The 129728-nt window shown below is 42.3% G+C and overlaps 3 protein-coding genes across 4 annotated transcripts in view; 1 reads left to right on the plus strand and 2 right to left on the minus strand.

Annotated features, from left to right (window-relative positions):
* The window catches only part of FANCI (FA complementation group I), an 81397-nt gene extending 74702 nt beyond the window's left edge, over positions 1-6695 (minus strand). The window contains exons 1-5 of one of the 2 annotated variants that reach the window (XM_067471449.1): positions 6618-6695; positions 4977-5131; positions 3850-3922; positions 1834-1964; positions 350-506 (exon numbers count right to left, since the gene is read on the minus strand). In XM_067471449.1, coding sequence (XP_067327550.1) covers positions 350-506; positions 1834-1964; positions 3850-3922; positions 4977-5060 — 445 coding nt within the window. In that variant the 5' untranslated portion in view covers positions 5061-5131; positions 6618-6695. The other variant, XM_067471450.1, reaches the window with a different exon arrangement.
* An 18542-nt stretch (positions 6696-25237) lies between these two features.
* On the plus strand, positions 25238-52754 carry RLBP1 (retinaldehyde binding protein 1). The gene is made up of 8 exons (XM_060755185.2): positions 25238-25476; positions 31205-31243; positions 31393-31521; positions 35429-35633; positions 41223-41401; positions 45269-45427; positions 48580-48690; positions 51967-52754. The coding sequence occupies exons 2-8, from the start codon at positions 31232-31234 to the stop codon at positions 52123-52125; spliced, it is 954 nt and encodes a 317-aa protein (XP_060611168.2). The 5' UTR covers positions 25238-25476; positions 31205-31231; the 3' UTR covers positions 52126-52754.
* A 12278-nt stretch (positions 52755-65032) lies between these two features.
* On the minus strand, positions 65033-107262 carry ABHD2 (abhydrolase domain containing 2, acylglycerol lipase). Its single transcript, XM_060755180.2, has 11 exons — positions 107122-107262; positions 95462-95542; positions 92160-92361; positions 89542-89717; positions 87668-87835; positions 86404-86587; positions 81960-82052; positions 79356-79466; positions 74785-74854; positions 74251-74335; positions 65033-71559 (listed from the first exon to the last, which is right to left on the minus strand). Exons 3-11 carry the CDS (start codon positions 92351-92353, stop codon positions 71366-71368), a joined length of 1275 nt encoding a protein of 424 aa, XP_060611163.2. The 5' UTR covers positions 92354-92361; positions 95462-95542; positions 107122-107262; the 3' UTR covers positions 65033-71365.
* Positions 107263-129728: the final 22466 nt, after the last annotated feature.

The raw sequence follows: 129728 nt of genomic DNA on the forward strand, positions 1-129728 counted from the left end.
TTGATTTGCTTTTGTATTGTTGTGTTATGTTTTTACTGTATTGTGTTCTGAGGCTTCGGCCTGTGTAAGCCGCATCGAGTCCTTCGGGAGATGCTAGCGGGGTACAAATAAAGTTAATAATAATAATAATAATATCAGATATTTACATTACCATTCATAACAGTAGCAAAATTGTAGTTATGAAGTAGCAACAGAAATAATGTTATGGTTGGGGGTCACCACAACATGAAGAACTCTATTAAGGGGTCGCAGCATTAAGACCATTGAGAACCACTGACGTAACAGAAAGGCACTTTGGAGTTGTTCAAAGAGAAAGAATTAGAGAGGCAGTAAAGAGGAAAGGGCTTACCTGTTCCATAAACCACGGTCTCTTTGGATGTGGCCAGTGCAGTTAGAACTGTAGGAAACAGCTCCAAGGATTTACCGCTGAACAGGCTGCCTCCTTTGACGGCATCAACAAAGAAAGTGGCCAAGTCAGCCAAGGCAGGGCCTGGCAGCCTTTGAGCCTGACCAATGAAGAATAACATGTAAGAATACCATTCCATTCGGAGGGGCTACTAATAACCAACAACTGCTTGTACTCGAAGAAAGATTGAACTCTCAAGATGCAGCTTTAAAAAAATCATTTTACAAAGAACATGTAAAAATACATGTATAAATATGTGAGAGGAAGTCATATCGAGTCATAGGGATGAGGGACCAAGCTTGTTTTCCACAAACGCCCCATCAATTTTTTCGCCCATGTCCCAGCATTATTTTCAATTTAAATTTTACATTTGGCCTTCCCACTGTTTTGGATTGTGTGTTGTCTTATTGATAATGTTGTAGCCTCCCAAAGATGATAAAAACATCAAATCATCCAGGTGCCCCCTGGGCAACGTCCTCGCAGACGGCCAATTCTCTCACACCAGAAGCGACTTGCAGTTTCTCAAGTTGCTCCTGACACGACAAAAATATATATTATTATTATTAACTCCATACCTCACCACTGACTACATGATCTAGAGCCAATGGAAGTCGTGATATAATCAAATTCTGGTTTCACTGCTGACCAACTCAAGAACATAAACCTGGTCAGAACTAGCAGGCCTCAATAATAATAATAATAATAATAATAATAATAATAATAATAATAATCTTTATTTCTACCCTGCCACCATCTCCCCAATGGGGACTCGGAGCAACTTACATGGGGCCAAGCCCGAACAACATAATACAGCAATAAAATCAAAGCATATACAACAGACAACAACAACATTATCAAAAGGACATTAAAATAATAATAATAAAATAATAAATAAATAAATAAGTAAAACATCCAATAGACACAATCATGATAAAGATGACAATGGGCGGGACGCATATTCCGAATAAAAAAACAATTAACAGACTATGATGAGATAAAATAGGAGCAGGACGTTTAAATGGAACTCATAAAACACACAGAGTTTGGAGGGTACGAACTCCATTAGCCGAAAACGTTGAGGGGGTGCAAAATATCATGCTGTGCACCTACTCGCCAAAGGCACAGTAGAAAAGCCAGATTTTGAAGTTCCTTTTAAATGTTTCCAGTGAAGGGGTTTTCCTGATCTCCCCAGGTAAAGAGTTCCAAAGTCAGGGGGCCAAGGAAGAGAAGGCTCTCCTCCCTTGTGCCCACAAGACGAGCTTGTGAGATTGGTAAGGGCGAAAGGAGGACCTCCGATGAGGAACAAAGGGCCCAGGTTGGTACGCGGAGCGAGATACGGTTACAAAGGTAGGCGGGTCCCAAACCATTTAGGGCTTTATAGGTGATAACCTGCACCTTGAAACTGGTGCTAAGAAATCCAAGCCTACCTCTAACATAAGGAGACGTATAATCTCAGATGCAGATTCCACATGCAAGTCCCCCGATTCCACCAACTGGATACAGTGCTTGTAAATACTAAGTCTCCTAACAACACCATTCTGTTGGGAGCAAGGAGAACCTAGTGTGGAGGATAGAAATAAAGTAATAAAGTCATCAAGATGAGTATTTCAACACAGGTTTCTGGCAAAAAGGAATGACGGTGGCTTGGGCTTCAACTGATTTCTGCAATTGATGAATTTATAAAGATGTGCTGCACACCGCACATCACACTTGCCCTATAAGTCTTATATATATTTATTTATTTATTTACTTTACTTGTATGCCGCAGTTTCTCAGCCTAACAGGCGACTCAACGCGGTTTACAACAAGGATAAGATCAATCAACGATATACAATTTAAAACCATTAGAGCACAATATACAATATTGACACAACAATAACAACACAATGCATCTCATAACTATTATATATACCACCTGTCACATCAGCACTTTTAATCTTGTACCCATTACTCTGGCCCGGCCCAGTTTTTATTGTGTTTTAGTGTATTGTTTATTGCCTGTTGTTCTTTTAGCTTTATTTTGCTTTAATTGATTTAATTTGCTTTGAGTGTATTGTTATGCTGTGTGTTGAGGCCTTGGCCTGTGTAAGCCGCATCGAGTCCTTCGGGAGATGCTAGCGGAGTACAAATAAAGTTCAATAAATAATAATAATAATAATAATAATAATAATAATAATAAAGACATAATTCACCAGAAGTACACTTTCTTGGCATTTTAAACCACTAAAATATCCTGTGCCACAGTAATACTAGGATTTTTAAAAAGCCAATTAAAAGTTTCTCAAAAGTTTGGATTTGTTGGTCAAATGATAGTTGGTACGCAAAAGGACTTAATTGTTGCTAATGCCAGGAAGCCCACCTGGTAAGATTATTTCAAGAGACAAGAGCTACGAAGTCTCCCCCAACAGTACTGTTTAGAAACTTAATTTTGCATATATTATTTATTTATTATTTACAGTATTTGTATACCACTTTTCTCACCTCGAGGGGGACTCAAAGCGGTTTACACATAAGTAATGGCAAAAATTCAATGACAGCACAAACAATTACAATTATACACTACAATTAGACAGTGGGTTAAAGCGCTGAGCTGCTGAGCTTGTTGATCGAAAGGTCGCAGGTTCGATTCCGGGGAGCGGCATGAGCTTCCGCTGTCAGCCCTAGCTTCTGCCAACCTAGCAGTTCGAAAACATGCAAATGTGAGTAGATCAATAGGTACCGCTCCGGCGGGAAGGTAACGCCGCTCCATGCAGTCATGCCAGTGGCCACATGACCTTGGAGGTGTCTACAGACAACGCCGGCTCTTCGGCTTAGAAATGGAGATGAGCACCACACCCCAGGGTCAGACATGACTGGACTTAATGTCAGGGGACTACCTTTACCTTTACCTAAATTTTAAAATACATCCATGAGCAATAAAACAATAATTTAAACAATAAAACAGTCTCGTCTGTCGAATCGCCGTTCCAGTCATTGTCTCTCTGAAATGCTGCATACATTTACGTCTACTGCCCGAAGGCCTGGTCCCAAAACCATAAATCACTCTATGGCTTTAAATCTTCCATAGCATTATGTTCTACACCAGAGACCCAGAGTTTAAAAACTATAAACCATAGTTCACACTAGTAAAACTATAGTACTGACACTTAGGACTCCTCCCAAGTTTGGACCAAGATATATTCCACTTGGAATCGTGCCTGTTTGCACGGTAGGTCATCAGCTTTGCAACAGAGGTGGAAAACCAGATGAGTCTTCTGTTGCTTCCAGGGCTACCCTTCTTACAGGGAAGTAGATTCCCTCAAAAGGATCTTTTCTGGACCAGGCATATATATTTGACTAACATAGAAGTCTCGTATACAGAAATATTTTTTGTAGCTGAATCAAAAGCTAAAAAACCCCCAAGCCATGCATAGTTCAAGCTCTTACAGGTCATGGCCTCATACCTTTGAAGATCCCTCTGAGAAAAGAACAGATCTCCTTCCCTCTCAAAGCCTGCTTTGTAACCAGGTCACGCAACTGTAACAAGAAGAAAAGAACTATAAGATTTATTTGTCATTACACAGGCAGTTCCCAAATTACAAACAAGATAGGTTCGTAAGTTGAATGTGTATGTAAGTCAGAACAGGGACACTTTAAAGTGTAACTCCAACCAAATATATATACACATATATAGCTTTGGATAGGATAGAGAAGGGTGAACACGCCTGGGGTGTTTATTTTGCTGTCCGTTCCCCTGTTCAGAAGATTTCACCTCACAATTGGCCAGCTTGGCTATCACTGAATAGCCTTGTGGCTTCAAAGCCTGTCTGTTTCCTGCCTGCAAGGGGGGGATCCTTTGGTGGGAGATGTCAGGAAGTTCTTCCTCATGTTCAGAGAGAGGAGATTCCATCTGAACATGAGGAATAACTTCCTGACTGTGAGAGCCGTTCAGCAGTGGAACCCTCTGCCCCGGAGTGTGGTGGAGTCTCCTTCTTTGGAAGCTTTGAAACAGAGGCTGGATGGCCATCTGTCAGGGGTGATTTGAATGCAATATTCCTGCTTCTTGGCAGAATGGGGTTGGACTGGATGGCCCAGGAGGTCTCTTCCAACTCTCGGATTAACTTCCTGACTGTGAGAGCTGTTCAACAGTGGAACTCTCTGCCCCAGAGTGTGGTGGAGGCTCCCTCTTTGGAAGCTTTTAAACAGAGGCTGAATGGCCATCTGTCGGGGATGCTTTGAATGCAATTCAATAATAATAATAATAATAATAATAATAATAATAATAATAAATAATAATAATAATAATTTTCCTGCTTCTTGGCAGAATGGGGTTGTACTGGAGGGCCCAGGAGGTCTCTTCCAACTCTAGGATGAACTTCCTGACTGTGAGAGCTGTTCAGCAGTGGAACTCTCTGCCCCAGAGTGTGGTGGAGGCTCCTTCTTTGGTCTCTTCCAACTCTAGGATTCTATTATTCTATGATTCTAAATTCTACAAAGGTAGAAGAAGAAGGTATGAATGTGCTCTAACTGGAGGTCAGCTGTGACCAGCAGTGCTGCAGAATTGTATGTGGACATTGCGATAGTGACTCACCTCATTTCCTTTCAGGTTTTGCAAACAGGCCTGAAGCTGCTCTGCTTCCTCCTCTGCTGCCAGAGAGAGGATTTTCTGGTCCATTTTAAGGCAGGTGGTCAGAGGGAAAACTTCATTTAGCTTCACATTCCTTTACTTCCTGAAATTCCTGTCACCTGTAAAAGGAAGAAGAGTTTATACGGATGGGATTTATTTATCGTGTCATCCGCAACCAGAACATTGTATTACATTTCTAGCAGAACAAAACAAACAAACAGATAAAAAAAACACACAAATTTTGCAAACTTGGTAGTTGATTAAATGTCCTTTGACCAGTATCTGTCCCCTTGGAGTGCCTCTGGTGTTGCCGCAAGGAGGTCCTCCCTTCTGCATGTGGCAGGGCTCAGGTTGCATTGCAGCAGGTGGTCAGTGGTTTGTTCCTCTCCACACTTGCATGTCGTGGATTCCTTTGTGGCCCCATTTCTTCAGGTTGGCTCTGCATCTTGTGGGGCCAGAGCGCAGTCTGTTCAGCGCCTTCCAAGTCGCTCTGTGTGCCCAGGGGGGAGTCTCTCATTTGGTATCAGCCATTGGTTGAGGTTCTGGGTTTGAGCCTGCCACTTTTGGACTCTTGCTTGCTGAGGTGTTCCAGAGAGTGTCTCTGTAGATCTAAGAAAACTATTTCTTGATTTAAGTCGTTGACGTGCTGGCTGATACCCAAGCAGGGGATGAGCTAGAGATGTTTTTCTATGTCGTACACCGCAGTGAGTCGCCCTGGACTGAGAACTGCGGTATATAAGCAAAGTAAATAAAAATAAATAAATAAAATGTCTCTGCCTTGGTCCTTTCACTATTGGCTGCTACTTCCTGGTGGATGTCAGGTGGTGCAATCCCGGCTAAACAGTGTAATTTCTCCAGTGGTGTGGGGCACAGACACCCCGTGATAATGCGGCATGTCTCATTAAGAGCCACATCCACTGTTTTAGCGTGGTGAGATGTGTTCCACACCAGGCATGCGTACTCAGCAGCAGAGTAGCACAGCGCAAGGGCAGATGTCTTCACTGTGTCTGGTTGTGATCCCCAGGTTGTGCCAGTCAGCTTTCGTCTGATATTGTTTCTAGCGCCCACTTTTTGCTTGACGTTCAGGCAGTGCTTCTTGTAGGTCAGAGCACGGTCCAGAGTGACTCCTCCCAGGTATTTGGGTGCGCTGCAATGCTCCAGTGGGATTCCTTCCCAGGTAATAATCCTCAGAGGTCAGGATGCTTGTCTGTTCTTGAGATGGAAGGCACATGTCTGTGTTTTAGATGGGTTGAGGATCAGTTGGTTTTCCCTGTAATAGGCAGTAAGAGCACCTAGAGCTTCAGAGCACTTCTGTTCTGGGATTGAAAAAATAGGAATCACCAGGCCGCCCTTTCTATTCCCTCAAAGCCTCAAAGGAGAAGGAAACCCCTCTCTGCCACAAAAAGAATCAAATCACAACAATAACAATAACAAACCTTCCCTCCAAGCTTCACAAGAGAAGGAAACCCCTCTCTACCAGCCAAAGAATCACAATCACAACAACAACAACAAACCCAGCAGAACCTTTTTGTGCTTGTTTCATCCTCCCAAAGAAAATGTCAGACAATAAATGCCAGTTATGGGAAATGAAGAGGAAAAGCAAACCTGTCTCCAGCCTGGAATCCAGACTTCCTTCCTGCTTTCCTTCAAAAGGCAAATTTCCCGCCCGGAAGTGCGCCTGCGTTGCCCCGGGCAACAGGACCCGCCCTCTCCACGACAGACTGGTGACGTCCCGAGCTGCCCCGCCTTGGAGTCTCTATCTTTCGCGCATGCGCATCAGGAAAGCATGGTTAAGGAAGAACCCAAAAGTTTCTGAGGCTGAACATATTGAGATCACAGAATCATAGAATCAACGAGTTGGAAGAGACCTCCTGGGCCATCCAGTCCAACCCCATTTTGCCAAGAAGCAGGACTATTGCATTCAAATCACCCCTGACAGATGGCCATCCAGCCTCTGCTTAAAAGCTTCCAAAGAGGGAGCCTCCACCACACTCTGGGGCAGAGAGTTCCACTGTTGAACAGCTCTCACAGTCAGGAAGTTAATCCGAGAGTTGGAAGAGACCTCCTGGGCCATCCAGTCCAACCCCATTCTGCCAAGAAGCAGGAATATTGCATTCAAATCACCCCTGACAGATGGCCATCCAGCCTCTGTTTAAAAGCTTCCAAAGAAGGAGCCTCCATCACAATCTGGGGCAGAGAGTTCCACTGCTGAACGGCTCTCACAGTCAGGAAGTTCTTTCTAATCATATAATCCTAGAATCAAAGAGTTGGAGGAGACCTCCTGGGCCATCCAGTCCAACCCCATTCTACCAAAAAGCAGGAATATTGCATTCAAAGCTCCCCTGACAGATGGCCATCCAGCCTCTGCTTAAAAGCTTCCAAAGAAGGAGCCTCCACCACACTCCCTCCGGGGCAGAGAGTTCCACTGCTGAACGGCTCTCACAGTCAGGAAGTTCTTTCTAATCATATAATCCTAGAATCAAAGAGTTGGAGGAGACCTCCTGGGCCATCCAGTCCAACCCCATTCTGCCAAGAAGCAGGAATATTGCATTCAAAGCACCCCTGACAGATGGCCATCCAGCCTCTATTTAAAAGCTTCCAAAGAAGGAGCCTCCACCACACTCCCTCCGGGGCAGAGAGTTCCACTGCTGAACAGCTCTCCGAGAAGCAGGAGGTTGGGCATATGGCGTATTCATGCTAAGTTTGGTCTAGATCCTTCATTGTTTGAGTCTACAGTGCTCCCTGGATGTAGGTGAACTACAACTCCAAAACTCCAGGTTAATGCCCACCAAACCCTTCTAGTGTTTTCTGTTGGTCATGGGAGATCTGTGTGCCAAGTTTGGTTCAATTCCATTGTTGGTGGAGTTCAGAAGGCTCTTAGATTGTAGGTGAACTATAAATCCCAGCAACTACAACTCCCAAATGACAAAATCAATCCCCCCAACCTCATAGAATCCTAGAGTTGGAAGAGACCCCATGGGTCATCCAACCCAACCCGATACTGCAAAGAAGCAGCAAAATTACATTCAAAATTACACCCCCGACAGATGGCCATCCAGCCTCTGTTTAAAAGCTTCCAAAGAAGAGGCCTCCACCACACTCCAGGGCAGAGAGTTCCACTGCTGAACAGCTCTCACAGTCAGGAAGTTCTTCTTCGTGTTCAGATGGAATCTCCTTTCTTGTAGTTTGAAGCCATTGTTCAACGTCCTAGTCTCCAGGGCAGCAGTAAACAAGCTTGCTCCCTCCTCTCTGTGGCTTCCTCTCACATATTTATACATGGCTATAATCATATCTCCTCTCAGCCTTCTCTTCTTCAGGCTAAACATGCCCAGCTCTTTAAGCCGCTCCTCATAGGGCTTGTTCTCCAGACCCTGGATCATTTGACTCGCCCTCTTCCTCTGGACACATTCCAGCTTGTCAATATCTCTCTTGAATTGTGGTGCCCAGAATTGGACACAATATTCCAGGTAAAGTGGTCTAACCAAAGCGGAATAGAGCATGGGGAGCATGACTTCCTAGATCTAGACACTAGGCTCCTCTTGATGCAGGCCAAAATCCCATTGGCTTTTTTTGCCGCCACATCACATTCCTGGCTCATGTTTAACTTGTTGTCCACGAGGACTCCAAGATCTTTTTCACACGTACTGCTCTCGAGCCAGGCATCCCCCATCCCCCAGATGAAGAAAGCGCTGCTTCTCTGCTGCTCCATTCCCAAAATTATGCAAAACGTTACGTTTGCATTGGCCACCGGGCTTTGCCAATAAGGGGCATCGGAATCATCAATGGATTTTTGTACTTGAGACTTGGAACCATTTCCAAGATCTATCTAGCTAGCTAGCTAGCTAGCTAGCTAGCTATCCAACTGATCCCCAACCCATCTAAAACACAGACATGTGCTTTTCATCTCAAGAACAGACAAGCATCCCGAGCTCTGAGGATCACCTGGGAAGGAATTCCACGGGAGCATTGCAGCACACCCAAATACCTGGGAGTCCCTCTGGACCGTTCTCTGACCTACAAGAAGTACTGCCTGAATATCAAGCAAAAAGTGGGTGCTAGAAACAATATCATACGAAAGCTGACTGGCACAACCTGGGGGTCACAACCAGACACAGTGAAGACATCTGCCCTTGCGCTATGCTACTCTGCTGCTGAGTATGCATGCCCAGTGTGGAACAGATCTCACCACGCTAAAACAGTGGATGTGGGTCTTAAGGAGACATGCCGCATTATCACGGGTTGTCTGCGCCCTACACCACTGGAGAAACGACACTGTCTAACCGGTATTGCACCACCTGACATCTGCTGGGAAGTAACAGCCAATAGTGAAAGGACCAAGGCAGAGACATCTCCAGCTCATCCCCTCTGGTGTTACCGCAAGAAGGTCCTCCTTGTGCATGTGGCAAGGCTCAGGTTGCATTGCAGCAGGTGGTCAGTGGTTGGCTCTTCTCCACACTCGCATGTCGTGGATTCCACTTTGTGGCCCCATTTCTTAAGGTTGGCTCTGCATCTCGTGGTGCCAGAGCGCAGTCTGTTCAGCACCTTCCAAGTCGCCCACTTTTCTGTGTGCCCAGGGGGGAGTCTCTCATTTGGTATCAGCCATTGATTGAGGCTCTGGGTTTGAGCCTGCCACTTTTGGACTCTTGCTTGCTGGGGTGTTCCAGCGAGTGTCTCTGTAGATCTTAGAGAACTATTTCTTGATTTAAGTCATTGACGTGCTGGCTGATACCCAAACAAGGGATGAGCTGGAGAAGTCTCTGCCTTGGTCCTTTCACTATTGGTTGCTACTTCCTGGCGGATGTCAGGTGGTGCAATACCGGCTAAGCAGTGTAATTTCTCCAGTGGTGTAGCACGCAGACACCCCGTGATAATGCGGCATGTCTCAGTAAGAGCCACATCCACTGTTTTAGCGTGGTGAGATGTGTCCCACACTGGACATGTGTACTCAGCTGCAGAGTAGCACAGCGCAAGGGCAGATGTCTTCACTATGTCTGCTTGTGAACCCCAGGTTGTGCCAATCAGCTTTCGTATGATATTGTTTCATGTGCTTTTCACCTTAAGAACAGACTTTGCAGTATGCAGCGTGTTTTATTGGGCTTGGGACTTTGTTGCTGCCATTACTTTCGTCTTGGGTCCTGGGAGTGCAGATCGCTGTGCTTCCGTGCTTCTACTGACTGGAATCCTGTAAGTGCTGACTTCTACTTCCTTGCTGACTTCGGGCTGTTTCTGGTCATCATGGCATATGCTGATGATCGTGCCATTACTGCTTAATCAGGGAGCTTTGAGATGGTTGAACAGAAGCTCTCTGAAGCTCTAGGTGCTCTTACTGCCTATTACAGAGAAAACCAGCTGATCCCTAACCCATCTAAAACACAGACATGTGCCTTTCACCTTAAGAATAGACAAGCATCCCGAGCTCTGAGGATTATTACCTGGGAAGGAATCACACGGGAGCATTGCAGCGCACCCAAATACCTGGGAGTCACTCTGGACCGTGCTCTGACCTACAAGAAGTGCCTGAATATCAAGCAAAAAGTGGGCGCTAGAAACAATATCATACGAAAGCTGTCTGGCACAACCTGGGGATCACAACCAGACACAGTGAAGACATCTGCCCTTGCGCTATGCTACTCTGCTGCTACAAGGAGTGCCTGAACATCAAGCAAAAAGTGGGTGCTAGAAACAATATCATATGAAAGCTGACTGACACAACCTGGGGATCACAACCAGACACAGTGAAGACATCTGCCCTTGCACTATGCTACTCTGCTGCTACAAGGAGTGCCTGAACATCAAGCAAAAAGTGGGTGCTAGAAACAATATCATACGAAAGCTGACTGGCACAACCTGGGGCTCACAACCAGACACAGTGAAGACATCTGCCCTTGCACTATGCTACTCTGCTGCTACAAGGAGTGCCTGAACATCAAGCAAAAAGTGGGTGCTAGAAACAATATCATATGAAAGCTGACTGGCACAACCTGGGGATCACAACCAGACACAGTGAAGACATCTGCCCTTGCACTATGCTACTCTGCTGCTACAAGGAGTGCCTGAACATCAAGCAAAAAGTGGGTGCTAGAAACAATATCATATGAAAGCTGACTGGCACAACCTGGGGATCACAACCAGACACAGTGAAGACATCTGCCCTTGCACTATGCTACTCTGCTGCTACAAGGAGTGCCTGAATATCAAGCAAAAAGTGGGTGCTAGAAACAATATCATACGAAAGCTGACTGGCACAACCTGGGGATCACAACCAGACACAGTGAAGACATCTGCCCTTGCGCTGTGCTACTCTGCTGCTACAAGGAGTGCCTGAACATCAAGCAAAAAGTGGGTGCTAGAAACAATATCATACGAAAGCTGACTGGCACAACCTGGGGATCACAACCAGACACAGTGAAGACATCTGCCCTTGCACTATGCTACTCTGCTGCTACAAGGAGTGCCTGAACATCAAGCAAAAAGTGGGTGCTAGAAACAATATCATATGAAAGCTGACTGACATAACCTGGGGATCACAACCAGACACAGATTTCCAAGGTAAGATCTATCTTTCTATCTATATAAAAATTACGCTCTATGCGTAATGAGTGCCTTAAAACAAAAGAACCAATGAATGAAATCACACCAAATTTGGCAACAAAACATCACACAACACAAGGAGTGACCATCACTCAAGAGGGAATTTGAACCCTGGTGTCCAGAGTCATGGTAATAGAATCATAGAATCATAGAATCAAAGAGTTGGAAGAGACCTCATGGGCCATCCAGTCCAACCCCATTCTGCCAAGAAGCGGGAATATTGCATTCAAATCACCCCTGACAGATGGCCATCCAGCCTCTGATTAAAAGCCTCCAAAGAAGGAGCCTCCACCACACTCCGGGGCAGAGAGTTCCACTGCTGAACGGCTCTCACAGTCAGGAAGTTCTTCCTCATGTTCAGATGGAATCTCCTCTCTTGTAGTTTGAAGCCATTGTTCCATTGCGTCCTAGTCTCCAGGGAAGCAGAAAGGAAGCTTGCTCCCTCCTCCTCCCTGTGGCTTCCTCTCACATATTTATACATGGCTATCATATCCCCTCTCAGCCTTCTCTTCTTCAGGCTAAACATGCCCATGGTCCTATACTCATCTCACTATTTCATGCTGGATTCCAGTAATAGAAGCATGAAAGTCCAAAAAAAATTATCTGTGGGCTATGCCCATCCCAGTGCATCCCAAGCCTTAAATGGTTTGGGACCCGCCTACTTGCGTGACTGCATCTCCGTCTATGAACCCACGTGTTCTCTTCGTTCATCCGGAGAGGCCCTGCTCGCGATCCCGCCTGCGTCGCAGGCGCGATTGGTGGGGACGAGGGACAGGGTCTTTTCTGTGGTGGCCCCCCCCGACTTTGGAACACCCTCCCCAAGGACATCAGACAAACCCCTACGTTGGCAGTCTTTAGGAAGAGTTTGAAGACCTGGCTGTTCCGGTGTGCCTTTCCAGAATAGGAAACTCCAGCAATATGTCCCAGAAGCACTTTATCAGAGATTTAAGATTATCTGCACATTGCACTTACCCTAAAATCCTATATTTCACCTGTCATACTCAGCACTTTCTAATCTGTACCCATTACATTCGGCCCGGCCCTAGTTTTATTGTGTTACGGTGTATTGTTTTTTATTGTTTACTGTTATTGCTTAACGTTTTGATTTGCACGAAATGTTATGTGTATTGTTATGCTGTTGTTTTTATTGAGGCCTTGGCCTTCGTAAGCCGCATTGAGTCCTGCGGGAGATGTTAGCGGGGTACAAATAAAGTTAATAATAATAATAATAATAATAATAATAATAATGGGTTGTTGTAGGTTTTTCCGGGCTATATGGCCATGTTCTGGAGGCAATTTTTCTCCTGACGTTTCGCCTGCATCTATGGCAAGAATTAGGGCTGGGCGGTTTCGTTTCGTAATTTCGTAATTCGTTAAAAATTCATTATTTTTTTTGATAACGAAGCGATATTGAACCATTCAGGAGCAACTGAAAAACGAAACGAATTTTTCCAATTCGTTTCGTAATTGTTTCGTTATTGTTTCGTTATTGATTCGTTATTGATTCGTAATTGTTTCGTTATTGATTCGTAATTGTTTCGTTATTATTTCCGCATGTCTGGTGCAAGTTTTAGGGTTGCTGTTTGTTTTCTCAGTGAAAAAAAAATATAATTATCACACCAACAGTCAACAACAGAGGGAGAGGGAAGCTTCAGAAGTTTTTTTAGCGTATTGCGCGATCGCGGCCTCCATTAACGAATCGTTTCGTAATCGTTTCGTAATTGTTTTGTGATTTCCGAAATTTCGTAAATATCGAACTTTTTTAAAGAAAAATTTCGGAATTCTTTTAAATAACGAAACGCAAAAACCCCCTAAAAACTAATCGAGTTTAGAAACAAATTTTTCCGTGGTTGGACAGCCCTAGCAAGCATCTATGCTTGCCATAGATGCAGGCGAAACGTCAGGAGAAAAATTGCCTCCAGAACATGGCCATATAGCCCGGAAAAACCTACAACAACCCAGTGATTCCAGCCATGAAGGCCGTCGACAATACAATAATAATAATAATAATAATAATAATAATAATAATCTGCTAGATCAGACATGGGCAAACATCACCCTCCCTTTATGTATTTTGATGGGCAAACATCACCCTCCCTTGATGTATTTTGAACCTGGAGGGACAGACCCAGATGGTGAAGCTGGGAGACGCCTGCTCGGACCCCTGGCCTTTGACCTGTGGGGTCCCGCAAGGCTCCATTCTGTCGCCCATGCTTTTCAACATCTACATGAAACCGCTGGGAGAGGTCATCCGGAGTTTTGGAGTTGGGTGCCATCTTTATGCGGATGACGCGCAACTCTACTACTCCTTTCCACCGAATTCCAAGGAGGCTTCTCGGGTGCTGGACGAGTGCCTAGCCGCTGTGTCGATCTGGATGAGGAAGAGCAAGCTGAAGATCAATCCCGACAAGACAGAGGTCCTCCTGGTCTATCGTAAACCGGACCGGGGTATAGGGTGGTTACCTGTGTTGGACGGGGTTACACTCCCCCTGAAGCCACAGGTCCGCAGTTTGGGTGTCCTCCTGGATTCTTCGCTCACACTTGAGGCTCAGGTGTCGGCGGTATCCGGGAGGGCCTTTGCACAATTGAGACTTGTGCGCCAACTGCGACCGTACCTCGTGAAGGCAGATCTGGCCGGGGTGGTCCACGCCTTGGTCACCTCTAGAATGGATTACTGCAATGCGCTCTACGTGGGACTGCCCTTGAAGACGGCTCGGAAACTTCAATTGGTCCAGCGGGCAGCAGCTAGGATGCTAACTGGAGCTCATTATCAGGAGAGGTCAACCCTCCTGCTCAAGGAGCTCCACTGGCTGCCATTTATTTTCCGAGCCCAATTCAAGGTGCAGGTGCTCACCTACAAAGCCCTGAACGGTTTGGGACCACCCTACCTGCGTGACCGCATCTCCATCTACGAACCCACACGCTCGCTCCGGTCATCTGGGGAGTCCCTGCTCGTGATCCCACCTACGTCGCAAGTGCGCTTGGTGGGGACACGGGACAGGGCCTTCTCTGTGGCGGCCCCCCGACTTTGGAATGCCCTTCCAAAAGAGCTTCGTCAGGCCCCTACTCTAGCAGTTTTCAGAAGGAACCTAAAAACTTGGCTGTTCCGATGTGCCTTCGCAGATTAGGAATCCCCATCCCAAGTCCTAGATGCACTTTAGCACAACTATTGTCGCTGCACACCGCACTTTTAATCTTACGTTCCTCCTGCCATCTCAGCACTTTTAACCCTGTACCCCATTGCGCTGGCCGAACCAGTTTTAATAGTGTCTTGATGTATTGTCATTGTGGTTATTTTGCTTAATTGTTTTGATTTGCTTTGTTTATTGTTGTGTTATGTTTTCTATTGTATTGTATTTGAGGCTTCGGCCCGTGTAAGCCGCATCGAGTCCTTCGGGAGATGCTAGCGGGGTACAAATAAAGTTAATAATAATAATAATAATAACTTCAACTCCCACAATTCCTAACAGCCTGTGCTAGGTCCGTGACTGTTCTGCCCTTGACCTCATCCAACCTCTCTCTGTAGAACAATCTCATCTGTTTTGGGTTTTTTTAAGCATGTCCTTTACATAACATTTGTCCCGATTGCCGTTGTCTCGTACGGCCTTAACGCTTGTTCGGTGACACTTTCCCCTCACTCTTAGGAGCGCAGACAAAGGACCCATTCAGACAAAGCCAAGAACCGGCCACAGTCTTCCCCCGTATTGCGCTGTTGCTGCTGATGCTGCTGCTGTGCAAGTTGGCCCTCTCCTCTCCCTGGGATCTTTGCTCCCAAACGTGTGGCTTGGATCAGGCTGTACAAACTCTATAAGCGCCCCAGCAACAAGTGGATGCCTTTGTTCCATGAGGCGATTTTAACCTGTGTTTAAGGAAGTAGGGATTAACCTAAGCGGCCGCTTCTGTTGCAAGCACGCCGGGCTTATTTGCAAAAACATTCCACGGGGACCTAAACTGCTCACCGACAGAAGCCCGTCTCAATGCGGGGAAGGACCAGAGCCATTCTGAATCCCTATGGGTCCTTTCCCCCACTCATAGCAGAGAAGTACTAGCTGATTCACAAGTGCACAAACCCTCCAATTGCATACGGTTCCGGCCCAGTGTATCTGTCCGAACGGATCTCCCTCTACGTCCCACCCCGGAGCCTAAGATCTTCTGGGGAGGCCCTGCTCTCGACCCCGCCTCTATCACAAGTGAGATTGGCGGGGACGGGGAGCAGGGCCTTCTCGGTGGTGGCCCCCCGCCTATGGAACTCTCTCCCCGGGGAAATCAGATCTGCAACCACGCTCCTTTCCTTCAGGAGAAAACTAAAAACATGGATTTGGGACCTGGCATTTGGACAAGCAGGTAAATAAAGAAGAACTCCATTGATGGCTAGGAAATGACTAACGGATTGGTCAAGTGGAACTCTGGAAACGAAACGCTGATGATAAGAATGGACTTTTATAGGATGTTTTTATATGATGTTTATACAATGTCTCAGGTACCAGTTGTTGATGTTTTTATTGTGTTTATAGTTTTAATTGCACTTTTTGTATATTGTTCTTTTATATTTTTGTATACTATGTATTGTGTATAGGCATCGAATTCTGCCTTTTCTGTAAGCCGCCCTGAGTCCCCCTTTGGGGGTTGAGAAGGGCGGGGTAAAAGTACCAGTAATAAATAAATTTATTACTGGTAATAAATTTATTACTAGGGAATACCTAGTCAAAGCCATGGTATTCCCTGTAGTAACCTACGGATGTGAGAGCTGGACCTTAGGGAAGGCTGAGAGAAGGAAGAGAGATGCTTTTGAGCTGTGGTGTTGGAGGAAAGTGCTGAGAGTGCCTTGGACTGCGAGAAGATCCAACCAGTCCATCCTCCAGGAAAGAAAGCCCGGCTGCTCACTAGAGGGAAGGAGACTAGAGGGAAAGTGGAAGTCCTTTGAATGCCACATCATGAGTAGACAGCAAAGCCTGGAGAAGGGAATTATGCTGGGGAAAGTGGAAGGGAAAAGGAAGAGGGGCCGACCAAGGGCAAGATGGAGGGATGGCATCCTTGAAGTGACTGGACTGACCTTGAGGGAGCTGGGGGTGGTGACGGCCGACAGGGAGCTCTGGCGTGGGCTGGTCCATGAGGTCATGAAGAGTCGGAGACGACTGAACGAATGAACAACAACAACAACAATAAATAAATAAATAATAAATATTGCTAAGATTTATAGTTTATTTATTTATTTATTTATTTATTTATTATTTAAACTTCTATGCGGCCACTCCCCTGGGGCTCGGAGCGGCTTACAAGAATGGCTAAAATCAAACACAATTTAAAAACAATTTTAAACAATTTAAAAACAACACTATCAAACATTAAAAGCCTGTCGAAACAGGTATGTCTTCCATGCCCTGCGGAAAGCTGGTAAGTCCCGCAAGGCACGGACTTCAGGTGGCTGAGTATTCCAGAGTGATGGTGCCACTGCTGTGAAGGCTCTGCGTCTGGTTGCTGTTAGGCGCAAGGTCTTGACACTGGGGACTTCCAATAGATCTTGGTCCTCAGAACGGAGGGATCTCTGGGGTTGGGAGGGGGTGAGGCGGTCCCTCAGGTACATCGGCCCCAGACCATGCAAGGCCTTCAAGGTGAGTACCATCCCTTTGAAAGTGATCCGGTGCTCAGTTGGTAACCAATGCAGCTGTAGTAAGATTCACCTACAATCAAAGAGAATTCTGAACCCAACCAACAATGGGATTGCCAAACTGGACACACAGTTCTCCCATGACCAACAGAAAATACTGGAAGGGTTTGGTGGGCAGTGTCCTTTGGTTTTGGAGTTGTAGTTCACCTACATCCAGAGAGCACTGCAGACTCAAACAATGATGCATCTGGACAGGCCCGTAGCCAGGATTTTGTTTGGGGGGGGGGGGGGTAAATTTTTTCCAGGGTTTTTTTGGGGGGGCTGAGTTTCGGGGGGGGGGGGCTGAGTCTGAGTGAAAGAGGGTCTCCCCTAGCAAACCTTTTGTATCATTACCCCAATACCCCCATCATGCATATGGGATATATTGAGTATGGTGATCAGATCATGATATGAATAAACATAACAGTTTAAATAATGCACCAGTAAGGCCTTCTCGCTGAAGCCCCTCAAGCCCCCCCCCCCCCCCCCCCCCCCCCCCCCGGCTACATGCCTGCATCTGGACCAAACAAATACTCAATATGCTCAAATGTGAGCACTGGTGGAGTTTGGGGAAAATAGACCTTGACATTTGGGAATTGTGGTTTCTGGGATTCCTAGTTCGTCTACAATGAAAGAGCTTTCTGAACCCCACCAACGATGGAATTGAGCCAAACTTGTCACAAGGAACTCCCATGAACAACAGAAAATACTGGAAGGGTTTGGTGGGCAGTGTCCTTTGGTTTTGGAGTTGTAGTTCACCTACATCCAGATATCACTGTGGACTCAAACAATGATGGATCTGGACCAAACTCAACACGACTACTCAATATGCCCAAATGTGAACACTGGTGGAGTTCGGGGAAAATAGACCTTGACATTTGGGAATTGTGGTTTCTGGGTTCCTAGTTCGTCTACAATGAAAGAGCTTTCTGAACCCCTCCAATGATAGAATTGGGCCAAACTTCCCACACAGAACCCCTGTGACCAACAGAAAATGACTCCAAAAAGAAAGAAGGACAGGGAGAGAGATCTTCAGCTTCCTCTGCGAAAGGGGTTCCTAGGACTATCCGAAATATGTGTTTTCTGATGGTGTTGGTGACCCCTTTGACACCCCGTCGTGACCCCTCCCAACCTCCAGGTTCAGAAACGCTGCCTTAGAATGTGGTCTTTAACTACCACTATTCACTTTTCCACATAATCACCAGACAATTGGATACATTTCTGTCAACGATGAACAGGTTTTCTGAAGCCGTCACAGAATAAGTCAATGCTCTGTTTCCGCAAGCAGCGTCTCACAGTTCTCAACGTCTTCATCAGAAGCATAATGATGTCCCGGCAGATCTTTCATTATTGGGAACAGATGGAAGTCAGACGGTGCTAAGCCTGGACTGTATGATGTTGTATGGTGGTGAGATCCAGTCTCTGAAGTTTCACGTCTGTGCACTTTCATTTCAGGCGTCAGTATCCTGGGTACCCATTGTGCACAGATATTCCAACAGCCAAGCCAAGTAAAGCAATAATGTGACCCACATGTTCTTGTGAAAAGTCAATTATGTTTGAAATTTCTGTCTGAGTGATACGGCGATTATCCTGAATCAATCTGTCAACCTTTTACTTGTGAAACTTGGTGGTTGCTGTCACAGAACGTCCAACAGACCTCACAAACTCTGGGAATGCCTGCCACAGAACATCAGGAGAGAATGCTTCTGGAACATGGCCATACAGCCCGGAAAACTCACAGCAACCCAGTGATTCCGGCCGTGAAAGCCTTCGACAACACATCCTTAGGATTGCCTTCAGGACCAAGGCCAGTGCCATGCTATGGATGATAAGGAGCATCACAGTGTTACATCAGGTAGATAACACTATGTAACAAAATTTGAAAAAAAAAATCTGTTCATGGTTTGAAAGTCTCATGTCCTGTTTATTTGTGCGCTCCTTGTTTTGAAAGTAGTTGTTCTTCTCCAGAAACTTTGTTTGTCTCAACCAATCAAATTGAACTGGTTGAGACTATATGAGATATTCATTGAAAAACTATAGCAAAATCTGCTGCAGGATGTCCCTCAAGCAAAAACAAAAGTTTTTCTGCAGTTTAATAATAAGTTTCCATGCTTTTATGATAGAACCAATTAGGAAATAACATTTATAACCCAGGAACAAAAATTCTGCACATTGCACCTACCTCCAAATACCTCTACATATTACCTGTCAAGTTCAGCACTTTTAAATTTTGTCTATTACATTTGGCCCGGTCTTTACATTTTAAATTGCGTTACGGTGTCATTGTTTTACTGTTTTATTGTTGCTTGAGGTTTATTATTTGCTTATGAGTTTTATTTTATTTTTATGAGTTTATTGTGTATTGTATGTTGTTGTTGTCGGCTGCCTTGGCCTTTGTAAGCCGCATCGAGTCCTTCGGGAGATTTTGCGGGGTATAAATAAAGATGATAATAATAATAATAATAATAATAATAATAATAATAATAATGTGAAGAGGAAGAGGGGTCGACCAAGGGCAAGATGGATGGATGGCATCCTTGAAGTGACTGGACTGACCTTGAAGGAGCTGGGGGTGGTGACGGCCGACAGGGAGCTCTGGCGTGGGCTGGTCCATGAGGTCACGAAGAGTCGGAGACGACTGAACGAATGAACAACAACAACAATGTGTTACACAGCGTAACTTCTCATCACAATGAGAAGGTAGTGACCAGTTGATCTGCTTTCCTAGTTTCTGTGGATTTTTAAAATTTTTAAACTGTACTTGGACTTGGTAGACCTTAGAATTCAACAAAGGTGGTCTACCTTTGACTTTCCAGAAGTTGTCAGATAGCAACAGTTACTAGCCTTAAGTAAAGTCGTCTGTGCACATTCAGAAGACCTACAAGCCACTCTAAACACCTTTGCAGAAGCATATGAGAAGCTCAGCCTCTCATTGAATATTGAGAAAACCAAAGTGCTCTTCCAACAGTCACCAGCCAATCCCTCTGCAATGCCAGAAATACAGCTTCATGGTGTAACATTAGAAAATGTTTGTGGGGTTGTTGTTTTTTTGTCGTGTCAGGAGCGACTTGCCCCCGGTGGCGCAGTGGGTTAAACCCCTGTGCTGGCAGGACTGAAGACCAACAGGTCGCAGGTTCGAATCTGGGAAGAGCACGGATGAGCTCCCTCTATCAGCTCCAGCTCCTCATGTGGGGACATGAGAGAAGCCTCCCCCAAGGATGGTAAAAACATCAAAACATCTGGGCGTCTCCTGGGCAACATCCTTGCAGGCGGCCAATTCTCTCACACCAGAAGCTATTAGAAAATGTTGACCATTTCTGATATCTTGGCAGCCACCTCTCCACAAAATTCAACATTGACACTGAAATACAACTCTGTCTGAGCTCTGCGAGTGCAGCATTCTTCCGAATGAAGCAGAGTTTGAGGACCAGGACATAGAATCAAAGAGTTGGAAGAGACTTCATGGGCCATCCAGTCCAACCCCATTCTGCCAAGAAGCAGGAATATTGCATTCAAATCACCCCTGACAGATGGCCATCCAGCCTCTGTTTAAAAGCTTCCAAAGAAGGAGCCTCCACCAACTCCGGGGCAGAGAGTTCCACTGCTGATCGGCTCTCACAGTCAGGAAGTTCTTCCTCATGTTCAGATGGAATCTCCTCTCTTGTAGTTTGAAGCCATTGTTCCATTGCGTCCTAGTCTCCAAGGAAGCAGAAAACAAGCTTGCTCCCTCCTCCTCCCTGTGGCTTCCTCTCACATATTTATACATGGCTCTCATCATATCTCCTCTCAGCCTTCTCTTCTTCAGGCTAAACATGCCCAGGTCCTTAAGCCACTCCTCATAGGGCTTGTTCTCCAGACCCTTGATCATCTGTAGGGATACCAAAGTGCTTGTTTATTTTTTAAATATTTTTTATTATTTTATCATAATTATTACATTTATTATACATTTGTTTATAGGTGCTTGTTTATAGAGCCATTGTCCTCCCAACCTGCAAAACATGGACTGTCTACAAACATCACACTCAACTCATGGGATGATTTCATGAGCGCTGCCTCCAAAAAATCCTGCAAATCTCTTGAGGAGACAGGAGGACAAATGTGAGTGTGCTGGAAGAAGCAAAGACCACCACAATTGAAGTGATGTTCCTCTGCCATCAACTCCCCTGGACTGGCCACATTGTCCAAATGCCTGATGACCATCTCCTAAAGCAGTTAGTATACTCCCAACTCAAGAATGGAAAATGATATATTGGTGGACAAGAAAAGATATTTAAAGATGGGCTTAAAGCTATCCTTAAAAACTGCGGCATAGACACTGAGAACTGGGAAGCCCTGGCCCTTGAGAGCTCTAACTGGAGGTCAGCTGTGACCAGCAGTGCTATGGGATTCAAAGAAGCACGAATTGAGGACAAAAGGGAGAAACGTGCCAAAAGAAAGGCTCATCAAACCAACCCTGAAAACCTGGAAACCAATGTCCTCACTGTGGACGAACATGCGGTCAATAGTAGGGCTCCAGTACCAGCCTTGGACAGCATGGTGGTGGGTGATGGGAACTGTAGTCCAGCATAGATCTGAAAAGCCACCAGTTGCCCACCTGTGCAAGGAGGAATGCTTTCAAATAGCAGGTTGCCCCTTGCAATGTGGGACACAAACTCCTGTTCCCAAACACAGACCAGGGACACACATGCCACTCTGTCAACTACTCAATGAGGGCTACAGACTTGTATAATTCATAAGCATTTCAAATCCCTTGAATCCTAAATCAGAAGTGGTTTTTAAGAGAGAGATTAAACATTTCAGAGCAGCTTTGGGCTGAACCCAGTTCATACTCTCTTCTCACACCGTATTGACAACAATCAATCTTTCTCTTTTTGAGCCTCGGTCAGGCACTATTTCCACCCAACGTTCTGGTACCACATTCTTCTAAATCCTTAAATCTCAATGCTGCTGTTGCAACACTTCCTGGCACAAATCCCCGCATGCTCACATTATTCACTGGGCTGATACAGATATAGATCAAATATTCGAATAAAAAAATGAGAAAGAGAAATAAATAACAAATTAATATATTTTATTTATTTATTTATTGTGTCAGAAGCAAATTGAGAATACAGTTATAATGTATAAAAACAACAACAAACAAAGTTTAAAACTTGGCATTATAATAAATTTTCTTTGACCAGAAGCTGGCCACTTGGAGCACCTCTATGTCACTGTGAGAAGGTCCTCCATTGTGCATGTGGCAGGGCTCAGGCTGCATTGTAGCAGGTGGTCTGTCGTTGGCTCATCTCCATGCTCGCATGTTGTGAACTCCACTTTGTAGCCCCATTTTTTAAGGTTGGCTCTGCATCTTGTGGTGCCAGAGCGCAGTCTGTTCAGCGCCTTCCAAGTCACCCTGTCTTCTGTGTGCCCAGGAGGGAGTTTCTCATCAACCACTGATTGAGATTTTTACCTGCCACTTTTGGACTCTCCGTTGCTGAGATGTTTCTGTGAGTATCTCTGTAGATTTTACGAAGCTGTTTCTTGATTTAAGTTGTTGACTTGCTGGCTGATATCTGAACAGAGGATGGGCCAAAGATGTTAATGTCTTGGTCCTTTCATTGCTGGCTGCTACTTCCTGGTGGATGTCAGGTGGTACAATACTGGTCAAGCAGTATAATTTCTCCAGTGGTGTAAGGTGTAGACATCCTGTGATAATGCAGCATTAAGAGCCACATCCACTGTTTTAATGTGATGAGATGTCACCAGGAGGGAATCTCTCATCTGGTCTCAGCCACTGATTGAGGATCCAGGTTTCAGCCTGCCAGTTTTGGACTCTTGTTTGCTGGGGTGTTCCTGCGAATATCTTTGTAGATCTTAGGAAGCTGTTTCTTGATTTAAGTCGTTGGCATGCTGACTGATATCTGAACAGAGGATGGGCCGGAGATGTCAGTGCCTTGGTCCTTTCATTGCTGGCTGCTACTTCCTGGCAGATATCAGGTGGTACAATACTGGTTAAGCAATGTAATTTCTCCAGTGGTGTTGGGCGTAGACATCCTGTGATAATGCGGCATGTCTCATTAAGAGCCACATCTACGGTTTTAACGTGGTGAGTTGTATTTCACACTGGGCATGCATACTCAGCAGCAGTGTAGCAAAGCACTGTGTCTGCTTGTGATCCCCAGGTTGTGCCAATCAGCTTTCCTATGATATTATTTTATAGCACCCAATTTTTTCTTGATATTCAAGCAGTGCTTCTTGTAAGTCAGAACACGGTCCAGAGTAACTCCCAGGTATTTTAGTGTGCTGCAATGCTCCAGTGGTGAAAAGCACACATCTGTGTTTTAGATGGGTAAGGAATCTGCGGTTTTCCTTGTAATAGGCAGTAAGAGCACCTAAAGCTTTGGAGAGCTTCTGTTCAACCATTTCCAAGCTCTCTGCTTGAGCAGTGATGGTGCAATCATCAGCATAGATGAAACTCTGTCCCTTCTGGCAGCAGCTGATCATTTGTGTAAATGTTGGACATGGATGGAGCAAGCATGCTCCCCTGAGGCCATTCTTCTGTCTCCGCCATCTGCTTCTTTGGTCCTGGAACTCAACAAAAAGCTCCTGTTTTGTAGCAGATTTCCTATGAGGCGGGTGAGGTGGTCGTCCTTTGTGATATTATACATCTTTTCAGGAGGAGGAAATGATTAACAGTATCATAAGCCGCTGACAGTTCTCTGAAGACAGCTCTTGTAACCTGCTGTCTTTCAAAACCACCTTCTATGTGTTGAGTCAGGTTCAGCACTTGTGTGTGCAGCTTTTCCCTTTCTTGAAGCCAGATTGCTATGGGATCATAAATGAGTCTATTTTTCTATAATGTTGTGCAGGATAAGTCTCTCGAGAATTTTATAAAGACGGCACAACAAGGATACAGATATAGATCAAATATTAGAATGGAAAACAGAGAAAGAAAATGCAATTATGGAATTCATGTATAACAAATTAATAGATAACCAATATAATTTGAAAACCACAGTGTTAGAAGGAAATAAACTGTAGTCAGAAAGACTTAGAATTGTGGATATAGTTAATCAAAAACATAAACATTTAAAAATCAAAGAAATACAATGGAAAATACTGACAAAATGGTGTAGAACCCCCAAGCAATTAGCCCAGGCATGGGCAAACTTCGCCCCTCCAGGTGTTTTGGACTTCAAATCCCACAATTCCTAACAGTCAGTGGGAGTTGAAGTCCAAAACACCTGGAGGGTCAAAGTTTGCTCATGCCAGAATTAGCCCATATGATGATGATGATGATGATAATAAGGGGTCCCTGGTGTTGCAGCAGGTTAAACCGCTGAGCTGCTGAACTTGCTGACCAAAAGACTGGTGGTTCAAATTTGGGGAGCAAGGTGAGCTCCTGCTGTTAGGCCCAGCTTCTGCCTACCTAGCAGTTAAAAAACATGTATATTTGAGTAGATCAATAGGTACCGCTTCTGTGGGAAGGTAATAGTGCTCCATGCAGTCATGCTGGCCACATGACCTTGGAGGCATCTATGAACAATGCTGACTGGAGATGAGCACCAACCCCCAGAGTGGAACACGACTGGACTTAATGTCAGGAAAAAACTTTACCTTTATCTATGAAAATAATATCTACATTCTGTTGGTATAAATGTGGAGAATCTGGAACATTTACCAAGTGCCTCACTGCACCTCTGTGATGGGGCCACCCGTGTGCCAATCTGACCCTCTGCTTCTAACATGCAGCTCCTCTGTGATGAAACGTGGACTTTCCCCCATTCCTTCGTCTTGCAACATTCCCCAAACTCCTTCCTTCCACCCTGTATGTTACACTAATGAGCGTGGCCCAGTTACACAATAAGGAGCTTTTATACTTGGCTAATCGGGCCCAGAGTCCTGCCGGGCTCCCCTGCCATGCGCTTCTGTGAGCCAAGGCCGCTCGCTCTCTTGTGCGCTCCCATTCTCCCGGAAAGACCCAACCCCCATCCGCCTTTTGTAATTTTTTTAATGGGGTCCCTTTGCCTGGTTTGTGCTGACCTAATTAAAAAGCTGTTGTGAGCAATGCCTTGTGATGGTCTAATCCCAGCCCAGAGACTCTACAAAGCTTTTGGCGGGTTCCTCCTCCTTCCATTCTGGCCCTGGTTGGTCCAACGCCGGCTGCCTCTGCCCAGTCTTTTCACGGCGCTGACACTCTTCAGGGTTGCGCATTGACTTGCCTAGGACCATTCATCTTCTCCGGTGAGTATCCAAGACTCTTTTCTTTGGATGCAGACTTTGGTATGCTGCTCTACAGACTTCTTTTTTTCTGCAACCAGAAATGCAACGCATGACATCGATTTGGCTAAAATGCCTCTCAGTAACAGCAGGCACAACCTAAACAAAGCCTAGCCTTCTGTAACAACTTAGAAAGCTGCTCTTGACCAAGGTATTTTTGACCGTATATACTCGAGTATAAGCCTAGTTTTTCAGCTCTTTTTTTAGGCTGAAAAAGTCCCCCTCAGCTTATACTTGAGTCAAGGTTATTTATTATTTTACTCTGTTATTATTGTGTCCAAATTTGGTGTCAATTCGTCCAATGGTTTTTGAGTTCTGTTAACCCCACAAATGAACATTACATTTTTATTTATATAGATTTATTATTTCCATTTATTATTTTACTCTATTATAACTCTTAATATTACATTTCCATTATTTTACTCAATTATTATTATTGTTATTACATTTATTATCTTATTCTCTTTTTTATTATTGCAAGGATACGTAAGCACATTGAAGAAGGTGAGAACAATGGTTTCATCAGAGTTGGGCAGTCTTATCTTAAGTTACAGTTTTATGTAAATATTCAAAAACATTGAACCTACTGATGCCTCAATTAATTTAATCGTATTGGTATCTATTTTCATTTTGAAATTGACCAGTAGCTGCTGCTTTTCCCACTCTCGACTTATACTTGAGTCAATACGTTTTCCCAGTTTTTTGGGGTAAAATTCGATGTCTCGGCTTATACTTGAGTATATACGGTAGTTTTCCTCATCATTGTCAGCTTGGTCTTGTTTAAGCGGAGACGACCAGCATTAAAATGGGGCTAAAGATATAGCAAACCTGTCCCTTTTTTACTGAATTTCTCATTTTTATTTTTATTTTTTGTATTGACCTATTTGGGTGTATTTTCCCATTGCTGTTACCTGTGTGCATTTCTGAGGCACGAACATGATTTGGAGTACGTTGTGACATTTCGTCTTGCAAACGACTGAATTCCCAAAGCAAAATGCATTTCTATTTTGCCATCCGGGGAGCGTTCCAATAGATATTTTCCTTCAAAAATGCGAGTCCAGCCAATTTCTTTCCCATTTCTGAGATCTTCCATTGCCTTCCCAACTGGAGCTTGCCATTTAACGTGGAATGTTTACATTCGAAGTCTTCACAGTAAACCTAAAAGAGGCGTAACTTGCAATTTGTTTTTATATTATTTGTTATTTATTTACAATATTTATATTCTACGTTTTACACCCCAAAAGGTACTCAGGGTGGATCACAGAACACACATATGCAGCTAACATTTAATGCCATTTATACATAACTAGACAGACCATTATACATAGATAAGAGGTATATATATTGGTTTCCCCCATCTTTTGGCTGTGTAGTTTAATTTTCCTTATTATGTGTTTAGACTACTTATTATGTTCACGCATTGAATGTTTCCCTTTCTCGTGACTGGAATCCACCCTGAGTCCCTTCGGGGAGATAGCATGGAATATAAATGAAGTTATTATTATTATTATTATTATTATTATTATTATTATTGTATATTATTATTGTATATTATTATTGTATATTATTATTATTATTATTATTATTATTATTATTGTATATTATTATTGTATATTATTATTGTATATTATTATTATTATTATTATTGTATATTATTATTGTATATTATTATTATTGTATATTATTATTGTATATTATTATTATTATTATTGTATATTATTATTATTATTATTGTATATTATTATTATTATTGTATATTGTTATTGTTATTATTATTATTATTATTGTATATTATTATTGTATATTATTATTATTGTATATTATTATTGTATATTATTATTATTATTATTATTGTATATTATTATTATTGTATATTATTATTATTGTTATTATTATTATTATATTGTTATTGTTATTATTATTATTATTGTATATTATTATTATTATTATTATTATTATTGCCTCTGGTGGCACAGCGGGTTAAAGTGCTGAGCTGCTGAACTTGCTGACCAAAAGGTTGGCAGTTTGAATCTGGCAAGCAGGGTGAGCTCCCACTGTAAGCCCCAGCTTCTGCCAACCTAGCATTTTGAAAACATTCAAATGTGAGTTGACCATAGATACCGCTCCAGTGGGACGGTAACGGTGTTCCATGCAGACATGTTGATGTCGGACACCTGATTGGCATAGCCTGCTGTGGCCCAGAACTCCTGATCTCATGCCATCCGCCACGTTCAGCCTTTGCGCAACTGGATTACAGGCATCTGAAAACATTCAAATGTGAGTAGATCAATAGGTACCGCTCCGGCTGGAAGGTAACTGTGTTCCATGCAGTCATACTGACGCTGGACTTAGCATGGACACCCGATTGGCATAGCCCGCCGTGGCCCAGAACTCCTGATCTCATGCCATCTGCCACACTCAGCCTTTGCACAACTGGATTACAGGCGCATGCCACCAAATGCCAGCCACATGACCTAGGAGATGTCTATGGTCAACACCGGCTCTTTGGCTTAGAAATGAAGATGAGCACCCCCACCCCACTGAGTCAGACATGATTAGGCTTAATGTCAAGGGGAAACCTTACCTTTGAGTAAGAGTCGTTTCCGACTCTTCGTGACCTCATGGACCAGCCCACGCCAGAGCTCCCTGTCGGCCGTCACCACTCCCAGCTCCTTCAAGGTCAATCCAGTCACTTCAAGGATGCTATCCATCCATCTTGCCCTTGGTCGGCCCCTCTTCCTTTTGCCTTCCATTTTCCCAAGCATCATTGTCTTCTCTAGGTGACCTCATGGACCATCCCAAGCCAGAGCTCCCTGTTGGCCATCACCACTCCCAGCTCCTTCAAGGTCAATCCAGTCACTTCAAGGATACCATCCATCCATCTTGCCCTTGGTCGGCCCCTCTTCCTTTTTCCTTCCATTTTCCCAAGCATCATTGTCTTCTCTAGGTAACCTCATGGACCATCCCAAGCCAGAGCTCCCTGTCTGCCATCACCACCCCCAGCTCCTTCAAGGTCAATCCAGTCGCTTCAAGGATTTCATCCATCTATCTTGCCCTTGGTTGACCCCTCTTCCTTTTTCCTTCCATTTTCCCAAGCATCATTGTCTTCTCTAGGTGACCTCATGGACCATCCCAAGCCTGAGCTCCCTGTCAGCTGTCACCACCCCCAGCTCCTTCAAGGTCAATCCAGTCACTTCAAGGATACCATCCATCTATCTTGCCCTTGGTCGGCCCCTCTTCCTTTTTCCTTCCATTTCCCCCCGCATCATTGTCTTCTCTAAGCTTTCCTGTCTTCTCATGATGTGGCCAAAGGACTTCATCTTTGCCTCTACTACCCTCCCTTTACCTTTACTTATTATTATAGATTTACTGTGGCGTTGGGTTTCATGGACAAAAGCACCAAGGACAACCCTTTGTGATGTATTGGACGACACAGGCCATAGTCTAGGTTTTACAGAAATAGTTCTGTTCATCATTAAGGTGCCAAAGAACCTGTCTCAGGATTGCAGCAGCAGACCGACACTTCTCGCCAGCTTTTAAAATGTCCCAGTTGTTCTTCCCTACTCCTACTTTCCCCTTTTTGTCCTCAGCTTACTTCAATTGCAGCAAACTAAGTTGAAAAATTATTGAAGTCAGTTAATGCAGCCAGGTGGAGAAGAAGGTGGAACTTTGCCCAGGGAACCATAGACTCAGGCCAAATATATATATATATATATATATATATATATATATATATATTTGCCAGAAGAGGACTACTTGGTTGGTTTGGTGATTCTAGGGGCCGTTCAGGTCATACGTGACTGTTGGGGTTCAGCCTGCGTGTGAACCTGAACCTGATTCTCTGATTGCTGAACCTGAACCTGATTCTCTGATTGTCTTTCCTGATGCTACTGAACATGTATTTTTCCCTTTGGTAATGAAAATGTTGATTCTGAGGTCAGTGGCTTGGAATGTGAAACTGTTTCAGAGCCAAGCGTGATAGCTCTCCAAAGGAGCTAACACCTGGCTTCCTTAACGAGGATAGAAAAGGACAGATTTGGAAAAACAGGAGTGAATCGCAGAGTCTGCGAAGGTCAAGCAGATTAAGGGAAAAGGAAATACAGGCTTCAAAGCCTGGAGGCGTGTCACGAAATAGTTTCTTCAGTTTTAAGTGCCTCTCGCCGGGTTGTCTCGTTAGATCAGGCATCGTTTAGACTGAGGCATTACCTTGACAGATTTCCCTGTTTCCCGTGGTCTACATCCCAAGAGGCTTCTAGTGCTCCAAGTACGGTTAGTGGATTGCTAACAGGTTCCAGGTTTTTACAGTGTTGCTTTTGGATGCTCATGGATATTCCTGACTGCTGAATTTTACTGTGGCTTTTTGACTTTGCATTTTCCTTTATTTTGTAACCATTTTTCATCAATAAAAAGGGATTGTTTTTTCCCACAGTCAAGTGTGGTGGATGGTTATCTTATGGTCTCGTTTCTTGTTTCCAACAGAGCTGCATTCTGTTGACCCCAATCAATAACTCTGTCTGCATGTCCTGCCTTTTCAGTTGTTTATAATTAAAGAAGCAAATAGTTGTATTATTTATTGATTATTTATTTACTTCCTATATTTATACCCCGCCCTTCTCCTCCCCGAATGGGGGACTCAGGGCGGTCTAACAAAAGCATCATACGATGCTAGCATCATAAAAGCAACCACAGTACAATCAAAATATTAAAAATTAAAATTAAAATAACATTTAAAACAATTAATTAAGACACAGGGTTGTTGTAGGTTTTTTTCTGGCTATCTGGCCATGTTCTAGAGGCATTCTCTCCTGACGTTTCGCCTGCATCTATGGCAAGCATCCTCAGAGGTAGTGAGGTCTGTTGGAACTAGGAAAAGGGGTTTATATATCTGTGGAATGACCAGGTGGGACAAAGGACTCTTGTCTGCTGGAGCTAGGGGTGAATGTTTCAACTGACCACCTTGATTAGCATATAATGGGCACCACAATTCAAGAGAGGTATTGACAAGCTGGAATGTGTCCAGAGGAGGGCGACTAAAATGATCAAGGGTCTGGAGAACAAGCCCTATGAGGAGCGGCTTAAGGAGCTGGGCATGTTTAGCCTGAAGAAGAGAAGGCTGAGAGGAGATATGATAGCCCTGTATAAATACGTGAGAGGAAGCCACAGGGAGGAGGAGGGAGCAAGCTTGTTTTCTGCTGCCCTGGAGACTAGGACTCAATGGAGCAATGGCTTCAAACTACAAGAAAGGAGATTCCATCTGAACATGAGGAAGAACTTCCTGACTGTGAGAGCCGTTCAGCAGTGGAACTCTCTGCCCCAGAATGTGGTGGAGACTCCTTCTTTGGAAGTTTTTAAACAGAGGCTGGATGGCCATCTGTCAGGGGTGATTTGAATGCAATATTCCTGCTTCTTGGCAGAATGGGGTTGGACTGGATGGCCCAGGAGGTCTCTTCCAACTCTTTGATTCTATAATGGCCTGACAGTGCCTGGAGCAATCTTTTGTTGAGAGGTGATTATATGTCCTTGTTTGTTTCCTCTCTGTTGTTGTGCTGTTGTAATTTTTGAGTTTTTTAATACTGGTGGCCAGATTTTGTTCATTTTCATGGTTTCCTCCTTTCTGTTGAAATTGTCCACATGCTTGTGGATTTCAATGGCTGCTGTTAAATGACTTCAGATTGTCTCTTCTTCCTTTCAGTGTTTTAAGGAGGAAAAGGCGATAACTATGACTTCCGTGGTGAGTACCGATCTTCCTCCCTTTGGTTTGCTCCTTTCCCTGGTTGTCCTCATTGAGGATAAGCTGGCTCAACCATTTTCAGAGTTTTGGCCTCAACAGTTGATTTGACAGTGGACAAAACCCCTTTGCTCTTGTGGCTTCACTCCTAGACTGGCACATTTAGGATTGTTTCGGAAGAGGAGCAGGCTTTGCGTGCCAAACTCGAGCGCCTGACCACCAAGGACCACGGACCCGTCTTTGGAAAATGTGATAAGATTCCAGACCACACCATACAAAAGGTAAGAATTCTTGGGAAAGGTGGGCAGGAATAAAGGACTGCTTTATAGAGTACAGTTGGGCAACTTAACTCCCATATTTTACTTACTTACTTACTTACTTACTTATTTACTGTATTTATATTCCACCCTTCTCACCCCTCAGGGGACTCAGGGCGGATTACAATGTACATATACATGGCAAACATTCAATGCCATAGACACACAACATATATAGGCAGACAGACAAAGGCTATTTAACATTCCAGCTTCTGGCCACCAGGGGAGCTGTCACTTCACCGTCCATTTGTGACACTGATGAAGTACTTCCTCATTCTTTGCATACTTCCTGGATATTTTTATGGCCTCGTAAATCAGTTAAATTAGCCTCCCCACATAATTGGTACCTAAATATCCTACTTGACAGATGTAACCATCTTTTGGGCTGTAAAGGTCAACAACAAGCTACACAATTTTGGTCAGGAGCTCACTCCAACCCCTGCATGCTTCCGCATTCTCCGCATGCTTCCCCGCTGGAATGCTTTGCTGGAGTCTTCTTTATGGCCTCATAAATCAGCTAATTTAGCCTCCCCACACTTTAAGGTGGTACCTAATTTTCCTACTTGATAGATGCAACTGTCTTTCGGGTTGCAAAGGTTGACAACAGGTTACACACAATTGGTGACACTGACTGACGAATACTCAACATGTTGTTCCATCTGAGAGGCTGATGACTTGCCTGGACCAAAGTTATTTATTTATTTATTTATTTATTATTTACAGCTTTTATATTCCGTCCTTCTCACCCCGCAGGGGACTCAGGGCAGATTACAGTGTACACATATATGGCAAACATTCAATGCCAATTTGACATACAGCATATACAGACATACACAGAGGCTATTTAACTTTTTCTGGCCACCACGGGAGCTGTCACTTTCATCATCCATCTGCGACGCTGATGAAGCACTTCCGCATTCCCCGCATGCTTCCCCGCTGGAATGCTTTGCTGGAGTCTTGTTTATGGCCTCATAAATCAGCTAATTTAGCCTCCCCACACTTTAAGGTGGTACCTAATTTTACTACTAGAGATGTAACTGTCTTTCGGGTTGCAAAGGTTGACAACAGGTTACACACAATTGGTTGGAAACCCACTCCAACCCGGGCTGGCTTTGAACTCATGACCTTTCAGTCAGTAGTGATCTTAACGCAGCTGACTTCCAGCCAACTGCTCTACATATACCATATTTTGCTCTCAAATGCCACTTTTGGACATGACATGGTCTTGAACGTTCTTTGGCCTCTAGAAAGCATTTTGTAGCATTTGAGGCAAAAAAAAAATCTCCACGCCTTTATTTGAAAAACATCACAAAGTAGCATTCTGACTCCTGGGGGATCCTAGAAGTCTGCAAACATGGTGGAAATGTCCTCCACACATCCTAGAGATCGTTTTTGTAGATTCCTAAGCTAAACTTTGGAATATGTTTTTTTTAATTAAATCATTTCCATTTAATTTTTAGTTCATGAGCACTGCTGTTTCTTTTGAAAATTACCTTTCCAAAAAAGCAGTGTCACTTGCACATTAGGACATAGATGTTGTACCTCAGCTCAGCCAGAGTTTACCTTGTCCTTAGCACCAACCAGGACTCCAGAAGCAGTAATGAAATAGTTGATTGAAGCAATTACATATAGAAAGTGAAAATCACCAAAAGGGATAAGAAAGGCAAAATCCAACAGGTAATCAAAAAAAAGTAGTCCATAAGTAAAAAACCCAACCCAACTGGTGAGGAGTAAAACATTTCAAAAGTAATACTCCAAATAATCCAAAAAGTATAGGAAAACATGAGTCATAACATGAGCATGAATCCAGGGAAACACGAATCAAAACATGCACATGAATCCAGAAAACCCAAGAACTTAGGCTGAAACATGAACCGGAATCAGGACTTGAGATCCTCACTATCTAGCAGTGTTGCCTGATCTGAATGCTCAGAGAGACGCTCTCTAATTTAAGGCCCGCAAAGCATCTTAATCTGTTTGGACCACAACAATAGATTCAAGACAGTCATAACATTTGTTTAACATTCTATTCAGATCTTGAGGAACTGGATGAAGCTTCTAAGTCATTTCTGGTAATTTCTCCAGTGAAATGTAGCAACTGGGAAAGAACGCTTCACATTTACTTTTGGAAAAGATATATACATTTGCAAATATATATTCATGCAGGATTTACAAGAAGCAACTATAGTGAGGCTTGTTTTCTGCTGCTCTGGAGACTAGGACACAATGGAACAATGGATTAAAAGTGCAGGAAAAGAAATTCCATCTAAATGTGAGGAAGAACATTAGGCCACGTTAGCTCAGTGGTTCTCAACCTTTTTCTGACCAGGGACCACTTGAACAGGGACCACTCTCCAACATTTGTACCAAAAGGATTACGAATCAGTTTTTGGTCAACTTAAGATTCAGTTTGGCTATTTAGGGTACTGATTCAGAAAATTGCATTGGCTAGACCACATCAGCTCTAGTTTCTGATACAGAACATATGCCATCCAGTGGTCGCCATCTGCTTGCCCACAGAAAACCATATTTAATAATCTGGAGCTGATGTGGTAGTAGTAATCTCTCTTGGATAGTCAGCCTCTTCTCTCCCGACATCCCCCATTTCCTCAAGACTAGTTGCATTGTTTCAAGAAATGGTGTTGTAACGTTGAGGCTGTGGACTATATTTTCATTCTTGTGGACCACTGGTGGTCCATGGACCACAGATTGGGAACCATTGCCTTAGAATGTCTTTGGTCCTAGCAGCCAACTAAGTTTCAAAGGGTTACAGTCCCAGTTCTTTGGTTTCCTATTCTTTAGGATTCCCCTGTTGTGGCTAAAATGTGGCAACTGCCAATCCAGAATGCATGTCCAGGGACAGACATGTTCTTTCCCATTCATCTCCAGTTCCCAGAGGGAATTCCAAGGGGGAAGGTTTGATAGGTGCCTTCTCCTAGGACCCAGACCACTTTATTTGCCCCAGGCACATGGGATATTTCTCTGTGATGCTTGGCTCAGGAAGTTTCAGCTCATTCTCTGATGAGGATTGGGCACCATTGGCCTTGCTGTTGGTCACTGCTCCAGCCTTGTCATATTGCTCACCACTGTCCTACAGACTCTTTTAAGAAAGTAGAAGAACGTTACCCAACATCAGTCTTACCCCAGGACTTCAACCCCTCTCGACTTTTGTATTAGATTGATCTTCGGTATGGCCCATCTGAAATGTCCTTATCGTCTTCTACTAGGACAGTGGTTCCCAACCTTGTTTTGACCATTCTGACCAGGGACCACTCTCCAACATTAGTACCAAAAGGGTTGCAAATCGCTTTTTGGTCAACTTTAGATTAGTTTGGTTATTTGGGGTGCTGATTCAGAAAATTGCATTGGAAAGACCACATCAGCTCTAGTTTCTGATATAGAACATATGCCATCCAGTAGTTGCCATCTTGCTCACCAACATAAAACCATATATAATAAGCCTCGGCACTATAAAAGGGCTTTGCGAGATCTGTCACTCTCATTGCAACGGTGTAGTAACAGTGAGGCCGTAGACCCGTGGTTCTCAACCTGGGGTCCCCAGATGTTTTTGGCCTACAACTCCTAGAAATCTCAGCCAGTTTCCCAGCTGTTAGGATTTGTGGGAGTTGAAGGCCAAAAACATCTGGGGACCCCAGGTTGAGAACCACTGCCATATTTTAGTTCTTAAGAACCACTTGTGGTCCATGAACCACAGGTTGGGAACCACTGTTTTTGGATATTGCTTCTCCTTATCCAGGAGAATGCAGTGGTCCAAGAACCAGTTTTCCTGGAGAAAGTGTCTAGTTACTGTGCCGTTCTTCGCCCTTCCTTCTATATTCTTGGACCATGTACATATGCCTCTCCTCCACAGGCTAAGGATGAACTCAACGAGACCCCAGAGAAGCGTGAGTTGGCCATCAAAGAACTGCAGGATCTTATACAAGAGAAAGCCAAAGGAGGTGAAGACATCTGCAAAGCAGTGGCCGAAAAAGTGAAGGGGAAGGACAGTGCCTTCTTTCTGCGTTTCATCCGTGCCCGCAAGTTTGATCTCAGCAGGGCTTATGATCTGGTGAAAGGTGGGGATCTCATAGGCAACTGTGCCCAAGCTTACAGATATGTTCCGAGCCAGAGCTTCTCAAACTTGCATCTCAAACTCTAGTTCTCCAAGTCCTTTGGATTTCAACTCCCAGAGAGGAGATTCCATCTGAACACGAGGAAGAACTTCCTGACTGTGAGAGCTGTTCAGCAGTGGAACTCTCTGCCCTGGAGTGTGGTGGAGGCTCCTTCTTTGGAAGCTTTTAAACAGAGGCTGGATGGCCATCTGTCAGGGGTGATTTGAATGCAACATTCCTGCTTCTTGGCAGGGGGTTGGACTGGATGGCCCATGAGGTCTCTTCCAACTCTTGGATTCTATGATTCTATGAAGCCTCAGCTTCCTTGGCCAATGCTTGGGAATTGTGGGAGCTGAAGTCCAAAATACCTGGAAGACCAATGTTTGGTAACTGGAGTATAGAAGTACATCAGTCCTTGGCCGGCATATTATGTCAAATGTATTGTCGAAGGCTTTCATGGCTGGAATCACTGGGTTGTTGTAGGTTTTTTCGGGCTGTATGGCCATGTTCTAGAGGCATTCTCTCCTGACGTTTCGCCTGCATCTATGGCGAGCATCCTCAGAGGTAGTGAGGTCTGTTGGAACTAAGAAAATGGGTTTATATATCTGTGGAATGACCAGGGTGGGACAAAGGACTCTTGTCTGCTGGAGACAGGTGTGAATGTTTCAACTGACCTCCTTGATTAGCATATAATGGCCTGACAGTGCCTGGAGCAATCTTTTGTTGAGAGGTGATTAGATGCCCTTATTTGTTTTCGGGCTATATGGCCATGTTCTAGAGGTAGTGAGGTCTGTTGGAACTAGGACTTCTGTCCGATGGAGCTAGGTGTGAATGTTTCAACTGACCACCTTGATTAGCATATAATGGCCTGACAGTGCCTGGAGCAATCTTTTGTTGAGAGGTGATTAGATGCCCTTATTTGGTTTTGGGCTATATGGCCATGTTCTAGAGGTAGTGAGGTCTGTTGGAACTAGGACTTCTGTCTGCTGGAGCTAGGTGTGAATGTTTCAACTGACCACCTTGATTAGCATATGATGGCCTGGCAGTGCCTGGGGCAATCTTTTGATCTTTTGTTGAGAGGTGATTAGATGCCCTTATTTGTTTCCTCTCTGTTCTTGTGCTGTTCTAATTTTAGATTTTTTTTAAAAAATACTGGTAGCCAGATTTTGTTCACTTTCATGGTTTCCTCTTTTCTGTTGAAATTGTCCACATACGTGTGGATTTCAATGGCTTCTCTACACATAAAAATGAACAAAATCTGGCTACCAGTATTAAAAAAAACTCTAAAGTTACAACAGCAAAACAACATAAAGGAAACAATCTGGGGCCTCTAATCCCCTCTCAACAAAAGATTGCCCCAGGCACTGCCAGGCCATCAAATGCTAATGAAGGTGGTCAGTTGAAACATTCACACCTAGCTCCAGCAGACAAAAGTCCTTTGTCCCACTCTGGTCATTCCAGAGATATATAAACCTCACTACTTCTAGAGCATGGCCATATAGCCCGAAAAAACCTACAACAACCCACCATTATGTCAAAGCTTATTGCATTGGCCACTGCTCAGCTCAGTACCCTTTTCTTCGTGTTTTCGAAAAGATGTTATGGATGACATTCTGATGATTTCTGTGTCTTAGCATTAGCTTTAATGGTTGGGTAGAAGAGGGAAGGAATCCCAGCAGGCATTGTTTGTCATGAAACCGGGCAACAATCAATGCCAACAGAAATTCCCTCTTCTGCACAAACAACTTCGATGTTTAATGTCGTCTATTAGGGCTGGGCGGTTTCGTTTCGTTAATTCGTAATTCGTTAAAAATTCGTTATTTTTTTTGTTAACGAAGCGATAACGAACCATTCTGGAGCAACTTAAAAATGAAATGAATTTTTCAATTTGTTTCGTAAATGCTTCGTATTTCGTTATGTATTCGTTTCGTTATTGGTTTGAGGTCGTTTCGTTATTATTTCCGCATGTCTGGGGCAAGTTTTATAGTTGTTTTTTGTTTAATTAGTGAAAAAAAATTATAATATCACACCAACAGTCAACAACAGAGGGAGAGGAAGCTTCAGAAGTTTTTTTAGCGTATTGCGTGATCGCGGCCACCATTAACGAATCGATTCTTTATTGTTTCGTTATTGTTTTGTAATTTTTTTACCGTTTACGAAATTTCGTAAATACCGAACTTTTTTAAAGGAAAATTTCGGAATTCTTTTAAATATCGAAACGCAAAAAACCTCAAAAAACGAATCGATTTTAGAAACAAATTTTTCCGTTGTTACCCAGGCCCATCGTCTATTAGTAACCTTCTCTATTTTCTCATCACTTCTTTTATATTTTCCCTTATTATTGCTCACTGCACATTGTAAACAATGGGGATATATACTGGTTTCACTGGGCATCAATGCACATTGCTGGCCCTGCTACATTATAACGTAACAGCCACCCTCTTCTGGATGTGGAGGTTACACAACTGCGCAATTCTAATTCCCATAGATGTAAGTCCACTTAGGAAGGCCTAAGTCCCCAGCAGGATTCTGGCCAAGCTCTGCCAAGACTGGTGAATTGCCTTTTTGTTCATTACTGAAAGGCACCTGTATTTCCCCAAAGTGTGACTTGTTGGGCTTCGAGCCCAAGAATGAGACGTGTTTTGCGTAACTGTTGTGTTATTCTAGGACCCCAAATAAATGGGAAAGCCACAGGCTTCTGTGGTTACATGTTGTTCTGCTAGAACAGTGTTTCTCAACCTGGGGGTCGGGACCCCTGAGGGGGTCGTGAGGGGGTGTCAGAGAAGTCGCCAAAGACCATCAGAAAACACAGTATTTTCTGATGGTCATGGGGATTCCATGCGGAAAGTTTGAGCCAATTCTATCGTTGGTGGAGTTCAGAATGTTCTTTGATTGTAATGAACTATAAATCTCAGCAACTACAACTCCCAAAAGTCAAAGTCTATTTTCCCCCAGGCTCCACCAGTGTTCACATTTGCACATATTGAGTATTTGTGCCAAGTTTGGTGCAGATCCACCATTGCGTGAGTCCACAGTGCTCTCTGGATGTAGGTGAACTACAACTCCAAACTCAAGGTCAATACCCACCAAACCCTTCCAGTGTTTTCCGATGGTCATGGGAGTTCTGTGTGGCAAATTAGGTTCAAATCCATTGCTGGTGGAGTTCAGAATGCTCTTTGATTATAGGTGAACTATAAATCACAGCAACTGCAACTCCCAAATGACAAAATCTATCCTCCCCCAACCCAACTAGCACTTACATGTGGGTGCATTGGCTATTTGTGCCCAGTTTGGTCCAGTGCATGAAAATACATCTTGCATATCTGATATTTACATTATGATTGATAACAGTCAATGTAATGTAAATCATATGATTTACATTATGATTGATAACAGTAGTAAAATGACTGTTATGAAGTAGCAACGAAAACAATGTTATGGTTGGGGGTCACCACCACATGAGGGACTGGATTCAGGGGTCACGGCATTAGGAAGGCTGAGAAACACTGTGCTAGAAGGACATACACAATACCAAGGAGGCGTAGTCATTGAACCATGCTCTTTGCCTGCTCTTTAAATTCATATATGATGCCGTATATACTCGAGTATAAGCCGTCCCGAATATAAGCCGAGGTATCTAATTTTACCACAAAAAATGGGAAAACTTATTGACTCGAGTACACGCCAAGGGTGACCTAGCAGTTCGAAAACATGCAAATGTGAGTAGATAAATAGGTACCGCTTCGACAGGAAGGTAATGGTGTTCCGTGCAGTCATGCTGGCCACATGACCTTGGAGGTGTCTATGGACAATGCCGGCTCTTAGAAATGGAGATGAGCACCACACCCCAGAGTCAGACATGACTGGACTTAATGTCAGAGGAAAACCTTTTTAACCTTTTATACGCCAAGGGTGAGATATGCAGCAGCTACGTGTGTGTGTGTGTGTGTGTATTATATATATATATATATATATATATATATATATATATATATATATACTCTGTTGGTTTTGAGTGACATTATGACTCAAAATCTGCTGGATGAATTGCCACCAAATTTGGCCACAAGACACCTACTAACCCAAGGAGTGACCATCACTCAAAAATGGATTTTGTCATTTGGGAGTTGTAGATGCTGGGATTTATAGTTCACCTACAATCAAAGAGCATTCTGAACTCCACCCACAATTGGAATTGAACCAAACTTGGCACACAGGATTCCCATGACCAACAGAAAACACTAGAAGGGTTTGATGGGCACTGACTTTGGGTTTTGGAGTTGTAGTTCCTGTACATCCAGAGAGCACTGTGGACTCAAACAATGATGGATCTGGACCAAACTTGGCACAAATACTCCATATGCCCAAATATGAACACAGATGGAGTTTGGGGGAAATAGACCTTGACATTTGGGAGTTGTAGTTACTGGGATTTATAGTTCACCTACAATCAGAGAGCATTCTGAACTCCACCCACAATTGGAATTGAACCAAACTTGGCACACAGGATTCCCATGACCAACAGAAAACACTAGAAGGGTTTGGTGGGCACTGACCTTGGGTTTTGGAGTTGTAGTTCCCATACATCCAGAGAGCACTGTGGACTTAAACAATGATGGATCTGGATTAATCTTGGCACAAATACTCCATATGCCCAAATATGAACACAGATGGAGTTTGGGGAAATAGACCTTGACATTTGGGAGTTGTAGTTACTGGGATTTATAGTTCACCTAGAATCGAGGAGCATTCTGAACACCGCCAATGATAAAATTGGGCCAATATCCAGAGAGCACTGAGGACTCAAACAATGAAGGATCTAGAAGAAGCCTGAAGAAGAGAAGGTTGAGAGGAGACATGATGAGGACCATGGATCAAGATTTGAGGGGAAGTCATAGAGAGGAGCATTCTGAATTCCACCAATGATAGAATTGGGCCAAACATCCCACACAGAACCCCCATGACCAACAGAAAATGGTGGTCTTTGGTGGTCTTTGGTGGCCCTTCTGACACCCCCTTGTGATCCCCCTCCAGGGGTTCCAACCCCCAGGTTGAGAAATGCTGCCTTATGGCCATCCAGTCCAACTTCCTTCACCAGAGCAAGAAAACATAACCAAAGCCCTCCTGACAAAGAGCCATCCAGCCATAAATATAGATGGATATATATGATTCACACATATATATGTATATGACAGATATAGTATCACAGATTTGAAAGGGACCCCTAAAGAAGGACAATTATATGTTGCATGTTCCAGAGGAGGCAAACCAGACAATCTCTATGTCAACACTGACAGAGAAATAACACAAATATAAAGAAAATACATATATTAGAAACCAACATTTTCTCGTTATTTTATTTTCCAAATCACCAGGCTGGGCCACAGCATTAATGGAGGCATCTGTAGGTTAGGAATTGTGGGAGTTGAAGTCCAAAATACCCAGAGGGCCAAAGTTTGCCTGTGCCTGGTTTAGAATCTAGTAGGAGATGATTATAGTTGATTCTGTCCCTCGTTTCAATGTCAGCCATTTCTCTTTTCCCTCGAATTCCAGGCTACGTCAACTTCCGCCAGCAATACCCAGAGCTCTTTGAAAACCTGACTCCTGAGGCTGTGCGCAGCACCATTGAGGCGGGTTACCCTGGCATTCTGAGCAACCGGGACAAATATGGACGGGTAGTGCTGCTGTTCAACATCGAAAACTGGGATTATGAGGAGATCACCTTTGATGAGGTCAGCATCTTTGGGCCAAAGTCTTGTCCATGCTAAACATAGATGCATTTTGGATTGTTGTAGGTTTTTCGTGATATTTATTTATTTATTTATTATTTATTTGCTATACTTGTATACCATTGTTTCTCAGCCTAGCCGGCGACTCAACGCGGTTTACAACAAAATACAACAATCAACAGTATACAATTTAAAACCATAAAAGCATGATACAAAATATTCGCACATCAATAACAATCCAATTCATCTCCTGACTAAAATTGTGATCCAGTTTCGTCGTCCATATTACCAATCCTTTAATCATTACATTCATTGCACCGAATTAATCAAATGCCTGTTCGAACATCCAGGTTTTTAATCTTCTACGGAACACCATCAGCGAGGGGGCTGATCTTACCTCCATGGGAAGGGCGTTCCACAGCTGAGGGGCCACCACAGAAAAGGCCCTGTCTCTCGTCCCCGCCAGCCGCACCTGTGAAGCAGGCGGGATAGAGAGCAGGGCCTCCCCAGAAGATCTTAGGGTCCTGGTGGGCTGATAGGCCGAGATACGTTCGGATAGGTAGGTTGGGCCAGAACCGTTTAGGGCTTTAAAGGCCAACGCCAGCACTTTGAATTGAGCCCGGTAGCAAATCGGCAGCCAGTGGAGCTGGCGCAGCAGAGGAGTTGTGTGCTCCCTGCGCTCCGCTCCTGTTAGTATCATGGCCGCCGAACGTTGGACTAATTGGAGCTTCCGGGCCGTCTTCAAAGGCAACCCCACGTAGAGAGCTGTTCTGTTCTGATATATGGCTGTTCTGTTGCGCGCTGGGCCTGTGAAGAATTTCCTTTGGAACAGGACGTGCAACCTTTGCCCAGCGGGAACCCAGGGGGCCCAAGGAGAAGTTCTCAGAGGTTTTCCACCACAAATGATCTTTAGATGGCTTGTGAAGTACAACAAAGTCTTTTATTAATAAACAATCAAACAGAAACTTCTCTTGTCTTCAGTAAAGATAAACAAATGACTCCAGGCTTTTATGCAACTGGTAGCTTCCTAATCTTGCCCATGAAGGACAGGCAACTGTCTTCAATAACTGATTCTTTACTTTAAATGGAAAGTCCCCTTTTTAACTTCTCCCAGGCTGACTGTAATCTCACCCTTACTGATATGGGCTCCGCTACCGGGTCGAACTGCTTCTCGAAGCACCGAGTGGACCTACCAGTAAAAGCTTAGATATTCAGCTGGAGTTCTTTGGTCTTTAGGGCTGTTTCCCTGGAAATCTTTGGAGACTCTTAAGACTGTTTCCCCCCGGAAAGTCTTCGATGCTCTTAAGACTATTCCCCCCCCCCCCCCCCGGAAAGTTTTAAGGATTTAAGCTTTTGTACCGGGGAAGCTTGCACACGTCCTGTACATTAACTTTCCTTGCTGAGACTAACTAAAAAATGGCTCCCTTCCCTTCCCAATTGCCCTGAGCAAGGGGCGGAACCAAAACTTAACAATGATGGACAGGTGACTTGCCCTATGACTGCAACCAAAGGAAGCCACCTATCTGCAGAGTCCCTGAAACCTAGGACTGCAAACAAACATTTAATACAAAGCAAATAAAGTTGGAGCTCCTGGTACAGCTGTACCAGCACAATGGCCATGTTCTAGAAGCATTCTCTCCTGACGTTTCACCTGCATCTATGGCAGGCATCCTCAGACATCCTCTCACAACCTCTCCTGACACAGGAGAAACGTCAGGAGAGAATGCTTCTAGAATATGGCCATATGGCCCAAAAAACCTATAACAACCCAGTGATTCCAACCATGGAAACCTTGGACAATACATTATTTATTTATTTACTCCATTTATATACCACTTTTCTCACTCCTCGGGTGACTCAAAGCGGTTTACAGTAGCAAAATTCATCATAAAACAGATTAAAAGAATTAAAAACCATAGCATTAACATACAAGCATTACAAAGTCAATACTACATAACTCATGGTTAGACCACACCTGGAATATTGTGTCCAATTCTGGGCACCACAATTCAAGAGAGATATTGACAAGCTGGAATGTGTCCAGAGGAGGGCGACTAAAATGATAAAAGGTCTGGAGAACAAGCCCTATGAGGAGCGGCTTAAGGAGCTGGGCATGTTTAGCCTGAAGAAGAGAAGGCTGAGAGGAGACATGATAGCCATGTATAAATATGTGAGAGGAAGCCACAGGGAGGAGGAGGGAGCAAGCTTGTTTTCTGCTTCCCTGGAGACTAGGACGCAATGGAAGAATGGCTTCAAACTACAAGAGAGGAGATTCCATCTGAACATGAGGAAGAACTTCCTGACTGTGAGAGCCGTAGGGCTGGGCAACCACGGAAAAATTTGTTTCTAAACTCGATTCGTTTTTTGGTGGGGTTTTTTGCGTTTCGATATTTAAAAGAATTCCGAAATTTTTCTTTAAAAAAGTTTGATATTTACGAAATTTCGTAAAATTACGAAACAATACGAAACGAATACGAATCGATTCGTTAATGGCGGACGCGACCGCGCAATACGCTAAAAAACCTCCATATGGGACAGGGGGAACTTCTGAAGCTTCCCTCTCCCTCTGTTGTTGACTGTTGGTGTGATATTTATAATTTTTTTTCACTGATTAAACAAACAACAGCTATAAAACTTGCCCCAGACATGCGGAAATAATAACGAAACGATTTTGAAACGATTTCGAAACTAATACGAAACGAATACGAAGCAATTACGAAACGAATTGAAAAATTCGTTTCGTTTTTTAGATGCTCCTGAATGGTTCGTTATCGCTTCGTAACAAAAAAAAAATAACGAATTTTTAACGAATTACGAAATTACGAAATGAAACCGCCCAGCCCTATTTATTTATTTATTTATTTACTGTCCTTGTATACCGCCGTTTCTCAGCCTAACTGGCGACTCAACGCGGTTTACAACAGAATATACAGTACACAGTATACAATTAAAACCGTAAAAAACATAATACACAATATTTCACATAAATCACAATCCAATACATCTCCTAACTAAAATCGTGGTCCAATTGCATCATCCATATTACCAATCCGTAGTCGACACATTCATTGCACCGAATTAACCAAATGCCTGCTTGAACATCCAAGTTTTTAGTCTTTTTCGGAATACCATCAGCGAGGAGGCTGATCTTACCTCCATGGGAAGGGCGTTCCAGAGCTGAGGGGCCACCACAGCCCTACTGTTCAGCAGTGGAACTCTCTGCCCCGGAGTGTGGTGGAGGCTCCTTCTTTGGAAGCTTTTAAACAGAGGCTGGATGGCCATCTGTCAGGGGGTGATTTGAATGCAATATTCCTACTTCTTGGCAGAATGGGGTTGGACTGGATGGCCCAGGAGGTCTCTTCCAACTCTTTCATTCTATGATTCTTTGATTCATGGCGTCTCTTAGTTAAAATCAAGATCAAATCTCGTCATGCAGTCGTTGATGCAGGCATCATGATGGCATACATCTAATTTTCTTCCACTGCAGTTCACGTTTACAGCTGTTACACAACTTGGAAGCCACTCCTCCACTCCAAGCCTGGAAACACCCGTGACCACTACACCACACAAGAGTCCAGGATTAGAAGAATCCAAAAAAGGTTTAGCAACAAGTGATAACATGGCCATACAGTCTGGAAAAAGCACAGCAACCCTATATGTATTGTACTTGGGAGGTGAAAATGAGGAAGAGTGCTTTCCAGAGCTTTACTAAAATGTGTATCCCAAGTTTTTACGGCTGTAACATCACTAACACTAGCTAGGACAGACTTTATGGCAGTCATTCCCAATGGCAACACGTGGAGATGGGATCCAGAAGATAGCTTTCAGAGCAACACTCCCAGCTATTCTGTCTCTGTCTCCTAAATCCAGATTCTTCGTGCCTATTGCGTGATCTTGGAAAGGCTGCTGGAGAATGAGGAGACTCAAATTAATGGCTTCTGCATCGTGGAAAACTTCAGAGGCTTCACCATGCAGCAGGCCTCTGGCATCAAACCATCAGAACTGAAGAAGATGGTGGACATGCTGCAGGTGAGATCCGATCTCGAGCAATGATGGAGTAAGTCCGCTCTCTGTTCCTTGCAAGAAGCAGGATAGGCACCCCTTGGAGCAGCCCCTTTCTTCTTTTAATAGTTACTTAGGTGATCCCTCATAGTCCAAGGATTATGGTCCTCTAAGTGAAGTGTCTTGGCGGTGAGTCCATAGGCGGCTGCAGACCCCTATTCTTAATCCATGTGTTCTCCCATAGTGAGGACATCAGTTTCCAGGTGGAAGGCAATCCCGGTCAAGATTGGTTTGACACACCATCCTCTTGGCATGTTTCTCCCTTTTGCCCTCCATTCGTGCCTCTTCGAATTCTGCAGCACTGCTGGTCACAGCTGACCTCCAGTTAGTGTGCTCAATGGCCAGGGCTTTCCAATTCTCGGCGTCTATGCCACAGTTTTTAAGGTTGGCTTTAAACCCATCTTTTATATATATATATAAATCTTTATTAGAATTTTACAAAATAGATATACAGTGGGGGAGGGGGTACTGGATAGGATAGCGTGATGGGTGGGGGGGGGGAGGGTAGGGAGGATGGGATATAGGGTTGGGAAGGAAAAGGGGTAAGGTGGGGAGGGGGGGAGTTGACTTCCCAGTCTTCCTTCTGACGCTCACACTCTCTTTCTTTCCTTTCGTTCTGTCTTGAAGTCTCTTCTCGGCTCGTTTTCTTTTCCTTTTTTTCTCCTTTAACGTTTGTTAGTATAAGTTTATGGTTTGTTTTGTCCTATTATTCTTCTAGTAGGGCCCTGTTTTTTCTTAGTGAATACTCATAAAATCTTCAAATTGCTTCCAGTTTGTTCTTTTTAAAGGGGTACCCGTGTAATCTTTTAGATAGTAGGTTAGCTTGTCCATGTTTTTCAAGTCCCAAATTTTTTGTAACCACTCCTCCACTGAGCTAGATTCTTTGGATTTCCATCTCCTGGCGTACACGATTCTGGCGGCTGTCACGAGGTAGGTGAAGAGGATGTCTTAGTTGGAGTCCAATTCTATGTCGTTGTCTGTGATGCCCAGCAGGAAGTATTCCAGCTTCATGTATTGTCGAAGGCTTTCATGGCTGGAATCACTCAGTTCTTGTAGGTTTTTTCGGGCTATATGGCCATGTTCTAGAGGCATTCTCTCCTGACGTTTCACCTGCATCTATGGCTATAGATGCAGGCGAAACGTCAGGAGAAATGCCTCTAGAACATGGCCATATAGCCTGAAAAAACCCACAAGAACTGAGTATTCCGGTTTCATTTGAATTTTGGTTTTAAGTATTTCTTGGGATAGATCTTGGATTTCCTTCCAGTAGCTTTGGGCTATGGGGCAGGTCCACCAGAGATGATAGTACGTCCCCACTTGAGATTCACACTTCCAGCATTTATTCGAAGTTTTCTTATACATTAAGCTTAACTTCTGTGGCGCCATATGCCATCTGTATATCATTTTGTAATGGTTTTCCTTCAATTCCATTGCGTAGATGTATTTCATCTTTTTGTTCCACAGTTGATCCCATTCTTTGTAGTTGATGTTGTTGTTCATTCATTCAGTCGTCTCCGACTCTTCGTGACCTCATGGACCAGCCCAACAGAGCTCCCTGTCGGCCGTCACCACCCCCATCTCCTTCAAGGTCAGTCCAGTCCCTTCAAGGATGCCATCCATCCATCTTGCCCTTGGTCGGCCCCTCTTCCTTTTGCCTTCCACTTCCCCCAGCATCATTGTCTTCTCTAGTTGATAGATCTCCCAATGTTGGTGGCCCATTTTATCATGCACTCCTTATTGACTTCCGTTTCCGTAGCCCACTCCAGCAGGATTATATATATGTTGGTAATGTTTTTTTCTATCTCGTTGGATTATGACCTCCCAGAATCTATCTTTGTCACAAAACCCTATTTCTTTATCCTTCTTAAAGTATTATTTCAACTGCATATATTGGAACCAGGAAATATTGTTGAACTTTGATGTTATTTCATCTTGGGATTTCAAGGTGTAGATACCGTCTTTTTTCTTCACTTTAAACCCATCTTTAAACCTCTTTTCCTGTCCAGCAACATTACGTTTCCCATTGGGAATAGAGTTCATGCGGAGTTGATAGCGTAGGAGCATCACTTCAGTGCTAGTGGTCCTTGCTTCTTCCAGCTCGCTGAGATTTGCCCGCCTGTCTTCCCAAAAGAGTTGCAGGATTTTTCAGAGGCAACGCTGATGGAAGCGTTCCAGGAGATTGACGTCTGTAGACAGTCCACATTTTGCACACACACACACACACACAACAACAACAGCAGCATATCTTCTAGGCCTGGGTAACAACGGAAAAATTTGTTTCTAAAATTGATTCGTTTTTTGGGGTTTTTTGCATTTCGTTATTTAAAATAATTACAACATTTTCCTTTTAAAAAGTTCGATATTTACGAAATTTCGTAAATGTGAAAAAAATTACAAAACATTAACGAATCGATTTCCGAAACAATAACGAATCGATTTGTTAATGGCCAATGCGACCGCGAAATACGCTAAAAAACCTCCAAAAACTTCTGAAGCTTCCCTCTCCCTCTGTTGTTGACTGTTGGTGTGATATTATAATTTTTTTTTCACTAATTAAACAAAAAACAACCATAAAACTTGCCCCAGACATGCAGAAATAATAACGAAACGACCTCAAAACAATAACGAAATGAATACAATAACGAAATACGAAGCATTTACAAAACATATTTAAAAATTCGTTTTTTTAAAAAATTGCTCCAGAATGGTTCGTTATCGTTTTGTAATTAAAAAAATTAACGAATTATTAACGAATTACGAATTAACGAAACGAAACCGCCCAGCCCTAATATCTTCTATAGATCTTTATGACACACTTTTAAAGGAGTCATGACAGGCAGAAAGGGGTCATATATGGAAAAAGTTTAAGAAACCCTGTTGCAGAGCATGGAAACTGCAATATATTTTTCCCAGTTACATTCCCATAAAGAAGACACATTTCACTGTAGGAGTATGAGTGGAAACTGTTTCCTTCCTCTCTGCCCCATTGGCCCTAAAATTAGCTAAGGGAAAATCAAGGGGTGTGAACACATAAAAAGGGACTGCTTTCTTCCTCACCAATTCGTTTTCTGCTTTTGTGGCTGGGCTGGGTGTGTAATGACAACATTTGCCCTTCCCAGGATTCCTTTCCAGCTCGGTTCAAGGCTGTCTACTTCATCCATCAACCCTGGTACTTCACCACAACCTACAACGTGGTCAAGCCTTTCCTGAAGAACAAACTGCTGGAAAGGGTGAGTTACACTCCAGGAAAGTGTACAATGAAAATATGAAATGCTGGAAAATATGGGCAGTGCATACAGGCCAGGTGGAGATGTCATGGGTGAATAGATATCTCTATTCCGCTTTGGTTAGATCCAGGGAAGTCATGCTCCCCATGCTCTATTCTGCCTTGGTTAGACCACACCTGGAATATTGTGTCCAATTCTGGGCACCACAATTCAAGAGAGATCTTGACAAGCTGGAATATGTCCAGAGGAGGGCGACTAAAATGATCAAGGGTCTGGAGAACAAGCCCTATGAGGAGCGGCTTAAGGAGCTGGGCATGTTTAGCCTGAAGAGGAGAAGGCTGAGAGGAGACATGATAGCCATATATAAGTATGTGAGAGGAAGTCATAGGGAGGAGGGAGCGAACTTGTTTTCTGCTTCCCTGGAGACTAAGACGCAATGGAACAATGGCTTCAAACTACAAGAAAGGAGATTCCACCTGAACATGAGGAAGAACTTCCTGACTGTGAGAGCCGTTCAGCAGCGGAACTCTCTGCCCCGGAGTGTGGTGGAGGCTCCTTCTTTGGAAGCTTTTAAACAGAGGCTGGATGGCCATCTGTCAGGGGTGCTTTGAATGCAATATTCCTGCTTCTTGGCAGAATGGGGTTGGACTGGATGGCCCAGGAGATCTCTTCCAATTCTAGGATTCTATTATTCTATATGCGGCTGCTCCCAGGAACTGTTTATTTGTGTTTGCCTTGCCACTTTAATACCAACATCAAATACAAGGAAAATGTGATACTATTCTCCTTGGAGGAGTTGGGGAGCTGGCCTGAAGACCACTGATAGTCCTAATTTGAGTAGATCCATTGCGTCATTTGATACAGATTCAGAACCTGTGTAAATTCCATGAATTCAAAGTGTCTCCTCCAGCTGAGATTACAAAGGACAGGGAGAAAGGGGAATCCTGCAGCCTTCTAGTCGCTGAGCCGTAATTCCTAGTACTCCTTTCCATAGCCTACGGTGGCTACAGTTGCTGGGAAATGTAGTCCAACAACATCTAGGGCAGGTATGGGGAAACCCAGGTCCGGGGGCCAGATGCAGCTCCCTGGGCTCTTTTCTTAGGCCCTCCCCTCTTTCACCATCTTATCCTTCCTTCTTTCTCTCTTTCTTTCCTTCCCCCTTCCTTCCCTCTTTCTCCTTCCCTTCCACCATTTCGTCGTTCCTTCTTGCTCCCTTTCCTTCCTCCTTCCCTCCCTTCTTCTCCCTCTCTTTTTTCTTTCCTTCAACTCTTTCGTTCTTCCTTCTCTCCCTCTTTCTCCTTCCTTCCTTCACTTTTGTCTTTCCTTCCTTCTCTCCTTCCTTCCTCTTTCCCTTATGTCCTTCCTTCTATTATTCCTTCCCTCCCTTTGTCTTTCCTTCCTTTCTTTCCTTACTTCCCTCCCTTCCCTCCTTTTTTCTTCTTTCATCCTTCCCTTCCACCCTTTGATCCTTCCCTTCCTCTTCCCTCCCTCTCTCCCTCTTTTTCCTCCCTCCCTCCCTTCCTTCCTCCCTTCCCTTTCGTCTTTCCTTCCTTCTTTTTTTCCTTTAGCCTTCCTTCTTTTCCTTTCCTTCCTTCCATCCTTCTCTTTCTCCCTCCCTCTCTTCCTTCCTTCTTTTTTCTTCCTCTTTCCCTTCCTTGCTTCCATCCTTCCCTTCTACACTTTTATCCTTCCTTCCTTCTCTTTTGTCTTTCCTTTCTCCCTCTTTCCTCCCTCCTTCCCTCTCTCCCTCTTTCTCCCTCCATCCTTTCCTTCCTCCTTTTCATCCTTCCTTACTCCTTCTATTCTTCATCCTTCCCTTCCACCCTATCATCCTTCCTTCCCTTTTGTCTTTCCTTCCTTCTCTTTCCTTTATCCCTTCCTTCCTTCTCTTCCTCCCTCCCTTCCATCCTTCTTTTTTTCTTCCCTTCCTCCCTTCCCTCCCTTCAACCCTCTCATCCTTCCTTCTCTTTTGTCTTTCCTTCCTCCCTCTTTCCTCCCTCCTTCCCTCTCTCCCTCTTTCTCCCTCCATCCTTTCCTTCCTTCTTTTCATCCTTCCTTACTCCTTCTATTCTTCATCCTTCCCTTCCACCCTATCATCCTTCCTTCCCTTTTGTCTTTCCTTCCTTCTCTTTCCTTTATCCCTTCCTTCCTTCTCTTCCTCCCTCCCTTCCATCCTTCTTTTTTTCTTCCCTTCCTCCCTTCCCTCCCTTCAACCCTCTCATCCTTCCTTCTCTTTTGTCTTTCCTTCCTTCCTCTTTCCTCCCTCCTTCCCTCTCTCCCTCTTTCTCCCTCCATCCTTCCCTTCCTCCCTTTCATCCTTCCTTCCTCCTTCTATTCTTCATCCTTCCCTTCCACCCTTTCATCCTTCCTTCGCTTTTGTCTTTCCTTTCTTCTCTTTCCTTTATCCTTCCCTTCCTTCCTTCCTTCTCTTCCTCCCTTCCATCCTTCTCTTTTTCTTCCCTTCCTCCCTTCCTTCCCTTCAACCCTCTCATCCTTCCTTCTGTCTTTCCTTCCTCCCTTTTTCCTCCCTCCTTCCCTCTCTCCCTCTTTCTCCCTCCATCCTTCCCTTCCTCCCTTTCATCCTTCCTTCCCTTTTGTCTTTCCTTCCTTCTCTTTCCTTTATCCTTCCCTTCATTCCTTCTTTCCTTCCTTCCTTCTCTTCCTCCTTTCCATTCTTCTCTTTTTCTTCCCTCCCTCCCTTCCCTTCAACCCTTCCTTCCTTCCTTCCTTCCTTCCTTCCTTCCTTCCTTCCTTCCTTCTCTTTTGTCTTCCCTTACTTCCTCTTTCCTCCCTCCTTCCCTCTCTCCCTCTTTCTCCCTCCATCCCTCCCTTTCTCCCTTTTCTCTTCCCTTCCTTCTTTCCTTCCTCTTTCCCTTCCTTCCATCACTGGGACGTCAGTCCTCCTAGCAGGGAGTGCTAGCATGTGGTGCCTGATCTAAAGGTTTTAGGCCACCGAGCACAATAGTTTTCACACATTGACTTTTAAATGATTTGACACCATATTTTCTTACCATATTGGTTAGCAAGTGTTTTTAAAAGCTGAAGATTTCAGATCTTGAACCTTGCACCAAATACTGCTGCAATTTGCAGGGTTCTCTGTGTTGCATACCTTAGGGCACAGGAGGCAACAACCGGAAATGGGATCAAAGGGGAACCAAATCTCATACTTAAGATTCACGGTTGAGATAAGATAGCTTATCAGGAACATCAGGTACAAGTAGTGCCAAGTCATGCCTGCTTATCATTTTCTTCTTTTTTTAATTTCTTTTTATATCTAAGGTATATGTGCACGGTGATGAACTCGAGTCCTTTTACCATGAGATTGACGCAGATATCCTGCCAGCAGATTTTGGAGGTAACTTGCCCAAATATGACGGAAAAGCTACCGCTGAGCTGCTTTTTGGACCCAGAGTCGATGCCGAAGACACCGCTCTCTAAGTCAACAAACAACATCATTTTAAAAACCCAGCAGCACCTTTGCCTAGAAGATAGAATGAGAGATGGTCAACTATCCCAACCATCTTTTACAATACGTAGCATCCTTGATCATAAAGGTCGGGCGTGGGTCTCGAAATGCCTGTTAACGCTTTCCGAGTTGTAGACGGTGGAACGTAGACAAACCTTGGTGACTCCAACTCTGTGGAAGAACCTTCTATCTTTTGATCTCATCCTCCCTCCTTGCCCTCCCCTTCCAATACGGATGCACGCAAGAGGAAAACGAGGAAGTAGAAGAGGAGGAGAACAATGTTGGGTGGCCATCAGAAGTGGCAGGATTGGTCCATCACGAAGCAAACACTCAATCGGTGCAATAACTGGGAAGTGCCTTCAGAGATTTACGGGTTTGCCTTATATGTAGTAGGGCCGTGGTGGAGTGGACACCCACGCACCAACACATATATACATATATGTATCAGGGCCTCACCAGTGACGTTGGGCTGGTTGCCTAAGGAAGAAGGAAAACGACCACTGGTATTCTCAGCTCCTATCATTCTAGAAGCTTTCGATTCACTATAAAAACGATTTCCAATATAAATACTGTGAAATAAAATATCCGTTCCAGAACAAAATCTCGTTAGTGTTGCCTCTGTAAAACAGTGTTTCTCAACCTTCAAAGAATCCAAGAGTTGGAAGAGACCTCCTGGGCCATCATCCAGTCCAACCCCATTCTGCCAAGAAGCAGGAATATTGCATTCAAATCACCCCTGACAGATGGCCATCCAGCCTCTGCTTAAAAGCTTCCAAAGAAGGAGCCTCCACCACACTCGAGGGCAGAGAGTTCCACTGCTGAACAGCTCTCAGTCAGGAAGTTCTTAGATCATAGTATCCTAGACTTGGAAGAGACCTCCTGGGCCATCATCCAGTCCAACCCCATTCTGCCAAGAAGCAGGAATATTGCATTCAAATCACCCCTGACAGATGGCCATCCAGCCTCTGTTTCAAAGCTTCCAAAGAAGGAGCCTCCACCGCACTCCGGGGCAGAGAGTTCCACTGCTGAACAGCTCTCAGTCAGGAAGTTCTTAGATCATAGTATCCTAGACTTGGAAGAGACCTCATGGGCCATCCAGTCCAACCCCATTCTGCCAAGAAGCAGGAATATTGCATTCAAATCACCCCTGACAGATGGCCACCCAGCCTTTGTTTAAAAGCTTCCAAAGAAGGAGCCTCCACCACACTCCGGGGCAGAGAGTTCCACTGCTGAACGGCTCTCACAGTCAGGAAGTTCTTCCTCATGTTTAGATGGAATCTCCTCTCTTGTAGTTTGAAGCCATTCTTCCATTGCATCCTAGTCTCCAGGGAAGCAGAAAACAAGCTTGCTCCCTCCTCCTCCCTGTGGCTTCCTCTCACATATTTATACATTATATAATTATAACCTTGCTAATGCTACGACCCCTTAACACGGTTCCTCGTGCTGTGGTGACCCTCAACCATAAAAATATTTTCGTTGCTACTTCACAACTGTCATTTTGTTACTGCTATGAATCGTCATGTAAATACCCGATATGCAGAATGTATTTTCATTCACTGGTCCAAATTTGGCACAAATACCAAATACGTCAAAATCTAAGTACTGGTGAGGGTGACTAAAATGATCAAGGGTCTGGAGAACAAGCCCTATGAGGAGCGGCTTAAGGAGCTGGGCATGTTTATCCTGAAGAAGAGAAGGCTGAGAGGAGATATGATAGCCATGTATAAATAGGTGAGAGGAAGCCACAGGGAGGAGGAGGGAGCAAGCTTCCTTTCTGCTTCCTTGGAGACTAGGACGCAATGGAACAATGGCTTCAAACTACAAGAGAGGAGATTCCATCTGAACACGAGAAAGAACTTCCTGACTGTGAGAGCCGTTCAGCAGTGGAACTCTCTGCTCTGGAGTGTGGTGGAGGCTCCTTCTTTGGGAGCTTTTAAACAGAGGCTGGATGGCCATCTGTCAGGGGTGATTTGAATGCAATATTCCTGCTTCTTGGCAGAATGGGGTTTGACTGGATGATGGCCCAGGAGGTCTCTTCCAACTCTTTGATTCTAGGATGCTATGATTCTATAATGTTCGTTTGTGGGATTAACAAAACTCTAAAACCACTGGATGAATTGTCGCCAAATTTGGACACAAGACACCTACTAACCCAAGGAGTGACCATCACTCAAAAAAATTGATCTTGACATTTGGGAGTTGTAGTTGCTGGGATTTATAGTTCACCTACAACCAAAGAGCATTATGAACTCCACCAATGATGGAATTGAACCAAATGTGGCACACAGGACTCCCATGACCAACACAAAACAACAGAAGGGTTTGGTGGGCATTGACATTGAGTTTGGAAGTTGTAGTTCACCTATATCCAGAGAGCACTCTGGGCTCAAACAATGATGGTTCTGGACCAAACTTGGCACAAATATTCCATATGCCCAAATAGGAACACAGATGGGGCTTGGGGGGAAATAGACCTTGACATTTGGGAGTTCTAGTTACTGGGATTTATAGTTCACCTACAACCAAAGAGCATTCTGAACTCCACCAATGATGGAATTGAACCAAACGTGGCACACAGGACTCCCATGACCAAAACAAAACAACAGAAGGGTTTGGTGGGCATTGACATTGAGTTTGGAAGTTGTAGTTCACCTACATCCAGAGAGCACTCTGGGCTCAAACAATGATGGGTCTGGACCAAACTTGGCACAAATATTCCATATGCCCAAATAGGAACACAGATGGGGCTTGGGGGGAAATAGACCTTGACATTTGGGAGTTCTAGTTGCTGGGATTTATAGTTCACCTACAACCAAACAGCATTCTGAATCCCACCAGTGATAGAATTGGGCTAAACTTCCCACACAGAACCCCTATGACCAATAGAAAATATTTAAGGCCATCCAGTCCAACTCCTTTCACCAGGGCAAGAAAACGTAATCAAATACTGTTTACCCACAAGTGTAAAGAAATTACATATATTAGAAACCAACACTTTCGCGTTACTTTTTTCCCCAGATCAACAGACTGGGCCACAGCAACGTGTGGCAGGGGAAAGCTAGTTATGTATAAATATGTGAGAGGAAGCCACAGGGAGGAGGAGGGAGCAAGCTTGTTTTCTGTCCTGGAGATTAGGATGCGGAAAATGGCTTCAAAGTACAGGAGAGGAGATTCCATCTGAACATAGGAAGAACTTCCTGACTGTGAGAGCTGTTCAGCAGTGGAACTCTCTGCCCTGGAGTGTGGTGGAGGCTCCTTCTTTGGGAGCTTTTAAACAAAGGCTGGATGGCCATCTGTCAGGGGTGCTTTGAATGCAATATTCCCGCTTCTTGGCAGAATGGGGTTGGACTGGATGATGGCCCAGAAGGTCTCTTCCAACTCTAGGATTCTATGAGGTTGGAGGGGATTGATTTCTCATTTGGGAGTTGTAGTTGCTGGGATTTATAGTTCACCTACAATCTAAGAGCATTCTGAACTCCACCAACAATGGAATTGAACCAAACTTGGCACACAGGACTCTCATGACCAACAGTAAAACACCAGAAGGGTTTGGTGGGCATTGACCTTGAGTTTTGGAGTTGTAGTTCACCTACATCCAGAGAGCAGTGTAGACTCAAACAATGAAGGATCTCTAGACCAAACTTGGCATGAATACTCCATATGCCCAACCTCATGCTTCTTGGCAGGAGGTTGGACTGGATAGCCCTCGAGGTCTCTTTTAACTGTATGCCGGTGGTGCAGTGGGATTAACCCTTGTGCTGGCAGGACTGAAGACTGACAGGTCGCAGGTTTGAATCCTGGGAGAGCGTGGATGAGCTCCCTCTGCCAGCTCCAGCTCCTCATGCGGAGACATGAGAGAAGCCTCTCACAAGGATGATGAAAACATCAAAATATCCAGGCGTCCCCTGGGCAATGTCCTTGCAGACGGCTAATTCTCTCACACCAGAAGCGACTTGCAGTTTCTCAAGTCGCTCCTGACACGACAAAAAAAAAATTAATTCAGTATTAACTTCAATTACTGTTATTGTTTGTCATCAAGTTGTCTTTGACTTATAATAACTATAGGAAGGAAACCTCCACAACATGCCATAGACACCTTACGATCGGCAGGTTGTACATCTTCACATTTCGGGCATGCTCTCATGTTTGTCCCGGCAAGAGGCACTAGAATCATAGAATCATAGAATCATAGAATCAAAGAGTTGGAAGAGACCTCCTGGGCCATCCAGTCCAACCCCATTCTGCCAAGAAGCAGGAATATTGCATTCAAATCACCCCTGACAGATGGCCATCCAGCCTCATAGAATCATAGAATCAAAGAGTTGGAAGAGACCTCATGGGCCATCCAGTCCAACCCCATTCTGCCAAGAAGCAGGAATATTGCATTCAAATCACCCCTGACAAACGGCCATCCAGCCTCTGCTTAAAAGCTTCCAAAGAAGGAGCCTCCACCACACTATGGGGCAGAGAGTTCCACTGCTGAACGGCTCTCACAGTCAGGAAGTTCTTCCTCATGTTCAGATGGAATCTCCTCTCTTGTAGTTTGAAGCCATTGTTCCATTGCATCCTAGTCTCCAGGGAGGCAGAAAACAAGCTTGCTCCCTCCTCCTCCCTGTGGCTTCCTCTCACATATTTCTACATGGCTATCATATCTCCTCTCAGCCTTCTCTTCTTCAGGCTAAACATGCCCAGTTCCCTAAGCCGCTCCTCATAGGGCTTGTTCTCCAGACCCTTGATCATTTGAGTCACCCACATTCCAGCTTGTCAATATCTCTCTTGAATTGTGGTGCCCAGAATTGGACACAATATTCCAGATGTGGTCTAACCAAAGCAGAATAGAGCATGGGGAGCAGGACTTCCTTAGATCTAGACACTAGGCTCCTATTGATGTACTAGTAGAAATGCTGTCTAAACAGAAGCCGACTTTCTTCCCTACTATGTCCCATGAAATTAGATCTATAGCAGTCTCCACCGCTTTCTGCTTCCTCTCCTTAGAACTCAATGCCAGGCTTGTTTGATTTGCAAAGCAGGCAGCAGAGGTCCTTCTTGCAATGGAAAGTGCCCAGCAAGGCCACAGGCAGTCCATTCATTCGGCCACTGGCTCCCATTCAAGCCAAACAGGATGTCTGCTCCAAAGCTACAGAGAGGAGGAGCTAGTCAAAGCTAGTCTTTGAGGATGGAGACTGGGAGTGTTGTTGGTTGAGCCACCCACCTCCATAGCACAAATGATCCCAAAGCAGAGAATTCAAGCACTTCTTTCTGCAGAACAGGAGCGTGGGTGGGGCCAAATTTTCCATTTACACCCCCCCCCCCAAGGTGAATTTGCCCATGTCTTTGGGGAGGGTGCTCCCTACAGAGAGAGGTCAATCCTCCTGTTCAAGGAGCTCCACTGGCTGCCGTTTATTTTCTGAGCCCAATTCAAGGTGCAGGTGCTTACCTACAAAGCCCTGAACGGTTTGGGACTAGCCTACCTGCGTGACCGCTTCTCCGTTTATGACCGTGATGGGCAACCTTTTGAGCTTGGTGTGTCAAAATTTGCCAAAAACCTGACCATAACTTGGGTAGGGTGTCAACTTGGAGAAAAAATAACCGTAATTTTGCAATATTTATAGTTTAAATAAGAAAAAAAAATGTATATTCCATGCTGAGTTATGGAGTGAACAATGCTCAAATGTGCAGATGTTAAATTTGTAGAGCCTTTTACAAATTTAAGGATGGAATTAGAATGGCTCTTATAAGGTGTACTTCTCTGTACGCGGCCACATTTGGCCGCGTGTCATAAAAAATAGCCATGCGTGTCAGTGCTGACACGCGTGTCATAGGTTCACCATCACGGGTTTATGAACACACGTGCTCACTTCGTTCATCCGGAGAGGCCCTGCTCGTGATTCCGCCTGCGTCACAGGTGCGTGTGGTGGGGACGCGAGACAGGGCCTTTTCTGTGGTGGCCCCCCGACTCTGGAACATCCTCCCCAAAGACATTAGGCATGCCCCAACTCTGGCAGTCTTTAGGAAGAACTTGAAGACCTGGCTGTTCCGATGCGCCTTCCCAGAATAGGAATACTCCAACAACAAGTCCCAGAAGCACTTGATTAGAATTAAGATTGCTGCACACTGCACACTGCACTTATCCTATAATCCTTACATATCACCTGTCACATCAGCACTTTTAATCTGTACCCATTACTCTGGCCCGGCCCAGTTTTATAGTGTTTTGTTGTATTTTTTATTGTTTGTTGTTTAATATTGCTTTAACTGTTTTTAATTTGCTCTAGGTTGTGTATTGTTATGTTGTGTATTGAGGCCTCAGCCTTTGTAAGCCGCATCGAGTCCTTCGGGAGATGCTAGCGGGGTACAAATAAAGATAATAATAATAATAATAATAATAATAATAATAATAATAATAATGATGATGTTGAGACGGGGTAAGGCTGAGACTGCAATTGCCCAAAACGTAAGGGCTTGCAGATTTTTCTCACAGTGAAAGGAATCTGTGGGCAGCAGGAAGTCTCCCGTGTACCATGCAGCTGTGGACAAGTCTACAGAGGGACCTCCAAACACAGCGTTGCCCAAACACGAATCAAGGAACATGAAAGGCACTGCAGACCACTTCAACCAGAGAAATCAGCCATAGCAGAGCATCTGATGAACCAGCCTGGACACAGAATACTATTGGAGAACACAGAAATGCTGGACCACTCTCACAACCACCATGTCAGGCTACACAGAGAAGCCACTGAAATACACAAGAAGCATGTGGACAATTTCAACAGAAAGGAGGAAAGCATGAAAATGAACACAATCTGGCTCCCAGTATTAAAAAAAACTCTAAAATTACAACAGCACAACAGCAGAGAGGAAACAACCAGGCACATCTTAACACCTCTCAACAAAAGATTTTCCCAGGCTCAGCCAGGCCATCAAATGCTAATGAAGGTGGTCAGTTGAAACATTCACACCTAGCTCCAGCAGACTAGAGTCCTTTGTCCCATCCTGGTCATTCCACAGATATATAAACCCATTTTTCCTACTTCCAACAGACCTCACTACCTCTGAGGATGCTTGCCATAGATGCAGGCGAAACGTCAGGAGAAATGCCTCTAGAATATGGCCCTATAGCCCGAAAAAACCCACAAGAACCTGGTCCCACATTTGTTTCTGGCCAAGTCTCCTTCCTTGGGGCTGCGTGCTTTCTCAGGCCTCCCCTGTTCCTTGTTGAGGCCTCTCTCTTTCCACTAAGACATTTCTCCATGCCCTAGAATCATAGAATCATAGAATCCAAGAGTTGGAAGAGACCTCATGGGCCACCCAGTCCAACCCCATTCTGCCAAGAAGCAGGAATATTGCATTCAGATCACCCCTGACAAATGACCATCCAGCCTCTGTTGAAAAGCTTCCAAAGAGATAGCCTCCACCACACTCCGGGGCAGAGAGTTCCACTGCTGAACGGCTCTCACAGTCAGGAAGTTCTTCCTAATGTTCAGATGGAATCTCCTCTCTTGTAGTTTGAAGCCATTGTTCCGCGTCCTAGTCTCCAAGGAAGCAGAAAACAAGCTTGCTCCCTCCTCCTCCCTGTGGCTTCCTCTCACATATTTATACATGGCTATCATATCTCCTCTCCAGCCTTCTCTTCTTCAGGCTAAACATGCCCAGCTCCCCAAGCCGCTCCTCATAGGGCTTGTTCTCCAGACCCTTGATCTCCTCCCTCCTCCCTGTGGCTTCCTCTCACATATTTATACATGGCTATCATATCTCCTCTCAGCCTTCTCTTCTTCAGGCTAAACATGCCCAGCTCCTTAAGCCGCTCCTCATAGGGCTTGTTCTCCAGACCCTTGATCTCCTCCCTCCTCCCTGTGGCTTCCTCTCACATATTTATACATGGCTATCATATCTCCTCTCAGCCTTCTCTTCTTCAGGCTAAACATGCCCAGCTCCCCAAGCCGCTCCTCATAGGGCTTGTTCTCCAGACCCTTGATCATTTTAGTCGCCCTCCTCTGGACACTCCTCTGCCCAATAATCTAAATAGCCAAGCAAGCCTGGCATTCAGACAACTCAACACAATGCCTTCACAAAAAGCAATTAGTACGCTACACTAGCAGCTAGCTCAGGTATTACATGCAAGTTTCCATACTAATGCTATCACTTAGCCACAAACAGGCAGATGGAGAAACTTGATCGACTGAAATATCTTTGCAGACTTCTCACCCAAGGTTTCTGATGCCCAACATTATGAAAAATGCATGAGGTTGCAAGGAAAAAACTGTTATAGCTGACCTTGTACTAATCACCTCTCACCTCCATTGTTCCTCATCTATAAAAGATGGGGACAAGCGAGCAACTTATACCAAAGCGGATCTACAATAACTCAGAGGTAGACATGCATTTCTATATGATGAATAATGAGACTAAAGAAGGATTTAATACTCTATGCAAATCTTGCTTTCCAGTCGTCTGGGCCAGGGAGTCTTTTGGATTATTAGTTTGGATTCCCGATAAAGTTTTTTTTTCATGTCAGGAGCAACTCGAAAAACTGCAAGTTGGGTAGATGCGGGGAATGCCGTGGATGTAGTGTACCTGGATTTCAGTAAGACCTTCGACAAGGTCCCCCATGACCTTCTGGCAAGGAAACTAGTCCAATGTGGGCGAGGCAAAACTACGGTGAGGTGGATCTGTAATTGGTTAAGTGGACGAACACAGAGAGTGCTCACTAATGCTTCGTCTTCATCTTGGAAAGAAGTGACAAGTGGAGTGCCGCAAGCAGGGTTCCGTCCTGGGCCCGGTCCTGTTCAACATCTTTATTAATGACTTAGATGAAGGGCTAGAACGCATGGTCATCAAGTTTGCAGACGACACCAAATTGGGAGGGATAGCCAATACTCCAGAGGACAGGAGCAGGATTCAAAACGATCTTGACAGATTAGAGAGATGATGGGCCAAAACTAACAAAATGAAGTTCAACAGTGACAAATGCAAGATACTCCACTTTGGCAGAAAAAATGAAATGCAAAGATACAGAATGGGGGACAATGCCTGGCTTGAGAGCAGTCCGTGTGAAAAAGATCTTGGAGTCCTCGTGGACAACAAGTTAAACATGAGCCAACAATGTGATGTGGCGGCAAAAAAAGCCAATGGGATTTTGGCCTGCATCAATAGGAGCATAGTGTCTAGATCTAAGGAAGTAATGCTACCCCTCTATTCTGCTTTGGTTAGACCACACCTGGAATATTGTGTCCAATTCTGGGCACCACAATTCAAGAGAGATATTGACAAGCTGGAATGTGTCCAGAGGAGGTCGACTAAAATGATCAAGGGTCTGGAGAACAAGCCCTATGAGGAGCGGCTTAGGGAACTGGGCATGTTTAGCCTGAAGAAGAGAAGGCTGAGAGGAGATATGATAGCCATGTATAAATATGTGAGAGGAAGCCACAGGGAGGAGGGAGCAAGCTTGTTTTCTGCTTCCCTGGAGACTAGGACGCGGAACAATGGCTTCAAACTACAAGAGAGAAGATTCCATCTGAACATTAGGAAGAACTTCCTGACTGTGAGAGCCGTTCAGCAGTGGAACTCTCTGCCCCGGAGTGTGGTGGAGGCTCCTTCTTTGGAAGCTTTTAAGCAGAGGCTGGATGGCCATCTGTCAGGGGTGATTTGAATGCAATATTCCTGCTTCTTGGCAGGGGGTTGGACTGGATGGCCCATGAGGTCTCTTCCAACTCTTTGATTCTATGATTCTGATTCTATGATTCTATGGTGTGAGAGAATTGGCTGTCTGCAAGGACGTTGCACAGAGGATGCCTGGATGTTTGATGTTTTAGCATCCTTGTGGGAGGCTTCTGTGAGAGGAAGCCACAGGGAGGAGGGAGCAAGTTTGTTTTCTGCTTTCATGGAGATTAGGGCAAGGAACAATGGCTTCAAACTACAAGAGAGGAGATTCCATCTGAACATGAGGAAGAACTTCCTGACTGTGAGAGCCATTCAGCCGTGGAACTCTCTGCCCTGGAGTGTGGTGGAGGCTCCTTCTTTGGAAGCTTTTAAACAGAGCCTGGATGGCCATCTGACAGGGGTGCTTTGAATGCAATTTTGCTGATTCTTGGCAGATTGGGGTTGGACTGGATGGCCCATGAAGTCTCTTCCAACTCCATGATTCTATGCCCCCACATGGGGAGCTGGAGCTGACAGAGGGAGCTCAACCTTGGTGTTTTATTGGACCCTCTGCTCACAATGGAGGCCCAGGTCTCTGCTGTGAGCAGATCTGCGTTTTTCCATCTGCGTCAGGCTAGGCGACTGGCTCCCTTCCTATCTAGGAACGACCTGGCTACGGTGATCCAGGCGACAGTCATCTCGAGGCTTGACTACTGTAACGCTCTCTACATTGGCCTTCCTTTGTCAGTGATCCGGAAACTGAAGCTGGTGCAAAATGCGGCGGCTCGTCTTCTCGCCGGGGTACCGGCGAGGTGTCGTATCACCCCAATTCTACAACAGCTGCACTGGCTTCCGATTGAGTACTGGATTACTTTCAAGGTGCTGGTACTAACCTTTAAGGCCTTACATCAGTGTTTCTCAACCTTCGTAATGCCGTGACCCCTTAATCCAGTCCCTCATGTTGTGGTGACCCCCAACCATAAAACTGTTTTCGTTGCTACTTCATAACAGTCATTTTACTACTGTTCTAAAGCATAATGTAAATATCTGACATGCATTCACTGGACCAAACTGGGCACAAATACCCAATACGCCCAAATGTGAATGCTAGTGGGGTTGGGGGAGGATTGATTTTGTAATTTGGGAGTTGTAGTTGATGGGATTTATAGCTCACTTATAATCAAAGAGCATTCTGAACTCCACCAGCGATGGATTTGAACCAAACTTGGCTCCCATGACCAATGGAAAACACTGGAAGGGTTTGATGGGCATTGACCTTGAGTTTGGGAGTTGTAGTTCACCTGTATCTATCCAGAGAGCACTGTGGACTCATGCAATGGTGGATCTGGACCAAACTTGGCACGAATACTCAATATGCCCAAATGTCAACACTGGTGGAGTCTGGGGGAAATAGATCTTGACATTTGGGAGTTGTAGTTGCTGGAATTTATAGTTCATTACAATCAAAGAACATTCTGAACTCCACCAGTGATAGAATTGGCTCAAACTTCACACATGGAATCCCCACGACCATCAGAAAATACTGTGTTTTCTTATGGTCTTTGGCGACCCTTCTGACACCCCCTCGTGACCCCCTCAGGGGTCCCGACCCCCAGGTTGAGAAACACTGCCTTACATGGTCTGGGGCCGGTGTACCTGAGGGCCCGCTTATCCCCCTACCAACCCCAGAGATTACTTTAGTCTGAAGACCAAAATTAGCTTGAAGTCCCCAACATCCGGACTTATCATCTGTCCTCGACTAGGCAGAGCCTTCTCGATCGTGGCCCCTTATTTATGGAATGCCTTGCCAGTTGAAAAGCAAGTATCCGAGACCTACTTGCTTTTCGGAATGCCTGTAAAACCTTTCTCTTCCGACAAGCTTTCGATGGGTGAATAACTCGGGACTATGTCGGTTCTCGTTTTTATTGTATTTTAAAGTTAATTGTATTGTTTTAATCTACTGCTGTAAACCGCTCCGAGCCAAATTGGGAGTGGCGGTATACAAGTCAAATTTATAATAATAATAATAATAATAATAATAATAATAATAATAATACTCAGTTCTTGTGGGTTTTTTCGGGCTATATGGCCATGTTCTAGAGGCATTTCTCCTGACGTTTCGCCTGCATCTATGGCAAGCATCCTCAGAGGGTGAGGTCTGCTGGAGCTGGGAAAAAAGGGGTTTATATATCTGTGGAATGACCAGGGTGAGACAAAAGGCTATTTGTAAGTTGGGCTAGGTGTGAATCTTTTCAACTGACCATCTTGATTAGCATACAATGGGCTGACTGTGCCTGGAGCAAACTCTTCTTGAAAGGTGATTAGATGTCCCTGCCTGTTTTTCTCTCTGCTGTTTTAATTTTTGAATTTTTTAATACTGGTAGCCAGACTTTGTTCATTTTCATGGTTTCTTCCTTTCTGTTGAAATTGTCCACATGCTTCTTGTGGATTTCAATGGCTTCTCTGTGTAGCCTGACATGGTGGTTGTTGTTGTGGTCCAGCATTTCTGTGTTCTCCAATAATATGTTGTGTCCAGGCTGGTTCATCAGGTGCTCTGCTATGGCTGACTTCTCTGGTTGAAGTAGTCTGCAGTGCCTTTCATGTTCCTTGATGCGTGTCTGGGCAATGCTGCTGCGTTTGGTGGTCCCTCTGTAGACTTGTCCACAGCTGCATGGTATACGGTAGACTCCTGCAGAGGTGAGAGGATCCCTCTTGTCCTTTGCTGAACGTAGCATTTGTTGGATTTTCTTGGTGGGTTTGTAGATTGTTTGTATGTTGTGTTTCCTCATCAGTTTCCCTCTGCGGTCAGTGGTTCCCTTGATGTATGGCAGGAACACTTTTCCTCTGGGTGGATCTTCATCTTGACTCTTGTGGCTTGTTCTTGGTCTTGCAGCTCTTCCGATGTCTGAGGTGGAGTCTCCATTGGCCTGGAGAGCCCAGTTGAGGGGGTTCAGTTCATCTTGGAGGAGGTGGGGTTCACAGATTCTTTTTGCACGGTCTGCCAAGGCTTTAATGGTGCTTCTTTTTTGACTTGGGTAATAATAATAATAATAATAATAATAATAATAATAATAATAATAATAGCCTGCTCTCCCTGAATCCAAACTGCTGACTTTTCGGTCAGCAATCCGGCAGACCTTTAACCCATTGCCCCAATGGGTTATGGACCCAACACACCCAGGTCTGTCCACCCCCATTTAAAGCCTGAAAAAAACAGGAACGACACAACAACACAACGTGTTATGAACTCAGTAAGGTCTTTATTTTCTTAAGCAAAGAATCAAATATAACAAAATTACTCTGTTCCGCAATGACCTCCGTTTAGCACACACAGAACACAAAAAAGTAAGAAAAAAAAATCAAGGACACACTTTTTTTTGTTTTGAAAAACTCGGAACCTTAAGCATATTTAGAAAAATTGCATTGCTAGTTGCAAATCTTCATCCCAAGACCACTGGCCCCAATGGATCCGATAAGGAGCCAGCAGCAACGAGAGTCACTCGCAGACATGAAACCTTTTCAGGGCAGCATTTTTTTTTGTTTCCAAAGGAATTAGGAATGTGGAAGTGGCGGTTTCCAAAAAGTCTGTTTGGAAGCAAAAAATTGCCAAAGTAGACTTTTTTTTTTAAAAAAAAAGGAACAAACACAAAAAAAAAGCCTCACACTCCTCTCACTCGGATAAGGCAGCTGCAGTGACAGAAATCAAAGAGTGCACACAGGTACAGGTCGAGCTTCCTGAGGTGTTTGGAGAAATCCCTCTGCTTGGTTATGTCCAGAAGAAAAAAATGGAACCTCTCTTTTGAAAAGTTGTGCTTTCTGAAATGAGAAGAGAGGCTGTCTAGAAGGAATCTATGCGCTGACTACTACAAACAGCTGTGATGGAATCAGCTTGGGAGGGCATAGATTCAAAGGGACTGAACACAACCGTGGGTCAACCCAGATGCCAGGTTTAGTGCTTCAAGTTCACAAGAGTCGCTTGAATCAGTGTTAACGCTTAGATAGGCACTGCTTTTGCAATCTCTCTGATATGAAGTGGAAGTTCCTTCCACTGTGGCAAGGCTTTCTGCACAGAGGCATTAATGCACAAAGCAAAAAGCAGATCTTGCTACTGGCACAAGAGTATTGATGCTGAATGACAAAATCCACTGCTCAGAAGGCAATGGGTTGTCCTAGAATAAATGCATGGTGGTCCCAAGAATGGAGGATTCCTGCCTAGGAGGAGGATTCCTGCCTCCGTTTGCCAAAAATGGGGAAAAGCTGAAAGGAGGGGAGCCAATTCTCAGTTCCAGCTTAGCAAATGCTGCCCTTTCAGGGTTGTGCCCTTTCGCGTAACCAGCAAAAAAGAACAAAACACCACATACTTTAAAGGAGATACAGTACAGTTACTGATAATAAAAAAGACACATTTTCCCACCCAGATGATTTCATCTCATTTTGCAATATGTCCGTGACAAAGACCCTTTCGAGGGAAAAGCGGACTTTCCGAAAATAATTCGAGAGAGGAACGTCAGTAAGACAGCACAACAGGATGTTTACAAAGGCCACAAATTCCAGGAGCACTGTATAGCATTTCCCCATCTGGATTGAAGCCTTGCTCTTTGAGCAAACGACCTTCAATTCCACATACACACTTTTTACCTTCATTGTTTCCAGCTGCAATAAGTGGACCTGATATGCACTAAGACCTCAGAGGAAAACTGCCAATAAAAACAGGCAAAGAGGAGGAAATGCAACTTGGACACTTCTAAACATCTTCCTAGTTACTGCTGCAGAAGCTGCTAACTAATCAAAACAAAAAACTGGACCCTCTTTGTGCGTCTCCCTATAGAGCAGTGGTTTTCAATCCGAGGGTCCCCAAATATTTTGGCCTTCCAACTCCCAGAAATCTTAAAAGCTGGTAAACTGGCTGGGATTTTGGGGAGTTCAAGGCCAAAACATCTGGGGACCCACAGGTTGAGAACCACTGCCACAGAGGCATATTCTATATGATAAAAATCCTCAGAATCCAGAAGTAACCCCAAACAAAGACCAACAAAATTGACCTTATACTGGCAAACAATAAAAATTGAGGGAAAACTATTAACTATCTGCATGTCCTTTGGAGATGACTATGGCTGACTGTAGGAGCATGTCTGATAAGAGAAAAAGGATTAAAAATGTATTGTCGAAGGCTTTCATGGCCGGAATCACTGGGTTGTTGTAGGTTTTTTCGGGCTATATGGCCATGTTCTAGAAGCATTCTCTCCTAAGGAGAGAATGCCTCTAGAACATGGTCATATAGCCCGAAAAAACCTACAACAACCCAGGATCAAAAATGTTTTTTAAACAAAATGTATTTACCACATGTATGGTACACAATTGTAAACATGATCGCGCCCAAATAAAGAGTGGAGAACATGTGGCTCTTCTGATATAGTTTGATGGCAACTCCTACTGATCCTAGCCAATATAGCAGTGGTTCTCAACCTGTGGGTCTCCAGGTGTTTTGGTTTACAACTCCGAGAAATCCAAGCCAGTTTAGGATTTCTGGGAGTTGAAGGCCAAAACATCTGGGAACCCACTGGTTGAGAACCACTGCAATATAGTTTGATGAGAGACAATGGAGTTGCAAATTGGAGTCACAGTTCAATCACTGATCTAAACATATTTGTTTAGATCAGTAGTTCTCAACCTGTGGGCCTCCAGGTGTTTTGGTCTACAACTCCCAGAAATCCCAGCCAGTTTAGGATTTCTGGGAGTTGGAGGCCAAAACATCTGGGGACCCACAGGCTGAGAACCACTGCAACATAGTTTGATGAGAGATAATGAAGTTGCAAATTGGAGTCACAGTTCAACCACTGATCTAAACATATTTGTTTAGATCAGTAGTTCTCAACCTGTGGGCCTCCAGGTGTTTTGGTCTACAACTCCCAGAAATCCCAGCCAGTTTAGGATTTCTGGGAGTTGAAGGCCAAAACATCTGGGGACCCACAGGCTGAGAACCATCAGTTTAGATACAAACCAAATTCTTTGAGTACCAATGCTTATTTAGGGTGCCAGGATGTCACCATTGGGCAGTGTTCACTTCCCATTAATCAGTCAAGTTGAGCTGCTACATGCTCTTAGAAATGGCCTCTAGATAGGAACCATAACAAGTAAGTTATGCCTAAGAAGAATTTTGTCCCCAGAAAATAAATCTTATCCATGTTGTCTTCCCAGAGGAAAAACATTGACATGTCCAATTTACCAAAAGAAGGAGGAATAAATATTTCAACGTGTTTACATTTTCTTTTTCAGTCTCTTTCAGCAAGATGATGAGTAGCAGCAACAACTGGATCTCATTGGGAATCAGAAGGGATTTAGAATCATGTCAATGTTTCTTTTCAATTTTTTTCAATATTCAAAAAGGTTTGATTTCCGCTTCCTGCGTGCTTATTGTCCTACTCTTTTCCCTACACAGGGTCTTTTCACTTTATTGTTTTATGTGGTTTTACTTGGTGCTCAACTAATGGCAGAACCTCGGTTTTCCAGGTCAACTGCCTACTTTCCTTTTCTCCTTGCCAGGGAGACCAAGCCTGGGATGCAACTGACACGCATCCAGTGAGCGAGAATTTGGGCCCTTCTCTTTGTTTCCCATCTGTGTTATCCAGACAGAACTTTCTTCTAAACATGAAAACAACCTCCGAGGAATTGGCTGCACTTGTCTTCTATTCCAAAGAGTTTAAAACCACAAGTTCCTCTCTGAAAAGGCTAGATAGAGGCATAGCGATAATCATCCCTGAGTTTAAAAATGCCGCAAAAGGCAGGGATATGTGGCTTTTCCTTGTGTGCACCCAAAACCAATGGACCACAGGAGGGCTTCTGAACAGACCCCTCATGCCTTCCTTCAGCAGGGAAAGGTCAGGGAAAGCCCCGAATTGCAAAGAACCCGGTTGTCTTCTCAGGTGAGAATTTGTTCCATTTCATTCCATCAAAGGAAGATATTTCTTATGCAGAAGACAATGCTATTTTCTTTCTGCTGTGTAGCATCCCACTCTTTGAAAAGTGAAGCTGATGGGGAAGGGTGGCTCTCAGCAACAGGTCTTATTGGCTGCAAAAAATAAAAGCTTTATGCTATGGAGGAGGCTAAACTACCATCTTTGATATTGATGTGAAAGGAGCCAATAGCTGACACCCTTTCAGCTCACTTTGTGAAACCTACTGGGAATAAATAAACTCAATTAACTCGTGTTCTCTATACTGTGGGTAAGAGTAAAGGTTTCCCCTGACACTGAGTCTAGTCATGCCCTACGCTGGAGAGTGGTGCTTATCTCAATTTCCAAGCCAAAAAGCCGGTGTTGTCCATAGACGCCTCCAAAGTCATGTGGCCAGCATGACTGCATGGAGTGCTGTTACCTTCCCGTCGGAGTAGTACCTATTGCTCTACTCACATTTCCATGTTTTCGAACTGCTAGGCTTGCAGAAGCTGGGCCTAACAGAGGGACCTCACCCTACTCCCCAGATTCGAACCACCAACCTTTCGGTCAGCATATTCAGCAGTTCAGTTGTTTAACCCGCTGCACCACCAGGAAGCCCTTTTATGCTGTACTTTAAACACCTATTCTGCTCAGGAGGAAAATAAGTATTTAATATTCCCTAACCAGCACAGATCCCAACTTCAGCTGCACACAACATTTCTGGAATCCTATATTGGTATCTGATCATTTATGAATATGCAGGAAATGTCCAAAGACAACATAGAATAAGTTGAGAAACAACATCAAAGCCTACATTTTGGGAGGGACAGAGAAAGAAAGCCTTAAGGACACTGGCCCCATCAAGCATCTTTCAGCTCGGTCCTTTTGTTGCGTCTGAGGGAGAAGTAGAGCCTGCCACCTCTCACTAGGAAATCGGTGTTTAGGTCACACAGCCTGCTAAGACGACAAAGTCACTGGACGAATAAGGCAGGAGAAACCTGACGTGAGGAATGCACCTTTGAAAAAAGTACCTAATTATTGCTCACTTAAAGAAAAAACAGCCGCCCTCCCAAACACAAGGGACATCTTTCTGAATGTCAAAACTGGTCCAAGATGCTCCGCACAGAACCCAAGGCTTCATGCCCATGGACCGCAAACAGACAAAAAAGGGCACTGTAACCTAAAGTGCCTAGGTAGCAAAACTAAAGTTCAAAATCATAAAGTGCTAAATGATAAGAGGAACCTCTGAGGAGAGAATGGCTGTAACAGAGAATGGGAAAATGGAGCCACAAGGAGGGGTGTTGAAGAGAAGCAGAGTCCCTCTAACCTAAGACTGCCTTGGTCTCAATAACATCATCTTACAATTAGATGTTTAAAATTCTCCTAATTATCATTCCTTTCATAAGTTTCAGGAAAATGAGGCTGCTTCTTCACTGCATCTCTTCCTAATGCAACATTCACAACATCCTAGCAATGTCCTCTTGCTGAAATACAATAAGGACAAGCCGACTCATAGCTGTGTCCTATGGAACCCACTAACAGCCGAGGCAGCTCTTGCAGAAATATCTCTAGCTGTCCAGCATCGTCGACACCAAAACCCCAATATTCCTAAGGGAAGGATGGTGCCTGAAATAGCCACTCAGAATACTTGGGATTTCTTTTGTTTTTCTTTCTCTGTTCCTATGGGCACATACACTGATTTTCTATCGAGAAAGGAAAATCAAAACAAAACATCCACAGGCTGGTAGCAACTCACTTCCCATTCGTAGACTGTGTTAAAAGGCCTGGGTTTAAGAGCACACTAAGTCCTGTGTCAAAGTAAAATTCCTTACATTAGAAAAGGCAAAAGTATCACAAGGCTACTTGTTTAGTCCCAAGAGGTAACAGAACGATCTAGGTGTGAAATTCCAACATGAAAGACAAAACGTGTGACTCAACGCCATTGCTCCAAAACACTGGAGCAACCGAAGTGCAGACCGCACTCCAAATATTCCCAATGCAATCTAAACCTCAGCGGTGCGCTTATCAAAAAGGGCATCAGCCTTTGTTGAGATGCAATTCTCAAAATGCAAGGCTCCGTATCGTTTCCCAGGTTTGGTGGGCACCGATTACTTGCAGAAGAAAATGGCTGATTTCTTCTACCAAATGATATAAACTTCCCTCTACTGGAAGCGGAAACGCAAGGACAAAGAGAATGGCACTCGTAACTCACATTGCTGACAGCTATACAAGTTTTGCAAAAAAACCCAGATAAGGTTATTTCTAGATTGTTTCTTCATCAGAGAAAGAGTGAGCAGAGAGCCAAGAGTACTGGAACCGCTTGTGACTTTCACAACGATTCTGTCGCCGAATGTTTTCGGAATCTTGAAGCAAGCTTACGGATCGTAATCCACCGACAGAGCGAATCGGTTCTCTCAATGCAATAGAGAGCGCTGCAAACATTCAAACTTGCTCAAGTTGCATCAAAACCAGGCATTAACTCCTTGGGTAGCAACCTCCGCTCTGACGTGAACCACTGTGGTCCAGCGCCAAAGATCAAGACGGCGAAGAAGTCAGGCCTGGAAAAGAAGGGGAAGAAGGAAAGATTTCCAGAAGAGGAGGATTAAGGTGACAGAGCCTGAAGCCTCTTTGGGATTGTTTATTCTTGGCCAGATGACTGTTCTGTGTCGGAGCACTGAGATTTGTTCCTCTCCCACTGGCAGATGGCATTGGCATATTGCACCACAAGCTTATCCATCCAGGTGAGGGGCTCGGGAAAGAGTACTGCGCCCTCAAAGAAGCCCAGGTGGCCTCCGTGCAACGGCAAAACAAACATGACGTTCTCCCGTTTTTCTGAAAGAGTGAAAAATAACATTTAGAACACAGGAATAAGTAGTCTGGGTGTCATAAGGAAGAGGGAGCAGACTTGTTTTATGTTGCCCTGGAGACTAGGGGCCTCATCACACGAGAGAAAAAATCCACTTAAAATCCGGTTTCTGCCTCCTGCAGAATTCTGGGGTTTGTAGTTTAGGGAGGAGCCTTTAACAGCCTCATTAAACTAAAAACTCCAGAATTATGCAGGAGGCAGAAACCGGATTTTAAGTGGATTTTTTCTCTCGTGTGATGAAATAGTTAGACTCAGAGCAATGGGTTCAAATAATAGGCAAGGAGAGTCCACCTGAACTTCCTGACCATAAAAGCTGTTCAACAGTGGAACTCTCTGCCTTGGAGTGTGGTGGAAGCTCCATCTTATTTTATTTATTTATATATTTATTGTATTTGAATACCGCCCCTCTCAGCCCTCAGGCGACTCAAGGCGGCTTACAAGGCAAAATTCAATGCCACAAAGCACAAGTACAATTTAGAAACATTAACATACATAAAATCATAACAACAGCAATAAAACATGTCATTAATAAATCCGTATTAAAACATTGTCCAGTCCCATCGTATAGTTGTTCCATTGTCCTATATCCGCTACTCTGTATTTGCAAAAGCGTGCTTGAAAAGCCATGTCTTGAGCTTCTTCTGAAATGTTAACAGGGAAGAAGCTGATCTAATATCCTTGGGGAGGGCATTCTATAGTCGAGGGGTCACCATCGAGAAGGCCCTGTCTCTCGTCCCCACCAGACGTACTTGTGACAAAGGCGGGACCGAGAGCAGGGCCTCCCCAGATGATCTTGGGATGGTTCATAAAGGGAGATGTGTTCCGACAGGTAAGTTGGGTCGGGGAACTGTTTGGAGGGTTTTAAACAGAGGCTGGGTGGCCATCTGTTGGGGGTGCTTTTCCTGCATGGCAGAAGGAGATTGGACTAAGTGGTTCTGCATCTCAACAAACTTCTTTGCCTGTGATTAATCCCAGGTTTAAGGGGAAGAAAGGCTACTCTGGGACACACACTTAACATGCCGCTAAGAATACTGCCATAATAATGTTCTATCACAAGAAGATCTAGAATTAGATTGGTGAATACATGCAACACAGCTTTTGCCGAAGGAGCACCCTAGTCAAGGACATTAGGCTGGCTCCATCTCTTTTAAGTGGGAATCCCAAACAGTGCTGTTCTGCAGGGTGGAATTTCTGCTACCGTATTTCTTCAAGTGTATGATACCATTGATTGTAAAATACACCTTAATTTCAGTACCGCCACCAAAAATACACCTGTGATTCGAAGATGCTGAGTGCATCTTACAATTGAAGAAATTCATTATTAACTTGCATTTTAGGGTTGTTTTGGACTGCTTTTAGCCATTTTTAAAGAGTATTTTAATGTATTTTAAAATGTTATCTTTGTATGGTTTTAATTGGTTTTTTGTTTGTTCATTGGCTCAGGAACCCTTTAAGCTGGGAGGTGACGCATAAATAAATAACTTTACATAAATAAAAATGACTCATTATTCGAGATAGAGGATTGCAATCAATAACAACAACAGTCTGTCCTAAGTTCCTCCCAGAGACCCTTCTAGAAATCAGGCCTCCCAATCCCCTTGATCTATTTCTCTTACGTGTTGTTGAAGGCTTTCATGGCCGGAATCACTGGGTTGCTGTGAATTTTCCAGGCTGTATGCCCTTATTCCAGAAGCATTCTCTCCTGACGTTTAGCCCACATGTATGGCAGGCATCCTCAGAGGTTAGAAGGTCTTTTGGAAACTAGTCAAGTGGGGTTTACATATCTGTGGAATGTCCAGGATGGGAGAAAGAACTCTTGTCTGCTGGAGGCAAGTATGAATGTTACAATTGACCACCTTGATTTGCATTTAATGGCCTTTCAGTTTCAAAATCTGGCTGGTTGGTACCTGGGGGAATCCTTTGTTGAGAGGTGTTAGCTGGCCCTGATTGTTTCATGTCAATAATTCCCCTCAAAAAGCTTAAAAAGCAGGGGAATTCCAGACAAGAATCAATCAGGGCCAGCTAGCACCTCCAAAAAAATGTTCCCCGGACAGCAGGCAGCCAGGCTTTGAAGCTGCAAGGCTATTCAAGGCTAATCAATCTGGCCAATTGCAACATTTACACTTGCCTCAAGCAGAGAAGAGTTCTTTCTCCCGCTCTGGATATTATTCCACAAAGATATTAACCTCTCTTGCCTAGTTTATAATAGACCTCACAACCTCTGGGGATGCCTACCATAAATGTGGGCGAAATGACAGGAGAGAATGCTTCTGGAACATGTCCATACAGTCCAGAAATCTCACAACAACCCAATAACAACAACAGTTTGTACTGGGTTCCTCCCAGAGCCCCTTCTAGAAATCAGGTCACCTAATCTAATTAATCTATTTTTCTTATGCCAAATTTGAATTTCTAATGCTCTTGTGTGGCTGCACGGTGGACTACAAACATTGACTGTGTTATTAAAAAATATGACCAATTCCACATGTAACAACACTACCTTCTTTCATGCATCCCCAATCCTATCATTAGACCATCACAATGCATTAATCTGCCTTGCTGACTGTTGGAATTCAGTCTTCAACAGAACAATGGAATTCTTTCACAATACAATCAAGCTTGGAAAGAAAACCTTCCTTTCAAAGCTTTCTGCTCACCTGAGAGGGCTCTTGGGATTGATAAGAGACTATCATGTACCAGAGGGTCATCAGCAGCATTAACCAACAAGAGTGGAACAAAGATCTGCAAATGCACACACAAAAAGGAGTGATTAATAAGGCTTAAGTTTGAATTTCTTTCTCTGAACAACAAGGTGCTTTTCTAGAATGGCCTAAAGAAGTGTGCGCTCTCCTTGCATGGAAACAGTTTTTTGGAACATACTTTGCTGAGGTTGTCTATGATTATTGCATTTTTTACAAAAATTGCTTTAAAGAATTATAGTGCAAAGTGCCATTTTCAAATTCACTGATTCACGATCGCTGTGTGTGTTTATGAGTGGGTGATCAAAGTAGCAAGTTAGTTATGCAGCTATATTTACATTTCAGGAATTATTCTAAATGACTGGGCTCCTCCACAATTGATTCCAAATTTAACACTCATGCACACCTAAATGGCATGTATCAAAGAAGCGCACAAAATATTCTATTCTACTAAAGAGAACCAAAGTAACAGTATTTATTGTGGCAACTCACTCTGTGCAAGTAATGCAGACAGCTCTCCTGTTCATAATATTCCTTTAAGGAATTGTAGCCGTGGAACTTCCTGAGACACAAAGAAAGAAAGTGCATGAGAGAAATTTTCTTCCCACTGAGTCAGATGCAATTTTCTTCTAGTTTCTATAACACTATTAAAAGAGTATCCTGTACTTGGGTACACAGAACAAGTGCGGTATTTCAGTGCATTTTGAAGCATGATATCTGACTAGGGTTCAGAAGGAACTACTTAATGAAACAGCTAAAGCAGGGGTCCTCAAAGTAAGGCCCGAGGTCTGGATACAGCCCTCCGGCCCTCACTCAGGGTCAACCTAAGTCTGAAAAGACTTGAAAGCACACAACAACAACAACAACAACAATCTTATCTAATCAGCCAAAAGCAGGCTCACACTTCCCATTGGAATACTAATAAGTTTATATTTATTAAAATTGATCTTCATTTTAATTATTGTATAGTTTTAAGTGTTTGCACTACCAATAAGATATGTGTAGTGTGCATAGGAATTCAAATTATTATTTTTTTCAAGTTATAATTCGTCCCTCCAACAATTTGAGAGACCGTGACCTGGCCCTCTGTTTATAAAGTTTGAGGACCCCTGAGCTAGAGAAACCACAGAACTATTTAGAAATTTTTCCTGTTCTTAAGTTACCAAGTAAAAGTAAAGGTTTCCCCTTGACATTAAGTCTAGTCAAGCCCGACCCTGGAGGGTGGTGCTCATCTTCATTTCTAAGCTAAAGAGCCAGCATTGTCCGTAGATAATTTTGGATAATGCTTTTAATTAGGAGACTCAAACTGATATATGTTTTATTTATATTGGTTGTTTTATTGGTTTTATATTTGAATTAACTGTTTTAATTGTATTTTATGTCTTTGATGCTGACTGTAAACTGCCCTGAGTCGCCCGCGGGCTGAGAGGGGCGGTATATAAGTGTAGTAAATAAATAAATAATAGACGCTTCCAAGGTTATGTGGCCAGCATGACTGCATGGAGCACCGTTACCTTCCCGCTGGAGCGGTACCTATTGATCTACTCACATTTGAATGTTTAAGAACTACTAGGTTGGCAGAAGCTGGGCCTAACAGTGGGAGCTCACCCTGCTCTGTGGATTCGTACCGCTGACCTTTCAGTCAGCAAGTTCAGCAGCTCAGCGGTTTAACCCACTGTGCCACCGGGGGCTCCATAAGTCACCAGATACAATAGGTAAATACATTCACATTCAGGAAATCCTTATCAATGAAAAATAGTAGAGCCTACCTATCCGAACGCATCTCTTGCTACGAACCCTCCAGGAAGTTAAGATCATCTGAGGAGGCCCTGCACTCGATCCCGTCTGCTTCGCAAGCACGCTTGGCAGGGACGAGAGACAGGGCCTTCTCTGTGGTGGCCCCTTGGCTTTGGAACTCCCTGCCTAGGGATATTAGATCAGCCCCCTACCTCCTGACTTTTCGGAAGAGAGTAAAAACCTGGCTCTTCGAGCAAGAATTCAGAACCCCGGAATAGATAGTCAAGCTTGAGATGGAGAATGACCCAGGAACGACCAAGACAATGAAACGGGCGAGGATTGGAATGAGAGGATAGAGCTCTTTTTAAACTGTTATTGCACTGTCTTTTTTGTCTAAATGCACGTAATTGTCTTTGCTTTTGAATGTATGTATTCATGGCATCGAATTGTGCTGATATGTAGACTGCCCTGAGTCGCCTGTGGGCTGATATGGGCAGGATATAAATAATGTAAATCAATCAATAAATAAAATACTTAAAAGAACTGTTACCTAGGGAATAAGGCACCAAACAAGGAAGCAGCGTGATGGATAAATGGTAGAGAAGACATACATACACAGCTATATGTAATATTTTGAACAGGCTTTCTGATTCACCATCCCAGCCAAAATGTGAGAAATTAAATGCATTGCTGGCCCCTCCTTAAGACACATTAATGCTCCTTTCTGAACATGCAGAAGGAACTTCTCCCATGTCGGACTCCTATTTCACCTAAGAACAAAAGACTCTTATTAGCACCATCACTTGACCATCTTTAAAATGGATCCCATAACGCTGATTTATTATCAGGAATTCAATCACTCTGTTCAGTCCCAAATACCATTAACAAACAAGCCATCTACCATTTTTCTCCACAATAGGTTTTAGTATTCCCAACAGCAGAAGCAAAAATAAGCATGAAGACAGAAGTCTAGCAACTCTTATTTTGCCTTTTTGGAAATACAGGTCTTACAAAGGGTAATACTAAGCTGAAAATCATGGGAATCGTCTCATTTCCTGCTGTATTGCTATAAACAAGACTTGGAGTATTACGAAGCATGGGAAACTATTTCTAATTGAGGAAGGTTTAATCTAATTTCTACCTAAGACTACCAAAAGGTATCATTTGGCATGGGAAAACCTACCCTTGAAACACCAAGAGGAGTTCAGCTATGTGATACAATGCATAAGAAGTTGTAAGCACTGATAAAACAATCATAACTTGCTCAGGAAATCTGAGGCCGCTTGGCTAACTGTACTCTGCCTTCATGCACCACAAGCTTTGGCCACTAACCAAGTACCTCCTCCCAAGAGAATATGGCCCACAACAATAACACGTTAGTGCATTATTTTTTTCATATACTAACACAAAAAATAATGCACTTCCATTTTCAAAAGTCTGTTTCTCATAGATAAAAGCATATTTCTCCTATGAACTTGTAATAAGTGCTTAAGACAGCATTTCTCAACCTGGGGGTCGGGACCCCGGGGGGGGGGGTCACAAAGGGGGTGTCAGAGGGATCTCCAAAGACCATCAGAAAACACAGTATTTTCTGCTGGTCATGGGGGTTCTGTGTGGGAAGTTTGGCCCAATTCTATCATTGGTGAAGTTCAGAATGCTCTTTGATTATAAGTGAACTATAAATGCCAGCAACTACAACTCCCAAATGTGAAGGTCTGTTTTCCCCAAAATCCACCAGTGTTTACTTTTGGACATATTGAGTATTCATGCCAAGTTTGGTCCAGATCCATCATTGTTTGAGTCCACAGTGCTCTCTGGATGTTGGTGGACTACAACTCCAAAACTCAAAGTCAATGCCCAAAGGGACATATTTTCATTTATGGTGGGAATGCCCCCAAGTGAAGAGTTTTTGGAAGGATATATTTATCGAAATAAACAACGTTATAGGATCAAATATTACGCCGGATGCCAGGTTAGCATTATTAATGGACACTACGAAGCTGAATTTAGAAACAAGTAAGAAAGAATTGGTGATTATTTTACTCATAGTGGGAAGAATTATGATAGCAAAGAACTGGAAAATAATAACTAATCTAACACTGGACGCATGGTATAGGGAGTTATGGAATTAACAATGGAAATGGGGGTATTCAGGGGGGAAATTAACAGATCAGATTTTGAGGTACACTGGTCGGTCTTTATTAAATACGCCCCAGTGAGTGAAAATGGAAAACAACAGAACTTTGTTGGTCAGGAATTTTGGATATGACATTTGATTAATGGTTGATTTATAAATACATGGTGAAGGAAAAGATACTTGTTCAGGCCTTGGTAGTGGGGCTATGTGTTTGTACAATGTTCACTGTTTTGTTTACACTGTAAGTTGTTATTGTATGTAAATAAAATCTTACAAAAAAATAATAAAATAATAAAAAATGCCCACCAAACCCTTCCAGTATTTTCTGTTGGTCATGGGAGTTCTGTGTGCCAAGTTTGGTTTAATTCCATCATTAGTGGAGTTCAGAATGCCCTTTAATTGCAGGTGAACTATAAATCCCAGCAACTCCCAAATGACAAAATCAACCCCCCCCCCCAACCCCACCAGTATTCAGATTTGGATATTCTGGCTATTTGTGCCAAATTTGTGAATGAAAATACATCCTGCATATCAGATATTTACATTACAGTATCATTAACATTACTGTTTACATATTTACACCAACAGTAGCAAAATTACAGTTATGAAGGAGCAACAAAAATAATTTTATGGTTGGGGGTCAGCACAATATGTGGAATTGTATTAAGGGGTTTCAGTATTAGGAAGATTGCGAACCACTGGCTTAAGTTCTACTAAGGGAATGACATATGATGCATATACCAAATTGAACCATGGGTGTATGCTGAATGAAATACCTGTAAATACAAGCTACTACATTAAAGTAAAATGTTTTAACAATAATCTAAGATGGATTTTATAGAAAAGCAGGAAAGCCTCAACTATATATTCTGACTCTAACCAGCTCAGCAACTCAACATCAAGCAACCAACAAGATTTGCCCATTTACAGAATGCGAGCCAATGGTATCTTAAAGAGAAAGAGAGAGGTGGGGTGGGAAGTTTTTGGGAATTCAGTGGACAACAGTGCTCACAGAAGTGATAATTTCAAAAAAGGTTTAAATGACAGCATGTCAATTTTCCCAAATGTTGCACGCTTCAGATTATTATTATTATTATTATTATTATTATTATTATTATGCACTTGACTTAGGAAGACTTCAATACAGGGTATTTCTATGGAGAGAGCATGAAGCTGATTCTTGCCATACCTCATGACGTTGTCATCAATCTGCATGAGAGACGTTGCTGTGTGCAGTCTGTTCAGGTCTGAATCTACTAAACTTTGAGGGTTTTTAGGTCCATCAGGAAACAAAGCTTGTCTGAAACATAGAGAACAAGGAAACATAAACACAAATGGCAATCATGCCTACAACAGTCAGCAAGTCCTATCCGCCATGCATAACTAGAGATGCTTAACGTCAAACACTGTTTCCCTATGATGGCCTGGCTTGGTCAGGAAGCATTACAACAGCTACAATTACAAGGTTTTCAGACTGCAGTTTGTTAATAATTTCAAAGCATTTCCCAGACATTCCTAAACAAAATAGCAGAGAAGAAAGGTACAATTTTACATACTGTATATACTCGAGTACTTTGAACATGTATCGTATTTTTAAAAAAACCAGTAAACTAGCTCTGTAAGTGGAAAAGTACCAGGACTGTGGCGCAGCTGGCTGGGAGTCAGCTGCATTAAGATCACTACTGACCGAAAGGTCATGAGTTCGAATCCAGCCCAGGTCGGAGTGAGCTCCTGACCAAAATTGTGTAGCTTTTTGTCGACCTTTGAAACCCGAAAGACAGTTGCACCTGTCAAGTAGGAAAATTAGGTACTAACTACTTTGTGGGGAGGCTAAATTAACTGATTTATGAGGCCATAAAAAATCTCCAGGAAGTATGCAGGTATGCAAAGAATGAGGAAGCGACAGCTCCCCTGGTGGTCAGAAGCTGGAATGTTAAATAGCCTCTGAGTGTCTGTCTATATATGTTGTGTGTCTATGGAATTGAATGTTCGCCATGTATATGTACATTGTAATCCGCCCTGAGTCCCCTGCGAGGTGAGAAGGGCGGAATATAAATACTGTAAATAAATAAATAAATAAATGTAGGGTCAACAAAACAATATGGTATCGACAATAACTTTATAACAATAACAATAATAAAAATAATTTCAAAGTTCATGTGTATCCCACCCTATCTCCCCATGGGGACTCAGGCCGGCTTTCAACATAGTAGCAGGAAAACATTCAATGGCTATATAAACAATGCAGAGCTAGCTATAGATCTATAATTATAAATACTAATTTCACATATACATTTTCCCTGAAACGTTTGCAAATCCCCTCCTCTCTCTATGTGCATTTCCCTCCTGCAATATTTGCAAGACCTATATATCTATGTTTATATCTATCTAGACATCTCTATATATGACTATATATATGGCCCCTCGGCTTTGGAACGCCCTTCCCATGGAGGTAAGATCAGCCCCCTCGCTGATGGTGTTTCGAAAAAGATTGAAGACCTGGATGTTCGAACAGGCTTTCGGCTAATCCGGTACAATGAATTAATGACTAAGGATTGGTAATATGGACGATGAAATTGGATTGTGATTTTAGTTAAGAGATGCATTGGATTATTATTGATGGGCCAATATTGTGTATTGTGTATGTTGTTTTTTATGGTTTTAAACTGAATATTGTTGTTTGTTGTACTGTTGTAAACCGCGTTGAGTCGCCAATTTAGGCTGAGAAACGGCGGTATACAAGCACAGTAATAAATAAATAAATAAATAATGTGTGTGTGTGCACACATTTCCCCTGCAATATTTGCAAGCCCTATATATCTATATTCATATCTATCTAGTCATGTCTATATATATTTGTGTGGGAATTTCCCCTGTAATATTTGCAAGCCCTATATATATGTATATATATCTATCTAGACATCTCTCTATAAATAGATAATTATATCTATATAGGATTTGCAAAGACTTGCAAACATGTGAGGGGAAAATTCATATTATATATATATATATACACACACACACATACATGGATACACAAATATACAGGTACCCCTATATATTTATCAGTATCTATATATATATAGGATTTGCAGAGACTTTCAAACATGTGAGGGGAAAATTCATATATAAAAATAATGGATACATATGGATACAGATATACAGGTACATGGAAAACTCTAGATATCTATATGTATATAGGATTTGCAGAGACCTGCAAACATATGAGGGGAAAATTCATATACAAAATTAATGTATATAGATAGGTAGGTAGAGATCTACACCATAGGTACATAGGGATTGCAAAGGCTTTCAGGGGGAAATGCCTATATATCTGTAGCAGAAATTAACAATATTTTCTGGGGAAAATGCTTTTATAAGATTAATGGATATTCCTGACTTGCAAGGGCTTCTCTCCCCCTCCTTTCCCTTTTCAAAACATTCCAGCCTGGGAGGAGAAGCAGAGAAGAGGCAGAAAAGAAAACACACTGTTTAAGGAGGGGAAGATGAGAGAGAAATATATCATATATTTCAAGCAATGGCCTCCAGACTCTGCTGCCCGGCCTTGACCCCATTATAAGGGCTGAAAAACTCGGCTTATGTTCAAATATATTCGGTAGTTCTTTCATAGATTCCTATCCAAAATATATTGAATTGATTAAACTGGAAGTCTACTCAATGATGACAGCACATTGGTCCAGTAAGTATGCAATCTACACATTATGATAAGAAGCACTTCGTGGGACAAACCAACATTCATTCCATTTAGGTTATAACAAACACACTTCTGTACCTATGAGACAAGATGATTTTCTTCATATTATCTGCCATGAGGAAGTTGTAAAGTCTTCGGCACTGGTCCCACTGCATGAAGGTTTCTTGTGCCCTAAAGGTAATTGGAGGGGAAACTTGTCATTTCAAAGGCTTTCAAACCACTATTAATATTGTTTCCAATATAAATACTGAGAAATAAATAAAATACATTCCAAAACAAAACTTCTCTTTCAGGGAGTACCAAATATTATGAACACTTCTATCTTAGAATCATAGAGTTGGACGAGACCTCATGGGCTATCCAGTCCAACCCCCTGTAATGAAGCAGGAAAATTGCATTCAAAGCACCCCTGACAGATGGTCATCCAGCCTCTGTTTAAAAGCTTTGAAAAAGGAACCTCCACCACACTCCAGGGCAGAGAGTTCCACTGCTGAACGGCTCTCACAGTCAGGAAGTTTTTCCTCATGTTCAGATGGAATCTCCTTTCTTGTACTTTGAAGCCATTGTTCTGCGTCCTAGTCTCCAGGGAAGCAGAAAACAAGCTTGCTCCCTCCTTCCTGTGGCTTCCTCTCACATATTTATATATGGCTATCATGTCTCCTCTCAGCCTTCGCTTCTTCAGGCTAAACATGCCCAGCTCTTTAAGCCGCTCCTCAAAGGGCTTGTTCTCCAGACCCTTGATCATTTTAGTCGCCCCCCTCTGGACACATTCCAGCTTGTCAAGATCTCTCTTCAATTGCGGTGCCCAGAATTGGGCACAATATTCCAGGTGTGTCACAATTTTCCTATTTTGAAAACCTCCTTTTAAAAAAGCATAGAAGTGTCTCATAAACATGCAGTAAAAAGAAAAAAGATTTCACCAGCAGGGGGAACAAAATTCCCAGATATCTGAGAATGAGGCAGCTAAGAGCTTGCAAAACAAGTCAAGTGCTAAGTCTTAAGTTGTTTCAACAAGTACTTCCTCAATTCGCTTGAGGGTAAGGCATTACAAATATTGGCAGAGGACATATTAACCCCAAACTGTACTGGAAAACTACTCGGTAAACACAGCAAGCTTTAGTCAGCAAGACAAATATGTAGACATAGAATCCCGACCAAAGTATTTCAGGCAAAGAGAAAACATTTATTTCAGCATGTCCATTCGTTACATCTTAGATCTGCAACCCTAAATGCACACAACTGCCAAGGTTGGCATAGCTTTGTGAAGTCATTCCAGAATAATCTTATCTCTTTTTCCCATAGAGTTACAAGCATGGTAGATGCAGGGAATGCTGTGGATGTAGCATATCTTGATTTCAGTAAGGCCTTCGACGAAGTCCCCCATGACCTTCTTGCAAGCAAACTAGCCCAGTGTGGGCTTGGCAACACTACTATTAGGTGGATCTGTAATTGGTTAAGTAACTAAACCTAAAAGGTGCTCACTAATGGTTCCTCTTTATCCCGGAAAGAAGTTAGTGGAGTGCTGCAGAGTCCTGGGTCCAGTTCTGTTCAACTTTTTTATTAATGACTTGGATTAAGGTTTAGAGGGCGTGGTTATCAAGTTCAGAGATGACACTAAATTACAAGAGATAGCTAATACTCCAGAGGACAGGATCAGAATTCAAAATGATCTTAACTAATTAGAGAGCTCGGCCTCATCCTGATAATTTATATTGTCCTATCTCCCAGTGTTTTTAAATTTTTAGCCTTGAATGTGGCCCTGCCCAGTGAAATCCTCTGTTTTTAATTGCTTGTTTTATATTGTTTGTGTCGTTTATGTTATTTCTTTGCATTTTATGTATTTTATTTTCTGGTATTGTTATTGTTTTGATATGGTCAAAATTGACTAATCAATAAAGACTTGTTGTTGGTCTTGTTATGTGTTTCCATTATAATGTATGTACTGTACTGGTGGGCATGGCCTCATGTAAGCTGCATCGAGTCCCCCTGGGGGAGATGGAGCGGGGTATAAATAAAGTATTATTATTATAATTATTATATTAAAACTAATAAAATGCATTTCATAGAATCATAGAATCATAGAATGAAAGAGTTAGAAGAGACCTCATGGGCCATCCAGTCCAACCCCCTGCCAAGAAGCAAGAATGTTGCATTCAAATCACCCCTGGCAGATGGCCATCCAGCCTCTGTTTAAAAGCTTCCAAAGAAGGAGCCTCCACCACACTCCGGGGCAGAGAGTTCCACTGCTGAACGGCTCTCACAGTCAGGAAGTTCTTCCTCATGTTCAGATGGAATCTTCTTTCAACATAGACAAATGTGAGATACTACACTTAGGTGATGCCGAGCTCAACAACAGTGCATGTGAGAAAGATCTTGGTGTCTTTGTGGACAACAAGTTGAACATGAGCCAACAGTGTGATGCAGTAGCTAAAAAAACTAATAGGATTTTAGGCTGCATCAAAAGGAGTCCAGTGTCTAGATCAAGAGAAGTCATGGTGCCTTTGTATTCTGCTTTGGTTAGTAGCAGAATACAAAGTCACCTGGAATACTGTGTTCAATTCTGGGCACCACAGTTCAAAAGACATATTGACAAAGTGGAAGGTGTACAGAGGAGGGCGACTAAAATGATCAAAGGTCTTGAGACCATGACTTCCTATGAGGAGCGTCTTAAAGAATTGGGTATATTTATCCTGCAGAAGAGAGGATTGAAAAGATACATGATATATAAATGTCGCAAATAAAATAAAATAAATACATGATAGCCATGTATAAATATGTGAAAGGATGTCACAAGGAAGAGGGAGCAAACTTGCTTTCTGCTGCCCTTGAAACTACGACAAGGAGCAATGGGTTCGAATTACAGGAAAGGAGATTCCACCTGAACATTAGGAAGAACTTCCTGACCATGCAAGCTGTTCAACAGTGGAACTCTCTGCCTTGCAGTGTGGTGGAAGCTCCTTCTTTGGAAACTTTTAATCAGAGGCTGGATGGCCATCTGTCAGGGATACTTTGTGATTTTCCTGCATGGCAGGCGGTTGGACTAGATGGTCCACTGGTCTCTTCCAACTCTATTATTCTTTGATTCTAAGCCATTTGCAAAAGAAAGATTCAACACCTTCCTCCTTTTTCAGGTTCAATTGATATTTGACACGAGTATTTTTGAGACGACACGGCATGTTAAGCTCGTGTTGTTCCCATTTCTAATCCTCTTGCTTTTAAGGATTTAATCTTGCCACAAGATTTCTGCAGCTGCACAGTCTGAAATATAAAGAGCGCCTTTGTTGTTCAGTCAGAAACCAGAGCTCTATTGAGATGTGTTCTGCTTATACAAAAACTGGCATTTCTTTAGTCTGGCTGTACTGCTTAACACTTGCGTCAAATAAAAATACTTGAGCAGCATTTAATTTTAAACATAAAAATTCTTAATTTTGGCCAGTATTTAGTATTTTGTGAATGCAGCTGCTACAGCATAATTGACTTCAATGAATTTATTTCCTATGAAAAGTCTTCACAAACGAAGATTAAATTTTATTACAGGAAAGGCAAAATACTCCATATATTTGTCTGGGTGAGTGATGGAATATACTACCACTTGACTTTTTAAATGATTGACAGGATACTTGGCAGAATAAAGAACATGGTGGGACTGGATTGTCCAAGATTCAGAAAAAAACCGATACACCTTCCTAGAGGACCCAAAGACCAACAGATCCAGATATATGGCATGCAGAATAATAATAATAATAATAATAATAATAATAATAGACCTTTATTTATACCTCACTACCATCTCCAGCAGGACTCGGTGTGGCTTACAAGAGGCCGAGCCCAAATACATCAGAAACAAAAAACACAACAACAACAATACAACAATAAATAACTCATAGCAAAGCAAAACAATAACAAAAATCACGACACATTTAAAAACCTGTGGCAGGGCCAAATGTAATTGTTATTTTTTTTTAAAATGCTGGTCATGTCCAGGTGAAATAGGATGGATATTTTAGGGATAAATGGGTGTGCAGACAATTCTAACTCTCTTGTAAAATGCATTTGGAACAAGTTGCTTGGGATACCTTAATCTGGGAAGGCACACTGGAACATCCATGTTTTCAAGCTCCTCCTAAAGACTACCAATGTTGGGGCATGCCTGATGTCCTTGGGGAGGGAGTTCCAGAGTCGTGGGGCCACCACCGAGAAGGCCCTGTCCCTCGTTCCCACCAATCGTGCTTGCGATGCAGGTGGGATCGTGAGCAGGGCCTCTCCAGAGGGACGAAGAGATCGTGTGGGTTCATATACGGAAATGCGGTCATGCAGGTAATAATAATAATAATAATAATAATAATAATAATATCTTTATTTATACCCCTCATGGGACCCAAAGCGGCTTACGACATCTTAAAATCATACGAACAACAGACTGAACATATCAAAAATAAATATGAGTAAAATAATAAATATGAGCAAAATAAATAGGTAAAACCCATCAGCAAAAGCATTTGACTCCTAGTAGGAAGCTTACCTTAATGCACTGTATCCTTGACACACGCTAATACAGCACAACACGCACTCCTGGTTAGACTGGTTCTCCCCAAGGTATTTGCACACTATATTCCCACCCAAGCTGAAGCCCACGACGACCAGCTTGGTCTGGGGATACGTCTTGCGGATGTAGTTTACCATGGATCCGAATTCCCAGGTGCAACCTGCAGACAACAGGAAGACCAAGCAAATTTTACCCCACAGACTGCATCACAGACTTCCTTCAAGGCTCATTGACACATTTTTAAAGACATTGTTTCTAATTACCTATCTATCCATACACATAATAAAAGTGAAAATCTGTATACATAAAAAGTGAAAATATGTATGTGTGTATGTGGTAGGAGTGTCCACTTACACAGACAGCCTCCCTCCTCCATAAACTGCTTTAGCTCATAATGCTGAGGAGACACCAAAGCCCTCCCTTCCAAGGACATTGCAGGTTACAGCAAGCCACATCCCAGGGCTCCATTCTCCCTCCCTTTGTGTGGAATTTGCATGACCCTGTCCACTGCGTCTCCCTTAAGTCTTATCTATCCTTTACTATGGCACACAGCAACTGAACACACTGAGGGGTTTGGGGAGAATTCAAAGTGATTTATAGGAGTTTACCTCCAATCTAAGAGCACTCTGAACCCCACCAATGATGGACCTGGAACTAACTTGGCACACAGATCCAACATGGTAAACTTTGTATACTTTGGAGGTGATTGACCTTGACATCCAGGAGTTATAGTTCACCCATATTCAGAGAACATTGAACCCATCTGATGACAGATCTGCACCAAACGTGGCACACAAATTCAACATGACCAACTGGGAATACTGGTGGATTTTGGGAGTAACTGACCTTTAACTCTGTATAGTTCACCTGTATTCTGTGAGCCCTCTGAACCCACATCCTTATGCATTTTCTAATGGGAGCATTCATTAAAAACAACAGGAAAGGCTAAGTGTTTTTCTAAGAAATAGCAGAACATATGACCAAACTGATATTACCTAACATATAAAAACAAGTGCAGAAAGTGTTGAAATCCACTCATGCCTTTCTAAAGACGGTTTTATTGCCATATGAGCAAATCTGCAACTATTGGGTATATTTGCAATGTTTTAAACTATTGGATCTGAGACAGCCTTTCAAGATGCCTCATTCTAGGATGTGCCTGATGCCAGGGAACTTCGTCCAGCTTCAAGCACAAACTAGTGATGAAAGGGGCAGTATAGAAGACCTAACAAATATTTACCATAAGTGAACATGCGTGGTGAAGTCAACTCAATGTTAGGAAGAGCTCCAAGATGGTTTAACACGGCACATCGATAACCGTTCTTCTGGGCATAGTCAACAAAGGTACGGATGTACTGCTTCTCACTGTGATTAGCTATTCCAGGGCAGATTACCATTGTGATATCTTCTGCATGAGAGAAGAAATTGGAGGAACAGATTTTGAAAGAAAGCAAAAAGAATCACTAAATTCTGATGGATATATTTCGTTTTGGCAAATATTACAGCAAAGACAGCATACACATTGTTTCAGGCCAAAGCAATAGATCCAAGAGAACACTGGAACTGATTTAATGGGTCTATTTCAGTTGGGACTAATAAATAGATTTAGGCAAATGTACCATATATACTTGAGTATGAGCCGAGTATTTTAGCACATTGTTTAAGCTGAAAAAGCCTCCCTTGGTTTATATTTGGGCTGGATTATACTCAAATATATACAGTAACTTTATTGGTATCTATTTTTCTTTTTCTTTTTGCAATATAACTTGAGGCACCTAATTTTATCACAAAAAACTGAGAAAACGTATTGGTTCGAGGATAAGTTGAGAGTGGGAAATGCAGCAGCTACTGGTAAATTTCCAAATAAAAATAGATATTAATAAAATTACATTACCGGAGATAGATTAAATGTTTTTGAATATTTACATAAAACTATAATTTAAGAGAAGATTGCCCAACTCTGAATAAATCATTATTCTAACCTTCTACAATATAAATATGTTAATGTATAATCCATCTAATAATAATAGAGTAAAATAATAAAAATAATAATAGAGTAAAATAATGTAAATGTAATAACAATAATCATAGAGTAAAATAATAAATGCAATAGTAATAAGAGTAAAATAATAAATGTAATAAAATAATAATAGAGTGAAATAATAAATGTAATAATAAAAATAATACGAAATCCATATGTATGTCGTTTGCTGTGACATACTGTGTTTTTGTGTCAGTAAAATAATAATAATAATAATAATAATAATAATAAATAAAAAACTTTAACTCAAGTATAATCTGAGGGGGGCATTTTCAGCCTAAAAAGAGACTGAAAAACTCAGCTTATACTCGAGTATGTACGGCATGTTGAAGATACTACTACTACTACTCTCACTTTCTTTCTTTTGCCTTATTTTTTTCTGCAGTTGGAAGTAATATAATATAAGCTTCATTTTTTAAAGATAATGTCAACGATGCTAAGCAGTGGAAAAACACGGACTGAACACAATCAGATTCCTGTAGCATGTTAAGAAGAATGTTTTTAAAATCTTAGAGCTCTACTATTTTTCCTTAAGCATATCTAGAGACTCAGGGCTCTGTAAATCAACAAAACAACTATCCCAAGCACAGAAAATTCAGAATATTAAGCAGTGTTTTTTAAGCATGTGGATAACATTCAAAGTCAACAGATAGATTTGTTTTGCCTTGAGATAGACATCAAGTATACTGTAACCATCACACTTTAAATTATGACAAATACTGACTATTCAAGTATATTTCAGCTTTAATTAAACTCTAGTGAAGAATGGAAAACCCCACAGCCCTAATAAGCTGTTTTAAAGACTTTAATTCCAGACATAGTGTTGCTTATGGCCCACAAGGATGGCTTTTTTATACCCAATGTCTAAACAGAAAATTCAGCTTTGCATATGTGATTCATAGCAGCACTAACTCTAAGATTTAAAAGTCAGGCACAATACTGAACACTTTATGGGCTCCAGATTCACAATGTGGTAACCTATGGCAATGAAAGGTAGCACCACTATTTTCTCAATTATTTACTTATGGTTTCAGGTCAGCAAACAATGAACAGGCACAGTTGGGTTGTCTAACCTCTAATGCAATTTTCAGCTAGTGGTTCAAAGAGGTCAAAAGTTGATGTTGCACCATCTGGCATTGTGAGGTACTTGCGAAGTCCATAAGGATGCGGGGATCTTACTCTCCCCATCTTCCCATAAAGGGCAGTCTGGATGTGACCGCTTTTCCCCCAAATCAGAGGTGGAATGTACCTAAAAAAGAAATAAACATATTTCTAAGACACCAGGACTCACTTTTTCAATAAGGAGATTGATCCTAAGGCAGGATATTATGGCATTCCAATGTGTCCACTAATCTGCTTTATTTGTTAAACATTAAGAAATAAGTAGCTCTGTAACCGTAACTTGGCAAAAGATACCAGACTGGACTCAATTGATCTAATGCCAGCTGGGATGCGATGATTTCTGGAAAGCATGCTGCTACAGTCTAGAATGGTTATGAAAGCATTTTAGTTCAAAGAAGGAAGAAATATCTGTGGCACATTTATCAGGAAAGTGGTCCGGCCTGGTGCCAAAGCAGATGGCCTTTTATCTCAGATTTAGTCTCTTATGTATTGAAGAACAAAACCTGGAGAGGGAAGGAAAAGAAAGGAGGAGAGGATGGCTTTTATCTATCTATTAACACAGCTGCCAGGAATCATCTGATGCATAATCCAAAGCTGTCAGACCAGAAAAGCCTTTTCTGGAAAGCCATTATCAAGGTTAACTCATGACTCAAAATAAATGCTGCTCACAGAGCCAATGCAAACAGAACTTAGTATATTTCATGGTCAGCATGCATGTTGTTATATTGTTTTAATAATGTGCACCACTGGCAGGTGAGCTCCCAAGGCTTAAGGTAAATGTAAAGGTTTCCCCTGATATTAAGTCTATTCATGTCTGATTCCGGGAGGTGATGCTCATCTCCGTTTCTAAGCTAAAGAGCCAACGTTGTCTGTAGACACCTCCAAGGTCATGTGGCTGGCATGACTGCATGGAGCGCAATTACCTTCCAACAGAAGTGATACCTATTGATCTACTCACATTTGGATGTTTACGAACTGCTAGGTTGGCACAATCTGGGGCTAACAGTGGTAGCTCACCCCGTTCCCTGGATCTGAACTGCCAACCTTTTGGTCAGCAAGTTCAGCAGCTCAGTGGTTTAACACGCTGTACGACCAGAGGGCCCCTTTCCAAGACTTTGTACTGTACATTATGAGAAGAGTCAGAAATGAATTTACCTTCCCATTTTGAAGTGACTACCAGGAACTAACTAAATTTTATATAATTTAGATGTTTTAATAAAGGACTTATATTCTCCCTTTGTGAAGTTCCAGTAAAACTGATTGCAGTTTTTAGGGCTTGCTGTTGTTTCTAATAGCTTCCGAGCAGACTCCTGTAACATGTGTTCTAGTAATTCAAACGGGAAGTAATGGAGGCATGGGTCACTGGAACCAGATTTGGCATCTCAGGGAGCAGTGATAACTGGTGCTCTTGTTTTAATTGAGCAAACCTGATCTTCTAGGCTTAAAGACTGAGATTAGGAGTATACTTAAAATCTGAGACTTCAGGGGGCATGTAATAATAATAATAATAATAATACTTTATTTGTACCCTGCCACCATCTCTCCATGGGGGCTCACTTACATGAGGCCAAGCCCAGTACCACAATACATCAATATAACAAAACAAAGCAATACAATGTAAAAATAAAAATACAATACAATACATGTAAACCCATGCAGCACAGAGACCTCATTTATACTGCCATATAAAACATTATGCTCTTTATTTACTGTCCTGGTTTTATAGTTTTAAAAATACTGGTAGCCAGATTTTGTTAATTTTCATGGTTTCCTCTTTTCTATTGAAATCGTCCACATACCTGTGGATTTCAATGGCTTCTGTGTAGTCTGGCATGGTAGTTGTTAGAGCAAAAACAGGAGAATTCCAGACAAGAATCAATCAGGGCCAGCTAACACCTCCCAACAAAGGATTCCCCAGGCAGCAATCAGCCAGGCTTTGAAGCTGCAAGGCTATTCAATCCTAATCAAGGTGGTCATTTCACTTCACTTCACTTTATTTCTTAATTAGTTGCTCTCCACCAAGGTGCTCCGAGCGACTTACAATCTAAAATAGCATTTACACAATATAAAAACATTCAATATAATAACATTCAAGAGTTACTATTTGGCAAATTAGATCTGATTACTTAAATGCACAACCAAACAGCCAAGTCTTGAGTGCCTTTACAAAAGGTCGCAACTCCGACATTGCTCTAATGTATGGAGGCAATGAATTCCACAGAATTGGAGCATAGGTCAAAAAAGCTCTACGCCTTGTAGCTTCCAGGTGTACCTCCCCAGAGCCCGGTATGTAGAGGAGATTTTCCTGGGTGGATCGAGGTGACCACTGATGGAGAAAAGGAATGAGGCCATTTGCAACATTCACATTTGCCTCCAACAGACAATAGTTCTTTCTCCCACTCTGGATATTCCATAGACATATAAACCTCACTTGCTTAGTTTCCAACAGACCACACAACCTCCGAGGATGCCTGCTATAGATGTGGATGAAATGTTAGGAGAGAATGCTTCTGGAACATAGCCATACAACACAGAAAACTCACAGCAACCTAGTAAATATGATACTCACTCTTTGGTTAGAAGAGGGCATGACTTGAGTAGGAAGCGGGCCAAAGGAGTGTCTTGGTATATGAGATCAGGAGAGGCAGTTGGACTCTTCAGATTCAGGCAGCGGACAATAATGTACAGAACAGCAGCTACAGCAGCTAACTTCACCCCGTCAAACACTGCCGGCAGCTCAGGGGTTTCCATTAAGGTGGTCATCTTGAAATCTGGAAGAAGAGAAAAAGAAAAGAAAAGCTCAGAAAACTATTTCCAGCAGTCCAAGAATCCTTATAAAGCAATGTAATAGCCTTTTGTTAAGTACAGTGTGAGAAATGCTTTTAAGTATAAAACCATTCATATAAAGGTCAATTCAGGGCAGGCTCACAGAGAATGTTCTGTCGGGTTTAGCTTGAGAACTGTGTCTCCCTTTTTTAAAAAAATTCTCTGGATTTTACACTACAATAGTCCAACAAGGAAGATAAGCTTCTATGGGATCTATCCCAATGATGTATTTTCTTTAATTGGATATATAAGGAGTTTAAAGAAAAGAGATTCCAGCTAGCAACTCTATAGCAGAACTATAAATTAGTCTAGAACTATACTTTAAGGCAAACATTTCATGCCTACATATTACAAACTGACCCATCAATACTGCAGGTTTATTGTTATGGCCAAAGGAGGGAAAACAAATGATTTAAATATATGTTTCTATGTAAATGTCTAAACTGTTATGCTAAACTTCAAGTCCAGCTTAAACAAAGATAACAAATCAAGGAGAACCAGGGGTTAGTAATTAAAGGTAAAGGTTTCCCCTGACATTAAATCTAGTTGTGTCTGACTCTGGAGGTGGTAATAATAATAATAATAATAATAATAATAATAATAATAAACTTTATTTATACCCCGCCACCATCTCCCCAAAGGGGACTCAGGGCAGCTTACATGAGGCCACACCCATCAATACAGAAACACAATATAACACAAAAAACACAACAGAAAATCAGAAAATAAAATAACATAAAATACAAAAATACAAAATGTAAATATTCAGCACAACAATATAAAATCAAAACATTAAACAATTAAAAATGAACACAGTGGGCAGGGCCAGTTCAAAGATTAAAATTTTAAAACACTGGGAGATAGGGCAGTGTAAAATATCAGGAAGGGGATCTGGGGGATAAGGTAAGAGTTCATCTCCATTTCTAAGCCGAAGAGCTGGCGTTGTCTGTAGAGACCTCCAAGGTCATGTTATCGGCATGACTGCATGGAGTGCTGTTATCTTCCTGCTGAAATGGTACTTATTGATCTACTCACATTTGCATGTTTTCAAACTGCTAGGTTGGAAGAAACTGGGCCTAACAGCAGGAGCTCACCACGCTCCCCGGATTCGAACTGCCAACCTTTTAGTCAGCAAGTTTAGCAGCTCAACAGTTTAATCCGCTGCACCACTGGGGACCCAGAGCTTAATATACAAACATATTTTTCTAATCCCCATAGACATAAGCTTACAGAAAGCCAAGATCTTCATTGTGTTTCAGGAAAGATGACTTACAAGAAAATCAATCTTCTCAGTAGCCTTGAATCTCTTTATTGAACTATTGTGTAAGAAGAATCTATGATACTAGCAAGTCACATTTCATCAGTACTTGCAAAGTTTATTTAGTAACAGCCATTTCCATTTTAAGCCTCAAACATTTTTGCAAAATTCCACTTCCAAGACTCTAGAGCAGGCATGGGCAAACTTGGGTCCTCCAGGTGTTTTGGACTCCAACCCCCACAATTCCTAACAGCCTCAGGTCTGTTCCACTCTCAGCCACTTCTATGGCTGAGCGGGAAAAGGAATTGTGGGAGTTGAAGTCCAAAACACCTGGAGGACCCAAGTTAGCCCACACCTGCTCTACAGCCTGATAATGTGAGTCATTAGCAGTCATTATTAGGCTTGTCGAAGTCCTGCTCATTTCAATCTCAAGTCAGAGCTGGTTCCAAGTAAGAGCATGGCTTCCCCAAAAGAGCAGTGTGACTGTCACATAACAGTTCATTAATTCTTGAGTCTTATATTGGTTTGATGGAAAAGTTAGCTACATCAGTATATTTTCATTTTCTGACAGGGTTTATTCTCTTTCCTATTCAGATTTAAACTGTGCAATCTATTTATTTTCATTGACATTTTTTATCATATAGATTGCTACTTTTATTCACCCTTTACTTAGCGATTCAATGTAACTATCGCTTTTCTGTTTTGAAAAGTTGTATTTATTGCTCTTTGATAAGCTGTGAGATACTTTTGAGCACACAGAAAAGCTCGATACAAAGAGAAACAATGAAATATGAAGGACAGCAAAAAGGTGGAGGAGAGTGTTTTAAAATATCCTTTTCCTAAAAACTTTGCAAATGTAATTACTCTTGGTGCTGACTAAACAGTGTACTAGATTACATAGACAGCTTTACAAAAGCAGAAAACAAGTATGGAGATAATTTCTCTGTAGCTTCCAATTCTGGCTCATTCTGTGTTTTAACAGGAAATACGTTGCTAACTTGTTTACCAAAGCAACAGCACTCTTCTTTGACTGACCAAGTACAATTTGAAGGATGCTCAAGGTGGTCCCTGACAACGGACCCTCCTGTTCAAGGAGCTCCACTGGCTGCCATTCATTTTCCAGACCCAATTCAAGGTGCAGGTTCTTACCTACAAAGCCCTGAATGGTTTGGGACCCGCCTACCTGCGTGACCGCATCTCTGTATACGAACCCACGTGATCCCTTCGATCATCCGTAGAGGCCCTGCTCTCGATCCCACCAGCATGGCAGGAGCGATTGATGGGGATGAGAGAGAGGGCCTTTTTGGTGGTGGCCCCTCGACTCTGGAATTCACTCCCTAAAGACATCACAGGCCCCAACTCTGGTAGTCTACAGGAGGAGCTTGAAGACGTGGCTCTTCCAGTGTGCCTTCCCAGAATAATGATCCCATAGCACTTTGTCCTCCAAAGCACTTTACATTTCTTTAGGTCTGCTCGTATGCCCTTCCACAAACACCACTATCACCTTTTCGTCCATGTCCCAGCTTTACTTCCAATTTTAACTTTACATTTGGCCTTCCCACTGTTTTTAATTGTGTGTTGTCTTATTGATAATGTTGTATATTTTATTGTCTATGTTTTTTATTTTAATTGCTTGTATTGTTATTATTGCTTGTATTGTTGTATTTGGGATCGGACTCGTGTAAGCCGCACCGAGTCCCTTGGGGAGATGGCAGCAGGGTACAAATAAAGTGTTGTTATTATTATTATTAACTCCTAAACAACGCATTTGAAGCATATAAACTCACCTGTGAGGCGTGGCACTTATTCCTAAATACAGGAAACTCGCGAATCTTCTAAGCAAATCTCTTGTTCAAGTCTAACTTAGCCTGAAAAATACAAATACACTGTATATTACTCTACTGGCAGCAGTGTCTGCTGAACTTAATCCCCTCCCACACTGCCACCCCTTTTGCCTTTTGTATCATGTCTTGATTAAATCGTAAGCCTGAGAGCAGGGAACTACTCTGCTGTTCATTTACTTGTAAAACTCCAAGGATGGGGATTTTTTTTCGTGTCAGGAGTGACTTGAGAAACTGCAAGTTGCTTCTGGTGTAAGAGAATTGGCCATCTGCAAGGACGTTGCCCAGGGAATGCCCAGATGTTTTGATGTTTTACCATCCTCGTGGGAGGCTTCTCTCATGTCCATACATGGGGAGCTGGAGCGGACAGGGGGAGCTCATCAGCGCTCTCCCCACATTCGAACCTATGACCTGTTGGTATTCAGGGTTTAACCAACTGTTTCACCAGGGCTCCAAAAAACCGTGGATGGCAGTACAGAAATACATTATGAGGTTTGTAATAATGATAGCAGTCTAATAAAGCACAAGTCTAGGAATTGCACAGAGCACAAAAACATCTGAAATACAAGAAGTTATCTGTCTTAAGGCTATCCTCTTATACTGGATACACATGACTAGTTGAAATGGCAGCCATAACATGGTATCTACATGGAAACAGCTGTTTCTCTGCAGAAAACAACTCACTGTAGATGTCTGTGACAATATGTTTTGCTTCAAAATACCGCAAAGTAATCTTTATATTATAAAACTGAACAACAAAGTAAGTTTGTTCATTTTGAAAAAGAAATAGTTGGAATTATGAACTACAACATCAATTTTCAGCAAATCAAGTGTGAAGTGAAAGACTAACAGGATACAAATAGCCGTTATCATGACACTAAACTGCCCTTTTTAACTGAAATGGAAGTCACTATTTACTGTCTACACATCTCAATTGCTGTTAAGACACAACTAGGATCCATTTTGTACAAAATGTCTGCTGAAATAGCTGTAACTATGTGTGATAGGCTTTTCATGTGCACACCAACAGGAGCGAGGGATCATATTTATTCATTACTAGTTTGGGGAGCTGGTAATGCCCGGGTTATTAGAATTTAGTGAATTCTCCCCAAACCTCTCGAGTATGTTCAGTTGCTGATCAATTCTTCTGCTTGTGTGCCATAGGAAAAAAAAATGGGAAAGGATTATGGAAGAGGCAGTGGGTGGGCGAGGGGGTCATGCAAATTCCACACCAATGGAGAGAGTAAGGAACAGTGGGGTACCTGTTGTGGAGGAAAAACAGAAAGTCTAGGATGAAATTGTCCCCTATGAAAGCCTTCACTTGGGTGGTGGGAAGTATGGTGTTTGAGGAGGACACTGGCAGGGATTGGGCTACATGTTCATGGCACTCGCTATGACCTACAATGTCATTCAAGGGAGGTGTCTCCTGCGTAGTGGGAGCTATAGGTGTTTGTGGAGGTAGATACTTGTCTGTGTAAGTGGACACTCCTGCCACATATATACACATATATTTTCACTTTTATTATGTGTATAGATATAGATATAGAAGATAGATAGATGTGTATAGATAGATTTATTTACTACATTTATATCTTGCCCTTCTCACACCAAAGGGGACTCAGAGAGGCCTTACAAATAGGCAGTAATTTGATGCCATAACATAGATACAGTAAAATAAACACATATACATTAAAACCAGGAAATTATAACATCAATATTAAAACCAGTTATTAAAATCACGTCGTCCAAAATCAAATCCAAGGCCATTCCATCACTCATTTCACTATTCCATATTTTCGTATTGCACTAACTTGCTAGTCAAAAACTTGGTCCCATAACCACTTTTTTACTTTCTTTCTCAAGCGGGAGGTGAAAGATAGTGAAAGATACACGGGAAGAAGAACAGAGCTTGTTTCAAAACAGTTGTCCTCAATCTCTCGTATCTTAAGGCCTATCAACTTGGGTCCAACCACTCTAGAAACAGACATCCTATTTTCCCAAGAAATAGAATATGAACTAAATTTTTTTAAAGGATTAAAAATACAGTACATTTTAATGGCATTAAAATTGTGGTAGCATTGTTGGAGTAAATGCAAACAAAATTAACAATGCCATTAGTACTTTTAATGGGTATAAAAACCTGCATTTCCACAAGATTAATTCTCCATGCAATCTACATTATGCATACGATTGGTTAAAATCTCGTAATCTAAAATTATATAACAACAAAGACAGAGAGATATTGAGTTAAAAGCATTTATTTGAAACAAAGGAAAGACAATAATCTGCTACATTCTCCAGGACTTTCCAATAGGAGGGTATTCACCAGGTACAGATAAAACACCAAAAATAAATAATAGGCAACTTCATAAAACATAGATCTGCATCCCATTTGTCGAATGCATGCCTTGACTTTCCTTTGGGTATTCCATTAAAAAGTAGTCTGGCAGAAGTTAGCGCAAAAAAGAACATGAAATTCAGTAGGGTAACATCTGATAAATTAGTTGTGGATAATCCACCTACGGTAGGCACAAATTTACAAATGCATGGGTAAAACAGATTTTAACATGCAAACATTTGGCTAAGTGAAGACCAGAGACTGCTATTACCATTGAAAGAGTGGTTGAGCTGCCCAAAGCATTATTTTCAAAAATATATTTTTTATCCAAGAAACAGACAAAACACACAAACATGTACATTAGTGGAAGAATACAGGATGACATCAGATAAGCTCTCAATCTGGCTGGGCACCTGCAGTAGATCCCCACAATGGCATCCTAATTGTTTCCCTATAGTTAGCAGGAGCCCCTGGTGGCACAATAGGTTAAACCCTTGTGCTGGCAGAACTGCTGGCGGTTCGAACCCTGGGAGTAGGGAGAGCTCCCATCTGTCAGTTCCAGCTTCCCATGCAGGAACATGAGAGAAGCCTTCCACAGGATGGTAAAACATCCGGGCATCGCGTGGGCAACATTTGTGATTTACCTTGACGAATTGGCTTTATGGAATTCTTGATCTGTATTTTAATGTATTAATGTACTATGATGTTATTATGCTTTAATTTATTTGTATATTGATTTTCTGTTGTTAGCTGGCCTGAGTCCCTCCTCGGAGGTCGAGAAGACCGGGTTATAAAAGCTCTAAATAATAAATAAATAAATAAATTTATAGATGGCCAATTCTCTCATACCAGAAGTGACTTGCAGTTTCTCAAGTCACTCCTGACATTGAAAAAAAACAAACATTGTTAGTAGTTTAACTTGTGCCATTTTTGGAATCAGCAGGTCAAATATAACAAGAAAGAGGCCTAACATTAGAGGCACCAAAATGTGTGTTGGTTAGTATAATCTTGAAATGGCTTTGCTTTTAATATTTTCTTCAGGGCAAGATGGTAAAGACTGTTAGAATGAAAACATTCTCAGGCCATGAACTTGGTTTATGTTAAAGAACTGAACTGAGATCACAACATCCATACCTGGTTACCCCACACATTTCATTTTGCCAGCACTGGGGTGAACAGGAACTATTAGTTCCTGCTTGATAATGTTCTGCAAATTCCCTGGAATCTATTAGAGCTGCCTTCTACCCATCTATGCACATGACAGAACCAATCAACTTGTGTGTTAATCTCCAGCCTTCATTCTACACAACTTTCTTTTCAGCACTACACAGCACTCTAAGAAAGGTACCTTTTCATACAATAGTCATTGCTAAAGCTATTATGTAATCCATGCAATTATGTGAGATGCATTGCTATTGTGCTTACGGAACAGGAAGTCTAAGTACATCACCGTACAATTAAAACACAAAGACTATTAGTCACAAGTTGGAATTGTTTACTAATAATGTAGCCAAGTAATAACTCCAATTTAAGTTCTTATTTTACACTTTTTTAAAAATAGTTATTGATACTTAGCATTGATACTGGCTGTTACTGATACGTCACAACTATTTTCAGACAATACAACTTTAAATTATATACTTTTGAGGATAAAGCTCCTCTAACTTCTCCCACAGTCTCACGTTTCAACATTATTTTTGTTTTTATATCTTTACACCATTTTTTAAATGTTTTTTCTTCGGTGTAGAATCACAATAACGTAAAATCACACATTCTGTATGAGACAAAGAAGACTTGGAATGTTAGGTAGTTATGTCAACCTGACCGAGTAACAGCTCCTTGTCGCACCTCCCACTTGAAATAAAATTGACATTTATTCTCAGCTAACTTCTCCTAAAAACAAAACTATCTCAAATCCAAATATGGAAGTAGCTTTTTCAATCCCAGTGGGAAAGTCCTCTGTCATTCAATTACCATGTCAAATATGTACCTAATCCTGAACAAATGTTTAATTTGTTAAATGCGTTATTACAGAGTAGTAACAAAGAAAATCACTTAACAAATGCATCTTTGAAGCAAAGTTTGATAGACTGCTAACAATATTAATTTGATGGTCAATACATATATATGAACATTACTGAAGAGAGAGATGTACATCTGACCAGCATAAACTTAACAAGGCAATACAGCTGGACTCTGTACAAGACAACTGGGAGGTCAAAGTTCATCTAGTCAAATCCTCTTCCAAAGCAGGAAAATTACTGATACAGCAAATCCAACCTCTGCTTAGAAACCACAACTCCGATGGAGAAGAATCCATTATTTTGAATTTTTTTCATTATCTAAAAATTAAAGTCCACTTTCTTGGTAATTTGTTTCGTATGCTTGGTTCTTACCACCTGAAGCAATAAAGTACAAGTGGATCCAATCATATTCTATATAATAGCCCAATTATTTATGCATCAATGGTTTTGCTGTGAGTTTTTCAGGCTGTATGACCATGTTTCAGAAGCATTTTCTCCTGGCATTTTGCCCACATCTATTGCACAATCTCTGAGGATGTCCACCATAGATGTGGGTGAAATATCAGGAGAGAAAGCTTCTGGAACATGACCATACAGCCCGGAAAACTCAGCAACCCAGTGATTCCGGCCATGAAAGCCTTCAACAACACATTGTGCATCAATGCTTATTTATTTCATTAAAGTATTTCTAGGCTGCTTTCATCACCTTTTCAACATCTCCAGGTTCAGATGCAGAAGATAAGAAGAGGGAATGTTTCACTACATATCTGGGAAACGGCAACAAACCTAGTGCTATCCAAAAGAAAAAGTAGGACTGAATGAACAGATCCCAACAAACTGAGAAAAATTGATGCTAAAGAGCAAAGGGAAATACTGTCTCCATTGTGGATGCAACATAGGCAAGATGGTAAAATGAGAAAAATCCCATGATCAACTGGAGAAGGAGTCATCCAGAGTCCATAAACATATTAGTAAAAGATATTCTGATGTCTGGTGAAATTCAGATTATTCTCTTATGACAACAGGTGGGGCAAGGCCTTGAAACTAATTCTGAAAAAATAAATGAGAACCTTCAATGATAAAACAGGAAACAGGAAAGAAGCGGAACATAATTAAATCATAAAGATGAGGGAACACAGAGGTCAAGGAGAAGCCCATCATGATGTGGCAAATCATACATCATATGTCCAGGCTATCTACATACATGTGAAATGCTCTTTAAAATGACTTAAAAAGACTGATCTTGATCACGTTCAAGGACAGCTTACTCTTATGTATATTTCTCATGTATGGGACGGAGGGAGGAAGGGCATCTAGAAGGACATCATTCTGCAGGACTAGGAGTTGTAGTACAGATTGTCTATTACACACTTAATAATGTGTACTACTAGCTCCAAAATGGTGAGACATCTTATAATATTATGGTATGGTCACTTATCCTCCTTCTCTCTATGTATAGGCATGCTCATACACACACAATATAAATACTAACATAGATGGATATCAATGTATGATCGCTGCCACATTTTAGGAGAGCTTGCCTCCCACAGACTTCCCTTACCCCCTATATACATAGATGAACAAAAACATTCACTTCTGCTTTCTTAAGTTGCAAAAGACACAATGATGTCATCCTTACCAACTAAATTAGGACAAAACCACAACATTTTTCTCATTTGGTATTTTGTGGTTTGCTATTTTTCATATAAATAATTTTTCATTATATATCGATATCTCTCTCTATATATATATACACACACATATATACATACACACACGTACGCTAATGTCAAATGGAGGAAGGGTGGGGTAAAGCAATCGCTGAAATATTTATGCTACAGAAAGTGTATAAATACTTATGACCTAGGTCCTAGATGTAAATGTATTATGCATGTCCCAGTGTGTGTGTGTACAATATAATTAACTGAATCCTTTTGGGATCCAGAACAAACTTGGGTAAGTGCTTTTGGTTTGCTATTTAATCCCTTTCTCTCTAACAAAACAAAAACTAAACTTCTAGGGTGGAGAATGACAAAAGAAAGAACAGCTATGTTGCATTTGGAAGAAGATCAGAATCATAGAGTTAGAAGAGACCCCAAGAGCTGTCCAGTCCAATCCCCTGCCATGTAGGACAATGCAAGCACTTCCGACACACCAGGTTCTGTTTTAAAGCCTTCAAAGGAGACTTTCCAGACTCTGAGGCAGAACAGCTCTTACAGTCAGGAAGTTCTTCCTAATGTTTAGATGGAATCTGTTTTCTTGAAATTAGAATCAATCGCTCCACTGTGTCCGAGTCTCCAGAACAGCAGAACACAAGTCTAAAACCTCCTCAATGTGACATCCTTTCAAATATTTAAACTTGCATGTCCTCTTTCAACCTTTTGAACACACCCAGCTCCCACAGCTGCTCCTCAAAGGGCTTGGCATCCAGGCCTTTGGTTATTTTGGTTGTTCTCCTTTGTACACCTTCCAGCTTATCCTTCCAGAACTGGCACAGTATTATTCCAAGTGATGTCTGAGCAGAGTAGAGAGGGACTATGACTCCCTTCTATTAAGACACTAGACTCCCATTGATGCTGCTTAAAACCACACTGGTTTTCTTAGCTGCTGCATTACACTAATGATGGCGATGATGATGATGATGATAGGCAGGTATACCCAGTCAACTTTCAATTATGAGTTTTAATATAATAATAATAATTTTATTTCTTACTCGCCTCTCTCCTCATGGCTTGAGACGGGTTACAACTTCGCTAAAAACACACATTTTATATGCAAATATGCATATAAAATATATATTTCTACAAAATACTTATATTAAAATACACAGAACAATGATTAAAATATAGTGGACACAAGACATGAGTTTAAAAACTTGTGTAGGATTGACATATTCTATTGGTACTACTCGGAGGTTAAGATTTTCAGGGGAAGCCCTGTTCTCGGTCCCACCACCTTCACAGGTGAGATTGGTGGGGACAAGAGTGGTGGCCCCTCAGCTATGGAACTCCCTCCCCAGTGAAAGATCAGCTGCCTCCCTCCTGACCTTCAGAACGAAATTAAAAAACGACCAAGCCCTTGGACAGTAAACTCAGTGCAATAAGTGATATGGAGTAAGTGCAATTACGACCAGATTATGATTTTGGATTGTGTGGTTTTAATGTTCAGATGTTTTTAATTTTATGGTTTTGAATGCAAATGTTTATTTTATTTTATGTCTGTATATGCGGCACTGAATTCTTGCCAACTTGTAAGCCATTCTGAGTCCCCTTCAGGGTGAGAAGGGTTGGGTATAAATACAGTAAATAAACAAAATAAATACATGTCAATTCTGTACCTGTGTTTGGTGCAAGTGTGTATGTGTGTGTGTATAGTCCATAGGTTACTGACATTGTTGTGCCCCACCTTGAGCTGGAAGGAGAGGCAGGTAATAAATAAATTTATTATTATTATTATTATTATTATTATTATTATTAAAAGCACATATTACTCAGTTTTTTTATGGATTTTAACTGTGAGGGTTTTTTTTTTAAATAGCATTGATATTCAAGGCAAAGGTAAAGGTTTCCCCATGACATTAAGTCTAATCATCTCCGACTCTAGGGGTGGTGCTCATCTCAATTTCTAAGCTGAAGAGTCGGCATCATCCATAGACACCTCCAAGGTCATGTGGCTAGCATGACTGCATGGAGTGGTGTTACCTTCCCACCAAAGCAGTACCTATTGATCTACTCATATTTGCATGTTTTCAAACAGAAGCTGGGGCTAACAGAGGGAGCTCACCCTGCTCCCTGGATTCGAACCACCAACCCTTCAGTCAGCAAGTTCAGCAGCCCAGTGGTTTAACCCACTGTGCCACCAGGAGCTCCACTGATATCTAATCCTGTGGTAATGTTTGTTGATTTTAGCCTGTTTTAGCACAGCAGGTTAACCACCAGCTGCAGTAAATGTTGCCAACCAAAAGGTTGACAGTTTAAAGCCCAGGTCAGTGTGAGCTCCTGTCCTTCTGCCCAGCTTCTGCCTACCTAGCAGTTTTGAAAAGAGCAGTGTGAATAGATAAATAGGTACTGATTTAAAGCAGGGAAGTATTTAAAGCAGAAATCAGGAAATGCGAGAAAAATGCCAGCCATTTGATCAAGGAGGCAGTTTACGAACAAAGCTCTTCGGCAGCACCCCCCATGGTCGGAGTTGAGCACAGCCTCCAAGATGTCAAAGATGGGAAAGCTATATAAATCTCTATCTATGTACAGTGGTATGTCATGTCAGTGTATAAAGGCATTGAATGTTTGCTGTATATGTATGTTCTGTGATCCGCTCTGAGTCTCCTTCGGGGGGAGAAGGGCGAAATACAAATACTGTAAATAAGTAAATAAATATTGGCGAGAAAAAGCAGGCCATAAATAAACACTACTACCATTATTCTTAAATAGTAATAATAATGTATGCCTTTAATAATAATAATGTATGCCGTATAGGTATGTTCTGTAACCTGCTCTGAGTCTCCTTCGGGGTGAGAAGGGTGGAATATAAATACTATAAATAAGTAAATAAATATTGAAGAGAAAAAGGCCATGAATAAACATTATTATTATTGTTAAATAATAATAATAATGTATGCCTTTAAAAATAACAATTATTATTACTTAATAATAATGTATGTCTTTGGTAATAATAATAATAATAATATTGACATACATATATTAAAAAGACATGACACAAGGATTATTATGATTACTAAATAATAATAATAATAATAATAATAATAATGTATGCCGTTAATAATAACAGCAATTATTATTACTTAGTAATAACAATGATTATTACTTAATAATAATGTATGTCTTTGATAATAATAATAGTATTGACATACATATATTAAAAAGACATGACACAAAGCTGTGGATTATTGTTATTACTACTAAATAATAATAATAATAATGTATGCCTTTAATAATAGCAGTAATTATTATTACTTAATAATAATAATAATGTATGTCTTTAATAATAATAATAATAATAATGAAAGACATACATATATTAAATGGACAAGGCTGTGGATTATTGTTATTACTACTAAATAATAATAATGTATGCCTTTAATAATAATAATAATAATAATGAAAGACATACATATATTAAAAGGACATGACACAAGGCTGTGAATTATTGTTATTACTATTAAATAATAATGTATGCCTTTAATATTAGCAGCAATTATTATTACTTAATAATAACAAATATTATTACTTAATAATAATGTATGTCTTTGATAATAATAATAATAATAATAATGACATACATATATTAAAAAGACATAACACAAGGCTGTGGATTATTGTTATTATTAAATAATAATAATAATAATGAATGTCTTTAATAATAATAATAATAATAATGTATGCCTTTAATAATAGCAGTAATTATTATTACTTAATAATAATAATAATGTATGTCTTTAATAATAATAATAATAATGAAAGACATACATATATTAAAAGTACATGACACAAGGCTGTGGATTATTGTTATTACTACTAAATAATAATACTGTATGCCTTTAATAACAATCATTATTACTTAATAATAATGTATGTCTTTGATAATAATAATATTGAGATACATATATTAAAAAGACATGACACAAGGCTGTGGATTATTGTTATGATTACTAAATAATAATAATAATGCATGCCTTTAATAATAGCAGCAATTATTATTACTTAATAACAATTATTACTACTTAATAATAATAATAATGTATGACTTTAATAATAATATTGAAAGACATAGATATATTAAAAAGACATGACACAAGGCTGTGAATTATTGTTATTAAATAATAATAATAATAGTAATGTATGCCTTTAATAATAGCAGCAATTATTATTACTTAATAATAACAATTGTTATTAATTAGTAAGAATAATGTAGGTCTTTAATAATAATAATAATAATAATAAGAGACATGACACAAGGCTGTGGATTACTACTAAATAATAATAATAATGTGTTTAATAATAATAATAATAATAATAATGACATACATATATTAAAAAGACATGACACAAGGCTGTGGATTATTGATATTACTACTAAATAATAATAATAATAATAATGTATGCCTTTTATAACAACAATTATTATTACTTAATAAGAATAATGTATGTCTTTAATAATAATAATATTGACATACATATATCAAAAAAGAGATGACAGAAGGCTGTGAATTATTGTTATTACTACTAAATAATAATAATAATGTATGTCTTTAATAATAATAATAATAATAATAATGAGAGACATACATATATTAAAAGGACATGACACAAGGCTGTGGATTATTGTTATTACTACTAAATAATAATAATAATAATAATAATAATAAGAGACATGAGACAAGGCTGTGAATTATTGTTATTACTACTAAATAATAATAATAATAATGTATGCCTTTAATAACAACAATTATTATTACTTAATAGTAATAATAACAATTGTTATTACTTAGTAAGAATAATGTAGGTCTTTAATAATAATAATAATAATAATAATGAGAGACATACATATATTAAAAGGACAAGGCCCCAAGCTGTGAATTATTGTTATTACTACTAAATAATAATAATAATAATAATAATAAGAGACATGAGACAAGGCTGTGAATTATTGTTATTACTACTAAATAATAATAATAATAATAATGTATGCCTTTAATAACAACAATTATTATTACTTAATAGTAATAATAACAATTGTTATTACTTAGTAAGAATAATGTAGGTCTTTAATAATAATAATAATAATAATAATGAGAGACATACATATATTAAAAGGACAAGGCCCCAAGCTGTGAATTATTGTTATTACTACTAAATAATAATAATAATGTATGCCTTTAATAATAATAATAATAATAATAATGAGAGACATGACACAAGGCTGTGGATTACTGTTATTACTACTAAATAATAATAATAATAATAATAATAATAATAATAATGAGAGACATGACACAAGGCTGTGGGCTGCAGTGTATTCCAATGGTCCAACCCGTCCTCCCCCTTTCCCAGGGCTTGAAAAGGGATCCCAGGAGATCCCGAATCCTAACGGCCTTTCCCTGCTTTCTTTCCTGCTGGTCCTGCGCCCTTGGGAATGGCTAGGAGGCAGCGAGTAGGCCGCAAAGCCTGCCTCGATTGAGCGGGGAGAGGCAGGCAAGGGTCGGCGGGGCCGGGAGGCCTACCTACCTCATCCGCGGAGGCGCGCTCCCCTGCCAGGCCCACCCAGGCGCTCCGGCCGCCGGTTCCTGCTTCGAGAGCGGCGCCCATCGAGATGCGCCGCCACACACCGCGCCGCCCAGACCGTTTCGGCTGCCGGCTGCCTCCTCCCCGCCGCCTCCGTCACTCCATTGGCGCCCCGATCTGCCAATCTCCCTCTCGCGTTCGCTATTGGGCGGCGCCTTCGTTCTAAACCCCGCCCTCCTCAGCCTCCGGGCCAAAGTGGAGGGGGGAGGGGAAGGTGCCGTGAGCGATTGGCTCCTTGTGACGCAGTTGGGCGGGGACTCCGGCCGCCATTGGCTGAGAAAGTGTCAATCACGCGTGAGGCTGTCTACTGAAGAAAGGGTGGGCGGGGACAGGAGAAGGCGGGTGCCTGTGGTCACGTGTCTGTGGCAGAGGTTCCCTCCAGACCTGGCCTCAGGCGGATAGGCTTCTCTCGGCTTCTCTCTCAGGAAATGGCTTGCAAGGCGCCCTTGGCCACAGAGGATGGACAAATTTCCGGAGGGGAAAGGCATTGCAGCGCCTCAAGGGGAAGAAAAGGGGGAAGTTGCACAACCTCAACACCTAGGTCAGGCCTGGGCCAGATTGGGCCCTTCAGGTGTCTTGGACTTCAACTCCCACAATTCCTAGCAGCCTCAGGCACCTTCCTTTCCCCCCTCCGCCGCTGAGGCCTTTAACCTGAGGGTTCTCTCACACTGAGGCATCATCTCACACTGAGGCCTCCCTCACTGAGGTCTGTTAACACACTGAAGCCCTTCTCCAACAATTCAGCTAGGAATTGTGGGAGTTGGAGTCCAAAATACCTGACCCTTCCTTTCCCCTCTCAGCCGCTGAGGCCTTCAACCTGGGGGTTCTCTCACACTGAGGCATTCTCTCATACTGAGGCCTTCCCATATGGAGGCATTCTCTCACACTCAGGCCTTCCCATATGGAAGCCTACCTCCCACCGAGGCCTACCTCAGACTGAGGCCTTTCACAATTTAGCTAGGAATTGTGGGAGTTGAAGTCCAAGATACCTCACCCTTCCTTTCTTCCCTCAGCCTCTGAGGCCTTCAACTTGGGGGTTCTCTTACACTGAGGCCTACCTCCCACGGAGGCCTACCTCAGACTGAGGCCTTTCTCACAGGTCTGTTAACACACTGAAGCTCTTCCACAATTTAGCTAGGGATTGTGGGAGTTGAAGTCCAAAATACCTGACCCTTCCTTTCCCCCCCTCAGCTGCTGAGGCCTTCAACCTGGGGGTTCTCTTACACTGAGGCATTCTCTCACACTGAGGCCTTCCCATATGGAAGCCTACCTCCCACTGAGGCCTACCTCAGACTGAGGCCTCTCTTACTGAGGTCTGTTAACACACTGAAGCCCTTCTCCCACAATTCAGCTAGGAATTGTGGGAGTTGAAGTCCAAAACACCTGACCCTTTCCCACTTCAGACGCTGAGGACTTCAACCTGGGGTTTTCTTAAACTAAGGCATTTTCTCACACTTATTTATTTATTTATTTATTTATTTCTCGTGTCAGGGCAGCCAGTCGGTTATATTACATTTCTAACAGAACAAAGTAAACAAACAGAGAAAATACAAAATGTGTGAGTTTGGTAGTTGATTAAATGTCCTTTGACCAGTATCTGGCCACTTGGAGTGCCTCTGGTGTTGCTGCAAGAAGGTCCTCCATGGTGCATGTGGCTGGGCTCAGGGTGCATTGCAGCAAGTGGTCAGTGGTTTGCTCTTCTCCACACTCGCATGTCGTAGATTCTACTTTGTGGCCCCATTTCTGAAGGTTGGCTCTGCATCTTGTGGTGCCAGAGCGCAGTCTGTTCAGCGCCTTCCAAGTCGCCCCGTCTTCTGTGTGCCCAGGAGGGAGTCTCTCATCTGGTATCAGCCATTGGTTGAGGTTCTGGGTTTGAGCCTGCCACCTTTGGACTCTTGCTTGCTGAGGTGCTCCAGGGAGTGTCTCTGTAGATCTTAGAAAACTATTTCTTGATTTAAGTTGTTGACGTGCTGGCTGATACCCAAACAGGGGATGGGCTGGAGATGTCTCTGCCTTGATCCTTTCACTATTGGCTACTACTTCCTGGCGGATGTCAGGTGGTGCAATACCGGCTAAGTTGTGTCATTTCTCCAGTGGTGTAGGGCGCAGGCACCCCGTGATAATGCGGCATGTCTCATTAAGAGCCACATCCACTGTTTTAGCGTGGTGAGATGTGTTCCACACTGGGCATGCATACTCAGCAGCAGAGTAGCACCACTCCTCTGTTGCGCCAGCTCCACTGGCTGCCAATTTGCTACCGGACACAATTCAAAGTGCTGGCTTTAGCCTTTAAAGCCCTAAACGGTTCTGGCCCGACCTACCTGTCCGAATGCGTCTCCTCCTATGAACCAGTTAGGACATTAAAATCGTCTGGGGAGGCCCTGCTCTCGATCCCGCCGTCCCCGCTGGCGGGGACGAGAGACAGGGCCTTCTCAGTGGTGGCCCCTCAGCTGTGGAACGCCCTTCCTGCAGATATTAGGTCGACCCCCTCCTTGCTGGCATTCCGGAGGAAAGTAAAGACCTGGCTGTTTGAACAGGCATTCGACTAAGCAGTGTGATTGATTGACTGACTATCGGAACACGGAATATCGGATAACGAGTTTGGATTCTGATTTCATGGATGAGACCTGCTGGATTTCTTATATTGATGTAGTGATGTATTGATATTTTTGTTTAATGATTTGTGATGCTATTGCTTTTAAATGCTTAATGATTTTCTTTTGTGTATACCTAAATTGTTGTAAACCGCTCTGAGTTGCCTAATGGCTGAGAAGAGCGGTATAGAAATAAAGTAAATAAATAATAAATAAATAAATAAATAAGAAATAATATAATATAAAATTATTATTATTATTATAATAAATATTATTATTATTATTAATTATTAGTATTATTATTAATTATTAAATAATATAAAATAATATAATATAAAATAATAAATAAATAAATAAATAGCACAGTGCAAGGGCAGATGTCTTCACTGTGTCTGGTTGTGATCCCCAGGTTGTGCCAGTCAGGGCTTCCCTGTTCTCAGTGTCTATGCCAGAGTTTTTAAGGTTGGCTTTGAGCCCATCTTTAAAGCCTCCTATGGAAGAGGTAACATTGGTCTGTGTGTTTTTGTTCATTTTATCACTTTTGGCTACTGGTGCTGGGTCACACTAATAAGTTGCTCTGCTCTACATTTGTGAGGAGTGTATTTTGTTAATAAGCCCGTTCACCCAAGTTTTCCCCAGCAATGTTGACAGCAATGCGTTCTACTTCTTTTTGTATTTGCATGTCTGCAGATGCATCGATCCAGTCTTGAGTTCTTCCTATGTCATCTCAGTCATATGGGACTGACTCTGAGCTTATGATTAGGCGGTGAAAGCCTAACTGGTAGGTGACTTTTTTTTATTATTCCGCTTAGGGTTATGTGATTCCGCATCACCTAATTATGAGGATTTTGGATTGTGTGATCTGCAGCTTGAGATTACACTCCAGACTGTGCTGGCCTTGCATCTCATTCTCCCCGTCTCTCTCCTCCTCGGTAGTTTTCTGCGGTGTCAAGAGGGAGGGTGTGGCCCCATCACCGATCCTTTTGTGCGGCCTCTGAGTCATCATCCTGCCAGCTCTCTTTAAGTGCATCGGCTGCCAGCCCTTGCACATGGCTGGCTCATGTGTTTATGAAACCGGTCTTATCCAATAGTGTTCCAGTCTCCTCCTCTGTGGGCCAAGTCAGCCTGTAAGGTCTGCAGAGAGGATGGTCCTTCCAGCCGAAGCAAGCCCTTTGTCATGTTTCCTCCGGTGTCCGAACGCGTGCCTGAATGCGGAACACTTCAAGCGAAGGCAGCTGCTCTGAGTTGACTGCCAATGAGATCAGAAAAAATGCCCTTTCTGTCCCTGGTCCAGTACAAATACATCGCTGAAGGCTACCACAAAAAGCTGCCTCTGTTCCACTGAGAAGGAAGAGGGCCATCTAGTCCAACCCCAGTACACATGGCTTGAAAATTTTACTCCATCACTAGTCGTCCTCTGCCACGTGTTGCTGTGAACCACATGGAGGTACTGTGTGGAGGTTTGGCCCAATTCTATCGTTGGTTGGGTTCGGAATGCTCTGTGATTGTAGGTGAACTATAAACCCCACAACTATTAATTCCAAATTCTATCGTTGGTGGGGTTCAGAATGCTCTGTGATTGTAGGTGAACTATAAATTCCAACAACGAAAACTCCCAAATGTCAAGATTTTATTTTCCCCAAACTCCACCAGTGTTCACATTTGGGCATATTGAGTATTTGTTTAGAGTTTGGTCCAGATCCATCATTGTTTGAGTCAGACTGATAAAAAGTCCACTGCCCGCCAAACCCTTCCAGTATTTTCTGTTAGTCATGGGAGAACTGTACGCCAAGTTTGGTTGAATTCCATCGTTGGTGGGGTTCAGAATGCTCTGTGATTGTAGGTGAACTATAAATTCCAACAACGACAACTCCCAAATGTCAAGATTCTATTTTCCCCAAACTCCACCAGTGTTCACATTTGGGCATACTGAGTATTCGTGTAGAGTTTGGTCCAGATCCATCATTGTTTGAGTCCACAGTGATCTCTGGATGTAGGTGAACTACAACTCCAAAACCAAAGGACACTGCCCACCAAACCCAGTATTTTCTGTTGGTCACGGGAGAACTGTCTGCCAAGTTTGGTTCAATTCCATCGTTGGTGGGGTTCAGAATGCTCTTTGATTGTAGGTGAATTATAAATCCCAGAAACTACAACTCCCAAATGTCAAGATTCTATTTCCGCTGAACTCCACCAGTGCTCACATTTGGGCATATTGAGTATTCGTGTAGAGTTTGGTCCAGATCCATCATTGTTTGAGTCTACAGTGATCTCTGGATGTAGGTGAACTACAACTCCAAAACCAAAGGACACTGCCCACCAAACCCTTCCAGTATTTTCTGTTAGTCATGGGAGAACTGTGCGCCAAGTTTGGTTGAATTCCATCATTGGTGGGGTTCAGAATGCTCTTTGATTGTAGGTGAATTATAAATCCCAGAAACTACAACTCCCAAATGTCAAGATTCTATTTCCCCCAAACTTTACCAGTGTTCACATTTGGGCATATTGAGTCTTCGTGTAGTTTGGCCCAGATCCATCATTGTTTGAGTCTACAGTGATCTGTGGATGTAGGTGAACTACAACTCCAAAACCAAAGGACACTGCCCACCAAACCCAGTATTTTCTGTTAGTCATGGGAGAACTGTGTGCCAAATTTGGTTCAATTCCATCGTTGGTGGGGTTCAGAATGCTCTTTGATTGTTGGTGAACTATAAATTCCAACAACTAAAACTCCCAAATGTCAAGATTCTATTTTCCCCAAACTCCACCAGTGTTCACATTTGGGCATATTGAGTATTCGTGTAGAGTTTGGTCCAGATCCATCATTGTTTGAGTCAGACTGATAAAAAGTCCACTCCCCACATTGTATGACGTCAAAAATGCTCCAATCTAAGGCATACAACAACATGGTTGGTAATTTATGAGTACAGGGGTGGGGTTGTATTTATAGACATGCATGACCAACTCCTTGGCACCTGTTGGAAATAGCCAACGTCTCAATCGTCCACTGTTTAATTATCTGTCTGTTTATAATATGCTGTTTTATTTACTGTAGTGTATATATGTTGTCAAAGGCTTTCATGGACAGAATCACTGAGTTGCTGAGTTTTCCAGCTGTATTTCCTTTCTTTATTTCAATTATTATTTTATATACTTTACTAGTTATTCCTTTCAACTTTTCATGCTCCTCTACAACCCTTCCATTTTGTATTATTTGTTCAAATTGGTTCCATTGTATACAATTAGAACAATGGTTTAAAAATTGGGGAAAAAATAATAAAAACAGAAGTAAGTTGTGAGGTTTGTTGGAAACTAGGCAAGTGGGGTTTATATATTTGTGGAATGTCCAGGGTGGGAGAAAGAACTCTTGCCTATGTTTTTTCGAAGGCTTTCATGGCTGGAATCACTGGGTTGTTGTAGGTTTTTTTGGGCTATATGGCCATGTTCTAGAGCAGTGATGGGCAACCTTTTGAGCGTGGTGTGTCAAAATTCGCCAAAAAAACGAGCATAATTCAGGTGGTGTGTCACTTCAAGAAAAAAAAAACATAATTTCGCAATATTTAGTTTAAATAACAAAAAAAATATATTGTAATTCCCAGTTCTCTCTTATCATATTGCTCTACCTCTCTTTATGTAAATAATATTCTTTTTGGAGTGTTTAATAAAAATATAATTTTAAAAACCCAACAAAATATTATTTATTTTTAATTTAATTTAAATGTATTTTTAGCATTTAATATGCTGTTTAATGTATTTCTAATAATAATAATGCAATAATAATAAAGTAACATTGCAAAATAATATTTTGATATTTAATTTACCACTTCATTTAAGGCATATATATATATATATATATATATATATTAAGGCATATATTAAAAATATTTAAAATGCATTAAATTAAATGTTAAATTAAAATTCAATTTACCATTCTGAAATATTTGAGTAATATAGCAAAGTAATATTTATCATTTAATTTAATTTAAATACGTAACTCCTTAGTATTTAGGAAACAATGCAAAATAATATTCGTTTACTTAATAATTAAATAAACCAATATTATTTTGCAATGTTACCTAAATATTAATAATAATTAAATATTTTTGCAATGTTTCCTAAATATTAAGGAGTTACATATTTAAGTAGAAATGGCTACGCGTGTCAGTAGAAATGGCTACGCGTGTCAGTACTGACACGCGTGTCATAGGTTCACCATCACGGTTCTAGAGGCATTCTCTCCTAGGAGAGAATGCCTCTAGAACATGGCCATATAGCCCGAAAAAACCTACAACAACCCAACTCTTGCCTAGTTTCCAACAAACCTTACAACCTTTGAGATGTCCTGGAACCAAAATTCAGCATATACTAAAGGTCCAATACTTCCATCCAATGTTTTAACTAAAATATTACACGGAATATTCCCAGTGATGAAAAATTCTCCCCTCTGCAGCTGGAGAAAAAAACCAGATACAGTTTAGGACCTTGATCTGACTCATGCTTCTATACTTTGACCTCTAGCTCATTCCTTTGTGTCAGCTATTTTTAGATAAAGCAACACCTCTTGACTTTTAAAGAGCATTTCCACGACATGCACCAGCGATTTGAATGCTAAACATTTGGACAGTGACTCAAAATGCTTCATTCTCGGCAGCTCACTAGAATTGATTATGCTGCCATTTGTACAAGGATGCAGTACTTATAAAGCACTAAGGACAGGCATTATTAGAAGACCTTACATTTGACATACATGCATTATCCCAAAAGGTCCCTGTATTTTATGAAGTGCCAATGCAGGACGTGATTGCAGGACTTTTTTGACTTTGTTGCTCAGTAGTTTTTGGTAAGAATTTGGTAATTTGGTGCAATCCTAAAACCCCAAAGAAAAAACAAACAAAATCCTCTGATTCATTCCAATAAAATTATTGTCTAACTGGATTTGTTTCTGTACCTTTGAAACAGCATTATCACTGCATTATCGAAGGATTTCATGGCTGGAATCACTGGGTTGCTGTGAGTTTTCCGGGCTGTATGGCCGTGTTCCAGAAGCATTCTCTCCTGACATTTTGCCTGCATCTATGGCAGGCATCCTCACAGGTTGTCAGGTCTATTGGAAACTAGGAAAATTGAGTTTATATATCTGTGGAATGTCCAGGTTGGGGGAAAGAACTCTTATCTGTTGGCAGGCCCGTAACCAGGATTTTTTTTATTAGTGTTTATTGGGCATTTTATATTTACAGTGACATCAGAGAATAGTGGGAAAGGGTGAGAGAAGAAATTATAAAATAAGAGAAAGAAAGAAAAGAAAGACAGTAGATGTAGGTAATAATAGATATAACATATATATAAACATTTCAGATATCCCACCACCTCCCCAAAACATAGTCCTAAAAGAAGGTTGTACTTCCCAAAGTCTACTGAGGATTAAAGAAATTCTGGCTTGTAGCAAACTGTTCATTCCGATCTTCTCGTATTCACTTTGCAAAATCTATTTTTTTTCATAAGTTAGACAAGTCTATCATGAGTGGAATCTTCCTTAAGTTGATGAAGTCGCTGAAGCCTGACCAGTCCGTTTTTTCACGAGTGTTGTTTAATTTCTGTGTTAAACTGTCCATTTGCACTAAGTCAAATACTTTAATGATCCAATCTTCCATTTGGAAGGATTTTGATCGTTACCCCAATACCCCCACCCCCATGCATATGGGATATATGGAGCATGGTGATCAGATCATGATATGAATAAACATAACAGTTTAAATAATGTACCAGTAAGGCCTTCTCGCGGACCACCATAAGAATTTGGGGGGGGGGGCTGAAGCCCCTCAAGCTCCCCCCTCCAGCTACATGCCTGACCCCCATGCATATGGGATATACTGAGCATGGTGATTAGATCATGATATGAATAAACTTAACAGTTTAAATAATGTATCAGTAAGGCCTTCTCGCGGACCACCCTGAGAATTTCGGGGGGGGGGGGGCTGAAGCCCCTCAAGAACCCCTCCCCCCCCCGCTACAGGTCTGTGTTGGAAGTAGGTGTGAATGTTGCAATTGGCCACCTTAATTAGCATTTAATGGCCTAGTTTGGCCTCTTACTGCCTCACAACCTCTAAGGATGCCTGCCATAGATGCGGGTGAAATGTCAGGAGAGAATGCTTCTGGAACATGGCCATCCAGCCTGGAAAACTCTCAACTACTATTTCATCATCATCACCTGGACTTTGTATCAGGCATGAGGTTGACTTATTATAACTTTATTATAATTGCCAAAGGAGGCACTCGGTTGATTCAACATGACAAGCCTTGAGTATATCTCAGCTTCACATTTCCTTGCAGAACAGTTGAGTCATATGTTCTTCCTGCTGTTTCCATGTAATGCTACAACATGGCAACAGAAACCCTCCCACTTGCTTCAGAATGGTCCTCTTTGGCTTCTGCAGAAATGCTCCAAAATTTCCCAAGGGCTAAACGTAAATATTTATTCCATTTGCGACATTAGTCCAAACTAGAACGGGTGGAAAATAAGTTCTTCTAACTTGAAATCGCATGGCTGTTGGATGCAGAGGACTTTATGCTAATACAGCCACAGGAACTCCACAAACCTAACTTATAATAAACAGCTACTGAACCTAAACACTACCAAGAGAACACGGGCAAAATATGTGAAAAAAGGGAATTCAGGAAGAACAATGAAGATTGCTTCCTGCTTCCTGAATAATACTGCTTCACTCTATCCAATGCATTGCATGTATGGCATGGTCTTGTCTCATTGACCTTCTAAGTATCGTGCAATTAGTTGAGGAGCATAAAAATAATTGTATGTGGCAGAATGAAAATCATGCGTAGTTCACGTTTGACCAGTCCACACACTGTCTTGCCAGTAAATAACAAGTTTACTCTTTGTAATGTAGAGCAACATATATATAATCATGTGAACATTGCATTGACTCACACAATGTCTTTTGAGAGAGATTCAAATAGTCTTTGGGTGTCTATGTGGAAGAACTCAAAACTCAAACTGTCTCTCTCTGCAAGCTCCCGCACAGCTCAAGCCTAAAAATGTAACTGTTGCCAAAACTCCCAGGCTCAGCTAGCTTCTTGGGTGTAGTCCAATCAATCAGCTTCGTGCTTTGCATTTTCAGTTAGCACTGATTTTTTACATGCCCTAACACTGTAAATACACCTTTTAAAATGTCTCAGTTTCTCTCACTACTCTCACTTTCCTCCTTTGCTCTCAGCTTACTTCCAATTGCTGCAAGCAGAGTTCGAAGGACAAACGTAATTTGCACTCAGTTAACACAAGCTGGATCTACACTGCAATATAACCCAGTTCCTGAATCCATTTTATCTGCTTTGAACTACTTGGAGGTCCCTGAACAGACTCAGAAGTGGAGTTGGCAGGTCAAAAGACAACCTGGCACTACCTAGGTGGGACAACCTAAAAGAATTCTCCACCTTGTGCAACTGTAGAGCAGAACAAAGATCTCTGCTTCTGTATGCTTGCCCACAATGCCCTGCCTCATGCACTGAGGAAGAACTGTTTAAACTTTAAAGCTTCAGACAATGCAATAGCTGTTGCCTGTTTTTGGTCTAAAACTATTTAGTTGCTTGTGATCCCTTTATTTTATCATTTATACTTATTTATTTATGCAATGCTTTTGACACAAAATAAATAAATCTTTGAACTGGACTGCATGAGTCTACGCTTCCATATAATCCAGTTGATGAATCCAGTAGATGAAGGGGTTAGAAGGCAGGATCATCAAGTTTGCAGACGACACCAAATTGGGAGGGAGAGGCAATAGTCCAGAGGACAGGAGCAGGATTCAAAACGATCTTGACAGATTAGAGAGATGATGGGCCAAAACTAACAAAATGAAGTTCAACAGGGACAAATGCCAGATACTCCACTTAGGCAGAAAAAACAAAATGCAAAGTTACAGAATGGGGGACGATGAAGCCTGGCTCGAGAGCAGGACGTGTGAAAAAGATCTTTGAGTCCTCGTGGACAACAAGTTAAACATGAGCCAACAATGTGATGTGGCGGCAAAAAAAGCCAATGGGATTTTGGCCTGTATCAATAAGAGCATAGTATCTAAATCCAGGGAAGTCATGCTCCCCATGTTCTATTCTGCCTTGGTTAGACCACACCTGGAATATTGTGTCCAATTCTGGGCACCACAATTGAAGAGGGATATTGACAAGCTGGAATGTGTCCAGAGGAGGGTGACTAAAATGATCAACGGTCTGGAGAACAAGCCCTATGAGGAGCGGCTTAAGGAGCTGGGCATGCTTAGCCTGGAGAAGGCTGAGAGGAGACATGATAGCCATGTATAAATATGTGAGAGGAAGTCACAGGGTGGAGGGAGCAAGCTTGTTTTCTGCTTCCTTGGAGACTAGGATGCAATGGAACAATGGCTTCAAACTACAAGAGAGGAGATTCCATCTGAACATGAGGAAGAACTTCCTGACTGTGAGAGCCGTTCAGCAGTGGAACTCTCTGCCCCGGAGTGTGGTGGAGGCTCCTTCTTTGGAAGCTTTTAAACAGAGGCTGGATGGCCATCTGTCAGGGGTGATTTGAATGCAATATTCCTGCTTCTTGGCAGAATGGGGTTGGACTGGATGGCCCAGGAGGTCTCTTCCAACTCTACGATTCTATGATTCAAAGCAGATAAAATGAATTCAGAAACTGTATTATATGGCAGTGTAGATGGGGTCCCAGAAGAATAGAAAAGCCTGCTTCCCAGCAGGCTCAGGCAATATCAAACTACTCCAGCCTCTCCTGAGGTTCCCCCCATCCCCCCTTCATTAATAACTTTTGCCATATTGTCGAAGGCTTTCAAGGCTGGAATCACTGGGTTGTTGTAGGTTTTGCCATTTTCACCCATTTCTTCTAAGGAACGTTGCAGGGCATGTCGCAACTCTCCTCAAACTGTGGATTTCCTGATCCTTAGCATAGCCTCCTAACTTGACTGTTAATTTCCATTATTATGTTAGCGTTCTGGCTGTTTTCAGCCATTGCACAAAAATATCCTTTCCCCGTTGTTTTTGCCTGCCCACTCATGTAAAAACAGGTTTGTAACACCATTGCCAATTTTTCCAAAGAGTACTATGTTTTCAAGGTGACTAAGTCCCAAAGGGTCTGAGTCACCCTTGGAGGAGAAGATGCTAAATTTAAAACACACGGGCCGATCCCATGTGAATATGCTTTAAGGAAATAAATAAGCTTAGCCGTGCCTAACTCCACGTGAAATTGCCATCTTAGATGCCATTAAATGATATCTCAACGGAATGTCTTGCTTCCTGATTGGAGTTAAGATGGATTCCGTGCCAGTGGTTCGATCGTCTTGCCTCATATATTTATTTATATAACAAACCTTTCCCAATGTGGCTTTCAGAAAGCAAATATGAAACGGAACAACAGCTTGAAATAACCAAATAATTGACGTTCGTTTTTAAAACAAACAGAAGAAAAGATAAGGCAGTGCCGTACTTGGGAAGCTATTTTCAAAGGGCGATTCATGAACACGTAACGCCACCTAATAAAATGATATGTTCCCATGGGCATTTCAGGCTTTAAAGGAATATGTTATGTTCCTGGTGAAGCCGAGTATAACAACTGGGCAGATGGCAAATACGATCAATCTCACCATCTGACACTAAATTATAGAGACTCCTTTACGATATGGCACCAATCCATAACTGGACAGGGGGCAAACAGATCCCACCAACTGTCCTTCCTTTAATAAAGAATTCACTGGCACCTAAATAACGTTTGAGGGGATGTCTCTCTGTTTAAACTTTCGCTGCCACCATAAACCTAAATGAACAGGAACCCTCTAGCTGGTTAAGCGAAGAAAAGGCTTTTTAGACCACCAAGTACTGTGTTTTTAAAGAGCTTCTTTGAAGGGAAAACAGGTGAGGTTGCTTTAAAAGGAAAAGGGACTAAATCCACAAATGTACACTGGACTCAGGCTTAAGTTTCAAAAATAACAAGGAAAGTTTATTTAATAAAGAGGTACAGAAGAGAATGAAAATGCTGTTGGATAAGCTTGGCTGTTACAGATAAAATGTTCTTGAAAAGCGTAGCGGTTGCATGAGAATGGTTCTTTCTTTGTTACAGTTATAAAACCCAGCTATTCCTTCTCTAAATAGCTGTAACCAGTTTGCCACAGCTCACTTGGCTGCCAAACTTCAGGCAAACTGCCTATTCTAATCACGAACTCCTAAAACTGTAATCCTGCTCTAACTCTAACATCAACCAGACAGACTCTCACTAAAAACAGCTCCTTTCTTTCCCTCCAAACAGTCCAACTCCGCCCCCCTTTTACAAACCAATCCTGGCTGTTTCCAGGCTGGCTCAGGCCCAGGCCACTCCCCCTCTCTGAACTGGAGTTTTCCCTAAACTAAGATGGCTCCTGCTGCCCTCTGCCAGGCCTTCTAAGCTGAAACTAACTAGCCTGTCTCTCCTAGGCCCTGCCACCCCGGCTGGCAAGGTAAGGGATCTTCACACCGAGCACCCCCCCCCCCTCAAATAAGGGATAGTGACTTATAGTTCTGCAAAGGGCAAGGGCACCAGACTAAACAATAGGGGTTAAGTCTTGGTCACATTGCCAAGGCACTGACAACAACAAGGACCCCACGAGGCTTTTGGGGAATGGCTGGATCTTGGGACTTCTGCCCTTCATGAGAGTTGTAGTTTCCCAAGGACCAGCTTCGATCCCAGCGTGGCAGCTCTGCCTAATATTTTGGACTCACAAGGACATCCTTCCCGCTCATGAACTTCCCTCAAAATGAACTATGGACTCACTTTGCTTGAAAATAATGTCTTTATTAAATTTCTCTGGTGGGTGGGATGCAGAAGGGGTGATTGATATGAATTTCCTACAATTTCTATATACTTTCCTTCGATGTATTTCCTTCACAAGTCTGACCCAGCCATGAACTCTTTTGCCCTTTGGGAGGCTGATCAGGGAGCAGCCCGCTGGGCTGGAAAGGCAATCAGGAATCACAAAAACACCTATTTACTTGGAACTCACATCTGAACAATGGGACCTGGAGTTACTATTTGACTTTAGGAGGGGGTCATCAGACTGTGATTTCCTCTGCCAAGTTTTCCTTCACAACAAACATCCTTCCCAGCCTCACCTTTTACCTTATCTGATCCAGGAAGGGGAAAACCTGAATCAAATGATTATCCCTAATCACTGATCCATCACAAGAACAAAAAAAAAAAAAAAAAACTAGTTTCCTTGGCTGGCTGACCCCTCGGGCACAGGAAATCCAGGACAGTGGAACGTCATCATCCTCTCTGGACACATCGTCCCTCTTCCGTCCCACCTCCCTCTCCCTGATTTGCCAAGGAGCCAAAGAGGGAGGGAGTTTTGAAACTTTCAAACCTGTATTTTGCTATAAATATGCTTCTGATCAATGTATTGGTATGTTTGCATGTGAATGATCACTGCAATTGCATCCGCTTCAGCTGAATCGCTTATTAAACCTCAATGCCTCTTCTTCGCCTTGGCAAGAGTCTCATTTCAATTATTAATATTAATAAAATTGCTGGAATCAGGCTTCTCTGACGGCTCGCCAAGGTCGCGGATCCTCTTTGGTGCGGTCCTAGGGGTCTCTCTTACTGGGGAGACCCTCCTAAAGTCCGTATTGACTTCACTGGTATCATATTACACCTTTGTGTAGTGGGGGAAGATCTTAAGAGTTCAATGTTTCTCAACCTGGGAGTCAGGACCCCAGGGGAGAGGTCACGAGGGGGTGTCAAAGGGGTCAACAAATACCATCAGAAAACACAGTATTTTCTTTCGGTGATGGGGTTCTGTGTGGGAAGTTTGGCCCAATTCTATCCTTGGTAGGATTCAGAATGCTCTTTGATTTTAGGTGCACTATAAATCCCAGCAACTACAACTCCTAAATGTCAAGGTCTATTTTCCCCAAACTCCACAAACACTGAGTGTTTGAGCCAAGTTTGGACCTGATCCATCATTGTTTGAATCCACAGCTCTCTCTGGATGTAGGTGAACTACAACTCCAAAACTCAAGGTCAATGCCCACCAAACCCTTCAAGTATTTCCTGTTGGTCATGGGAGTTCTGTGTGCCAAGTTTGATTCAATTCCATCAATGTTGGAGTTCCGAATGCTCTTTGATTGTAGGTGCACTATAAATCCCAGGAACTACAACTTCCAAATGTGAAGGTCTGTTTCCCCCAAAATCTAGCAGTGTTCACATTTGGGCATATATAGTATTTGTGCCAAATTTGGTCCCGATCCATCATTGTTTGAGTCTACAGCTCTCTCTGGATGTAGGTGAACTACAACTCCAAAACTCAAGGTCAATGGCCACCCAACCCTTCAAGTATTTTCTGTTGGTCATGGGGGTTCTGTGTGCCAAGTTCAGTTCAATTCTATCGTTGGTGGAGTTCCGAATGCTCTTTGATTGTAGGTGCACTATAAATCTTGGCAACTACAACTCCCAAATGACAAAATCAACCCCCCACTAGCATTCAGATTTGGGCGTATCAGGTATTTGTGCCAAATTTGGTCCAGAGAATGAAAATACATCCTGCATAGTAAAGGTAAAGGTTTTCCCCTTGAAGTCCAGTTGTGTCCGACTCTGGGGTTGGTGCTCATCTCCATTTCTAAGCCGAAGAGCCAGTGTTGTCCGTAGACACCTCCAAGGTCATGTGGCCAGCATGACTGCATGGAGTGCCATTACCTTCCTGCTGGAAGGGTACCTATTGATCTCCTCACATTTGCATGTTTTCAAACTGCTAGGTTGGCAGAAGCTGGGGCTGACAGCGGAAGCTCACGCTGCTCCCCGGATTCGAACCTGTCACCTTTCAGTCAACAAGCTCAGCAGCTCAGCACTTTAACCCACTGCGCCACTGGGGGTTCCACATTCTGCATATGAGATATTTACATTACGATTCATAACAGTGCAAAATTACAGTTATGAAATAGCAATGAAAATAATGTTATGGTTGGGAGTCACCACAACATGAGAAACTATATTAAGGGGTCACAACATTAGGAAGGTTGAGAACCACTGGCCAACACATTCTACATTTCCTTGCTTGTCCTTTATTCAAACCATTCTATGTGTGTTGTGTGTGCTTTCAAGTCACCTGCCAACTTGAATGCCATGGCAACATGGCTCTCTTTGTGGCTTTTCCCTCCCTCATACACATGCTGCCTTTTCCCCCCAGTGACATCACAAAGGGCCACTTCACCTATGGTACAAACAGATGGGTGGACAGACAGACTTTGACTTTTATAGGGAGAGGTGGCTTTTACTGCAGGCATTTAACTTACATTTTAATCACAAAAAATAATAGTATTGATTTATCATGTCAGAAATGAATTGAGGGTACAGTTGTAATTTATTTAAAAACACAAACAAAGCTAAAAACTTGGCATTGTACTAAATGTCCTTTGAGCAGAAGCTGGCCACTTGGAGTGCCTCTGGTGTCACTATGAGAAGGTTCTCCACTGTGCATGTGGCAGGGCTCAGGTTGCATTGTAGTAAGTGGTCTGTAGTTTGCTCTTCTCCACACTCACATGTCGTGGATTCCACTTTGTGGCCCCATTTCTTGAGGTTGGCCCTGCATCTTGCGGTGCCAGAGCGCAGTCTGTTCAGTGCCTTCCAAGTTGCCCAGTCTTCTGTGTGCCCAGGGGGGAGTCTCTCATCCTGTCTCAGTCATGTATTGAAGTTCCGCATTGTAGCCTGCCACTTTTGGACTCTTGCTTGCTGAGTTGTTCCAAACAGTAGTATTGTATTTAATTACAAACAAAAAAAAACTCATAACATTTGCCAACTTGGCATTCTATTAAATGCCCTTTGACTAGAAGCTGGCCACTTGGAGTGCCTCTGGTGTTGCTATAAGGAGGTCCTCCATTGTGCATGTGGCAGGGCTCAGGCTGCATTACAGCAGGTCGTCAGTGGTTTGCTCTTCTCCACACTTGCATGTCGTGGACTCCACTTTGTAGCCCCATTTATTAAGGTTGGTTCTGCATCTTGTGGTGCCAGAGCTCAGCCTGTTCAGCATCTTCCAAATCATCTAGTCTTCTGTGTGCCCAGGGGGGAGTCTCTCATTCAGTATCATCCATGCACTGAGGTTCTGGGTTTTAGCTTGCTCATGGGGGACATAAGAGAAGCCTCCCTTGGTAATAGACAGCTTGTTCTCTCACACCAGAAATGAGTTGCAGCATGCAACCAACCAACCAAACAAAAGAATACTAATATAAATGCAATGTACTCCTTTATTGTAAACTAGCTGTCCCCCGCCACGCATTGCTGTGGCCCACATGGGGGTTCTGTGTGGGAGGTTTGGTCCAATTCTATCGTTGGTGGGGTTCTGTGATTGTAGGTGAACTTTAAATCCCAGCAACTACAACTCCCAAATGTCAAGGTCTATTTCCCCCAAATACCACCAGAGTTCACATTTGGGCATATTGAATATTTTGTAGAATTTGGTCCAGATCCATCATTGCTTGAGTCCACAGTGATCTCTGGATATAGGAGAACTACAACTCCAAAACCAAAGGACACCCTTCCAGTATTTTCTGTTGGTCATGGGAGTCCTGTGTGCCACGTTTGGTTCAATTCCATCATTGGTAGGGTTCAGAATGCTCTTTGATTGTAGGTGAACTATAAATCCCAGCAACTACAACTCCCAAATGACAAAATCATTTTTTTTAGTGAAGAACATATATTGGATTGTTAGGTGTCTTGTGTCCAAATTTGGTGACAATTCATCCAGTGGTTTTTGAGTTCTGTTAATCCCACAAACGAACATTACATTTTTATTTATATAGATTCAATTCAGTTAGGTTTTAAGCATATCAACAATTAATTAAATGGATCAGCCCCTTTCTGCTAACTTGTCTCTCAATACAACTTCCAGTAGGTAAATAATTGCTTTTTAGGTAAGAGGAAACTACCTTTAGACTTGGTTACAATGGCCGCATTGTTTTGCCTTAGTTATGTATCTTGCAAAGGTAGCCTGGCAACCCTAGAGATAAAATACCAGGGACACTATTGGTTTAGTGGTGACATTGTGCAGCCTAATTCCTCAGACTTTGAACTGAAAAACTGGGTGCTACGAGGGTTGAATGAAAACTAATGCTTTCACCTTCATAACTCCTCAACAGATGGCACTACTGGTATGCGGCAGGTACTGGCTTATTCAGTAGACCAATGTTTCTCAACCTGGGGGTCGGGACCCCCAGAGGGGTTGTGAGGGGGTGTCATAGGGGTCACCAAAGACCATCAGAAATTTTAGTCATGGGGGTTCTGTGTGGGAACTTTGTCCCAATTCTATCGTTGGTGATGTTCAGAATGCTCTTTGATTTAAGTGAATTATAAATCCCTGCAACTACAACTCCCAAATGTCAAGGTCTACTTTTCCCAAACTCCACATTTGGTGTTCACATTTGGGCATATAGAGTATCTGTGCCAAGTTTGGTCCAGATCCATCATTGTTTGAGTCCACTGTGCTCTCTGGATGTAGGTGAATTACAACTCCCAAACTCAAGGTCTATATCCACCAAACCTTTCCAGTATTTTGTGTTGGTCATAGGAGTTCTGTGTGCCAAGTTTAATTACCTCGTTGGTGGAGTTCACAATGCTCTTTGATTGTAGGTGAACTATAAATCCCAGCAACTACAACTCCCAAATGACAAAATCAATCAATCCCTCTCTAAACCCACCAGTATTCAAATGTGGGCGTATCAGGTATTTGTGCAAAATTTAGTCCAGTGAATGAAAATGCATCCTGCATATCAGATATTTACATTAAGATTCATAACAGTAACAACATTACAGTTACGAAGTAGCAACAAAAATAATTTTATGGTTGGGGGTCACCGCAACATGAGGGACTGTATTAAGGGGTCGCGGCATTAGGAAGGTTGAGAAACACTGCAGTAGACTTTCCTCTATAGTTCCATTTTGGCAGGAAATCTTAGCACTGAATGGTTCTAATGTTAAAGTGCAAAGTATGGAAACCTGCACAGACGGTCAGTCAATACGACTTAAGCAACATGCATGTCATGCGTTAGCATGAGTAGCATGCAGATTGACTCTAGCCCAGTTAACTGTGTGTGTGATGAATTGGCTCATAAAAGAAAAACACACGAGACTTCGGCTTAAAGTAGAAAAGAAAATATTGTAGTATTGGCAGCATACAAAAACAAAGTAGCAGGATTACTGTTTCCACAAAAGTAACATGAAACAATATCTTCTGAGAGATATCACTACTCAGCTGAGATAAGCAGGAATCCTTGTCCTCTTCTCATGGCTGTGTCTTCGCAGGACATCTGCAGCATAGTCCCCGGCTTACACAAAGCAGAACGGCACAGAGGCATAGATGCACAATAGCATAAACTCACAACTAAACACACAGTAGCTATCTTTATACACATGAAAATAACACTCTCAATTAACTCTTCAATTAACTGAAACAGCTGTAGCACAAACAGCCTTGAACCTTACAGCGACTTAAAGTTATAGCACAAACAACATTGATCCTTACAACAACTTAGATAAAGTACGTTGCAACCTCTTAGTAGCAACAATGCAGTCATTGAATTCTTGACAGCAGAAGGTGTCACCCCAAAGGAGATTCATCAGAGAATGCAAGCTGTTTATGGTGATTGTGTTGATGTGAGTATTGTGCGCCGTTGGGTGAGTAAGTTTAAAGACGTTGAGGTGACACCTTCTGTGAGAGAAAGAGGAAGGGCTTCGTATTTTGTCTGTTTTAATTTTTTTTTGCTTTGTTCTGTTAGAAATGTAATATAATTGACTGGTGGCACTGACACGATAAATAAATAAAATACTTTCTGCTGTCAAGAATTCAACGACTGCATGTTGCTTAAGTCACATTAACCGACAGTCTGCACAGGGTCCCATACTTTGCACTTTAACAACACAACTGTTGAATGCTAAGACTTACAGCCAAAATGGGACTGTAGAGGAGAGTCTACTGAACAAGCCAGTACCTGCTGTATACCAGTACTGTTGAGGTGTCACCTTCTGCTGTCAAGAATTCAATGACTGCACGTTGCTTAAGTCACATTGACTGACCGTCTGTGCAGGGTTCCATACTTTGCACTTTAACAACACAACTGTTGAATGCTAAGACTTCCAGCCAAAATGGAACTGTAGAGGAGAGTCTACTGAACAAGCCAGTACCTGCCACATACCAGTACGGCCATCTGTTAAGGAGTTACGAAGGTGGAGGCATTACTTTTCATTCAACCCTCATATAAGGATTGCTCCTGGTGGCGCAGTGGGTTCAAGCTCTCTTGGGAACAGCATCACCATAAACATTCTTCTTCCTCCTGTCAAGTTAACTGAACTCAAATCACTTTTGTACTTTGAACTCAGTTTGCACCAACTGAGGTCACATGAGGACAAAAGGGAAAGTAAGGCCCCTTCCACACCCCTTCCAATAATCTGGTTTGAATTGGAATATAAGGCAGCGTGGACTCAGATAACCCAGCTCAAAGCAGATATTGTGGGGTTTTCCGTCTCGATATTCTGGGTTATATGGCTGTGTGGGAGGACCCTGGCAATGAGAGGAAGAGGAAGGGCCCTTCTACACTGTCATGTAATCCAGTTCAAAACAGATAATCTGGATTTTATACAACTGTGTGGAAGGGACTGAAAAGGAGAGAAACTGGGACATTTCTAAAGCGGCACAGAAAGGGAGTCTACAGAGAATTATTCAAGGCTAAATCAGGCCCCTTCTACACTGCCATATAAAATCAGGATTATGTGCCTTGAACTGGATTATATGGCAGTGTAGACTCATATAATCCAGATCAAAGCAAATAATGTGGATTAGGACATGAAGAAGAGAAGAGAAAGCTGAGAGGAGATATGATAGCCATGTATAAATATGTCACATGGAGGAGGGAGTAAGCTTGTTTTCTGCTTCCCTGGAGACTACGACGCGGAACAATGGCTTCAAACTACAAGAGAGGAGATTCCATCTGAATATTAAGAAGGACTTCCTGACTGTGAGAGCCGTTGAGCAGTGAAACTCTCTGCCCCGGAGTGTGGTGGAGGCTCCTTCTTTGGAAGCTTTGAAACAGAGCCTAACGAAACAGAGGCTGGATGGCCATCTGTCAAGGGTGATTTGAATGCAATATTCCTGCTTCTTGGCAGAATGGGGTTGAACTGGATGGCCATGAGGTCTCTTCCAACTTTATGATTCTATGAGAGAAGCCTCCCACAAGGATGATAAAAACATCAAATCATCCAGGCGTCCCCTGAGCAACGTCCTTGCAGACGGCCAATTCTCTCACACCAGAAGCGACTTGCTCCTGACACGACAAAAAAAAATCTGCTTTGATAAAATGAATTATATGACAGTGTAGAAGGGGCCTCAGGACACTTGAATGTCTACCAGCACCATCAGAAGGTCTATCACAGGCATGGGCAAACTTTAGCCCTCTGGATGTTTTGGAATTCAACTCCCACAATTCCTAATGACCTACAGGTGGTTAGGAATTGTAGGAGTTGAAGTCCAAAACACCCAGAGGGCTGAAGTTTGCCCATGCCTGGTCTATCATCACCATTACTGCAACTACAGAACTTCTGGTAGCTGGGATGAGAAGGACCTCTGCTTGCAGCACTGCCGGTCACAGCTGACATCCAGCTGGAAAGTTGCTGCCATTTGCATTAGGAAATACTAGACAAGAGGTGCCAATGATCAAATCCCATGGCAGCAGGGCAGATCTATCATTGGGCAGATTAAGGGGATGATTCAGGCTGCAGATGCTGAATGGGAGCAGTAGCAGCATTGTCCTAACTGCTCCTCCTGGCTGTCACTGTTATTATTATTATTATTTCATATATAACAAGATTAGTACACAGCAAACAAGATCACTCTGCTGGCTTTTGTATTGGATGCGTCATCAACACCTGTTGCCTATTCTCTACCCTTTCAGCTTGGCTGCTGCATTTGGTCATGGAGCAAGAGATGCTCCCATGGACTGCACTGAAGGACGATTCAACTGCTGGTTTTGTACTTCTGCAAACAGAATAGAAGAATTCTAGCTCTTTGCTTCAAGCAGGAAAATTGGCTTGGTCTGGCCCTGATGATAATAATAATGTTTCAAACAAGTAGCCTCCAAAGGGTGTGTTGAGAGCAATTGGCAAAACAATGACTTAGTCCCATAAGAACCCAAGGCATGCACGATGGAGACTGCCTCTGGCCTCCCTATATGATGAGTCACTCGAGGCTTGGCTACAGTCAACAGCCATGGATCCAAATCATCCTGCACAATCAAATGACCTGCCTCTTGAGTATTTGTTTTTGGCTGTACGTTTTGTCACCCGTAGAAGAGCGATTCCAAGAGAAACACAGAGAGGGCTGCTCCCAGGCACCAATGGGGCGGAGGCACAAAGAGAGCAAAGTGCACCTGTTTGTGGGCGAGGATAGACTATGCCCCTTGTTAAGAGTTCTGGGAGAGCAATACTGGCATACTTTGGATTAATGCTCACATCTTAAACCTATTTCCTGTGACGTCAATCACTTATGATGACTGGTCGAGAGTAAAGATGAAGATCCACCCAGAGGAAAAGTGTTCCTGACATACATCAAGGGAACCACTGACCGCAGAGGGAAGCTGAGGAGGAAACACAACATACAAACAATCTACAAACCCACCAAGAAAATAGGGCTGGGCGGTTTCGTTTCGTTAATTCGTAATTCGTTAATAATTCGTTAATTTTTCCAATTACAAAACGATAACGAACCATTCTGGAGCAATTTTTTAAAAAAACGAATTTTTAAACACGTTTTGCAAATGCTTCGTATTTCGTTATTGTATTCGTTTCGTTATTGTTCTGAGGTCGTTTCGTTATTATTTCCGCATGTCTGGGGCAAGTTTTTTGTTTAATTAGTGAAAAAAAATTATAATATCACACCAACAGTCAACAAC

The sequence above is a fragment of the Anolis sagrei genome, chromosome 9 (assembly GCF_037176765.1).
Source record: "Anolis sagrei isolate rAnoSag1 chromosome 9, rAnoSag1.mat, whole genome shotgun sequence".
Lineage (NCBI taxonomy): Eukaryota > Metazoa > Chordata > Lepidosauria > Squamata > Dactyloidae > Anolis > Anolis sagrei.

Excerpts from the sequence above, each read along its gene's own strand:
- RLBP1 (XM_060755185.2), top strand. Across the intron at positions 31,522-35,428 it reads CAGACCACACCATACAAAAG|GCTAAGGATGAACTCAACGA; the intron begins GTAAGAATTCTT and ends TCTCCTCCACAG. Across the intron at positions 41,402-45,268 it reads AGGAGATCACCTTTGATGAG|ATTCTTCGTGCCTATTGCGT; the intron begins GTCAGCATCTTT and ends TCCTAAATCCAG.
- ABHD2 (XM_060755180.2), bottom strand. The coding sequence starts at position 92,353 with ATGACCACCTTAATGGAAACCCCTGAGCTGCCGGCAGTGTTTGACGGG. Across the intron at positions 89,718-92,159 it reads TGCCCTCTTCTAACCAAAGA|GTACATTCCACCTCTGATTT; the intron begins GTGAGTATCATA and ends TTTCTTTTTTAG. Across the intron at positions 86,588-87,667 it reads ACCACGCATGTTCACTTATG|GTTGCACCTGGGAATTCGGA; the intron begins GTAAATATTTGT and ends TGTTGTCTGCAG.